This window comes from Cydia pomonella, chromosome 14 (genome assembly GCF_033807575.1).
Source record: "Cydia pomonella isolate Wapato2018A chromosome 14, ilCydPomo1, whole genome shotgun sequence".
NCBI lineage: Eukaryota > Metazoa > Arthropoda > Insecta > Lepidoptera > Tortricidae > Cydia > Cydia pomonella.
Genome location: NC_084716.1, coordinates 5,506,556 through 5,650,734, shown reverse-complemented (window position 1 = coordinate 5,650,734; position 144,179 = coordinate 5,506,556). Strand labels below are relative to the sequence as shown.

Sequence of the window (144,179 nt, the reverse complement as noted above, 5' to 3'; positions counted from 1 at the left end):
TGAAGCCAGAGCTGCCAATCTTCTACGCTTTGACCGCTTACTACAAGCCGAAAAATCTTTTTTTGTCCGTCCTCCGGCTGCAGACGAGGCTCCCTAAGGGCCCGATGAAGATGGTTGCTCCAAATCAACAATTACCGCCATTTTGTTCACTTTTGGCAGATTTACATTTTGCTTCTCACTGAACCAGTCCGCATGTGTCTTGAGAACTGCACACTTTTTTCTCCCAGGAGATTTCCAAAAAAACACGATCCGATTGCAAATATACTTGATGACGTTATTCAAATTACTTGTATCCACATTTTCTGCATTTGGTATCATTTGTATTAAATATTGCAGCACTTGACAACGTCTTTCAATAACTGAACCACTCGTAGGTAGCCATTGTTCGAATATAAATCCTCTTGTAAATGATGCGATGTACATATCATCTGAAAAAAAAGGTGAATTGTCATTCGTAATATTTTCGTAGAGCTACTACGCGTTCGCTTACCCAAGCGTAGCAGTCTTTTAACTATCAAACCCGCAGGCGTCTGCAGATAACCTTTTATGGCCGTTAATCTAGAGATATCAAGCTTCAAAACAATACTACTTTCAATGTTATATTTCATTGTGAACATAACTAGAAGTTTATAGTAAACAAAATATTCTAATCCTGTTTGTATGACTTTTTGTGACCTCGTAGATCTATTATTATAAATATAATTTTAATAAAAGATGTACTTTGTATATAAAATGAAACAACATACCTGATTCTTTAAGCTCCATATTATAATAATCACTAAAATCACTATCACCTCAGGAATTCACTACTAATGACGTTCACTTAATGAGCCTTTGATAAGAGAACGCGTACAAACAGGAGTTGCGTTAACTTTCAAGGATTGTTAGAGAATGAAAGTAATTAGTTATGCGGGATCTATTTATACCTGATAGAAGTACACTTATTAGCTAATAATATTCAGTCATGGGAAACCAAAAAATACCACATGCGTTTTTTTGAGTTATGGCCTAAGGCCAGTCCACCGTGCGGTGGGACAATAGCCTTTCTAATATATGCCTTAATAACATATACAATTTCCAGTGTTCGTTTTCTCTTATATGGTATGTAATAAGAATAGCCTATAAGGAGGCCAAGAAATCGAACAAACGTAAGAGCTTCTGAAGCCGGCATTTTGAACTTTAATACGGACTGCTCAAATGAAAAAGCTGCAGTGGGTTTTGACCGTACGTCTGGTCCAAAATCGAACGCTGTTATTCGATGTTGGATGGTACTGATATGAATAACTTTTGGGTCTTTTATAAAGTACGTAATAATAAAAGACAATACATATTTACAACAACCGCCCAACATGTCATGTAGCAAATCAACCGCAACGTTTTCATATAAATTAAAACCTTCGAGTGCAAACCAAATGCATCTTTATTTCATGCCAGTAGCAAAAGTTATTGTCATCTCTCATCATTATATTTTCTTCCACAGTCATAGTCTGTATTTAGATCCGATTAACGTTACAGATTCTGTAAGGATGATTTGCTGAAAAACGTTCTACAAAGCCTAACATAGAATTTAAACCCACATACAAATGATTTAGTTCCTAAATAATCTTCAAAAATATTTGTTCATTTCCAAATGTTGATCTATCCGAAGAATGAAATACAGCAATCATAAATATATGTTTTCATTTAGATACATGTTTTGGCGGTAGACATGGAACTGAAACATGTACTCCCCCCATAATTTTTATGAATATAAGCTCTTGACTGCCTGAGGGATTACCTGTTTCAAAATCATCATAATACAATATAAGGGATAATAACAATTCACTCTTATTAGTCGCACTTAATATACTGGGCCAAACCGATCCTTGAACAAAGTTGCAAGTGCCTTCAGTAGAACTTAAATGTCGCAGTGTATTCAAATACTCCAAGACATCAGCAAGTACACCAGAAATAGAGAAAAATGCTTACAAAACTTGACGCAAAAAAAAACTTGCATGTGACAATCAACTGGCATATAAGAAAGACACATTCTTGCGCGTTTTTGTTCCATACGTTGACCTATTACTATTTGCATTGGAGCAATACTTGTACCAATTTTGTATAAAATGCATTTTGTATTATCATCCAGATAATAAATGACTCCTCCTGGTATTTGGCACCAGATGCACTTCCTTGGTGCCATCAAAGTAGAAACTTTAAAAAATCTGACCATTTTTTTAAATAAATAATTTGCATTCAAAAGTCAAATCCTATGCTAATCTTAGGTCTATCAAACACCCACTAGCTTCTTAAATTAGATACACAAAACGCAACAGAAATTGCGGATGCAACATGTGATAAGAAGCTATACGTCACTTTGTTTACAAGCAGACTAACTATTCGAAATAATTGACCAGATATCGGAGGATTTTCACAGACACTCAGCGGAGCTCTGGTGTTCTCCAGAAATTGGTGGATGTTGTCATCCAGGTACTTACAGCAAGAAAACTTCGAGCGGTTCTGACGGGCAGTCCATTTCTCTCCAGGGCAGGACATTCAGCATCCACTGGAAGTCGTCGATGTGGAAATTCCAGACGATTACTAGCAGAGGGTCCAAAATCGGGAAGTCCATCATCGTTTCTCCTGTGACCATTTGACGAGGAATGAACGCCAGGTCCACTAGTTCTTGGGGTCTCATGTGCTGTGCGTTGAGGTAAAGTCTGACTCCGTGAAGAAGTAGGCTATCTTCTGTCAGTCAGTTGGCGTCTGTGGCTGAAATAAACGGCTGTATGAAGCTCAGGTCGTCCAGGATGACCGTTGTCATGAGAAATCGGTAGAAGTTTGTGTGACCTCGGGTAGCGGTTGCTTGATGCGACACAGAAGTGGCGACTCTAGATGGCGCCGAAAGTCTGGTGGATTCCGAGTCTTCTTCTGGGACCTGGTTTTCTTCTATAGGCAGTAACTCATGAAGACGTCGCTTAAGTTTTCTTCTTTTCGGCTGCGAGGCTTCTGCTGCTTCGTACTCGGAGCTCACCAGGTTTATCACATTACACTGGTACATTTCAGAGCTTTCTAACCAATTCTCGATGCGATGGCTGTCAGTCATGGGATCAGAATAACAACTGAATCCGTTTAGTAATAATAACCTGATCGTACTTATGCAGTATGCCAAAGGTTTTTTATTTTTTTAGATGACTCGAAGGAATTCGTACGTGTAAATAATATAGCACCGCTAAATATAAAGTCCAGCTGAACAATGTTCGTCGAGCACCGAACGGAGAGACTGATGTGGGTGTTATGATATTTTATATCGCAACTGCAATGAAAAACATGATAATAATGCATGCGTTTGCGTGGTGATTATTCATTATCACGACTGAAGGTTACTGGAGTTTGTTATGAGTTAATACGTTTTTTAACCCTTAAGTGCATAATTTAATTTTTTACAGCGAAAAAAATATATGTGATTAGAAAATATAAGTCTATGATGTAAAAATTAGTAAAAAAAACATAGTCCGTTTTTTAATAATAAAAAAAAAAAAACCGTTGGTATCATTTTTGATACTCCATGTAGTAAGCACAAAAAATACTCAGGTGACGAGTATTTTTTGTGCTTACTACATGGAGTATCAAAAATGATACCAACGGTTTTTTTGTTTTTTTAATGTGGAAGTGGAAATTCCAGACGATTACTAGCAGAGGGTCCAAAAACGGGAAGTCCATCATCGTTTCTCCTGTGACCATTTGACGAGGAATGAACGCCAGGTCCACTAGTTCTTGGGGTCTCATGTGCTGTGCGTTGAGGTAAAGTCTGACTCCGTGAAGAAGTAGGCTATCTTCTGTCAGTCAGTTGGCGTCTGTGGCTGAAATAAACGGCTGTATGAAGCTCAGGTCGTCCAGGATGACCGTTGTCATGAGAAATCGGTAGAAGTTTGTGTGACCTCGGGTAGCGGTTGCTTGATGCGACACAGAAGTGGCGACTCTAGATGGCGCCGAAAGTCTGGTGGATTCCGAGTCTTCTTCTGGGACCTGGTTTTCTTCTATAGGCAGTAACTCATGAAGACGTCGCTTAAGTTTTCTTCTTTTCGGCTGCGAGGCTTCTGCTGCTTCGTACTCGGAGCTCACCAGGTTTATCACATTACACTGGTACATTTCAGAGCTTTCTAACCAATTCTCGATGCGATGGCTGTCAGTCATGGGATCAGAATAACAACTGAATCCGTTTAGTAATAATAACCTGATCGTACTTATGCAGTATGCCAAAGGTTTTTTATTTTTTTAGATGACTCGAAGGAATTCGTACGTGTAAATAATATAGCACCGCTAAATATAAAGTCCAGCTGAACAATGTTCGTCGAGCACCGAACGGAGAGACTGATGTGGGTGTTATGATATTTTATATCGCAACTGCAATGAAAAACATGATAATAATGCATGCGTTTGCGTGGTGATTATTCATTATCACGACTGAAGGTTACTGGAGTTTGTTATGAGTTAATACGTTTTTTAACCCTTAAGTGCATAATTTAATTTTTTACAGCGAAAAAAATATATGTGATTAGAAAATATAAGTCTATGATGTAAAAATTAGTAAAAAAAACATAGTCCGTTTTTTAATAATAAAAAAAAAAAAAACCGTTGGTATCATTTTTGATACTCCATGTAGTAAGCACAAAAAATACTCAGGTGACGAGTATTTTTTGTGCTTACTACATGGAGTATCAAAAATGATACCAACGGTTTTTTTTGTTTTTTTAATGTGGAAGTGGAAATTCCAGACGATTACTAGCAGAGGGTCCAAAAACGGGAAGTCCATCATCGTTTCTCCTGTGACCATTTGACGAGGAATGAACGCCAGGTCCACTAGTTCTTGGGGTCTCATGTGCTGTGCGTTGAGGTAAAGTCTGACTCCGTGAAGAAGTAGGCTATCTTCTGTCAGTCAGTTGGCGTCTGTGGCTGAAATAAACGGCTGTATGAAGCTCAGGTCGTCCAGGATGACCGTTGTCATGAGAAATCGGTAGAAGTTTGTGTGACCTCGGGTAGCGGTTGCTTGATGCGACACAGAAGTGGCGACTCTAGATGGCGCCGAAAGTCTGGTGGATTCCGAGTCTTCTTCTGGGACCTGGTTTTCTTCTATAGGCAGTAACTCATGAAGACGTCGCTTAAGTTTTCTTCTTTTCGGCTGCGAGGCTTCTGCTGCTTCGTACTCGGAGCTCACCAGGTTTATCACATTACACTGGTACATTTCAGAGCTTTCTAACCAATTCTCGATGCGATGGCTGTCAGTCATGGGATCAGAATAACAACTGAATCCGTTTAGTAATAATAACCTGATCGTACTTATGCAGTATGCCAAAGGTTTTTTATTTTTTTAGATGACTCGAAGGAATTCGTACGTGTAAATAATATAGCACCGCTAAATATAAAGTCCAGCTGAACAATGTTCGTCGAGCACCGAACGGAGAGACTGATGTGGGTGTTATGATATTTTATATCGCAACTGCAATGAAAAACATGATAATAATGCATGCGTTTGCGTGGTGATTATTCATTATCACGACTGAAGGTTACTGGAGTTTGTTATGAGTTAATACGTTTTTTAACCCTTAAGTGCATAATTTAATTTTTTACAGCGAAAAAAATATATGTGATTAGAAAATATAAGTCTATGATGTAAAAATTAGTAAAAAAAACATAGTCCGTTTTTTAATAATAAAAAAAAAAAACCGTTGGTATCATTTTTGATACTCCATGTAGTAAGCACAAAAAATACTCGTCACCTTAAAGACAATTTAATAACAAACTCTAAATGAAAACAACCAGAAAAACGTTCATTACCTACAAATGGAAGTCATTAAAACAATCAGAGTTCTTTTTTGAGCATAAAAACACTTTACACTTATTGCATTGCACACTGCTTAGTAGTTTACAACCCGGTTTAATACATTTCATTCTTTTATCCCCCTTTATCTGGATGTGCCCAATTCCGTCAAACCTTATATCAAGCGAAGGCATCTGTCGTACAATGTTCCTTCGTTTGGGTGGCGGTTCTTGCATAGGGCTCTGGCTCGGGCGTCCTCTGGTTGGATGTGAATTTATTCCATATTTGCATAGAGTGTCTGCCAGATCTGCTCTGAAGTCTGCTAATTTCAGAACATCCTTTTTGTCAATCTGATTCCTTTTGCACACTTCTTGATACAACACCCATGAATTAATTACAGTGACATCTAGCAGGTGGTAAAAAAATCGAAGGTACCATTTCCGTGTCTTCATGCGAATTCGGTATCTACCTAAGAATGAGTCCATCAAATCGACACCGCCCATGTGAGCGTTATATTCACTAACAACTTTTGGGCACGTAATCGGTTTTTTCGTCTTCTCATTTTTGTCATAACGCTCAATAGTTCCAACAGGTGTTGCACCCACATAAGTGGACAAAAGAATAACTTGTTTGTTATCTTTCCAGCTCACTGCAGTCATGTCAATTTCATCATGAGTAGTTATGTACTCATCAAAAGAACCTCTTGGCACAGATCTGGCCATAACTTGGGGTTTTGTTGGCAACTTACAATTTTTTCCAAGTCGGTTTCTTTGCACAGTTCCCAAACATAAAATTCCTTCTTTGGCCATATAGTACATTAGGGGTAATGAGGTGTAGTAGTTGTCGAAGTAGACTATGTGATTCACCTTCCGAGGAATACCTCTTGAAAGCTTAATCACTGTATTCCCCACTACACCCACGTCTGCTTCACCAGGCTGTAAAGGCTCTAGGTCTTTGCCTGAATATATAATAAATCGGTAAGCATAACCTGATAACGAGCACAGCACAAAAAGCTTAAAGCCCCATTTGTGAGGCTTATTGGGCAAATATTGCTTCATAAAGTGACCGATTTTGGTCGCACACATCTGCTCATCAATTGACAGGCGTTGCTCCATAGGAACGCTAGAAAACTTCTCATTTAGATGGTCAATTACTGGTCGTAATTTGTGCAATCTGTCATGCTCAGGATGTGTCATTGGTTTATGTTGCTGATTATTATTGAAATGAATGATTTCTCTGATTTTTTCAAATCTATTTACGGGCATTGTTTGCTTAATCGGTTCAAAGCCACTGACACCCTTGAATTTAATTTGGTTTTCACAAAATGGGAAGGTAGCTTTTCGCCAGCGAAGGTTTTGTGCATTTATAGGTATGAACGGATCTTGCATACCTGTTGACGGCATGTCCTCATTTAACAACGGAGGATCAGGAAAAACTGCAGCGAAATCGGGTTCCTGTATTAAATTGTCTTCTTCCGTCGTACTTGCAGGTTCTTCTTCTGCCTCATCTTCCTCAAGAGCTGCTTGCAGTTCTTCTAGTGTTGGATAAAACTCAAGATCATCACCGTCAGACTCGGCGTCGACTTCCGATATTTCTCCACCTTCTAACTGTGCCAGCAAATCTTCTATGTCCTTATCTTTTAATGCTCTATGACGAACCATGCTGTAGAAAAAATAAAAGCTCAATTAATCATCCATGCCACATGCCAAATCACAGCAAAATGCAAACAAACACAAAAAAAGTAAAAAAACCGTGCGAGTAGAAAAATAGAGCAGACTGCATGGAGTATCGTTTTTGATACCACAAAAAAAGACGTTATCACATGGAGTATCGTTTTTGATACCAAAGCAAAATCAAAAAAAATATAACAAATAATACAAATCTAACAAAAACGCATACAATGTATGATAAATATAGATACCAACCTTACTTGTACAATTTTTTCCTGTTCAAAATATCACCAGATTCACCGGATAAACAATAATTAAAACTTTCAAATTTCACTGTCGCAAAAAGTTACCGCACATTTGACACTTTTGACGTTTAGTTTAAAAATGGCTGCCCTATGGCTGCAAGTTTTTTTTGTTTTAATAGTGTGGGAGCAAAGGTATCAATCTTCGTGCAATAGACCATGAGGACAAAAAAATATGAATGTTTGTGCGGGAAAAAGACACGGTATCATTTTTGATACCATATGCACTTAAGGGATAACTCCCACGAAGATACAAAGAAACAAATATTATATTGTTTGTACAAAACTATAATTGGAGAAAGTGTTTTACATTAACATTTAATAGAGACTTCTTCTACCTGAAACAAAGACAAAATGTTAAGCAGCGTCGCAAATGTTTGCCTAAGTGAACCCTAAAAAGCTTCTACGTCGGATCATAAGTTAGGAATGCGCTGAAGAAGTTAATAACCTAAAGTTGTATTTTTTTTTTAAATTCTTTCTTTCTAAATATGGAGCCGGTTCAAGGAAAACGAGCTCAAGTTATCGAACTACAAGAAATGGATATAGTTCGTTCGGTGGATGGAAATGGATATACCATAGACATATGGTCAACTTACCGGCAGGTCCCTTAGGCTTGATCAAAAATGTTGTATACTTGGAGGTTCAGGAACAACCTGCGGAAGAAATATCGTAAGAAATTGATTTGGCGCATCGAAACATCGCTTATGGTTCCTAGAAAATGATATCACTGATTTCCGGGTGGTATTATCAATGCTAAACTATTCAAATTTGAATGTTTGGGGTCAGTAACTGGAGTCAAGTATAATTTAAACATTAGATAAGCTAAAAGGAAGCGAATGGTTACTTACTTTATGAGACGCGGCCGTAGTACACAGGCTCTTCAATTTTGGTCTAGCAAGTCTCCAAGGACCCAGGATCGCTTCCGCTGATAATTTCGATCTCATTGTTGTTTTCGTCAATGTGGGAAACTATTTCGTAGACGTCATCTTCAATCACTTGTCTGGAATCGAGATCAAAGGATTTGTATACAAAGAATTGAGCTAAATTCTTAGTTTTTAGAATTTCGAAATGGTACTTACTCTTTAGGAACAAGTTCAAACACGAATGGAGAGCCGGAAGGATGATTCTTTATGAATCGGTCGAAAATCTTCTTTATTTCAACGACAGGACTCTCCTGCTGGCTGGTTTCTATAATTTTTCTTATAGCGTTCAAAACAAAACTCTCGTTGCTATAAATGGGCCAAGATAGTGGTACCAAAACGTCGGGTGCGAGCTGGACGTACTCAATAGAGGCAAAATGTTCTTCCATGGTTAGAGTATAAACAATCGAACTGCTTCTAATCGAGCAGTATCTACTTAGGTCATGAATAGATGTAAGAGGTGCGACGATTAAATTAATGTATGTGATATGTTAAGAGGCAGTAATATATTCAGATTACGACAGAGGGAACAATATGAAAGTTCTTTGTGTAGATAATAAATAAAAATGTCGTAATTTTTGGTTTTTATGTCTACAACTTCAGGCAAACTATCAATCCGAGAACGGTGGAATAGAAAAAAAAACAAATGTTCAACAAGAAATTATAAATCAAAAAATAGATTTCCTTAAATTTGAGGTACACATTATTGTAAAAAATATAACGCCAAAATGTGATGTTAACTCTTAATAATCCTTTTTTTAGGGTTACAATTTTTGGCTTCGCATGCGTATCCATACATTTTAAATCCAAAATATCTTCTAGATCTCATAAATAAAAGATGTCTTAGATTGACACTTCTTGCGGTGTGCGGCGTAGAAACAAGAATTTTAATTTTTTAGGCCTCTTAACCCATTACCAAAAACTACGCCTTGTATCAGCCTGTACCTTGCTCCGATCCATGCGTTAACCTCAGCTCAAAACAAAGACCCAAGACCTCGGGCCATCAGCCAAGAAATTGCTTTCTTAAGTCACTAACCCTCAGATAAACCGGCAATTAAGCCTATCAGTTAGTTAGGCATCAAAACACATGGACATTCAGCAAAGTCATCAGGTTATTGCCTGTGGCACTCTATCAACGCGCGCCTCAATAAACCTAAAGACGCACACTCTAAATACAAAGCAGGTTACGTCAGTTTTTGTTGGCCGAGATCAGTTCAAGGTTCTCCCACCGATGAGTCGTTGGGTAAATAGAATAACATTGTTCCACACAAGACCAGTCTGTCTTAAACATATTTATACTTATCATATGAAAACAAATTATGAATGGAGCACCCGGTGTAACCTTGGTAGTAAACGATTGTATGGTAACGTACTACGGTCGGTACGGACGGTAGGTTAGGAGGTAACGTTTAAATCGACGAAAAACTCAGTAACAGAGTCCCAGGCCTTCCATCTTCCCTCCCTTCCCTCGTCCCTTGGCACGATGCAGGGAAGGTACGCCATTGTTGCTATGTTTCTCCTGGAAGCGCAATCACACTCTCTTCGGAGTAAGAATAAATCACGAAGGCATCTCGGCGATTTCCCAGGACTATCAGGCAACTGCCATATGGTTTAAGATTATGGACGACAGTGAAGAGCATCCCACCCATGAAAACTACATGATCATTGAAGTTGCTGAGATCCAGTAATCCCACGTGTTCTCAGGTATCCAGTGCAAGTATCCAGTGCTAGTGTTAGAGTTGCGGTTAATTTTAAGGGGTTTCTTTAATTGTAAACGTGCTAGTCTTAAGTAGGTTAAGGTAAAGGTTAATTCTAAGGGGTTATGGTCTTCTTTATATTGCTTATAAGACTTTTCCTGTTATTTTCTTCTAATATTTTGATGCTCACTCACAGAAAATCTCGTCGAATTTTGCTAAGTACTAACTTTTGCGTTCGAATAACTTCCTTGTCATGAATTATTTTGTAACATACATCTACATCAACAGTAATTATTAATCTTTTTAACTTGTAGTAAATATTTCCGGCAATGACATAGCAATGTGTAATTTCCGATATTGACTTACCTACAAACACAACAAAGGGTTGCATTGTTTTTATATATCTCTGCAGCTTAGTTTTTCTGCTTGCAATCATTGTTTCCAAGTTGGCATCAGATGCAATCTGAGTGATTATTCCATCTCTTACTTCTGTTTTAGATGGTTTCCACGTTGTCTGCTTTTTGTACTTGAAAGAAACACTGGATGATAAAAAAGGCAGCAGTAGCAAACAGGCATTATTCAATGTGTTGCAATTCTGTAAAAAAAATACAATTTATAACAAGTACATAGTATTAGCTTGTCAATTACAGCGCAACTAACATTCTGAAAGTACAAACGGTACGAACCTTATAGACTGATTGCTCCCACGGTTGTCCTAAGAAACGGACAACACTGTCATACTGTTTCAGAAAATACAAATGAATAAAGTATTAAAGGGCAATATAATTTTAAATTCTTTAAAATATTTGGAAAAAACATTTAATTTGAATATCAAAAAGAAAAAACTTACGAAAAACGTAATAATCAGGGCCCGTACTTTTCATGCTGATGTCATCAAAATGACGTCACGCTGCATATAAGATGATACCAAATAGTTTTATTGTAATTATTAATCATTAGTCGTTAATAATTTTAATCATGTACTCAAAAGTAATCTATTCACACGTGGAGTAATTAATACCTACTTGATACGTGAAACGTAAATGAAACTATTTGTTTTGTTTTTATACATACATTTTATTAAATGGTATTGTTACCACATTTCAATAATTACGTAGAAAACAGAATTCCTCTTTAACTTGAAGCACGCCATCCTTTTCGCATTAATTCCCACGCAGAGAAAATCTTAGTCATCGTGGTGTTTATATGGCAACATTCATAAAAAATCTTTTGTTTTGTATTCGTATTTTTGTTTGTTGTGTCACACATTTGGTTAATTTTTCCAACACAGAAGTGAAGATTTTTTACACAGAAGTGTTAAAAAGAAAATTTGGAATTGATGGACTGTTTTTTTCTGATTTTAACAACGTATACAATTAATCAATATATAAAAAGCATATATACAAACGAGATTTTAGTACAGTATCACATACAAGTTAGTTTTGTATATAATTATTTACAAAGTAATATTAAACATATTTATATTTCTTCTTTTTTCGTCAATCATATTTAGATTCGAAATTGATAATTACATTTTGCTCAAGGTTTTTAGAGGTCATGCTGCATCGCGAGTTTGTAAAAATCCATTTTAATATTGAATAGCCAGTCAGTCAAATTTACCTGTGTACCTCTTCAATCATAAAGTCTTTGTTAGCGTTCCGTACGATTGGTTCAACATTATTTATATTTGAGGTTTCGTTTGAATTTAATAATGGACGAAGGGGGATTTGAGCAGAACGATGTGAGATACCACCCAGGATGTGCGTTTTGCTTATTTCTCTTGGATTGGTATTCCGGAACCGATTTTGTTGCATTCTGCATTGATTAAAATTTGAGATTCGACTTGGGTTTGAAAATGTTGTTGAGGAGAGGATGAGGTTTGGAGGAGGAGGTGTTAAATTGAAATGGTTATAAGATGATACCAAATAGTTTTATTGTAATTATTAATCATTAGTCGTCAATAATTTTAATCATGTAAGGTGGGGTCTTGTAATTGCAACTAAAAATATTGAAGTCATAACTTCATCATCTGATAATTCTATATATATATAGGGAAATATGTTTTTCTGTAAAATTATGCATAAGTCAAATTTTATGTAGATTTTATTCTACTGTCATAACAAAGAAAAACTCTGAAGAATAAAGAGCTATTGCCAATAGTTCTGACAAAGGCAGCAATAGTTGCAATTACCCCTCCTGACCAGTAATTGCAACTAATCGTTTTATCTCCACATTTTTCTATGTGTATTGTCTATGTGTGTATTTTAAACACAAAGACTAAGAGAATCTTCATAGGATTGTGACACATATCTCCTTGTAACTACGACCAATTTCGCATAAACATACTTTTTTGCCGTGGGTCTGGTAATTGCAACTAATTTCTCAAAAATAGTGATGGGAACCTTACCGCAATTTTATCGACAGTCATGTAGTGTCTGCCATCGACACGCCAAGAAGACCATGGTAGCAGAAATAAAACTCAGGGATAAACTGTTATTTTTAAAATCATATATTTTTTATGCAATGTTTTTTAGTTGTTAAACAGACTAAAAAATAATAGCTATATTTTTATTAATCATCATAAAATAGTTTACTTATGCTTAATCAAACAGCCTTTTTACTTTTATCAGACTACTAAATAATTAGTAATGTTACGTAGTTACGTTTCCTAGCTTCAACTAATGACAAGAAATAAGTATTTTATGCATACTTAAACTATTTTATCTAGCTTTATCTTTATTAATCTAAATAAGTAACTTAATCAAACAGCCTTTTTTAACTTTTATCAAACTATTTACTAATTAGTAAGGTTGCAAAGTTACGTTTCCTAGCTTTAATTAATGCCAAGAAAAAAGTTTTTTATGCATACTTAAACTATTTTGTCTAGCTTATTTTTATTAATCATAATAATAAAATAATTTATGTTTATTTATACAGTCTTTTTTAGTTATATTTTGAAACTATTTACTAGTAACTAACAAGAAATAAGTCTTTTGGTATATACTTAAATTAAATAAAGTTTTTGTACTGAATACCATACTAATTAATATGAAAAATCGTAACGTAACGTAATTTATTACGTTTATAAGCTTCTATTAGTAACATGAAATTAGTTTTAACACTTAAATTAAATAACGTTTTTGTACTTAATACTATATGAATAATTGTTTACATTTCCCAAATGTCCATTCTCTCAGAAAGGGTAACTTGTTTACTTACATTCAAATATCTCTACCTTATAAGGAAATATCACAGTGTCTCTTTGTTCATTTAACACAGGTTTTGGTAAACGTGAGATCACATCTTTTTTTTCTATAATTGAAATATCATCTTCAACTAACCTAAATTCTCTGTTATTTTTATAAGATTTGAGTCCTTTTACTACAATTTTTTCTTGGTTGATTTGATCAATAAGACAAACGTATTTGTAGGTTCTTTTGCCTTTGATCGACTGAAATGCAGCAAGAATAAAGTCTCCCTCGTTGAGATCGTTATTTACTTCGGAGTTATTTACTTAATAAAAAGGCGGATAAATATGTATACATACCGGCACAATTAGCGGAATCTTTGTACCCCAAAATAATGTACACCCGGTCCGTCGTGGGTAAGAAGAACAAAATTTAACAATATTACCAATTTTGGATCTTTTTTTTGTGAAACTGTTCATATCAGCTAATTGCATATTTTTAAATTTCCATGCTTTTAATAAAAATAAGCAAAATCATACAACAAATTTAATATTAAACCATGGACATATTAATTTGGTACGTTGTATCTGATAACATTTTCATGAAAAATAAACGTAATTATCTTGTAACCACCCTTTTCTTAAGTTACGCTAAATGTGCCGGTGTGTTATGTTATTAGTGATTGTACCGATATATTCGTGTTCACTGCCACATCACTAGCTTTTTCAAATTTCATACAAAAATTGGCAGCTAATTGTAACTAACCTAAAAATTGCAAAATAGTTGCATTTACCAGACTGCATTTTTTGTCTGGTAAATGTAACTACAGAGAAAACTCGGAAAATATTCATCGTAGAATAAAACAAATACAAACAAAATGACTTACCGTGATTAGTTACAACTTTTCTTGTGAAAAAACTTGCGAGGAACCACTAAAAACTATTTTTTAGAATAAAAATGCGCACCGTGTCCATCCGACGCCAGCAGACTCAAAATGGCGGATGACAAAAAGCTTTATAACTCCCACAATTCTTGAGCTTGCAGCGCCATCTACATTTTTGAGGTAGAACTTTTAGTATTAAATTGAACGAGTCTGTCGTTTTACAATAAAGTAACCCTAGAGGGAGTTATTGAAGTTAGTTGCATTTACCGAATAGTTGCAATTACAAGACCCCACCTTACAAATAACTTCAAAAGTAATTTATTCACTCATCTACTTGATACGTGAAACGTAAATGAAACTATTTGTTTTGTTTTTATACATACATTTTATTAAATGGTGTTGTTACCACATTTCAATAATTACGTAGAAAACAGAATTCCTCTTTAACTTGAAGCACGCCATCCTATTCGCATTAATTCCCACGCAGAGAAAATTTAAGTCATCTCCGTGTTCATACGTGCAACATTCATAAAAAATCTTTTGTTTTGTATTCGTATTTTTGTTTGTTGTGTCACACATTTGGTTAATTTTTCCAACACAGAAGTGTTAAAAAGAAAATTTGGAATTGATGGACTGTTTTTTGCTGATTTTAACAACGTATACAATTAATCAATATATAAAAAGCATATATACAAACGAGATTTTAGTACAGTATCACATACAAGTTAGTTTTGTACATAATTATATATAGGTCTCTAGTTAACACATTTTCATCTCTTATCAGAAAAGTGTTGCACTAAAATTGAGATAAGTTGACAGATAGGTTTGCGGTTGACTAGGTCCTCCTCATAATGAACATATGCCTTATAAGTATGTACTTTGAGGTCCGGCGCATATTTGGTCCAGCATATTTCGTTGGCCGTCCAAAGAGGTAACGCCATCAGCGTGCTAGGCATATTTACCCGGGTACCTGTCGACCCTAGTATATAATATTGTAAATTTTTTAGATTTAGTTTTTAAGTTTTTTTTAAATTTATATGTATCTTTGCCTCCTTAATAAAGTAGACGTTTTAGGATCGTGGTAAAGATCAACATTTTAAAATTTTGTTTACTTATATTAATTTCTGATTAAAATGTAGTAGGTAGCAATTGTATATAGACAGAGTTATTTTGTCTTAGACAACACCACACGGCTACTCCAGATACATCTAAATTGCTTAGCATATACAGTGTCTGTGGGCAGATTATAGTTGTAAAAATGAGAACTATGAAATTAATGAATAATATTATGCGACAATCTTACTAATACATAAATCAAACTAGTTCTACACTCTGGGCTCGTGTAGTGTTTAAATTAGTAAATGACAATATATAATAATAGATACAATGAAGGACAGTAAAAACTCACTTTCTCCATACAACGTGACCCGTTTGTACAAACAGATGCATTCTTCTCAATTATAAGTGTAAATCAAAGACTCTTACTACATTTTATAGACGGAATATATATGAAACACTTAAATAAGAATTTTTTTTATACTAAGTATTACGTCGGTGGCAAACAAGCAAGTATCCGTAGCCTATGTACGCCTGCAACTCCAGAGGAGTTACATGCGCGTTGCCGACCCTAACCCCCTCCCACCCCTCGTTGAGCCCTGGCAATCTTACTCACCGGCAGGAACAACACTATTAGTAGGGTCTAGTGTTATTTGGCTGCGATTTTCTGTAAGGTAGAGGTACTTCCCCAGTTGGGCTCTGCTCTAGATCTGGAGTGACATCCGCTGTGCTGTTCCCTACCACACAGAGCGAGATGACATTCACAATGCCCATACCTCTCTTGTGGACGTAGTTTAAGGACGTACCCGGGTCAAAATTTGTGACTACTTTACCTGTTAGGGACAATATTCCTACTCTTACGCTGGATAGTGGTTATAAATGCCCAAGCGAAGCACAGGCGAAACACTAAAACAGATTATTGTTATTAACACTAACGATGTATATTGTTTGTAATATTAAACTCTAAAATGAAGAATAAACACAGACCACCATTCTAAGCAAATGCTTTCCCTTTAATAAGAAATTGTGGTGTGATTGTGAGTGGTTCAAAAGTGGATGGGTTCATCCATGGAATGGATGGAAATCTAGAGCGTTGCGAGGGAGCAAATACTTTGCTCCCGTGCATAATAAATAACTATTATTAGTGTAATGGAGTTTATTATCTTACCGTAAGGTGTGACTCTCTTGCTATTTGTGCTATTTCCTTACAACTCAATTATTGATTCATTTAACCTCATTCTTAAATTGTTTAGTACAAGTAGCCAGTACGACCATGGCCAAATTAAATAAATACGGATGAGATTTTTTTTTCAAAGACCACTATTCTAGAATATTAAAATTCGTCGGCAGTGCTGGTACCTGCAAATAAAACCTACCAATTAATTTATTTATTTATTTTCTAAAGAAAATTGAATATTTATCCGCTCATTTCCGGCGAATTGGTGGCGCAGGTAGTCTTCAAAACTATCTCTGGCTCGTCTCAGCCTCTGAAGTCTCAGAAATTCCAGGCGCTGGTTGGGATGGTGCTTGGAGTTGCTTTAATTTTATAATTCTGATGTAAACAATAAGAATTTTCGTACCTCCGTCGCTTGGTTAGTGTTCAGTGCGACTCGGCAGGCAAATGGATTTCCACCAGGCTGAGCTGGTGATGGCACCGCATTCACGCCGAATAAAAGTCGCTGCAAGTCAATTGCTCCGTTTGCAAGCGTTTAATATCTTTTGCATGAACGATTAGAATTTCTTCTTCATTTTCTTTCATAAAGCATCAAATTAACTGTACATTTATCCAAAAAGTGTCAAAGAAATCTGGGTACTTTAAATTTGAATTGTTTCCTACGTCAGTCAGCCAGTTTCTTACGTCATATCCTAAACAATTATAAATTAAAATGTTTGTCTGATATTACTTTTACTATTAGCACGATAAGTTAAGTTTGTTTTGTTCAAAATAAAATAAAGATCGCTTTTTAGCGATAAGTCCGCCTGTTGTTACTTACCAATTTATACATTTTCGCAACTTCTGTTTTTATAAATGTAGTGTGCAATAAAGAATTTTAGTATTATTATTTTGTTTCTTTTATTTTCTCAGCATTTCATAGAATACTGGTGTAATGGGATGCACGAGCCGAAGCCAAGTGCATCTCATATTAATCTTCAAGTAGGTAAGTGTGGATCGTTTTGGGTTTGGTTTGATCTGGGTCGAGTTGGTGTAACTGATGGACGTTGATCATGTGTTGATCACGTTTTAAGGGAGGTATGTAGCTGTTGTGGGATAACACCTGTAGTGGACAAAACGATAGGTACTATGGTAACGGTTCTTAGTTTCCACATCTTGGCTATTTCATACTTTAGGTCTTTATAATTAGTTAACTTTTCTGCTATTGTACTTTGAAGATTATGTGTGTTTGGGATAGCAATGTCAATTAAAAGGGCGGTTTTATTGATTTTGTCCACTACAGTGATATCCGGTCTATTGAAGGGTGTTGTGTGGTCGGTTAAAATGTCTCTGTCAAAATATATTTTATGCGTCTGGTTTTCTAAAACACTTTCTGGCGTATATTTGTAGTAGGGAGTGGCTGGTTGGGTAAGAATGGGTATACTAGGATTTAGCCATTTATAACAATTCCATTCTGATCGCAACTTTTAATCTTCCTTAATATGTTGTGTTCTACATTGTATCGATATATGTATATTGGTAGTCGATAAATAAGAAGTCCATAGGACATAAGGACAATTCAAAAATGCCACGAGAATTCCGGCCTCTGCCTCCAACCGTTCAACCGCCAATCCCCGACGCCTCAACCCCAGACCCCCGGATTGAAATTTAAATCGGTTTGCAATGCCTAAACCGAATACAGAACCTCTTCCTTCTCGCAAAAGAAGTCGGTTAAAAAGAGAAGTTTGTTTATCACGTGCTTATCGTCCGCCACCTGAGCATAACGTTCTGTTGTTGAGCTGAAGTCTTAAGGGCGTGGTGGACCACCGGTCATAATCTAGCACCCACATACGTTCGTCCAACGATTCGAAACCATCCTGGGTCTTAAACGCGGGGCCTCGGTACTCCGACGGTGTTAGTCTGTGAAAACTCATGGTATACGTAAATGACCATCAAATTAATTATATTCTCGACTGCAGCAACTGTACGATTCGCCACGTTCTGAATTGTAATTGTAGGTGTTATTACTTATAGCCTCAATTTGAAATGACAGGAAAAGTGACCCAACAAATTACACCGTTTACCATACTCATTATGGTTTCATTTAGATTGCTTTATAACAATTCCATTTTGATCTCTACGTTTAATCTTTTTTAATATGTTGTGTTCTACATTGAATCAATATATGTATATTGCTCGATAAATGAGAAGTCCCTAGGACAATTCAAAAATGCCATGAGAATTCCGGCCTCAGTCTCCAATCTTTCAACCGCCAATCCCCGACGCCTTAACCCCTTATCTCCTAACCCCAGATTGAAAATCAATCCGGTTTGGAATCCCTAAACCGAATACAGAACTTCTTCCTTCTCGCAAAAGAAGTCGGTTAAAAAGTAAGTTTGTTTATCACATGCTTACCGTCCGCCACCTGAGCATGACGTTCTGTTCTTGAGCTAAAGTCTTAAGGGCGTGGTGGACCACCGGTCATAATCTAGAATCCACATACGTTCGTCTAAAGATTCGAAACCGTCCTGGGTCTTAAACGCGGGGCCTCGATACTCCGACGGTGTTAGTCTGTGAAAACTAATGATATACGTAAATGATCATCAAATTAATTATATTTTCGACTACAGCAACTGTACGATTCGCCACGTTCTGAATTTTAACTGTAGGTGTCATTACTTATAGCCTCAATTTGAAATGACAGGAAAAGTGACCCAACAAATTACACTGTTTACCATACTCATTATGTTTCAATTTAGATTGCTTTATAACAATTCCATTTTGATCTCTACGTTTAATCTTCTTTAATATGTTGTGTTCTACATTGAATCGATATATGTATATTGCTTGATAAATGAAAAGTCGCTAGGATAATTCAAAAATGCCATGAGAATTCCGGCCTCTGTCTCCAACCCTTCAACCGCCAATCCCCAACACCTTAACCCCTTATCTTCTAACCCCAAATTGAAAATCAATTCGGTTTGCAATCTCTAAACCAAATACAGAACTTCTTCCATCTCGGAAAAGATTTCGGTAATAAATTGAAGTTTGTTTATCACGTGCTTATCGTCCGCCACCTGAACATAACGTTCTGTTGTTGAGCTGAAGTCTTAAGGGCGTGGTGGACCACCGGTCATAATCTAGCACCCACATACGTTCGTCCAACGATTCGAAACCATCCTGGGTCTTAAACGCGGGGCCTCGGTACTCCGACGGTGTTAGTCTGTGAAAACTCATGGTATACGTAAATGACCATCAAATTAATAATATTCTCGACTGCAGCAACTGTACGATTCGCCACGTTCTGAATTGTAATTGTAGGTGTTATTACTTATAGCCTCAATTTGAAATGACAGGAAAAGTGACCCAACAAATTACACCGTTTACCATACTCATTATGGTTTCATTTAGATTGCTTTATAACAATTCCATTTTGATCTCTACGCTTAATCTTTTTTAATATGTTGTGTTCTACATTGAATCAATATATGTATATTGCTCGATAAATGAGAAGTCCCTAGGACAATTCAAAAATGCCATGAGAATTCCGGCCTCAGTCTCCAATCTTTCAACCGCCAATCCCCGACGCCTTAACCCCTTATCTCCTAACCCCAGATTGAAAATCAATCCGGTTTGGAATCCCTAAACCGAATACAGAACTTCTTCCTTCTCGCAAAAGAAGTCGGTTAAAAAGTAAGTTTGTTTATCACATGCTTACCGTCCGCCACCTGAGCATGACGTTCTGTTCTTGAGCTAAAGTCTTAAGGGCGTGGTGGACCACCGGTCATAATCTAGAATCCACATACGTTCGTCTAAAGATTCGAAACCGTCCTGGGTCTTAAACGCGGGGCCTCGATACTCCGACGGTGTTAGTCTGTGAAAACTAATGATATACGTAAATGATCATCAAATTAATTATATTTTCGACTACAGCAACTGTACGATTCGCCACGTTCTGAATTTTAACTGTAGGTGTCATTACTTATAGCCTCAATTTGAAATGACAGGAAAAGTGACCCAACAAATTACACTGTTTACCATACTCATTATGTTTCAATTTAGATTGCTTTATAACAATTCCATTTTGATCTCTACGTTTAATCTTCTTTAATATGTTGTGTTGTACATTGAATCAATATATGTATATTGCTCGATAAATGAGAAGTCCCTAGGACAATTAAAAAATGGCATGAGAATTCCGGCCTCAGTCTCCAATCTTTCAACCGCCAATCCCCGACGCCTTAACCCCTTATCTCCTAACCCCAGATTGAAAATCAATCCGGTTTGCAATCCCTAAACCGAATACGGAACTTCTTCCTTCTCGCAAAAGAAGTCGGTAAAAAATTTAAATTTGTTTATCACGTGCTTACCGTCTGGCACCTGAGCATAACGTTCTGTTGTTGAGCTGAAGCCTTAAGGGCGTGGTGGACCACCGGTCATAATCTAGAACCCTCATACGTTCGTCCAACGATTCGAAACCATCCTGGGTCTTAAACGCGGTTCCTCGATACTCCGACGGTGTAAGTCTGTGAAAATTCATGGTATACGTAAATGACCATCAAATTAATTATATTCTCAACTGCAGCAACTGTACGATTCGCCACGTTCTGAATTGTAATTGTAGGTGTTATTACTTATAGCCTCAATTTGAAATGACAGGAAAAGTGACCCAACAAATTACACCGTTTACCATACTCATTATGGTTTCATTTAGATTGCTTTATAACAATTCCATTTTAATCTCACGTTTAATCTTTTTGAATATGTTGTGTTGTACATTGAATCAATATATGTATATTGCTCGATAAATGAGAAGTCCCTAGGACAATTCAAAAATGCTATGAGAATTCCGGCCTCAGTCTCCAATCTTTCAACCGCCAATCCCCGACGCCTTAACCTCTTATCTCCTAACCCCAGATTGAAAATCAATCCGGTTTGCAATCCCTAAACCGAATACAGAACTTCTTCCTTCTCGCAAAAGAAGTCGGTTAAAAAGTGAAGTTTGTTTATCACATGCTTACCGTCCGCCACCTGAGCATGACGTTCTGTTCTTGAGCTAAAGTCTTAAGGGCGTGGTGCACCACCGGTCATAATCTAGAATCCACATACGTTCGTCCAACGATTCGAAACCATCCTGGGTCTTAAACGCGGGGCCTCGATACTCCGACGGTGTTTGTGAAAACTAATGATATACGTAAATGATCATCAAATTAATTATATTTTCGACTACAGCAACTGTACGATTCACCACGTTCTGAATTTTAACTGTAGGTGTCATTACTTATAGCCTCAATTTGAAATGACAGGAAAAGTGACCCAACAAATTACACTGTTTACCATACTCATTATCTTTCAATTTAGATTGCTTTATAACAGTTCCATTTTGATCTCGACGTTTAATCTTCTTTAATATGTTGTGTTGTACATTGAATATGTATATTGCTCGATAAATGAGAAGTCCCTAGGACAATTCAAAAATGCCATGAGTATTCCGGCCTCTGTCTCCAACCCTTCAACCGCCAATCCTCGACACCTTAACCCCTTATCTTCTAACCCCAGATTGAAAATCAATCCGGTTTGCAATCCCTAAACCGAATACAGAACTTCTTCCTTCTCGCAAAATAAGTCGGTTAAAAAGTGAAGTTTGTTTATCACATGCTTACCGTCCGCCACCTGAGCATGACGTTCTGTTCTTGAGCTAAAGTCTTAAGGGCGTGGTGGACCACCGGTCATAATCTAGAATCCACATACGTTCGTCTAAAGATTCGAAATCGTCCTGGGTCTTAAACGCGGGGCCTCGATACTCCGACGGTGTTAGTCTGTGAAAACTAATGATATACGTAAATGATCATCAAATTAATTATATTTTCGACTACAGCAACTGTACGATTCGCCACGTTCTGAATTTTAACTGTAGGTGTCATTACTTATAGCCTCAATTTGAAATGACAGGAAAAGTGACCCAACAAATTACACTGTTTACCATACTCATTATGTTTCAATTTAGATTGCTTTATAACAATTCCATTTTGATATCTTCGTTTAATCTTCTTTAATATGTTGTGTTGTACATTGAATCAATATATGTATATTGCTCGATAAATGAGAAGTCCCTAGGACAGTTCAAAAATGCCATGAGAATTCCGGCCTCTGTCTCCAACCCTTCAACCGCCAATCCTCGACACCTTAACCCCTTATCTTCTAACCCCAGATTGAAAACCAAACCGGTTTGCAATCCCTAAACCGAATACAGAACTTCTTCCTTCTCGGAAAAGATTTCGGTAAAAAATTGAAGTTTGTTTATCACGTGCTTACCGTCCGCCACCTGAGCATAACGTTCTGTTGTTGAGCTGAAGTCTTAAGGGCGTGGTGGACCACCGGTCATAATCTAGAATCCACATACGTTCGTCTAAAGATTCGAAACCGTCCTGGGTCTTAAACGCGGGGCCTCGATACTCCGACGGTGTTAGTCTGTGAAAACTAATGATATACGTAAATGATCATCAAATTAATTATATTTTCGACTACAGCAACTGTACGATTCGCCACGTTCTGAATTTTAACTGTAGGTGTCATTACTTATAGCCTCAATTTGAAATGACAGGAAAAGTGACCCAACAAATTACACCGTTTACCATACTCATTATGGTTTAATTTAGATTGCGAAGGCCTTAAACAGATCTAGGAAGCATGCGAATACCGGTGTTTTCCTGGAGGTATACGAGTAGTACTGGACAGTCCGCTTGAGGCAGAGAACAGCACTTTCCGTGGATAGGCCCGGCCTAAAGCCAAATTGCGCATCGTGTAGCCGAACATGCCTGTCCAGCTGCCTGTCAAGCAGCGTGTCCAGCACCTTGGCAATGACGGTTGCCAATGAGATGGGCCTGTAGTTGTTCGTATCTGATGCATCTCCAGTCTTATTCTTAATTATCGGGACCACTATAGTATACATCAGCTCATTCGGTAAATAACTATGACTAAGACAGAGGCTATAGAACATTGCCAATACTCTCGACAGATGGTTGCCCGCATATTTCAGGTGCTCTATGCTAAGATTGTTATAACAAATAAACAATGTATGGATCCACAGCTTTTTATCAGGCATACTCCACGGCTTGTGGTTTTTTTTTTACATATAATCTGTCTTGCTTTAAAGGCAGCAAACCATAAAGAACCTGGGAGTCTATTTTTGAACGATGTTTCTATTTGGTTTATTCATACATAGTTTGCTACCATTTCTAAAACCTCACTTTTAGACAGTCCAAATCCATTCCTCTCCATGGTTTATAATGTCCGTTTTCAATCACGAACCTTTTCACTTGATTAGTTAGCTTTTTAAAATTACCCTTAGCATTAACGTATGGCGAAGATACAAATACGAAAATACAAAAGAATATTTTTGCCAGTACCTTGTTGTGGTTGTTCTGGATCTGGATAGACGCTGGTGTTGGGTGCTGCATCTGGTAGTCCTGGTATACTACTTTTAGTAAGGTCCAATTCTTCACTTTTGGAGCACTGTTCACTCGAGTTTTCATTATTAAAGTCATCATTCTTCAAGTACTGACAAATTTTAGGTAGCTTTTTATTTTTTCTTTAGTCTCCCTCTTTCTCTTTCGTTTTTCGCTTCCACTTAAATCTTTTCTGGAACTAGGCATTTGAATATAATATCTGACTTTCACAATCAACTTTACTTTGCCAGCATTTGCAGGTTCAATAATACAACAAATACGAAAAATCAAAGATACAATAGACCAATTGTCAAAACAATCACACAAAGAATGCGCAGTCAGTAGAGCCCTCATAAAAAAATAGCAAATCCGGGATTCCTCTAACATAGGTTTGCTAGCACGCCCCAGCGGCAGCGCCACGAAAAAAGTACTTTCTTTGTTAACAAGATGAGGGAATTCCCCGATCGTCAATGCTCACCCGCGCTGCCAACTTACCGCTACAAAAAATGTAGAAACCAGTGGATGCGTTCTAAAATTGATCAATATCTTTTTGTTTAGGATGTGTTGAAATGCTTAGCGATTAACTTGAAATTGTATTAAATGTATGTGTCTTTATATTATTTGTCTCACTTTAATGGATTTTAAGTAGAACTTAAAAATAAAAAAAAATCTAGAAAATTTATATATGTGGAAGCTTGTAATTTGTATTTAGTAGATAAGTCTATTGACCTATGTATTTTAGGCAGTAAGCATCCCGAATAAAATAAAATAAAAAACAAAATATTCAGGTACAATGTAAAAAAAAAAGCTTTCATAGCTTGCGGCCTCTTGGTCTGGAGCCCGCTTGGAAGTGAGATAGGAAGGAGGAAAAGAGATAGTGCTGATCTGTGGCTGTTAATAGAGCCGTAGGACACTCCTCACACTCCCTTGTTAAACTGATCAGTTAAGACACATAATTACAGCTTGAGACAGGCGTCTGTGAACTTTTTTATGCAATAATGGAGCAACAAAAAAAGTTGTTATTACTGTTCAGTAGACGGTTTAAGCTACCAGTGGTTTCAGAGACGTAAGAAGGTATCGGCTTGTATTTCGATGGTTCGTTTTAACTTTACACACAAAATGGGTCTATAACCGCGAAAATCGAAGTTCGTCGATTGCGGGCATTTTTCTCTGTCACTCTTAATTATGTCTTAGTGAGAGTAAAATAGAAAGATCCCCGCAATTTCGGTTTTCGCGGTAGGCCCCCAGTCAGGTAGGTAGGTAAGCGCCCCGCCCCGGCCCCCGAAGAATATATCTAAGATCGTTTTATACAGTGTGTGGCCCAAAACCGGGGATAATATTAAAAACAGAGGCTCTATATTACATTATAATGGTCTCACTTAATTAAAATCAAAACTTAACTTTCGGTTTTTTTTTCTAACAAACTTAATCGTAAATTCAATGTAATGCAAACAACGCTCAACTTGACCGATTGAGTTCGTTCTGCATCGTACTTATTCGGAGCTGCTCGGAACGTCTCAATAACATTTCATGGTTGTGTCGGCTAATTGAAAGCTATTATCTGTCTATAGGGAGCGTGCATGAACTATAGGAGGCAGCACAGGAGCAGTCAGATTTTTGGCGCGAGGCGTAAATGTGATGTTTTTTGTTCCGATGTAGCCCACAAGATGGCAGAACCTACTGTAGCTATGGGGCTATTAAATAATATGCTGTAGTTTAACATTTATAAAGTTTATTATAGGTTAAACACAGTCCACAGGAGATAGTCAGTACAGTACGGAAGAAAGAAAATAGCACAGAACACCGTAGAAGAAGAAATACAGAAAAGTACACATAAAACGTAATTAAAATGCAAGCGAGAGCGATCGGCCTGCGCGCAGCCTCCCGGCGTCAAGTATCGGATATGACTGAGTTGGCTAGGAAAACCGAGCGCGCACGAATGCGCCCGAAGATTGGACCGTTACTTTTGGGTACAACGCGCGGCGCGGAAGCGCGGCGCGCAGGCAACTAACATTGACAACAAAAACGATTTAAACATACATAATATGTGTTGCTACATCAGCCCCTTCGGAGACCTTTAGGTCGATTACAAGTAGCTAGGAAAACGTACAACACGTCCTGAACGAGTTCTGCGTTCAGTCTTTGCTGGTTGTGGCGCTACGAGCTGCTGATCAGAAGCTGGACTAGGATCGGGTTCGCTTAGCATGTACGCGGGCTTGAGCCGGTCGATGGAGACATTATTTGGCTTACCTTTAATAAGAATCTTGAAAAACTTGTCTCCCCGTTCAACTACCTGATAAGGCCCAGTATACGTAGGTTGCAGGGGCTTTCGCACGGCATCGTTACGTAGAAACACATGCGTGGACGTAGTCAGGTCTTTATGAACAAAAACTTTACGCGAACCATGGCGAACCACTGGTGAAGGCTGTAATTTGCGCATTATAAGCTGCAAGCGAGAGAGGAAGTCTGTGTAGTCAACTGGCGCATCTTGACCCGAGGATTCAAAGAAATCCCCTGGCAAGCGCAGTTGCTGGCCGTACACATATTCCGCGGTGGAAGCGGCTAAATCGTCCTTCCATGCCGTCCTGATTCCTAAAAGAACCAGAGGCAGGACTTCAACCCAATCCTCGCTCGCATGGCATTTAATGGCAGCCTTCATCTGTCTATGGAATCGCTCCAGCATGCCATTCGCTGCAGGGTGGTAGGCAGTCGTCTGTATGTGCTCAGCTCCGATGGACTTCGCCAAGCGCCGGAAAGTCTCGGAAATAAACTGCCTCCCCCTATCCGTTGTTATACGCTTGGGGCATCCGAATCGCGACACCCACCCGGAGAAAAATGCTTGAGTGACGGTTTCTGCTTTAATGTCAGAAATTGGCATCACCTCAGGCCACCTTGTAAAGCGGTCCAATGCCGTCAGGCAGTACTGGAAACCCTGTGAAAACGGCAACGGACCGACCAGGTCAATGTGCACGTGTGCAAAACGCTCTGTCTCGGTCGCAAACGACATTATAGGCGAGTGCACATGCCTTGACACTTTGCATCGCTGGCAGTGTTGACAAGCTCTAGACCAATTGTGGCAGTCTTTATTTACCCCAGGCCAGACATATCGCTGAGCTACAAGCTTCGTCGTAGCCTTAGCGCTAGGATGACTAAGTCCATGTATCGAGTCGAAAGCTTGTCGACGGAACTGGGGAGTCAGATAGGGACGAGCCATTGGTCCAGATGTGTCACAATAAACTGCAGCGTCACCAGCCGTACCAGGAACAACCAACCTTTTAAGCTGCAATGACGATCCGGTCTTTAGCAACTGCTGGAACTCAGCATCGCGTTCCTGAGCAGAAGCTAACGCATAGTAGTCAATGGCCTTGCCGCTGATTGCATCGACAGGACGAGAGAGTGCGTCGGCGACCACGTTCTCCTCACCTGCTATGTGGCGGATGTCGGTGGAAAACTGCGCAAGGAAATCCAAGTACCGAAACTGGCGAGGTGAGCACTTGTCCAAGGGTTTGCTAAAGGCATACACGATTGGTTTGTGATCGGTGTAGATTCTGAACGGCTTCAGCTCCAGCATATGCCGAAAGTACTTGACAGACTCGTAAATTGCGAGTAACTCGCGGTCGTACGGGCTGTACTTGCGCTGGGCTGGGTTCAGCTTACGCGAGAAAAAACCCAGTGGTTCCCACGTGTTATCTACCAATTGTTGTATCACACCACCGATCGCTATGTCAGAGGCGTCACTGACCAGAGCCAGATCAGCATTCGGACGTGGATGGACAAGAAGTGTAGCCTCACCTAGACTCGCCTTGCAAGCCTCGAAAGCTGCGTTGAGGTCAGCATTCCACTCAATCTTAGCAGAGCTCTTGCAGTGATGACCGACCAACAACCCATTTAGCGGTGCCTGTTTCTGGGCTGCGTGTGGTAGAAAACGCCGATAAAAATTCAGCATGCCCAAGAAACGACGGAGTGCCTTGATGTTGGTGGGGCGAGGGAAGTCCATGACGGCCTGCACCTTCTCAGGCAAGGGTGACGTACCTGAGCTGGAGATGCGATGACCAAGGAATGTAACCTCAGCTTCACCAAATACGCACTTCGCGGTGTTTATTAGAACACCATGCTCACGCAGTCGCTCGAATACTTGCCTAAGGTGCCTCTCATGCTCGGTCGCGCAAGAAGATGCCACGAGAATGTCGTCTAAATACGGGAAGCAGAATTCCAGGTCACCGAGGATCTCGTCAATGAACCGCTGGAAAGTCTGCGCGGCATTGCGTAACCCGAACCCCATAAAGCTGAACTCGAACAACCCAAACGGCGTCGTGATGGCTATTTTAGCAATGTCATCCTTAAACACCGGAATCTGGTTGTAGGCACGAACCAGGTCCAATGTGCTAAAAATCTGACAGCCGTGTAAGTTGTGCGAGAAATCGGCAAGATGCCTAACAGGATACCTATCTGGTATGGTGCGGGCGTTCAATGCGCGATAGTCGCCGCAAGGCCGCCAGCCGTTGTTCTTTTTGGGGACCATGTGAAGAGGCGACGACCAGGGGCTATCGGAGCGACGTGCTATACCTGTACGCACCATATCGTCGAACTCCTGCTTGGCTATTTTGAGCCGCTCTGCGTCCAACCGTCTAGGACGACAGTACACCGGCGGACCAGGGGTGGTACGGATATAGTGAACCGTATTGTGCTTCACGGTTCGCTCCGTCGGGTCACCCACAGGTCTCGTAATTTCAGGAAACTGCTGCAGTATTTCGTGATACGCCGTTGTACCTGCAATCGACTTAATGCTGCTCACAGAGCAAGAAGAGGCTGAATAAGCACGAGCAGTAAGCAGAGTACAATAATCTATAAGCCGTTTATGCCTTACATCTATTACCAGATTATAGAAAGCTAAAAAATCTACGCCGATAATAGGCTTTGTCACTTCGGCCAAAATAAAACGCCAATGAAAAGCACGGCGTAAGCCAAAATCAAGCGTAAGACTAATTGAGCCATAAGTAGGTATAGGGGTACCATTAGCAGCAAACAATTGGTATTTATCTTTAGTGCGGTACTGAGGATTTACAGAAGTAAAAGGAAAAACACAAAGATCAGAACCACTATCTACTAAAAATGTCAGTTTAGTGTTCTTATCGGTGACGAAGAGACGACCTGGGGAAACCTGGCAATCACTCGTCGTCATTAGTGACCGCCGCTGGCATTTCCCTCGGTCCAGCTGCACGGCGCGCGACACTTAGTTGCACGGGGACCGAATCTGTCATGGTACCAGCATCTGCCGTTGTCCCCCGCGCGACTCCTTGAGCGAGAGCTGAGACGTCCCCTGGAGCGCGAGCGCGATGTAGCTCGCCCACGGGAATTTCCAGTCGTTAAGGCAGCTACTTGTCGCACAAGGTCATCTATACGGCGGTTGAGACGTTCCTCCATAGGGCTCGGTGCAGATGACGGCACGGGAACAGGAACAGCTGACCCAGAAGCTTCCGCAACGTGAGGTGTGTGTACCACAATGTCATTCACTCGGTCGGCTAGCGCGGCAACCTTGTCCAAACTGGCATCTGACATCGTAGCAATAACGGTTTGCACATGCGGCGGTAAACGTTTAGCCCATATGCTGCGCAAAAAGTCGTCCGATAAGTCGGTACCGGCCAGGTCACGTAGGTGTCGTAAAAACTGCGAGGGCTTACGATTACCCAGTTCAGCTTGAGACACCAACTCCTCCACTCGCTTGTCCTTGGACACGGACAATCGGTAAACTAGCTCAGATTTTAGTTTGTCGTATTTTTCCGTCGCCGGCGGCTTGGTAATTATGTCCTTGACCTCCGCTGCATATTTATGCTCGAGGTTGCTGACGACATGATAAAACTTAGTCGAGTCGGACACAATATTCGCCAAACTAAACTGTCCCTCCAACTGGGCAAACCACAAAGCCGGTTCCTCGGCCCAAAATGGCGGAACTTTAACGCCAACTGCACTAACGGTCGAATCCAATGTCCTCGGCAAACTAACAACCGGTGGAGTAGACGTAGTATTAGTATCACTTGCCGTCGTTGGCATGATAACTTATTCCGCACTTTATTATAGCGATCAAAGTTCACACAGATACTATAACACTGCACTGCACTCAGTTCTAACGTCGGAAAGTCACCAAATTTGTAGCTATGGGGCTATTAAATAATATGCTGTAGTTTAACATTTATAAAGTTTATTATAGGTTAAACACAGTCCACAGGAGATAGTCAGTACAGTACGGAAGAAAGAAAATAGCACAGAACACCGTAGAAGAAGAAATACAGAAAAGTACACATAAAACGTAATTAAAATGCAAGCGAGAGCGATCGGCCTGCGCGCAGCCTCCCGGCGTCAAGTATCGGATATGACTGAGTTGGCTAGGAAAACCGAGCGCGCACGAATGCGCCCGAAGATTGGACCGTTACTTTTGGGTACAACGCGCGGCGCGGAAGCGCGGCGCGCAGGCAACTAACATTGACAACAAAAACGATTTAAACATACATAATATGTGTTGCTACACTACTATGCACAAGAAAACACTTGACGTGTAAATGTGCCTGTTTATGGTTCCGATTCAGACCACAAGATGGCAGACCCTCCAACGCGCACGGTCCCTATCAGCACTTAAATAGTTATTATCAGTTTCTGAAGTTTTTATTTTGCACTCAAGATAAAATAAGCCACTTTGCTAGTCAATAATAGTTTATTTAATGTACAAATAACAAAATAAATACAGATACGAAGAAGAAAACATGTCGCATCTCTAAATACGTAAATTTTAATATGTCTACCGCCCCGCTGTTCGCAAGTAGCGTAACGCCTTATGATTTTATTGTGAACGGTTCCGACATCCACGTTGTGTTGCAACATGTGAAAAGCCTTGATTATTCTGTTTCTGAGGATGTCTACTGTATCGTTCTCTACTGCATAAACATAATTCTTAACAGCTCCCCATAAGAAGAAATCAAGAGGTGTGAGGTCAGGTGACCTAGAGGGCCATCGGCGTGGGCCAAAGTTGCCCATCCATTTATTTCCGAAAATGTAATTCAGTTTTTCACGTACCCGTATGGCAGAATGTGCTGGTGCGCCGTCAAGCTGAAACCAAGTATCATCACGGACATCTACTGGTAAATTCAAACAATATTCCGTTAATGGCCCATAAATAAGTTCTATAAATTTATTGCCGTTAAGTGCACCGTCAATAAAAATTGGTCCAATTATTGTATTATTATGGATTCCTGCCCATACATTCAGGGAGAAACGATATTGGTGAGCCAATTCTCTCATGACATGTGGATTATTTCCGATTGTAGAATAATAGTGCATATTTCTCCTATTCCACATTCCATTTCGAGTAAATGTGGCCTCATCAGACCAGATGATATGATGCAAAAAATTGTTATCTTCCTGATGCATGTTTAGAAACCATCTACAAAACTCAGTGCGAATAGGTAAATCTCTTGGTAAAAGACCATGGACCTTTAAAAACTTAAAAGGATGTCGCTCCCTTCTTCTCATTACTTTATTTATGGTGCGGTTATTGACTCCAAAGGTTCTATCAGCTTTTCTTGTACTGGAAGTAGAATGCTGTCTAATAGTACATTTTACAACTAGTGTGAAAAGACATTCTATTTCACACTAGTTGTAAACGACGTTTTTTAATATAGTTGCGAAAAAATAATAAATTAATATATCATTGCGATAAAATATGCTTGCTTCGAAGTTATTTTTGAACGAACCCATACTTTACAAATGACACTGACAGTGACAACGTACTATTGGAATCAGCGCCATCGGCCTCGAGTTGAGAAACTAAATTGAATGCAGATAATTAATTATAATACTGAAACGACATTAATTAGAACCTTTAACATTATCAAAACAGAAGTACAAGACATTACAGTATCAACAAACAGAAACAGATCATGCAACAAGAGTTTTAGTGCCAAATTTGTGATCTGCGACATGTGACCAAGGACACGTTTACAACTAAAATATCATGAATTGTTTGAATATTTGAAGACTTTCAAGGATAATTAGAGGTAAAAGAAACATTAAATCACATTATTAGTTATGTTTAAGGTTATTTTTTGAACAAGAAGCTGGTGAAATCTATAAATGTTACTAAATTATTAACATTATGTTTCACAGCTTCATTCTTTGCGATTTATTAGTGTTTACATATTGTAGTAGCATTACCAAGCACTAACCTTGCACGGTTTGTTTAAAGTTTTTTTTTTTTTTTTAACTGGCAACAGTCGTTGTCCCCACCACCAACCCAACATGGCACTGGTGCAGTCCGCCATTCCTCATTTCTGTATTTCCGTGCTCAAGCCTTCGCACGCGTCCCAAGTCCGCCGCAACGAAATCTTTCAACATGGGCAAGAGGAAAGAAGAGCTCCGAGACGACGAGATACGAAGAAAAATACAAAAATTGGAAAATAAATTGGCGAGAAAACCCGCTAGGCGTCGAATTATATACTCATCATCAGATTCATCTGCAGAATCAGACGGTAAGCTATGACTTCTGCGGATGCGTATTGCTAAAAAACAACTATCATCATGCTACATAATTAAAATGGATTAGTGATGCGAGCAACCAAACCGGGTTGTCTTCGTCACATTTATGTGATACGTCACTGCTAGCAGGGCAGGTACTGTCACTAAAAATATTAAAACCTTTTCATTATTCCAGACGACGCAAATCAAGTTGCGGCACGCAAAGTAACTGCAGTGGCCATGGTCCACTCGCCAAACTCGCTTCGTGTCACGCCGCCACGTGCCGTCTCACCGCCGTCGCCGCGCTCGCCGCAGGACATGCCGTCACCCCCGGAGCAGTCGACGCCAGCTCAAACTGACACCGAGACCGAAGTACCTAATCCAGAAGAACAACAACTCGACGACGAGATTTTGTCACTACTGGGTGACGCCCCAAAAAGTGACCATCCATTTGGGCCACCTATGCACAAAGACATTGCCAACTGATGGCAAGAGATACTTTTGAAGGGTTTAGATAAAGAAACGAAAGAAAAACTGTTAAAACAGTATGTGATCCCTAAAAACTGTGACATGCTTTTAGCCCCCAAACTAAACCCCGAAGCAAAGGCTGCTTTGTCAGACGGCTCGGTAAAACGTGACTTCTGTATTATGCAAAAGCAAAATCAAGTGGGCGTGGCCCTTGCTGCCCTGGCCTCTCTTACAGAATTAATAATTTCAGGAGAGAATAATAAGCAAAAACTTCTTAAGCCCCTGAGTGACGCATGTCGAATTTTGTGCGATAGTCATCACAGCGAAACAGCGACGAGACGCCACTTTGTCTTAACCGCAACAGATGCCGCTCTTAAAGAAACGTTGGTTGAAGCAGAGAGAGATCAATTTTTGTTTGGCGAAAACGTGAGCGAGAAATTAAAAGTAGCCAAAAGCATCCAAAAAACCGGGGAGTCATTAAAACAACAACAAAAGTCAGTTTTTAACAAAAATAATTTTATTGCAAACAAAGGTCATTTAAACTTCAAGCCGTATCGCAGGACGGACCACAAGCCAGGCGCCAGCACGGCGCGTACAGCTCGCGCACCTCGCGCACCTCAGCGCTACCAGCCCAGCGCGAGCAGCTACTCGTACAATCGCCGGGCGCCGGCGCCGAATCGAGCCCGCTCGCCGCCACCGCGACGCACCACCCACTATCGGAGATAGACTACGAGGTACGGTACGCTGGTAGACTTCGGTATTATTATAATGAATGGACTAAAATAACTGATGATCCAGTCATTTTGTCTTGGCTCAAAGGTTATTTAATACCCTTTACTTCCACGCCTCATCGCCCCGATACCCCCCGTGTCTACCCTAAAACTGACCAAGAGCATCAGGACTTTCTTAAGTCAATAAAATCATTACTAGAGATCAACGCGATTTAAAAGTGTGATCACGTTGATGACGAATTCATATCCACAGTCTTTCTGGTGCCTAAACCGAATGGCGACAAACGCTTCATACTAAATTTAAAATGTTTAAATAAATTCGTAGATACTAAACATTTTAAAATGGAGGATTACCGTACTGCCTCTAAATTCATTACCAATTACTGTTACATGGCATGTGTAGATTTAAAGGATGCATACTTTTTACTACCCGTTCATGAATCCCATCGAAAGTATTTGCGGTTTGTGTATGACAATATTTTATATGAATTTAATTCCTTAGCGTTCGGTTTAAGCTCTAGTCCGTATGTGTTTACTAAATTAATGAAACCCGTAATGGAATATTTAAGATCACAAGGTTTGCTATCAGTCATATATTTGGATGACATTTTCCTAATTGGTTCTTCATACTCTGAATGTAAAACTAATGTTAACATAACCAAAAACACTTTAGAAAGGCTTGGTTTCTTACTAAACTTCGATAAAAGTTGTTTGGTCCCAAAAATGGAATGCAAATTCCTAGGTTTTGTCTTTGACTCCCAAAACATGATTATGAAACTTCCTGACACTAAAAGAATAAAGATTAAAGAAAAGTTACAAGCTTTGTTAAATATCCATAGGTGTACACTACGTGAATTTGCAAGTTTTCTAGGTCTTTTAGTGTCGGCATGTCCAGCAATTCAATATTCGTGGCTTTACACCAAGGAATTTGAATATTTCAAGTATTCATGTTTATTAAATAATCCTAGTTACGAGCAAAGTGTACGAATACCCACAGCATTAAAAAATGACATGTTTTGGTGGCTCAATAACATAGACCAGGGTTATACTCCTCTGTGCGTAGAAGAATATAAATTAGAAATATTTTCAGATGCGTCTACGACTGGCTGGGGTGCCTATTGTGATCATAATAAAACCTACGGCCATTGGAAAGATGATGAAATTAATTTACACATTAATGAGCTAGAAATCAAGGCTGCTTTCTTTGCACTTAAAAGTTTTGCAAAGAACCTAAATGACTGTAGAATTCTTTTACGCATTGATAACGTTACTGCGATTTCCTGCATTAATAGAATGGGCAGCATTCAGTTTAGACATTTAAATAAGATTGCCAGAGAAATTTGGGAATGGTGCGAATGTCGTAAAATATTTATTTTTGCATCTTACATTAAGTCAAACGAGAATTATGAAGCAGATTCACTGTCACGTAAAAAGTTTAAAGATATTGAATGGGAATTAAATGATTATGCATTCAACGAAATAACATCAAATTACGGGTACCCGGAGGTTGATTTGTTTGCTAGTCGTCACAACGCTAAATGCCCTATTTATGTAACGTGGAAAAATGATCCCAATGCCTGGGCTATAGATGCATTTACGATCTCTTGGAAAAATAAATATTTTTACGCATTTCCACCATTCGCGTTACTAGCTAAAACAATGCAAAAAATAATAACTGATAAAGCTGAGGGCATAGTAGTTGTACCATATTGGCCGATGCAACCATGGTTTCCGTTATTTAAAAAACTAACTGTTTCTGAATGTATCACTTTCGAGCCTAATGCTAAATTATTAATATCTCCTTTCAGGACGAGCCACAACCTATACAAGACCCTCAAATTGGTTGCCGCGAAGCTTTCAGGCAAGCATTACTGAAAAAGTCCCTATCGATTGGATGCATAAAAATAATGTTAGCCTCCCTATCAGATTCTACATATAAACAATATGACGGATGTATTAAAAAGTGGATATCCTATTGTAATAATAAAACGGTTGATTATACAAATCCATCTGTTCCTCAAATTGTTGATTTCTTAACAGAGGTGTTTGATGCCGGGGCACAATATGGTACGATTAACAGCTACAAATCTGCTTTGTCGTTAATATTAGGTGAAATTGTTAATCATGAAATAATAAAACGTTTTATGAAAGGTGTTTTTAAGCTTAGACCTTCTAAACCCAGATACGATGTAACATGGGACCCTAATATTGTCTTAAATTACTTGTCACACAAATGGCCTAATGAAACTCTAAGTTTAGAAGTCCTGGGTAAAAAATCTCTAACTTTATTAGCCTTAGTAACAGCACATCGTGTGCAAACCCTCTCTTTAATAAAACTAAGTAATATCAAGGTCAACGCTCCTGTCGATATAACAATACACATCCCGGATTCTATAAAAACAACAAAGCCAAACGCCTACCAGCCTATTTTACGTTTACCGTATTTTGACACACGTCCAGAGATTTGTCCAGCAAGGTGTCTTGAAGCGTATATCAATAAAACAACAACACTTCGTAAAGAACACGATTATTTATTCATTAGTCATAGGCGGCGACATAATAAGTTATCACCACAAACACTCAGTCACTGGATAAAAAACACTCTTAGCTTCTCTGGAATAGACACCTCCATATTTAGTGCCCATAGCACAAGGCACGCTGCTACTACTTCGGCTAATAGACTTGGAGTCTCCTTAGATTTAATTAGGAAAACTGCAGGCTGGACTGATTCCTCCTCGGTATTCGCAAAATATTACAACAAAGAGATTATTGTTGATCCCAATCAATTTGCGATGTCTGTTCTGTCGTCAAATAACCTGTAATAATAATTAAGTATAAGAATAAATATGTCATTGATTATAATAAATAAATAAAGTACTTGTTACGATGTTAATGGTTTCAATAAATTGAATAATAAATACATACCTTACTGATTATTATTTTTTAACTCTTTTGTTTCATATTTATTAATTTGTCTCTGAACATCCTACAATATGTAAACACTAATAAATCGCAAAGAATGAAGCTGTGAAACATAATTAAAAATCAAACGAACTTACCAAGTGAAGTTCGATGATAATTATGTGAACAGCTTCATTCGACGCGATTTATGCATACCCTCCCAAATACATTTAAAAAAAAACCCTACCCTATAAATATGAAACAAATTGCTATAAACAAAATGAGGAATGGCGGACTGCACCAGTGCCATGTTGGGTTGGTGGTGGGGACAACGACTGTTGCCAGTTAAAAAAAAAAAAAAAAAAAACTTTAAACAAACCGTGCAAGGTTAGTGCTTGGTAATGCTACTACAATATGTAAACACTAATAAATCGCGTCGAATGAAGCTGTTCACATAATTATCATCGAACTTCACTTGGTAAGTTCGTTTGATTTTTAATTTTGCAGGTCCCTGACAAATTGGCGGAAGGATAATATTCACTCAAAGCGGCTCCTAGGAAGTCAACCAGTCAATTACTATGTATATACAACTGCTGCTCAAGTGCCACGTTGATGACCATGTTTAGAAGAAATGATGATTATGTTTAACATTATGAAAAGAGAACTATATCAAATGAGGTCTAAGAAGAATTACTTGCTTTTGTGATTAAATGAGAATTAAAAAAATATATATTTGTATTAACAAGGTTGATATCAGAAATATTTTATTTTCAGTAATAATTATAGTTAATGGTACAATTAGTGCAGTTCATAGTTATGTTGTGAGTTCTTCCATGTAAATTAAGTGTCTGACTAGTCAGGCATGGTGTATTTTCAGGTTCCTGCTGTTGTGATAATTCCTGTGGGTCAAAGTTAGAGGGGCTATGTGTAATCCAAGTGTTGTTGGCACGTGACGGTCCTGGTTGGTTAACAGGGCTGGGTGTAACCAAAGAGTTGTTAGCATGTGACGGTCCTGGTTGAGGTTCAGTATTAACAGGTACATTAAGACCAGATTGGAATGTGGATGAAGAAAATTCTGTGGGCTCTTGCGGCTTTACATTAATTGATTTTGCAATTTGTTTTCCAATTTTTAATTTGTTATCAACGGAGTTTTCTATGTATCCTTCTGCTACATTACTTGACCGCCAACCTCCATGCCTCTTCAAAGTTGTTATGTCAGCTCCTGAGTCGGCAAGTAATGTAGCAGAGGTTCTCCTAAATGCATGTCCAGTGTAAAGATTTGCATCAGGCAAATTTAAGTACTGAGCGATATCTCGGCATATTCCCAAACTTGTTTAAGCCTATTACCTGGGCAGTGCACCTTCCTCTTTGAAAATTCTGAAAGAAACGGTCACTTTTGCCCTTAGAAGACCGCAGACTCTGATATTTCTTGACTATTTCTGCAAATGGGCCGTCAATAGTGAAGGACCTAGGAATTTATTTTTTGTATTTGGTATTTTGACAAGAAGTATGTCCCCATGTGTTTCTATATCTTTTACTGATACATTTGTGAGCTCTTCGCGTCTGCATGCGCCACAGACTCCAAATATAAGAGCAACCTATGAACAAAGTTACATATTTATTATATATTGTAAGACAATTGTTTATTTCATTCTATTTTTTTTAACTTCCTACTTTATTTTTAGAGTTAATTTACTTAAATTGTGTACATATTTTATTAGATTTATATTTAAGTTTATACCTTTGTAGCTAGATGTTGCTGATCTGGAGCTTCATTAATAAACGTCTCAATTTGTTCAGCTGTTAGTACCTTCGATTTTTTACTCTGAAATCCTGCACTTTGCCTTTTTAAGAAAGCAGTCAATCTGGTGTAAGTTTTTATATCTATGTCATGTTTTAACTTTATAACAGCTTTCAACATAGAATATTTTGACCATAATGTTGATGGCCGATAGGTTTCAGACAGCTCTTGAAAATAGGCCATCAAAACAGTCTCTGAAAAAGACTTTGCGTTATGTAAGGTTTTCCACTCGATAAATTTTACATAGACGGCATTATATTGGTTTTTAGATTTTTCTGGAATAACACAGTCATTGGCAATTGCTGCTCTAGCACGAATGTCTGGTGGTGTCATATCAATGTCTGAATCACTCATTTTCAATATTTTTTTATAACTTCTCGTACCAAATTATATATTTATATGCGTTAATGTGTTTAAATAATTAGAAGTTATTTCAAAAGGGCGGGCTGATTTGCTTTTAAACTTTTTTTTCTAGGCATACCTATGCTTGTATCATTCAGCCAAATCAAAGAACGATTTTTAGGAAAGTAAATATTTCATACATAGATACCTAAGACAGAGTAGGCTATAAAATGCAAATTCTTAATATTTTTTCGTCATTTATATATTAATGAATACTTTAAATAAATACTCCTAGTATTCGTAAGCGTTTTTTAATTTCATAATTTCCAAGTAAAAAATCTAATATAAAATTACTGCGTTTCGAAAGTATAGTTTGGAACTAAAAAGTAAAAAGCACTAGTTCGAGAAATTGAGCTTCTCGCACGCTACGCAGCCACAATAAGTACCACTTTTTGTGCAACTGTATTAAAAAATATCTAATAATTTTTCTTTCTAATTGCGGACTGACATTTTGAGGTTGGTCGACCTCGTAATGCTGTCCAGGGACAAGAGGACGTAAGCGTTGTATTGCATTTGTAATCACGCGACCATTACTCGGATGCCTTCTGTTTGGAAATCGTTCACGGTATAACTCTAGGGCACGTAATGCATTACCGCGAGTTTCACCATACAATAATATCATATCCACAAACTCCCGTAAATCGAATGGTTCAGCCATAATTAAAATGAAATCAAACGAAAATAAATCCCGTGACAACTAACTTTGGCTTAATTAATCAAAAAATTTTTTTCATTTAAAACCGTTTTGAAAAGGAGACTATCATAATATAAAAAGAGTTTCTAAAGAAAAACTTGAAAAACAAACATGTGAACTTCTTTAATGTACATGTCACAAAAAGTTTAAATCTAAAATCCGCGCGTTGTCAATGGCACCCCGTACCAAGATATACCTCGTACCAAGTGACCAGCCAACGATATCGCGACGGCAAAATACATTACCTACGATTTTTAATTTTGTAGGCTGTTTTCTCCTAAATTATGGACTTTGGAATATTAGATTCTGGTGATAGTTACTAGAAATGATCTAAAGAATCTCCATAAAAAATTTACGCCCCGGTTTCGGGCCACACACTATAATAGTATCCTATTTGTAATCAGTATAAACGGTATCACGTCAAAATATCCCATCGCTAATATCCCATACAAAAATATTCCTTTGCTTTGCAATGATGGAATCGTGATAATCGATCAATGTTACTTTAAGACCCGATGAATAGCCTAGATGAGACCTGGAGTTGGCTACACCGAAAAAAGGAACGGCGAAACCAACTAAATCTGCGGTCATGGGTGGCGAAACGAATTTTTAGTTAAAACAAAAAAAAATTTGGTTACTTCAAACACATCTTGTTCCATTGATGCCAATGGCTGTTGAATCAATTAGAAATTTGTTGAACGAACTAAATATTCGTTTCGCCACCCGTGATCACAGATTTAGTTGATTTCGCCGTTCCTTTTTTTCGGTGTAGTAAATTGCCTTTTGGATGTGGTTTCAAAGTTTGAAAGAATTTTCTGAGTAATCAAGGTTCAGAGATGGAGATGGTTGTTTGGTTCAAAAGATCTGCTGCATCGATATCTTCAAAATGAGCGATCATACGTCTGAGATAACCTGCTTAATGCAGAGTTCCGGGCCTCAGTGCCTGTTCCACGAAATGTGCCAGAGTCAAGGTTTCGAAAATATTTTTTTTTTAACGAAGAAATTAGAATTATCAATTTTACTTTTCTAATCTGAATTGCTAATGACCCGAGCTACGCACGGGTATTTTTTGTTTCGAAATCGAATCACTTTAAGTGGGTCAAAAATGTGATGTTCCGCATGTTCCAAGGTGTTCCGGGGTTTTGGGACTTCAAACTTCTAGCCAGCTAGCCACTATACTACTACTCTTTACTCAATAATAATAATAATAATAATATATATATATATATATATACACATATATATATATATAAGAGTAGTAAGTAGTGGTACTCAGGATATCACGTAGAAGTCTCAGTAGACGACGCTGAGGTCGCAGAACCCCGGAACACCTTGGAACATATGGAACATGGCCCTTTTGGCCCACTTAGAGTGGTCCAATTTTGAAGAAAAAAATAACCACATGGAGAGCGATTCATGGGCAGGTCAGATCAAGAATAAAATTTCGTTAATTCCAATCTCTTCATTAAAAAAAATATATATTATTCAAAACTTACCGTGGAACATCTCGTGGAACACTGCTCCAACAGATAATCGGGCCGTTTCTCTTGAACCAAACACACAAATAAACAATCACCATTGTTGAGATCTTGAGAAAATATATTATTTGTTACTAATATTAAGTAGAATTTTATAATGTATCTAACGAACTCCGCACAGATGCCCAATTACTGTCCCCGAGTCCTCTTCTCACTGTCATGAATTAAGTGGGTTCTGCACATTGGACAGTCTGCTATTCTGTGCAGTTCCTGCTGCTGGTTGCGGTTTCTCTCTTCCACCTTCAATCTATTTTCTTCGGCCACTCGTTTGGCTATTTTTTGTAGCCTCCTCGCATCTTCAGGGCTCATAGCTTCTCGTCGCATCATAGTGCACTTATGGTCTCAACGGTACGACGGTAAGTGAAATAATGTTATCCGCAAATATGTGAACTCGAAATGACCCACATTACCTTATCGAGACTATTAAAATATATTATCCTGTAATGGTACCAGGCAAAACTCAACGGGAACAATGCATCTCTGTGCAATTGAATTTAGTGCTTTTGTCGCTTGTACTGATGTTCCTGACCTTGTTGATCTTCATGATATCGTTTGTTCTTTGAGATCATCTGCTGATGTCTACGCCATGTCGCTTCTTCATTATCTCGTCTTACTGCGTCTACTAGTCGACTTGCCGCTTCTTTCAATAGTTTCACATCGTTAGCGTCGATCATATTCTTCCCAAACATTGTGAAGTACCGAAGAAACGGTGGAAATGTGTAACTTATGAATGCAAAAAATCGACTGATGAGCCAATGTAATTAACCACATATATGGTCGCATTACGTCTATTATTAAATCAACCTATTCGGTGCAGGAAAGTCCAATGACGTAACTAACTGAAAGTTAAATACCAAAACCTACTTAGATATGGGGCAACAATCGTACAGGGAAAACCGCATCGATTGACGTCGATCGCAGGATGAGCGGTTAAATTATTACCTAACTTGCCATGGATTAATATGTATATTTAATAAACTATAATCTCATACTTGGAATATGTTTGCGGGTATATTGTTGTCATGGGATATTATGACTAGGGAATGCAATCTTGGGCCAAGATTGACCATTCAAGATCTTGGAGTCTCTTTTCGGAATCAAGATTGGTCAGTTCAAGATCTTGTCAAGATTCGGGTCAAGATCTTGGTCTCGAATCAAGATTATCGGGATTATTCCAGATTGAGCAGAATAATTAAAAAAGGCGTTATTTTTGAGTCAAATTCTGTAAATTGAGAGTAACCAGTATTTTTGGATTATTTTATATAATTGAGTATACTTTTCAAAGTAAACAACTTTCCATGAACACAATAATCAACGTTTATTTCAAAAATTAACAAGAAACAATCAAGATTTTAGTGACTATAATAATAAATGCAATACATTATTGCATTTATTTTATTTTAATCATTAAAATGTTGATTGTTTCTTGCCAACAATGCAATGAGATCATAATTAGTATAACCTATAAATGAAATTAAGAGCAAAAAACATTAAACATTTTGAAAATAGCTTCTCAAGAAGCATAATACACTTAAAGTGTCATCACCCAATCGGCACCGTATATCAGTGGCTAAATAGCCCGCGGCTGAAAAGGCCCTTTCTGCCTCCACGCTAGTTGGGACGAAAGTTAAAAGGCTGTTAAAAGCGAACTTTAGATATTGCCCCCGTTCTCCTCCGTATTCGTAAAGATTCATTTCTTTTTTCAAAATTGCGTCAATTTTGTCAGAAATCAGCGCTTTGGGTTGCAATTCATTACATGCTTTCATTGCTTTCAAGGCCTGTTCCAATTCCTGCTGAAGAGAAGTTTCAGTGCAAGCTTGTTGTTGGATTCTTGAAAGTGGCTGGTCTTCCTCATCATCTTCACCAACATTTTCCGATGAAATTGGACTTTGTAAATCAGAAATTCGGTGTAATCGTTTGAGCAAGTCTTTAATGTTTTTTCTGATCGAGCTTTTTGTCGGTAATTGAAATGTTGTATCAGTGGCGTATTTTTCTGAATCCTCTTGATACTGAGCTGGATTTTTAAGATATAATAATGTTGCAGTTGATTCAATTCGGCGTTCAGAAATACGCTTTCTCATGGCAATAGCCAGGTTCTCTGACAATGGAGTCTTTAATTCTTCCAACTTACGAACCATGAATCGTAAAGTGTATTCCGCACTCACTAAATCGGTATCACGGCGGCACAAAACTTCCACTGCGAGTTTAACGGGCTCAAAAGCATTTTGCATACTGAGGAGAACAGCATGTTCTTCATCATTAAAAAAGAATTCAGAAGCAGAACCATACCTCAAATCAATTAGTGTTTTACTAACACATTGCTTGACTCTGTTGTATGTTGAGATCATGTTGGCAAGACTTGACCAGCGCGTTTTGCAGTCTAGTACCAGTTGAAGTGTTTTTCCGAATTCTTCTTTGATATAAGTTTGAAGTACGTCATTTTTCGTTGGGGAGTTTTTAAAGAGTTTCACTAGTTTTCTAAGCTTTGATATTATTAATCGGTATTGTGGAGTCAAATCAACTTGCCTAGACGGCAATGAAAAACGAAATCCAATATCGTCATCTTCGTCGTTATCAGTGCCTCCATCAGAATCTGAATCTGCATTATACTCTTCCTCTCTATATGTATCTTCATCTTGGTTACTTTTCTTATAGACGACATCTGTTATTCCCAACTGGATGCCATGAGCATAACAAAGTTGTTGAAGTGGTTTTATTAGTTTTCCAACTTTAACCATAACACTAGCTCCATCCGTGGTTATACCAACAACATCGTCTTCCATAGAAATTCCATATTCCGATAGCTTTTCACTTAAGAGCTCAACACATGACTCTGAAGGCATGCTCCCAAAAATTCTTACTAAGCCTAAATTCCAGAAAACGGGGTGGTTGTTGGTGTGCGAGTGAATATTTATGTTTAAAAAGCGGCGGTTCCTTCCCGATGTCCATTCATCAAAAGTGAGAGTGAATCTTTGACCTTGCTCTTTAAGCTTCATGAGATCTTGTTTGACTTTCATTTTAAGTGTAATGCCATAATCCATTACCATCATTTTAATAGAGTTAGGCGAAGTTGGCAGTTTGTGTCCTTTTGCTGCAAAAAGACTGCGTAGGTCATCAGAAGTGCAGAACACTCTAAAGGGTAGCCCATCCTTAGCTACCATTCGTGACACCATTTTTTCTTTAGAATTTTCAGCCAATGTTGGGAAATAATCGCCGATTTTCTTTTTTTTCGATGTTGGTGGATTCAAATCAAGCTCCACAGACGCGGAATCATTTTGATTTTGAATTTGCAAGTTAGGCACAGACGAGGTCGGGGTTAAAGTTGATATGGCACTAGTACTACTGCCGCTGCCACTGCCAATTGTTCCTTCCTCGGCACTCGTCAACAAACATTTCGTGTCAATTTTGTGAATAGACTTCATGTGAACATGCAGGCCCTTTGGTGAACCATTTGAGAGTTTGCGAATAGCGTTGCACAATTTGCACTTAGCATTCAAACCATCCACGGATTTTTTGAAGTATTTCCATACCGGCAAATTACTTTTAGTAACGTCCAAAAACACTTGATTTGAACTGTCTTTAGACATTTTCACTTCTTTGAACAGTGACCTAAGGATTTTTTTACGTAATTATTGTATAATTATCGAAATAAGTAATGGGTTTCATTTCATCGGAGATAGTAATTAAAACAATAGACGCGACGCGACGCAAAGTTTTCAAATTGCGACTAAATAATAAACAAATTCGGCGCACCGCGCGATTGTAGAACGTGATTGGTCGATTCATTCCTCGTCCCGCGACCCCACGCCTCACACACACACCCCGCTCCGTTGCTAGTCGCCAGTCAGACGGTCGGCCGAGCGCGGCGCGGCGCGTGAGACGGCTCAGGCGAGCCGCGAGACAGTTCGCGCGTTGCCGCGCAGGTATGAACACGTATGACGTTTCACGCGCGATCTGTCTGAAAATCTTGAAATCTTGTTACAATCTTGGTCTATTTTGCCAAGATCGCGAAAGGGATTTCAAAATTCAAGATTGATGGCCTTCAAGATTGAATCTTGGAAAATCACTCAAGATCTTGGTGGAATCTTGATCTTGCAAGATCAAGATTGCATTCCCTAATTATGACGTGGAGTCGTATAAACGATGTAACAAAAATTTTGTAAGGTAAATTCATGCTACCTTACGTAAGTTTGAAAACGTGTTTTACAGTACATATGGGGCTACTTTATAGCACGAGTGCGAGAAGTAGCATATTACGTTACTGTGTCGAACATTTAAAGGGCCATATGTACTGTAAAACGTTGTACGATACATGTGCGAATAGGTAATTCGCAACTCGTGACGATTTAAAACACTCCCTTCGGTCGTGTTTTAATTTATCGCCACTCGTTTCGAATTTCCCATTTTTCGCACTTGTATCGTAATGTACTATTTTTGTTTGTGTAGATATTGTGTTGTTTTTAGTGCCATTTACCTATCAAATGGATGGTAAAAAATCAGGTCTAAAACGCATAGGGCAATGGAAATTGTTTAACTAGGGTAATCCGTTTTGAAGTTATTAGGGATTTTCGATAGTCAAAGTACCTGATACGTATCCCCACAAGTCATTTTTTCTTCAAAATTGCTCTCATGTGTATTACCACGTATCGTAGTTATCTGCAGTTAACGGATCAATCTTGATAGAAACAGCCATAGCGTTTTTTTATCACTATTTCTTGATTTTAACACAATATACAAAAATACGGCGATATGAAGGGCGAGCTTTTTCTACATAACAGGCGGCGGCGGCATACCGCCGCGGGCGAGTCTATCACTTGTTTACGTTGTCCATTACAATTATTTCACTTTAATTACTGTTCAAAAGTCACGAAATCAGTTGTATTTAAATGATGATGATTGGTTGATTTTTTATTTGATTTCGTAATGTGATGAGCTATTCGTACACAAATACGCAGTACATTTTCCACACTTGTATTTAACAAATGAAGTATCTCGACGTTACGGAATTTCATCTAGTACTTTAAGAAGACGATTCGCAAATAAAGATCATAAGAAAAATTACCTGTGGTAAGGGTATACCTACTACGACTACATTTTTAATTTTGCGAATTTTTTTTAGGAAAACACCCCATCTTGGAGCTCTACAATGACAAACGGCTTGTGGCACACGTTAAGAAACTAGAGGCAGCAGGGTTTCCGGTATCACGAGATATGATACAGATGCCGTCAAACTTCTTGAACACTAGGCGCGGTGGTGGGGGAGAGTTTGCGCATCGTACACATACGTGCAAAAAAAGTACCTAATTTTTATTTCAAATCTCGGTATAATTATTGAGCCCACAACACAAGTCTTAGTGAGCTTATTGTGGGACTAGGTCGATCCGTGTATAATCACGCCTTTTTCCCGCAGGGGTAGGCATAGATTACGGATTTCCATATACTACGATCCTGACATACTTCCTTCGCTTCACATACTCTCATAACCCTCTTCATACATCCTGATCAGTTATTTTATAGTTTTATATTTATTTAATTATATTGATAGTTGTATGGAACACAAGTTGAGAAATAAAACATAAGATATAATTATATGTTTCAAATGGCTGTTATTGAAAAGTCTAAAAATGTCATGTTTGCGGTATTCAGTCTTCTTCTAAAAAGGAAATTCCTTCCATTAAATTAGTTCCAGCGCTGGTACTAGGTCTTGGTTCAAGGGAGTTGGAGCTAATTTGTGTATCTTGACTATCATTATCTTCATCATCGGAATCACTATCGGACCCTTCGTCGGAGTCACTTTCGTCATCGGCATAAATTACAAATTCGTCAGTGACCAAATCTATCACGTGGTCATTTTTTATGTACTCTTGTTCGATGTCTTTAACCTTGTGGCACAATTTTTCCCATTCGATGGGACCCATTGACGCAATTTTTTCTTTCACGAGGTCGATTACCTTGGTTATGTTCCAGTTAACATTTTTGCTGCCAACATAACCCTTAATTGCTGCCCAAGCCATCTCGATCGGGTTTAGGTCAGGGTGGTAAGGTGGTAAGCGGACCACTGAGTGGTTGTGTTCGGCTAAAATTCTGTCAATGCAGTAATTCTTGTTTTGTTGTTTGTGCGCTAGTACGAGTTTGTATAGCTGTGGCTTGTACATTTTTTCATCATACTGTACTCCTTTATCTTTCAACCATTGACGCATTACAGCTTTGTTTGAGTTTGAGGTTGGGGCAGTTTCGAATTGCTTGTTATGGTACGACGCATTATCGACCACGATTACTGAATTTGGAGGCAGGTTTGGTATCAACTGATTGCGCAGCCATTTTTCATAATTAATGAAATTCATGTTGTCATGATAATCTCCACTTTTTGTGCCCGCTTTAAACACGAGTAGTGCATTTGGCACAAATCCGTTTTCGGAGCCAGCGTGAACTATTACCACGCGCTGTCCTTTCGAAATAGGTTTTTTTAAGCCTTGCGTAGACTCGTCGGTCCACGCCTTGCTGCTTGCATGTGACGAGTCGACACATGACTCGTCAGTGTATATTATAGGTCTTCATTCTTGCCTATATTTACAAATTTTCTGTAGATACTCAATTCGTAACAATCGTATGTTACTTTTTTCTATTAAAAGTTTTCTGTTGTTTTCAGTTTTTTTCCACCTGAAGCGTAACTGTTTTAAAATTCGACGCAAACTTGCTTGCGAGCCATCAAAACTTATATCGTCTTTTAATTTTTTTCTGAGTTTTTCTACGGTGGGGAATTCGTTATTTGTTTTATGGTAAATGTGAATGCACCTCCGAATAACCGCTTGATCAAAACTATCAATGCCCGTTACATTCTTTTTGCCAGATCTTTTTTTTCCTGGGGTTCGAAAGACAGTGAGCAAGTCAGAGCCCTTCGCTTCATTAATAATTCGGCGGACTGTGCTCACAGACGTTTTTGTGGCGTTGGCAGTGTTTTTCAGTTTCAATAAAACCCTTTCCGTCCTTCTTAAAAAAACAGTACACATCGTACACCATCTTCCGCGCTTGTCTTTTTAAAACTGTATTATTTTGACGTGGCATTATAACGTCAAAGTCAAGCAATAACTATAACAATAAATAAACTCAACAAAAAAATTAACAAGAAACTCAACAATAATGTTCAATACCTATAACAATACTTTAACAAAAACTCAACAATTTTTTTTAAAAGAAACTCAACAATAACAATTGGCTTTATCACTGCACGCAAGTGTACGCGGGAGGCAAAGGAACGTGAACGTGGCGCGGAACGCAAACGTCAACTGATTGACCAATCGTGCGGACGCGACGAGACACCCCTGCCGCCCGCCACGCCGCCACCGCCCGCCCCCTCCCAACGACACCTAAAAATCGCATCTGCGCATGCAAGGTCAAATGTTCAAGAAGTTTGACGGCATCTGTAACAAGACTAGCATTTGAATTTGCTATGAGAAGCTAGGTATCGAACACAACTTTGACAGAGAAACTCACAAAGCTGGTGGAACGCCAAACAGAACTTAGCGTTCGACAAGCTGAGGGAATATCCCTTACTCGAGCCCAAGGACTTAATCGTGAAGAAGTCAATAATATGTTTGAGCTCTTGCTGAAAATCATGACTGAACATGATTTACTGGATAAACCAGACCGTATCTTTAACATGGATGAAACGAAAGTCCAGTTAAATAATAAACCTGGCAAAGTAATTGCTACCAAGGGTGTAATGTGTCGGACAGTAAGCCCTATTAAAGTTAGATTATACTTAAATAAAATTAAAAAGAAAAAACACACGGCTAGGTTTGGAAGTACCTCAGGGTCGCAAGGTGTCAGGCCACTATTCCCCTGGAGCAGGAATCAGTACGTGATATTTAAAGTTAGGACGCCTCACATACAGAGTCCCGTCAATCGTCTGGACATGTACACACAAAACAACTAATATTTTGTAACACTATTTATTCTTACTGTTGGGTATACAAGCGGTACAGTTAATCTCTTAATTATTAGTGATCATAAACTAATTTAAATTACACACCCATCAAAAGGGTTTTTCCAAGAGGAAGGATAATGCACAGAAATTAAAATTATTTAGGTAATATACAGGGTGGCACTTAACTATGGTATTTGCTGAAAGTATAGTGTTATCTAATTAATTTTAAATCAATTTATTATCATTTTAAAGCCAGGTTAAGCAAAACAAAAAGACATTAAAAATTAAACGTTTTATTATAGGTGACAACCCTGCCGCTATAAAGTTACTATTTACATTTGCACATGACACATGTCATTCACTTCACTTACCTAAAACAAATTTTCACTATTTACATGCGATGTTCAAAAGTACCGCCATGTCTGATTATGCAAGCTGCTGCCCGTGCTCGCGTATGTCGGTGTACTTGCGACAAAATTTGGGTGCGGATATTTCTCCTGCGGAGAGTTTCAAAGGCGACCGTAAGCCTATGCCTCATCTCTTCTGCGGTGTTACACTCTTCTTTGTACACCATGTCTTTTAAAGTACCCCACAGAAAGAAATCGAGCGGCGTTAGGTCCGGAGACCTAGGTGGCCAACGGCGTGGACCAAATCGTCCAATCCACTGACGCCCGAAAAGTTCAGTTAGTTTACGTCGCACTTCATCTGTGGAATGAGCTGGTGCTCCATCTTGTTGGTACCAGATAAGTTGTCTTTCGGCCAATGGCAAATCTTCGAGATAATCATACAGCTCCGTATCTATGAGGTTCATATATCCCACTCTATTGAGAGTTGGTGGTAAAAACACAGGCCCTATAATGGTGTTTCCGTGAATTGCCGCCCAAACGTTCACTGACCAACGATATTGGTGTCCTGTATATCGATATTCGAATGGGTTTTCTTCAGCATAGACATGCTCGTTACGCCGATTCCACATTCCATTTCGTGTGAACAAACTTTCGTCGGTCCAAATTACGCGTTTGAGAAACAGTACAGTACCCTCTCTTCAAATCGCACAGCATGCTGCACAACGCGTCCACCGCGTTGGTCGTCCTGCCCTGTTCGTGGTACGATGTTCCTATTGTTGGTAACACGATCAATAGCACGCAAAATTGTCATATGCCCTGTTGGATGGGGTGGTGGGTACCTGTTTCGGTACTGGCGTAAGGCTTCGGCGGCATTGTAATTGCACTCCGCGTACAAAAAAAGCAAATTTAAATAATCTCTAGCATTCAATTGAGGCATTTTGAGATATTTTTAATACCATATCAGATATGTTGCCAATGACAACGTCAACTATATTCAATCAATCGTCAAGCAAAAACTGGCCAGTATTATTAAGTCTTAAAAAGGTTCGTCGCTACATGATAGCTTTGTTACTCTTTTAATATTCTTGACGAAGATATTTTACAATTTAAACATTAGATTAACTTGCTTACTATCAATAAATTATAAAATTGTAACAAAAATTAAGTAGCAAGTATAAGTGTAGTCCGGCAAACCAAATGTCAGTAATTAAGAACGAAAAAAATACCATCATTCTAAACAACATATCTTTTTTTAGAATGATGGTACAGTCGCCATCAGATATATGGTAGCGGCCAAGGTACTCAAATATTTCGGAGCAGCATTAAATTTCAATATATTAGTTACGATAGATAAGGTCTATAATATCGGACCATATAATTCGCCGTAAATTTGGGAGCAGCGACTTTTCAATTAATTCGTGACATACAATGAGACAAAGATATCGTAACAAACAGATCGTCAATGGTATCTAAGCAGTCAAGGTGATCATAAATATCGGAACATTTATGAAAAAATATACTGTAAATCCGTATGACATAGTACAGTCGCCATCAGATATATCGGAGCGGCCAAGGTGGTCACAAATATCTGAACAAAACCTCTATTGTCAAGGCGATAAAGTACATGTTCAGATATTTGTCCGCTCCGATATATTTGATGGCGACTACCTACACATTTGAATTCGTTACTACCTATATTGACTAAGTTGTCAATGTCAAGGATGATTTTGACGACTATTATGGATGAGCAAGTAAGTTTCTTAGACACATGAGATAATTTCAAGCAGCATTCTCGAAAACTGTATATTGATAGGTAAGCTAACGACACCAGTGCTCGATATTCACGCAATGATCGACACTTTCAACCTTATTTCATAAGTAATAGACGTGAACTACTGGTGTCGTTTATTGGGTATTAAGTTGTCGATCATTGGTATCACTACCTTATTCATATGAATATAAAAACTTAATATAAATAAAAAAACTGATTTAGTAGAAAATATTTTTATTTTAAGAATCAAACACGAACAATATTTACTTATACCATTAAAATAACCTTTTAATACGTGCTTCGCTAGCCGTAAACAAAATAAAACTCTGCTTTTCTTCAGCCTGTGAAAACGTTAGTACTTCGTGTAACTTCCCGGTGGCTCGGCGTTTAATACAGCTTGCAATCGTCTTCGCATTGAGCCGACCAGATTTTCACACACGTTTCGCCCTCTAAAAGACTCCCAAACGTTAAGAGCGTGGCGTCTTAAAGCATCTTTGGTGCGACACTGGTTTCCGTCCCACTCTTGCACCATTTTACCCCATAGATTTTCTATGGGGCTGAGATCGGGGCTCTTTGCAGGCATTTTTATGCGAGTCAGCACATCTCTGTGGTCATGAATCCATCCCTGAACCAAGCGAGCATTATGCACCGAGCTGTTGTCTTGCATGAATGTTATATGCTCATTGGGGTAAAATATTTGGGCAGTAGGCAAAAACGACTCCTCAAGTATTTCTTTGTAATCCACCGCATTCATACGACCTGTAATTTCTACCAGCTCCCCTGGGCCATCTTTACACATCCAGCCCCAAAATCCAATTGTAATACGCCCACTCTGGCGGTTAGGCACTACATTTTGCTCCAGATAACGCGTATTGTCTGGTCTCCATAAACTCATTCTGCCATTATCTGCTGAACAGAACACCTTTTCGTCCATAAAAATGACTTTATTAAAATTATGATTCAAATACCTAGCTGCAAATTGCAACCTGTCCTCTTTGTGTCTATCAGTTAGTGCCGGTTTCCTTGCTGGCACTCTATTTTGTAAACCACCCTCTTTTAGACGCCGTCGTATGGTACTGCTCGATACTTGGTATTGGTTTGCAAACTGGGTGGTATTTATGAATCTTTCTTCACGAGCTTGATTTATAATATCCATGTCTAGACGCCGTGTCGTAGAACGTGGACGTCCAAAAGATACATGATTCGACAAAGCTCCTTCTTGCTGCCATCTCTCCAGCCATCGATACACGGTGTTTCTCTGAAATAAAATTTTAATTTATTAAATCATTATCGTAATAACCTTTGCATTTAAATTCTGTAAGTATGTATAGTAAACAATACTTACTGCAACTCCAACTTCATTAGCTACGTCTGTTATAGGCAGACCATCATTCCGCAATTGTATAATTTTCTTTTTTATTTCAATATCTACGCGATAGGGTATCATGGTCGTGGGCAAAATTGTTAAAGATTAAAATAACAATTTTCGCAGTCTACTTTCGATAAAATATTACGAGGATAACAATTGCAGGAAGTTGTCAACGTCAAGAATATAGAAAACCAAGAAAACATGAAGAAATCAAATATCGAACGCAGTTTGAAGTAGGACTACGCGAGTTAAAAGAGTTCGCACGTGAAAGATAATTACCAAGTAGGTTCTAGTACTTGATCAACAATTCAATCGCCTCGACAATAGAGGCGTAGGGATGTGACGACCCCATCGCCCACTGGTTTTCACCAGCGCAATCAGTCAACGCAGGGCAGCTTGTGGCGAGCTGTTGGAGAGGCTGCGCGTCAATTGATCCCCGAAATATATGGTCCCCCGATAGATTTTCCAACTTAGCTCTCATACGTGTGACTCTGCGAGTTTTCTACACACATAGTTCCGGGATATCATGATATGTTCCGCACTATGTGCCATGATACGAGGTTCTGAAGAATTTTTTTTCTTAATGAAAATGGCACAATTATCGAAATTTTCTTTAAAAACTAGCCCGCTATGGTCCAAGCTACCTGTGGGTATTTTTTATTTCATAATTTGATCACTTTTAGTGGGCCAAAAAGGTCATGTTCCAAATGTTCCAGAGTCTTGGGACTTCACTAATCCTAGCCAGCTATCCACTATACTACTACTCTTTACTGATAATAATAATAATAATAATAATAATAATAATAATAAGTAAGAGTAGTATACTGTGGTACTGAGAACATCGAGTAGTCATCTCGTCAGAGAGTCTGGTGGCTCCAAGACCCTGGATCACCCGGCACATGTGGAACACGACACTGTTTGACCCACTTAAGTTTGTCTAATTTCGAAAAGAAAAATAGTCACAGGTACCTTGGCTCATTGGCAGGTTGAATCGAGAATAAAATTTCCAAAATTCCAATTCTTTCATTTCCAAAAAAAATATTTTCCAAATCGTTACCTTGGAACACTTTGTGGAACACAATCGGAAGAGGCTTTGAGACCTCGGAACACATGTTTGAAGTGGTCAGGTCAAGATCGATAGAAGCTTGCTTCGAAGATTTTAGCATAACAGGTTTTTTAAGCTACATTCCCCCCCCCCCCCCTCCTGCTCACAAGTAGAGAATGATATCAAATCAATATTTTTTGGAAATGGAACACTGGCTTGGCAGATTCGAGTGTAAATGACTTGGAAAGTGTAAGTGCGATCCCAATTCATTGACAGTATTATTATTAACCATACTACCTGCCTATCTCGTTAGTTGAGGATAAATGAAAAGTGAACAAAAGTTTGACGCACAACATTTATTATAAATTTAACACTTTCATTGTTCAACAATCTAATACAATCTAGCCTACTCTAATCTAGTTTTTAACAGTTTTAAATAACTAATAATTAACAACTAACAATTTACGGAAAAACATACAAACTATTACACGATTAATTACTGTCATCACTGCACGGACCAAAAATCGGCTCGGTTTCCGCCCCATGATCCTCTAGAATTTTCATCATGGTCTTATCACCTTTGTTCCAAGCCAAATCATAGGGCGTTTGCCGTGCGTAGTTTAATGCGTTTATTGTGATGTTCTGCTGCTTACAAAGCCAGCCAGCAAGATGGTAATCACTGTTGTGGACAGCTATGTGAAGGACCGTATCGCCACCCAGACGATCCTTCCCGTCGACATTGGCTCCCATCTCGATCAGCTCCTCGATGATGTCCACCGCAACTGGACCAGCATGCTTATTCACAGCCACGTGAATAGGCTGTGACCCTCCGTAATCGTGGACTTCCAGCAGATGACGAAAGTCAATGGGAAAAAATGCTCCCACACGCACAAGAAGAGATGGGCTCCCAACTTCGCAAGCGTAATGGAAGTATTTTTTTCCTCGGGCGTCTCTGGCAGCGATCATGTTGTAGAGGACTTGGTTCGACATGTTGTGAGACTTGGATGTTCAAAAAACACTTGCAAAATAATACACGTTCCCTGATGAAAGGCAACCGAATACTGAACAGTTATCCCTCCTGGACGTCAATTTACACACTGTAAATAACAAAGAGACTCCAAGGTCATGAGTATATCGATCTGGGTTTTCCCATTTTGCGGTCGCTCCAAATCGATAGTGGGTGCTGACCCACCGGGAGGTTATCGGGAATTAAGCGGACTTCGCCCACTCGGCCATTTCGAGGTTCGCTCGGATGTCTCTCTCGCACCCACGCTTTATGTCTCTCTCGCACCCATTATCATAGTCTGGTTTTTCCATGCCCGTTTATACAATCGAACAATGTTAAATCGGTTTGCACTGAATCGGGAATGCATAATGAGGCCATTAAAGCCAGAACATAGTCACCTGCATTATTTAAGGATGGTTAACGCTAATGGTCGAATAATAAGGTATTTCCATGTTCTTCGGGCTTCAATTATTGAGAGACCATTATTCTGGGGATCAAATAACGTGAACCCGTTGGAGAGTAGCGACTCCACGTACCTGAGTGCCCCTGGGGTGCCCTGTCGGATGGTGGGACAGGTCCCCTGCCTCTGGCTTGCCTTAGCCGGCTGTCCAGAGTGGGGTCGTTAGAGCTTTGTTCTCGAGGGTAGATGTGGAAACCTACGTGGCGAGTTGGCTATATGTTTAAAGTCCAGTGACACCTCTCTACCCCCAGCTCCCGCACCGGTGTTGCCCTTGAGCCATCTTTGATGTCGCTTTTTATGGGGGCCCATCTTGCGGAGGGCGAGTCACCGTCTGCCGGAAATAAAATTGGATACCGTTTTATTAGGTAGGCGTCCGGTTCTTCATCCAATAGCCCAGTAATCAGTCCATACTATTCACCCAATAGCCTAGTACATTTTAGACTCCATTAACTCTCAATAGTCCTTACACCATGGCGGGTGCTGTCGCTTGGTGTACCCCTCTCTTTTCATTAAATTGTCAAAAGGGCCTCTGCGCGTTGGCTTCGGCTCCGCATACGCCTCCCAAAGGTCCGGAACACCATTGTTCCGTGGTCGGGAAAGACATACACGATAATAATAATGTAAAACGTAGCCTAAGAACGAAAATGAATAAAGGAAATAATAATGTTATTTTTATCCAAAAAAAAGCAAAACTACTTATAAGGTAGAATTCATAAATCCGCGGACTGATTTGACAGCTCTTTTCATACATTTGACAATCGCTTTGTATGCCAGGAGCTGTCAAATCAGTCCGTGGAATTATGGATTTTAACTTAGACGGGGAGCTGGCCACGTCAGATATGACACAATAATGAGAGCAACGAAACCCCTCTAGTTAGTTTGCAATACTATGCTTATTTCTAGATCCGGACATCTGGCAGCTGTAAAGTGGTGGAGGTAAAAGAAAGCAAATAACTTGAAGAAAATAAATTCTAGAGTTCTGGTTTTGATCCAATATTATGAAAAATTATGTAATTAATTAGATTATACATATAATATCTAAAGGTTTCGATTGGCGGAAGTAGTGCCAAATGATGTATAATGTAATTTTTGGTTACTCGCCTACTGTTCTTGTTTGCGCAATAATACACAATGTTTTTTGTTCTAATGTTAAAATATAGGCCCTGTTCTCTATAAATGACACAACTTTAGCAGTTTTTACCTATTGCGTCATTACTTTTTTTCAACTTAAAAACTTTGTTGGTCTGTCACTCTGATCTCCACCCATTAAAAGCTGCCAGATGCCCGGATCTAGCAATAAGGATGGTTATGCAATCTAACTGGACTGATTACAAACCTCTCATTATTGTGTCACATCTGACGTGGCCAGCTCTTAGACCATTACTTACATCAGATCTGAACCCATGACTTTGTGCTTTAACTTTTTCGACGCCATGTCAAACGCAAAACCTACCACTCAGATGCCACGACATCTAAATGTCAAAAATGAAGTTAAACTTTATGCGTGTGCATGTAGGACTATTTTGCTCTGTGGTGGGTGACCGATATATCGGTCTTTGGCGTTGGACCTGTGGTGCCGATATATACGTCTTTGGCGTGGAAAAGGTTAATAGTCAAGGGACTATCAATTACGCCATTAAGCATCTGACATCTGACATAATTTGACGAAATTAAGCTACTCATTCTACGCCCGCCAATTTTGACATTGCGTCGAAACAACGATTTTGTAGGCATTTAGTTTTGTAAAAAAAATTGTCTAATTCGAAAAAGACGGAAACATAGGTATTTTGTCACGATGACAAGTCCACACTCTTTTCGGTGAATGTCACAACAAACAATTTCGTTCTAAATTTAAAGTATTGATAACATAGTATTAATGCCTGTCTGAAACCTTATTTTCATGGGTCCAATCTTAACTACTTTAAGTTGTATTACACAAACTTAAGGTACATTTTCTATAAATGTTCCGATCTTTATGATCACCTTGACTGCTTAGATACCATTGACGATCTGTTTGTTACGATATCTTTATCTTATTGTATGTCACGAATTAATTGAAAAGTCGCTGCTCTCAAATTTATGGCGAATTATATGGTCCGATATTATAGACCTTATCTATCGTAACTAATATATTGAAATTTAATGCTGCTCCGAAATATTTGAGTACCTTGGCCGCTACCATATATCTGATGGCGACTGTACTAGAAAATAAAGAGACCGTATGATTTTCTTTGTCTTCAGTTGAAATGAGTAACATCCTTGCCAAACTCTAATTGCAAAATTTGGTTGGTTTAACCTTTTTGTTTATTATTCATGATCGGAGCGCGATGCCATTAAAAAAAAAAAAATCTTGTCCTGTCAATTCCTACACATGTATAGGCAATATGTCATTTATTTTGCAGTGACATGTATTTGTCATTTTTTTATGCTACAAAAGGTCATTGAACTTATTTTCATGACGTCATTTCCCGCTCAACTTGCTAGGGTTGAAACAGGTGGATTTTTGCACTAAAGTTTAACAAGATTTATCTCGTAAACGGTAAAGAATATTAACATAGTTTATTGGTAAAAAATAAAGCTCTTAGGGTGAACCATACCCCGTTTTTGTAAAAGCTCTTCATTCTGTTCCACGCGGTATGTATTCTTCAGTTTACTGGGTATTTGTGTTAAAGGAAAAAGAAATTATTATACCCCTTATAAATCGTTACAAACAGGATCAGTTCCTAGAGAAAGAAAATGTCTTCGCAGTCCGTAACAAAAAAAAACAATAATTATATCACCATGAGTTGACTAAAATTCAGCATGAACCGGCGCACAGCTCCGCAGACCGGCTCGGAAACGTGTTTCCAAAACTCGCAAATGAAGCTGGCAGTGATACTTGTAGTATAGAAAGAAGTAACAACAAAAAAAAACCCTACGGACAAAGAAAATGTTCGTATTAGAATCTCGTTTATACATAAAACCCAATTTTATTTAAATACCACTTCCCTACAATAGAAAGATTGAATCAAAGGAAACTTACCAAGGGATTAATCTTGAGTTTCTTTGTTCACGGCAGACCCGCCAGGCCGCCACGTTCCCGCTGACATTAAATGGTTTAATATTTACGTAGATCGGTGCTGAAAATAAAATCGAACTAGTTAATAATAGAAACGGACATACAAAAAATCTTATTTTCTCTCACAACCGAAGCAAAAGATACATTTAAAAACTTACCATGTGGAATTTTAATAGAAATAGGTGGACGCCATATTGCGCCTTTTGGCTTCTAAATTAAGCGGCTATACTTGTCCATTTCTTCTAGTTTCTCCTTTATTTTGGTTATATTGGATGCAGAGGTTTTTTTGTACCCTTTGCAAGCCAAATTTCAGGAATTAAGTATGTCAAATAAGACATCAAAATTTCTTATGAATTGTATTGTCGCGGAACAATTTTCGAACTCCGGGATTTCCATTGCACGACAATACTCTAGAGCATCCGCTACGGAGTTTGCTTAAATGTTGGGTGGCGTGTTTAACCTTCATCTTTTGTTTTTCATATCCACTGTGTTTTGCAGATAATTTATTCGCAGCATGGAGGCCTTCGTGTATTTGTAAATCATTTAATTTTTCTAAGTACTGCCATGATGACTTGGTTATTAGGATCAAGTAGTTTTTTTTTTCTCCTAATGCGTTCCTGACTAATTTGATGTCGTGGCACGGGTCATACCAAATGGCAACCTCCGTATCATCTACTGTGAATGTAGTTTTTAAATTTGTAGGATTTAGGTTGCACCCTAGCATGGCCTAGTTCGCGTGTAAAACGTTTTGCGTCCGCTCCCCAGCAACCCGCCGTTTCTACAGCGAAAGGGACGAATATGTACCCTGGGCAAATAGGGGCATATTATGGCCTCTTTTAAATTAACAAAATATATTTTGACAGATGCTTTCGCGCCCAAAACGCTCTTTGAAAATTGTGTGACGTCACAGTTTACGGTTTGACATATAACTACATACACACGTAGAAGATACGAACTGTCAACTGACATTTGTCATTTGTTGTTTATCGCCTGTCAACAGTGTCAATCCGAGAGTTGTGACGTCATCAGAATCTTCAATGACGTTTCGAGTTTGATCACGTGACGTGTGCCAAAAGATATTTTAAATTCAATATTTACAAAAATATGGCCATTACAGGTCCCCTAAAAGTAGTTTAACATGTTCTTATAATCCAAAAGAATTTATTGGGATACAATTCTGCCCTAAGATTTGTAGATGGAAACAACCCTTTTAAGTAATGATGATGCACATACGCAAAATAAATGCACAAAATTATATAGGCTTTTCCAATGTGACAATGTGCAGTTTCCACCTACCCTTCCCTTCCCCGAATCATGACTCGCGGTGATCGTTGCGGAACGCCGGGTAGAATGCGATCTGCCTCCGAGCTTGACACACATCGCGCGTGTGCTCTCAGACTCTTAAAAAGGAACTCGAAAAGGGTGAAGTTGTACACCCTCCGTATCGCGTGTGCCTTCAGAAACGGAAGCCCCCTGAAACGCGAGTGACCAAATGTATCTATAGGAAACGATATGTAGTTTATCCTAACCACATTGATATGTTGATATGTTCAGTTTTTTCAAGTTTCCGTATTATTTAAAAACAATATCAAACCATACAAGGTAAATAATACACTTGTAAAACTAAACTGGCACTAACAGTTCGATGATTAATGTTCTAGAGGTCTTATATGTAGTCAAATTACAAGTTCAATGCCATCAATTGAAACAGCCAGACATGTCATAATAGTATTTGCTGTTCAATGAGCTGCCAATTTATTTGCATCTCTCTGAACTGATAGGTATTTTTCATGTAAAATTTGGTTTATTGATATTCAGTTAGTCAAGACATAGTTTTCAATAATTTATTAATGAAATATATGTACACTAAAAATATATAATCTTTGGCACTGTCTTGTACTGACTTCACATATGAATTGGCCGGTTTCTGAAACAAAATAAACTCATTTACTATGGTTTGAAAGTTTGAATGCGCTTCCTGTTCACTGAAGCTGAGAGGAAAAAGAACTTACAGGTGAACACATTAGATGCAAGGTATGAACAATGCATAATATTGACACATCGAGAAATGCTGAGTATGGTATTCTAGGCACGCGGCACGCATTTATATGTTTTATGTGAATAGTAGAACCTTTAATTACTTTATACTTGTAGTAATGAAAAATCGTCTCTCGGAAGAGCACCATCTGTAAGCTGCTCCATAAAAGGGCCAATTATTGACGTGGTGCCTAGAAGATATATTGATGATGTGCCATGTTAAACACACAGATGCCTAGTAATGTGTTGTCAAAATAAGCGTCGTCTTCATAAATCAAAAGCTCTTGAGTCGATTGATCCTAAACTAGCGATAGTGGTACTTGAGACGTCTCAATCAAAGAGTGTAAATTGATTGGACTTTGGTAAGACCTTGTCAGTCGATTCTTTGCTAGTACTCTAATACATTCAATAATGAAATACCGAACGACTTTGAGATTACACATCAATCATAGAAATTGTTATCTAAGGTAGCGAGTAAATGCTGCCTAGTGTGCGTATGGACATGCCCAAGCTACTGTTAAAATAGATTATACTTACGGGTTCTGACAGCTGTTGCAGGACATGTACACTCCAAAATATTCTTTGGGATTAGGTAAGGTCCTTTTGTCCTGTTCCTTTCGTAGCCATGGCTGATCGTGGTGGTAGTGTAATTGGGCAGTTACACCATTCACGTTGATCCTTACCCCTTCAACTTTCTTAGTTACCGAATCGCAAGACATATTTTTTTTGAAAATTACTTCCAGAATATCTGGCGTGTAGAAGTTGTTAGACCATTCGTTTGGTACCAGACAAATGTGCTTCGACATCCTGATGCACTCGATCTAATTGCAAGTTAGTAACTGATAGCGAGCATGTCAATTCAACTCCTTATAAACCTTCAATAGTCATCGAGATAATTGATCCTCAATTAACTTCGATTGAACTATTTGCTTGAAGCAAAACTACAGTTTTAAGATTTCTATGTAAGATTTTCAATGATAGAGATTTTTGGTATTAACTACTACTAATTGTGTTATAGTTCTAAAGTATACGACAACACGGATTTTGGCTCCAAAAAAAAAATCTGTTACATTATCGTTCTACCTGTGATTATAAATAAAGAACAGACTGAAAAGATATCACTCGCGATTCAGTGGTTTTTATACACGGCATGAAGACTTCTAAATATTTCCGGATCGACGGTTTCCGTTGAGTGTCTCTTTTATTTTTGAACCATATTTGCTTCTCGTGTATGCGAAGTACGGCACAAGTCCTATCAATCTGTATCTCAGTTCCCTCTATAGTATTATTTTTCTGATAATGAGCCTTAACTTCACTATGGAGAATCAACCCGATAAATTCCGAAGGATACTTACTCCAAGAATTGGGCACTAAACACAGATGTTTATTCAACATAGCTTATTAACTCTTTAAAGACGAAGTTGAACTCAGTATGACTTGCGGCGCCGGAGTGGGGAGCGTGTAAAGTAAATATAGAAGGAGGCGTTCCACCAAAAGTGGGGGAAAAGCCCACAAGCGTTAAAGGGTTAATATCTGACAGTACTTTTGCTTTGAAATCTCGCGCTAGTGTCTGCAGCAGCTTTACAGTCTTTGGATGCAATTCAATCAAAACCTTCTTATATCTCTAGGATACTTGATATAATAATAATGCTCAATTGACAATCATAAACTTCTCTGATTGATTGCAGTCAAAGAGCAAATTTATTACGGGGTCTTGTCGTTTTAGATCGCTATTTAAACGAGGCATCGGCTCTCAAGCTGAGTAGTTTATCTCAGTTGTGATTGTATGTCGGAATCGTTCCAAGTAATTCGTCGATTTCCTTCGTTCTGATCAAGAAAGGTGGCGATTTCTGCTAAAAGTAAAATCTTCTCCAGTGAATGCTCAGCGTGGCTAAATTACTTCAGTGATATAGATCTCAAATAGAAGTTTTGCTTGCAAACACGCTTGGGTGAACTTACAACCGCAATGTCTGACCGCAAGCCAATAACTTATAAGAAGACGTCTGATAAGGAAGTATCTGGCTTGATGAAAGCCTTCAAAAATTGGAGCCCCACTAAGCGTCAGTACAGCGAGCTCTCCAAATCAAGCTCGACATCGTCAATGTCATCTGGAAGTAGTTTTGCATCAAACCCTTACGAGACGATGACTTCGGTATCCGGTTCAGCGCCTAGTTCTTCGAAATCCGGACATTCTTCGAGTAAAAAGGATGAATCGCGCCGGGAGAAGGAAAAAGAGGCAAAAGAGAAAGAGCTTCTTCAGCGACTGCAGAAGTCTGTTAATGATACAGCTAAACCTCTTGATAAATACGTGGCTATACGTAACAGTAAGAAGTAATTGATGAGGATCTTCAACACAATTTTTAACACTTTAGATATTAACTTGTAGTTATTAAATACTGAATTGACCACAAAGTTTGTTTTTCTTTTACTTAAACGTCCAATAATTTTGTTAAAGCCAATTATAACCACACGTGTTCACAACTCTACAACTGATATAGGAATGAAGTTATCGGTGACTCATTTTATATGTTAATTTTTTTTTAATACCTATTAGCATAAATTGTTTACGAGCAATTAAAATAAACACAGTTGACTTGTAGATCGATATGCAATAGCAGTAACAGACCAGCTTTCTGAATTATTATCTACACTTGTTGTAATTGACGTTGATTGATGATTTATCACGCCACAACGAGCTATTAATCAGACAATTTTGTGTAGGAACTACCAAGTTCTGACTATAACACATATATAGGAGTTTCAAATGACACAACATAATCAACATTTACGATTTATTGTTATTGTTAAGTGCAAATTACAGCAAAGCTTAAGCCTATGTTAAAAATATAACGAGATAATTTCTGTAATTAAGAGACCAAAATAATGCTTTTCTGACCTGGGATCTGAAACAAACGAAAATAATATCATTAGCAAATTCTAATGAGACAACGCACCTTGTTCATAATTCTGATATATTGCATTTATTCTTTAAAATAAAAAACAGTAGATGACAGTTTTGAAATTAGTCATTAGTCGAAACTCACAAAAAACAAACTACGATTCCTTACTGGTTTCTCCTTTACTATTGACCAAGCTTAAGAACGTGAATTTATTATTATATAGATTGTGACAATTTATACGTAAATTAAGAGGCCGCGCAAACGCACGCTGTTTAAAATTTCTAGTATTACATGAAATCTGAGGGTTGCTTAGCAGGAAAATAAAAAATTCAACTTACATTTTTAGTCGCGCAGGTTAAGTAGCGTTTTATAGTATGATTTAGAAGTTGGTGTTGAATACTTATCCTCAGCTTTCTTGAACCAAAGTTTTGCGTCGTAGTATTCGAGTTTAGTGGATACAGATGAAATCTCAGTGACAGCTCCATGAATGCATGTTGATTTTTTTCGGTGGTTTATGCAACTCTCAGCCACTTTTTTTCTTAGTTGCTTTTGTTTTTCGTCTTCCCATTCCTTCAGTAATATGGCGATATAGTGATATTTTCCATTAATAAACATTTCGATTTTTCTTAGCAATACGCGATTCTTCAAGACACAGATGACTGCGATTCAATAGCAAACTGCATCACGGTGTTTTATAATACTAGTTGAAGTTGTTTCCAATTGAGACGTCAATTAGTTTTAATTGTTTTATAAATAAGGGCTGTTACTGCTAAGTGCAACTGTATTATGTCTTGTCCGAAAGTAACAAAACTGACAGTAATATTATGAGTACTACTTACCCAGACCTTTTGTTTAATCAGCTTCTGTTGGCAGGATATTCTAATAACTGCAAAATCTCTTCGCAGTGACGACATGTCTACGTATGAATGAAATAGAGCCAACCCTAGTTGGTGTTAAGATTCAATCAATAAGGGCGAAACAATCAATTGAAGGAGACGTCGAGTACAGGTCATAATTGAGCTTATTGCTGTCACTTAGTGTGGAAATAATATGACAGGTTGCTATGATAAATGTGGCCATGATTCGAGTGTGTCCAATAAATGCAATTGCAGCACAACTAGCTAGGCTTAAGTATACAAAAAAAAAATAGGATGCGCTTCACGTTAAATTAACTGCTTTTGAACCAGATCCTCATCCGACTTCACTGAAACTTTTTCACCTCTTTTTATCTAACTCAGAACAAATTCTGAGAAACTCCATTAGGGTCCCATAACTCTAGGCGGGTAATTCGTACTACGCCTCGAAAAAATTGCTATGTATTGTGAATTTTCATATGGTTTTAATGGGTAATTTATTGGGTACTGTTATTTTGGAGGGAAAAGGGTGCCGAGAAATGAGACACGGCCGTTTATCGTATATCTATATTCCGACTGACAGGACTGTTGCCGGCTGCAACCGGCTGACGTGAAAATCTTATCTACCCGATATCTTAAACCTAACATCCCTCCACCAATAGTTTTAAACAACCAAAAGAAGTTAAATTAGAAAAATTGTCTATAATCCACCAGGTTCCGAGCGCGTTTAGTCTTTCTCGGGGCCGCGTTTGGTCCCGCCGGTTCATCAGGTACCGACTCCGATGCCGGTAGTGTCGGCGTGTGGACATTGACAGAATCACTTATACCAGGTTCCTGTGCTTCTGGACAATCGGTCCATTCCTCTAACTCTGTCGTGGTCGATGACGTTGGTGTCGTAGCCGGAGCGGGCAGGTTACAGAGCGCCATTGGGGCTGCCACAGCTGATGGTACCGCTGACACTTGTGGAGTATTTGATGGAGCAGCCTCTATAACTATAGCTGGCATGTTATCGGGGGCCAAGGGTTTTTGCCCCGGTCGGGCAACATCTTGGTTTTCCGGTTCAGTTTGCCCCTTGGCATCTTCCTCCCCCCTATACATGTATATTTGATTTTTATGTCGTTTTATTAAGCGGTCTGATTGTTCACATTGAACCAAATACGTCGATCTCCCTAATTGTTTCTTCACCAATGCTTTAGACCAAAACGCTCTTTGTCCCTTGTACACTTTCACTATAACTACGTCATTCGGCTTAAAAATAATGTTCCTACTGCCACGGTACTGTTGCATCTGCGAACACTGATTTTTACGAACGGTTTCACACAATGCTGCATCGGATGAAACCCGTGGGAGTAGATTCATTAAGTCCAATCTACATCGTAGGTTCCTACCGAATAAAACCTCCGCTGGTGATCGGTTCGTGGATGAATGTTTAGAATTTCGGTACTGAAATAAAAATTCGTGTATTTTAATTTTTAGGTCCTTTTTTTGAACACCGCTCAGCAGAATGGCTTTCAAAGCTTTTTTAAAGATCTTCACATAACTTTCTGCCTGACCGTTGCTTGCCGGGTTGTATGGAGGAATCGTGACATGAGAAATACCATTCGTATTACAAAACGCTGCGAATTCTGTTGACGTGAACGATGTGCCGTTATCTGTGCAAATTGTGTTTATTAACCCGAACCTAGACATCAATTCACCTAAGCAATTTATGACAACTCTCGAACCGAAACCGTTGCTAACGTCAAAAACCTCAACCCATTTTGAATAAGCATCGACAGCTATCAAAAACATGTTATTATTAATCGGACCTGCAAAGTCAAGATGTACTCTATAAAAAAAATCAGGTGGGTACTCCCAGGGCGTAAGGGGGGCGCGGCGGGGCGTGGGGAGTAGCTGCGTGCATACTGCGCACGCGGCGGCTGCGTGTTCTATGCACGCGCTCTGTCCGGGCCACCAGAACCGATCACGCGCTGCTGCCTTCATTTTAGCGACCCCTAAATGACCTCTATGCAAATCCATTATAACTTGGCTTCTTAGGGTGTTACCAGACCAATCGATCGATCATTGATCGACGGCATCGGCCAACGTCGATCGAACTTGATCGACTGGTCTGGTAGCTTTAATTGATCGACAGATCAGACCAATCGATCGATCATTGATCGACGGCATCGGCCAACGTCGATCGAACTTGATCGACTGGTCTGGTAGCTTTAATTGATCGACAGATCAGACCAATCGATCGATCATTGATCGACGGCATCGGCCAACGTCGATCGAACTTGATCGACTGGTCTGGTAGCTTTAATTGATCGACAGATCAGACCAATCGATCGATCATTGATCGACGGCATCGGCCAACGTCGATCGAACTTGATCGACTGGTCTGGTAGCTTTAATTGATCGACAGATCAGACCAATCGATCGATCATTGATCGACGGCATCGGCCAACGTCGATTGAACTTGATCGACTGGTCTGGTAGCTTTAAATTGATATTCCATCAGTTTCTTTCAAAATGTATTCAGAAGAGGACGCGTTGTTGTTGGCCAGTACGGTGTTGCTCGTACTATTATTACGGAGACGTAAACGCAGAAGATTCTGGATGCGACCATTTTTTAAAGCCAAAGATCGCTTATCTTATCCAAATGACATTTTAAATAGCGGTTTTTTGGATGCTTATCGAATGAGTAACAGTGATATTGAAAAACTATTAAATATGGTGGCACCAACAATTGCGAAAATGGATACCAATTACAGACAATCAATTTCACCTAAAAGTCGGTTGCTTATAACACTCAGATTTCTAGCCAGTGGTGATTCATATCAAAGTCTAGTGCTAACGTTTAAAGTTTCACAACAAAGTATTTCTTGCATAATTCCAGAAGTGTGCAGTGCGCTTATATCCTCTCTCAGGGATTACATACAAGTAAGTAAATAACTCATCAATCTACTCATTGCCATTGCATTTTCATTTTTCAACTTTTATTACAATGAATAGAGATCCGAATAAGGGTGCTACCACACCAATCGATCGATGGCATCGATCGACACTGATCGATGGGTGTGTTTTTAGCTTGCATATATCATTGACATAAGCTACAGGAAATAAAAAATATAGGTACATTATACATAGTATTACAAGTTTATTAAATCTTTCAGAGAAACAGTAACCATATAAACATATTATTAATTTTCTTGCAAGTCGGATGAGAGCCCTTCAAAGTTATCCAACGACTGTAATGTTGTATTATTTCCACTTGAATCTCTTTCGTATTGAGATGTGGTTGAAAGGTTGGTATTATCCAGTGGAAAGCTATTTCTAATTGAATCTCTTGCGTATTGAGAAGAGAGAGAGAGAGATTGCGTATTGTTATTTGTATAATGAATCTCTTAACGATATAGATATTTTTGTTCATAGTTTGTCCGTATTCAAGAACAAAGTTCGGCAAATTTTGTTTTCTAGAAATTGATCAATTTGGTTCCAGTCATATTTTTCATACTTTTGTATGTTTTCTTAACTTACTTGCATGTAGTACACAACTAAACCGGTAATTTATAATTGCGTAATTTACATTTCTATGTAATAGTTTTCTTAGTAATGTAGGAAACTTTAGGCCTATTTTTAGTTCATTTACTCTAGACATATTTGTACAAGGCTGTTTGTTTTCTAAATAAATTAAAAAAAAAAAAAAAAAAAAGAGGATGGCGAAGGTTGTGTATTTGTAGAATACGCCGCCGAGGTGTAGTAGCCTGAATTTTGAGTTTCTGGATAGTCATATTTACCAAGTTGAGCTTCGTAAATTAGGTTATTTATATGATGCTGTACGGTAATCCGCGCGTAGTCCGTTTTCAATGACCTCAATTTAAATGCTATTTGTTCTCCAAACAAGTTATACTCATCAACATCTTTTCTATTGCGAATGAAAGAATCAACCATCTCTATTGTTTTTTCTATTGAGGCGTCTTTTACGACTACCGTCACTATCAACGGAACTGTCCATCCACCCATCAGATGTTTGTGAATTTATCTGAAAAAAAAATATTTACACATATTTTTAAAGTGGCGCGGTATGAAGATAGTCTAGGGCCAGGAGAGTGATATAGGCTACTTTTCATTATCATCATGAACCATTAGACCACGCGGGCGAAGCCGCGGGAAATAACTAGTAATACATAATAAAAAAAATGTATTAAATGACTTAAGTTACACTAGCAAAGCTGCGAGTAGTAGCTCATGTTCAATATTATATATTTGTTTATTTTACAGGTGCCAAGCACGGAAGAAGGATGGCTCAACATTGCAAAAGATTTTGAACTGCTGTGGAATTTTCCCCACTGTCTGGGAGCATTAGATGGCAAACATATAAATATGCGCGCTCCAAATAACAGTGGGAGCACATACTTTAACTACAAGGGAGTCCACAGTATTGTCCTAATGGCTGTAGTGGATGCGAATTACAATTTTATATACTGCGATATTGGGTGCCAAGGTCGTATTTCTGACGGTGGTGTATTTGGAAATACTATTTTAAATTCCATGAATCTACGAGGAATCCCAAAAGAAAGTGCATTGCCTGGAAGAAGTTGTCTTACACCATATGTTTTTATAGCTGACAATGCCTTTCCTATTTCTGAAAATTTAATGAAGCCATTTCTTGAATTAGGGCGAAAAGGATCAAAGGTGCGAATTTTCAACTATCTGACAACATTTATCACAAAGTGACGGGCAGTCAATCTCACGGTCTATCTATACAACAGACTGAGAAAGCGATATCTACATCTCGTTCTGCTGTATAGCTGCGTCCCTACAACTTACGTAAGAACTTACAAGTGTAATTCGGCCTAGTGTAATATGAAATGAGTGTATCATCCCGTAGTAGAGTACCGTTACCTTAAATGTGTATGTAGGTACTTACATCAGTTGACATGCTCGAATGAGGCCGATCCTCTGTAGACACTGTAGATCGTGGACGATTCTTTTCTTGTAAGAATATCATAGCTTGAAATGCATACCATTTCGAAACGTATATTTCGTCTCGTCCGGCACCGCTTCTTATACTATCTTTCACTTTTTTATTTTCTTTCGAAAACGTTGTTTGTAAATTTTTTATCTTTTTTTCTACTTCCTCTTTAGTAATTTCAAACGAGTTTGCTATTTCGAGAAGTGCATCATGACGTTTTATTTTATTACGGTAATCATTGTGAACAATGTCCCATAATATTGGTTTGTTTTTGTATTGCTCGATAAATTCCAAAGTTCTTTCATTCGGCCACGCGGTCGCCGCCATTTTTCGCGTCACGAGACAACCAGTATATTCACAACTGCGAGCTTCACACTACTGACTGAACAAATAAACACAAGCAAGCCAGACAGGTAGCGCGCGGGGCGCGGGCGTGCAGCGCGTGACAAATGGGGAGCGGTCGGCGCGGGGCGCGGCTGATCAAGTAGCTCGATCGACATCGGCTATTCCATTCTACCATCGATCGATGCCATCGATCGACGAACGATCGATTGATCTGGTAGCAACTATCGATCGACGTTGACAGTTCCATTCTACCATCGATCGATGCCGTTGATCGACGAACGATCGATTGATCTGGTAGCAACTATCGATCGACGTTGACAGTTCCATTCTACCATCGATCGATGCCATCGATCGACGAACGATCGATTGATCTGGTAGCAACTATCGATCGACGTTGACAGTTCCATTCTACCATCGATCGATGCCGTTGATCGACGATCGATCGATTGGTCTGGTAACACCCTTAGAGTTTTTGGAACTATCAATTTAGCGCCCCTCATTAAACAACCGTTTTCCACGGAGAGCTCGATCCTACAGTCAAAATACGGTTTAATCGCTTTATCTGTTATTTTATTGGGCCATCCGTTTAAAACATAACCCACTACACGTGATAAAACAGTGTCTGTTTCTGTAGCGCGGCGTACATCACAAACGGAAGCGGGCGGCGAACCGGCTTCTGCTACGAAATGAATATACGAGGCGCGATCCGTATCGGCCCCCGCCGCCGCGGCCGCCTCGCCGCTCCGCTCAGATTGCAATGATGACGTCACTGCCATGGAGCGACTAAGAAAATCTGCCGTGTTGTGTGCACTACTAACGTACTCGATAGTGTAATTATACGCGGTTAAAAATAGGGCATACCGTTGAAGTCTATTTGCGGTTACTTCCGGTACCCCTTTTGCGGGATTAAAAATTGATAAAAGGGGCTTATGATCCGTTCGTAAAATAAATGGTGTTGCTCTGCCATACAAGTATTGATGGTATTTCGTAATACCGAAAACGATTGCAGTTGCCTCTTTTTCAATTTGACTATAACGTTTTTCCGCGGCATTTAAACTCCTAGACATGAAGGATATGGGTTGCTCAACTCCATCATCCCCCAATTGCGATAAAATCGACCCAAGGCTAAAGGGTGACGCATCCACTGTCAAAATGATTCGTGCATCAGGGTTAAAATGCGCGAGCGTGTTATCCGCTGCCAGTGAATTTTTTTAGAAACAAACGCGTCCTCCTGCTCCTGAAGCCACTGCCATTTAAAATTTATTTTTAACAGTTCATGTAACGGATGTAAGATAGTAGATGCGTTTTTTATGAATCCCCTATAGTAGTTCACCAACCCTAAAAACGATTTTAATTCAGTAACATTACTTGGTTGTTTCGCATTTAAGATTGCTTTAACTTTTTCAGGTGACTTATGTAAACCGTGCCTGTCGATTATATAACCTAGGTAAGATACGGAATCTTGAAAAAAACTACATTTTTCCTTTTTTAGGACTAATCCCGCGTTCTCAAGTCGCTTAAATACTTCCCGTAGTCTAGCAATGTGCTCATCCTTAGTTTTTCCCGTAATCAAAATGTCGTCAAGAAATTGGAGTACACCATCTATTCCCGATAGAATTTTCTCTAAGGTGCGCTGAAAAATAGACGGAGCACTGGCTAGTCCAAAAATTAATCGCTTATACATATATAACCCTTTGTGTGTATTGATGCAGGTCAGAGGTTGTGAGTCGGGGTGCAATTTAATCTGGTTATAAGCTCCCGATAAATCTAACTTCGTGAATTGCAGACCGCCGTGAAGTTTAGAAAATAACTCGCCAATACGTGGCAAGGGATACTTTTCTATAATCAGCTGTTTGTTTAGAGTAGCAGAGTAATCCGCACACAACCGAATGCTACCGTCCTGTTTCAATACGGGAACAATGGGGCTCGCGAAATCCGAAGAGGTAGCGGGTTCAATTATACCCAACTCTAATAAGCGGTTCAATTATTGCTCGAGTTTGGGTCGAATTGCAAACGGCACCGATCTAGCCTTTGTAAAAACCGGAATCGCATCCGGTTTTAAATGTAATTTTACTTCCACGTCTTTACAGCAACCTAATTTTTCCGAAAATAAATGCGAATATTTTGACAAAATTTCATCACATTCATCCCAGTTACACGCCTTTACCCTCGAAGTTACCTCTAAGTGGAACTTTGTAATGAAGTCCCTCCCTAGCAACGGAGGTCCCCCATCTGTTACAACATGGACTTCTATAAACTCGGTTTGATTATTGTAAACAAAAGGCAGTGTTATGACTCCAGCCAACCCGATAATACCGTTGTTATAACTACGGAGTATTTTATAACTTTTACGTAAAGGATGATTCGAAAAATGTTTAAAATACACGAATTCATTAACTGCTGTTATTGCAGAACCAGTGTCTAATTCAAATGTTAACTGAACATTATCCACCGTTAACGACACCAACATTGGTTCTCCTCGATTAGTACGAATATAATATATATTAATTGCTCACCCTCATCGGCTTCATCCGTGCAACATTGTAGGAAATGGTGATTAGATGGCACATTCTTCGCGGTACAAACGCGCATTAAATGCCCCTTGACACCACATAATTTGCACGACGCATTTCTAAATCTACACTTCTTTCCCTCGTGGTTAAAATATCCGCACACTGAACACTGTACAGAACCCTTTTGATCCCGCGAGGTGCTCGCCTGCGGAACCCCGTTCTGCCTAGTCGCGGTCGTGGTGGCGTGCTGCGGCGGGCCGGCCGCCCGCGCCGACACCTTGTGCACATCCGCTGCGTCGCGCACCGTCGTCTGCTGCGCACCTTCTCTTGCGCAGCGGATGCTCTCCGCTAACTGCAGTGCCTTCGCTAGTGTGAGCTCCTCCAGAGGTTCTCTGAATCACCGGTCCCGCTCTGGGCCTCCAGCCATGCCCAGCACGAACCGATCTCGCAGCGACTCCTCTAAACTTGCCGCCACGAAGTTGCAATGCAATGATAAACCACGAACTCGCGCCGCCCAATCCGCTAACGACTCGCTCGAAGATTGCACGGCCGCGTAAAATTTAAAACGTTCCGCGAACCCGCACTTTCCAGTTTTAAAATGGCCGTCGAGAAGGCCCGTTAACTTTGCTAACTCGAGCGATCCCACCTCGGCAGGGAGGCTCTGCTAAACTACTTAATAAAATAGCCCGACGTTTTGCGCCCGATTTGTCCGTGTCCTCGCTTATGTCATATGTCATGTTGCTATAAACCATTGTTCAAGGCGGCCCTTATATAATAACCACTCCTGTTCTTCGTGATTAAACACACTCAAAAATCCAACTGACATTTTAGCCATGATTAACACCGAATAAAACCAACACACGCGTAAAATCCGTTAAATCGTCGCCACTGTTATTTTGGAGGGAAAAGGGTGCCGAGAAATGAGACACGGCCGTTTATCGTATATCTATATTCCGACTGACAGGACTGTTGCCGGCTGCAACCGGCTGACGTGAAAATCTTATCTACCCGATATCTTAAACCTAACAGGTACTATGACAGGATCTATGGTCTACAAATTTAAAAGTCAATAGCTTTTTTAATAATGAATTAAACTAGTGATCAAAATCCCAAGCTACGGAGCTAAAATCTGCCAACTTTTGACTTCAGTATTTTACCTGTAAACAGCCTTTTTGGGGATGACTAGCTTCTACGCTAAATTTATTCCTCGATATTCGGAACTTGCCGAACCGTTAAATTTGTTAAAAAAGAAAGACGCCAAGTACGTCTGGGGGTCTAAATAGGTTGAAGCATTCGCACGCTTAAAACAGCAATTGGTTTCACCTAATGTTTTAAGGTTCCCTGACTTTTCTAAAAAGTTTATTCTACAAAGTGATGCATCTGGAACAGCTCTTGGAGCTGTCCTCCAACAAGAGGTGGACGGAGCCCTGGCCCCGGTGTGTTACGCGAGCCGTACGTTGTCGAGCGCTGAACGCCGCCAAACGGTTTACGAACTCGAGTGTGCTGCTGCAGTATTCGGGGTTACTAAATTTAAACAATATTTAGAGGTCGCGCCGTTTGAACTTCAAACCGACAATGCTGCGTTATCCTGGCTTTTTGAACATCCTAAACAAATTGGGAAATTGGGGAGATGGATACTCCTTCTATCCAGATTTAAATTTGATATTAAACATATTAAGGGCAGTTGTAATAACGTGGCCGATTGTTTGAGCCGTATGTACGAGGGAACGGAAGAAGTCAATTGTTCCGCGCTTCTGGAATATCCCGTTACTAATGATTCTCTTATAAGACACCAGGTTAATGACAAATTTTGCAATGATTTAATTATTAAAATCAATGGCGGGACTAGAGTTCCAAAATATAAAATTAAAAACGAGCTATTGTGCCGACAAATAGGGAAATTGTTTTCCCTATTTGCGGCGCAAATGGCGAATAGTATTACCTGTTCACTTAAAAATAATAATTTTGAACTATTATCATGATCAAGATATAGCTGGTCATCTAGGGATTACAAAAACCTTACATAGAATAGCCAGTATTTTTGCCAGCCAGTAGGCAAATGCAGTGGAACTCGTGAACCGAAATTTAAGTATAATGTTAAATATTTATTGTAGAAAAACGAAATCTATATGGGGCGAATCGCTACCTAATTTCCAGCTTGCTCTCAACACCTCAGTCCATGAGAGTTCAAATCGTACACCATCATCTATTTTTCTCGGCCGGGACATTAGAAGTCCTTTTGAAAATAAGTGGGAATTAGATAAAATAATTTCTTAAGGTAGCAAGTCGACTCATAACCAGGGATCGGAACCGGTTTTTTGCAAAAACATCGAAATAACCATATATTTCGGTTTATTTTATACTCTAAATGTAGGACTCAGTTGTGTTTTGAGATAACGACTTCGTATTATTAGATTGCCTAATTAGAAATGAAGTAATTAACAAAGAACGAAAAAATACCGTTTTCGTTCCCATACAAAAATACCGGTTTCCGATCCCTGCTCATAACTACGAACAAAGTACAGTGGCTCGAAAGTTAAACACTGCACATGAGAGACAGGAGTATTATTATAAAATTAGTCGGAGAGCAAATATTTTTAAAGTAGGGCAACAAGTACTCGCGAAATGTTTTCCGCTTACAAACACCGATCGAGGAGTATGCGCTGCCTTTTGTCCGCGGTGGTCAGGACCATATACAATTGAAAATATTATCAATGGTCAAGCCACGATAACAAAGCCGAATTCAAATAATGTAAAAAGAGTAAATATATCGCAATTGAAGCCATACTGTTCGAGATTAAGTGGGGGGGGGGGGGGGTGTGACAATGTGCAGCAGGTTTCCACCTACCCTTCCCTGAATCATGACTCGCGGTGATCGTTGCGGAACGCCGGGTAGAATGCGATCTGCCTCCGAGCTTGACACACATCGCGCGTGTGCTCTCAGACTCTTAAAAAGGAACTCGAAAAGGGTGAAGTTGTACACCCTCCGTATCGCGTGTGCCTTCAGAAACGGAAGCCCCCTGAAACGCGAGTGACCAGTGCACTGTAACTTGGACAACGACGTGAACTTGGAGGACGAGAAGTGAGTCCTATCCCATACCTTTCTCTCACCCCTCTACACATTGTCACACCAATGATCAATATTCAATAAGATCTGCATATATTTCATACTTAACAAACATTAAATTAACAATATTTATGTCATAAAGCTTACCGGTGGAATGATACAGTTGAATTATTTTCACTTGGTACACCCATTCCGACTCCCGCATACCGAACACGTCTCAGTTAAAGATCCTAAAACTTGTAGGGCTGTGAACGCCGGTACTTGATGCTGGGATTATTTGACTGGTGGAGAAATGAGTGCTACTATTTTCGAAATAAAAAAATGGTTTAATAACCAGTAAAAATAAAGTGTAAAAAAAATTGTGTAATAATGTCCTCTAATATTTATTTATTTAATTATGTAAGTAGGTTAAGTAGCACGTATTCGGTTTGGTGGCTTGAGGACAAGTGAAGGACGCGGCGCTGTCGGTAAAGCAGTCGGCTCGCGTCGATAGGGCAGGTTCCTTAACGGTAATGTAAGCTTTTCTGGTGACAAGGTTTGGTTTTTCTTTCATGTTCCTAATTCACTGCTATTTTAATGTGTAATAAGTTTCAATTATAATAAATGTTTATTTATTTGTTACCATCACAATGAATAAAAAGGAAACGATCTACCCTAAGTTACTAAAACAAAGTTATTCCGAAAAATACCAATTAAATTGACATGATTGAGAAGGTAAGTATAAGTAAAATTTTGTTAACCCTTAATAGGGCGTGGCATGGGAGCTTAAATTAGAGTATTTTAAACGAATGTATATTTTTTTATTCAAGTAGAAGATTAAAACACCATAATTAGATAACTTAGATTTAAAAAAATATATATTTTTATATAAAAAAAACCTGTGGGAGATATGTTCCTTCAGACCGCTATTATAAAGCACATCGGAACCGGACAGTTGGGTACCTTTCTTTGTTAGATTGAATTGATTTTTTATACACATGCATACAATTCGGGAATTATTTAAAGCCATCCCAAACGGACACAACAATTTACAGCATCAATTGTGATTCTCCGCTCTACAAGTTACTACCTGGATTTTACTTTGGTTTCCATTACACTACGTTTCAAGCAACCTTCTGAGTGATGAAAGTATTTTTCCCATGTAATTCTTTATAAAATCAAGCATCTAAGTAATACTTTGTCGAATCAAACGCACTTTCTGAATTTATAATTTTTTTTTTGTCTCAATGAAAGTACTCATATTTTGTAAACTGTTACCTATTCAAATAGGTGATTAATCCCTTCGTTATAGAAATGAACTATCTATGTTATAAACAATATGATTTTAATAAAACTTAATTTTACTTTACAGTTGTCATTCACCGTTCTACGACTTTCTTGAAACCGGCTTTGAACGAGCTACGAAATCATGTAAGTATTTCCGTATGCAAATTTATTCCATCCATTATACCAATAACATAATACTAAATACTACTAAGTTTTGAATCCAGTCATATTTGAAAATAATTGTGACGTTATCTATGAAAAGGGACCTTATTGTGGATGGCGCTTTCGTCGTTGTAAACGATGCTCCGATACAAATACAACGCTGCGCAACGCAGTGCGGCGTAAGCGCCATCGACAATAAGATCCCTTTTCATAGATAATGCCACAATTTTCTAAATTACTTACACTAAGGAATACAACTTAATTTCAAATCAAGGTTTTTACCTTAAAATGACTCAAACCTTCTTCTTAAAAATGTCATACTTATAAATCTAAATTATTTTAATTTTACTTTACCCGAGAGTCCTAAACATACATTTATTTGACACAATAATGTAGTTAAATTTAAAAAGTGCTACGTTCTAAAAAATAACGTTTTTTTTTCATTAAACAGGTCTTCAAACGCTGATATTCTATTCCCATCGGACGATGAGGTGACATCAAAAGTTGAGAGAAAATCAACGAAGAAAAGATCACGTGAGGCAGCCGGCACTAGCAGTGGTTCCAGTTCCAATAGTAAGAAGCAGCGGCATGAGCAGAAAGCCACCATGAAAGATCTATTCGGAAGCGACAGTGAAGACGAAGTTGAAACAGCGGATTCTAGTTTAGGTAAAAAACCTCCTCAGTTAGTCAGTTACATGACTAGAAGGGTAGCAAACGGACATGCTCGTCAGTCTGACGAAACTAAACAAGGGACGGAAAAATCTATAACTGTGAGGAGATCGAGCGAGTTCCACCGATGAATCGATGGCGGCAGGCTGTCGTTACAATTAAAAATAGATGTGATACAAACACAGTGGCCTGGCATAATATTGCCGACTATATAGCTGCTGTGAAGAAAGAATTTAAGTCTTGCCCCCCTACTTTTATTAACTCTTATTTTTAACGCTCCAAATTTACATTTTATTGAAAATTGTATTAAATTCGGATACTCGTGTATTAACTTACTTGTTAAACCATTTATAGCTTTTAGTTACATACTCATTAAATGTTAAGCTCTCATTTTATTAATAAATTAAAGTATAATAATCAGGTAAATGTGTTTTAATTTCAGCTCCATCGTTTGGCAGTACAAACTTTAATAGTGAAACGAATGCTCATTTAACTAGATGTGAAAAATGTCAAATAGATGTACATATGAAAAAAATTAAATATCACTTGAGAACTAATACACACAAATCTAAATGCTTAATGCGAACAGAATTTGAAAATATTGAGATTATTGCCACAGCATTTAAAAATAGATTAGTGACTTATCATTTGAGTGCGCAGGATAATGAGAAGTATCTTACACCCGAATCGTTCCTAGACAGGAACAAAACAGATGTAATAAAATTAAAAGAGATGGCTTTAAGGAAGCACAACTGGGTTAAAGTTAATTTTGAATTATTTGCATTCTTTGTTAAGCCACATTCTGGGAAAGGACAGTTAAAATCTTTTAACATGAAATATAAGTCAATATTTGCAAATACTGAGCTATCCGATTTTTACATGAATATTTTTAAGAATGAAATATCTGAATTTGAACACTGAATCCGGCTGGTCGTTTGGATCGATCGGTAACTTAGAAATAAATATAAATAAGTACTCCCCTTTGAGAGGCGGTTCTTATACTGAGCTTCCAGTTGCTATAAAAAATACAAAAGCCTGCCTGAATATAAAAAATGTAGATAATCATTGTTTCTTGTGGAGCATCGTTGCTGCATTGTTTCCTTCAAATTGTAATCCATATAGAACGAGATCATACCCACATTATTCAAAAGTATTGAATATAGAAGGAATATCATTTCCACCTTCTTTTAAAGATATTAAAATATTTGAGAGGAACAATTCTAATATTAGTATTAACATATACGGGATAAATGAGAAAAACTACGTGACTGGCCCTTTATTTGTCACAGAAAGCAGAAAAGTTAACCATGTAAATTTGTTGTTCATCGAAAAGAACGGTAACGAACATTATTGCTTAAACCCTTAATTTGATTTTGTCCGGTGCGGCGGACAGCTGATTTGAAAAAAAATATCACTTATCGTGGAGATTTTTTTTAATTTTAAATATATCAAACGATATTCTAATAATTTAGTATTTGCTAGAAAAATACAACTTGAGTACTGGCAACACTCGTTTGACAGTAGCTCCACAAGATGGCACCGCATCGGACGTCAACTGTTTTTAACAAGGTATTTGCGTTTTTCTTTTGTTTTTTTTTTTTCATATAAAGTGTATTTCTAGTGCATAAATAATACACTATATTATGTAATTGTTGCATGTGGGTATAGTTTGGTTCCATTTTGTTACTTTTTCAGAAATCATAGCATTTATTCGTGATAAATTATGACATACAAAAGTATAACAACATAACAAAAGAAAGAAACATAGAATAAATAAATAGTTTACCACGAAATGGTCCCGCCTCAGCATTAATGCTAACTCAAAAGTCAGCGCTGATCTTCCGGCGAGACCATTTGTGGGTCACGAACGCAGCTGTACGATACGGCATAAAACTGAACGCGGCTTTGCGGCGGCGAAAGGGCGGCGATCAACGCCATCTAGTCTGCCGGCGAGACGTCATGATGAGAAAAGAGGCCATGTCGTACGCGTGCTGATAGATACAGATAACAACGATAACAAGACCATTTATTAGTTTATTATATTACTCACTAGCATCAGTGCAAAACATGAACGAAAATAAACGTGTTTACATGGCAAGAAATTAAAAATAAATTCAATTCAATCTTACAATATTAAAACTAAGGATACCACCTAGGTGATTAAGGTTTTATAACTACCATAACTATGTGTTAACTTCGCCAAAGTGAGAGTGTCTACCCATGAATGATAATAAAAATAATAAAATAAAGTAAAGCTTGGCTTTTCGGTTACAAGTTGCGTACATTAAGAAGATAAAATAACATAAATATCACGCACAACGGTGACGGTTTTTCTACTCTTAATCCTCATCTAAATATCTTGTCCGCCACACAGCACCGTGCCAACTACGCTATGTATTAACTAAAATACTATTTGTCCGTCAGGGCGGACTACACCAATGGTGCAAGGGAAAGCTTTTTTAACTATTATTCTTTTGTTTTGGTGTCTATGTTGTGCGTCTACTTGTATGCTTACAAACTTTTATTTGCTCTCTAACAGCACGTTGCACGTTTGTGTTGGGACGTGCAGCTAAAATTTTGGCAATTATACCTAAAGAGCATGCTGAATCTGAGACAAGTGAACTATCAGCCGACGACAATGAATTGCATGAAAGTCCTGCCGCAAGTTCAAATGCTTCCTTACCAGCACCTTCTTTGGCATCTTCTTTAGAACGCCTTAATATATCTTATAGTGAATATATTCGGAGACAATCGCTCCGAAAGAAAAAAAAATGTGTCCCCCCCCCCTCTAACTTTTGAACCATAGGTCCAAAAAATATGAAAAAAATCGTGGAAGTAGAACTTAAGAAAGACATTAAAATGAAAACTATAGCGGACATGATCAGTTTAGCTGTTTTTGAGTTATCGCAAAAAGTTTTCCCTTCATAGTAAAAAGACTTTAATTAGGTACTGATTATGCAAATTTGCCTATTTGTTTAACTCGGGTGAAAGGTACCGTTTCATCCCTTGGTTAAGAATTTACTATACTTTAAGCTCCAGTTTAGCTTATTGTGACGGAAGAGTAACTACGGAACCCTACACTGAGCGTGGCCCGACATGCTCTTGGCCGGTTTTTAATAGTAAATGTATTGAATACCAAATATAAAACAGACAGAACTTTTGCAATCACTGGAAAATATTACCAACTGATCATGAAATACATTGATCTGAGGCCAGTTGGTTGTAGAAATGATCATTTTTTCATAAAATATTATAATGGCAAATGCACTATCCAAAACATCGGAACGAATGCATTCGGAAACATGGGGAAAACAGTGGCTAGTTACATGAAGTTACCAAATCCAGAGCTGTACACTGGTCACTGTTTCCGGAGGACCTCTGCTACTTTGTTAATTGACGCAGGTTGGTAAATACTAAATAGTAATAGTATTAAATTTGGATTTCAAATGTAATTTTTATTTGATTGTTTTGTCACATAGTTTTGTTTTATGAAATTAAATTATAATTTTTTTTGTTGCAGGAGGTGACATCACCGCCTAAAAAAGGCATGGGGGGGGGGGTGGAGATCAACAACAGTTGCCGAGGGGTACATAGACAATTCCATCCAAAACAAAATGACAGTTTCCAAAACCATATTGAATTACATAGAGCAAAGTAACCGTCCGTGTACATTGAAATCATCAAATACCACCTACATCCCGAGCAGGAGCTCAGCCTCGCCTGCAAAAGAGGAAATTCAAGCCCAACCGAGCGATGCACAGCCTCCACCAAGTCCAACCTTTACTCCAGTATACAATGAAAATATGAATGTTTTATCTCAAGTGTTTCAACCACCCACCTCTATAGCATCTAGTGAAATTAATCTATCCAAATTCTCAAAAGAAAATTCTCCTCTAATTATAACCAAAAACCATATCCAAACCCTTTACTTCCATTACCATAAATAGTACCATGTTCAGTTCAATCTCATGTAAGGTCAGCATGTGTGTTTGGCATACAGCCCATACAGGTAAGTGAGACTTACATTGGGGCCTGTTTATACATTGATGTGTTCATTGCGAGTTCATACATTAGCTACTTGCGTTAAATGGCAAATGTATGAACATGCAAATAAGACCAACCAATGTGTAAATAGGTCCCAATGTGAAGGCCAGCCACACTTAGCCCCATGCCACACTTACGTGTTGACGTTAACGTGTTAACATTTAAGTATCAAATAAGCTATGTAAGCATTCAAAAATAAATTATTTTTATTATAGTGTGAGTGTTTCATTATTTACAAGTAGAACTAAGTATTGCATTAGGTACATTTGATTAATTTCGGTAACACGATATTTGTTTGTTTTTTTCGAAATTACCCCAACGCACCTTAACAATGTACACAGTAGTTTTTCATATTAACTATTTCACTATTTCAGTTAACTTGAGTAAAATAAGTCAAATAGTAGAAGTAGAAAGTATGGGACATTAAGTATCAACTTTTCATTATATGTTATTGACTTTTAAATTACTTATTTTAGTTAACTCGTAGAAAAAGTTTCTACGAGTTAACTAAAATAAGTAATTTCAATAAAGCTTTTCAATCTCGTACCTTATTTAGGCCACTCAGCAAGCTTCGTGGCCTAAACACGGTACTCGACTGAAAAGCTCTCTATTATATCACGATTGTATAAAATACTAATTTGCGATTGTTATTGTTACATGTGAAAGGTGCACAGTCGTTTGTTGAACTTAGAACGTTAAATAATACAATAAACCAATCATTTAACGAAGCTGCACGGCTAGCACATGATTACACGGGGGATAACTCGCGTCGCGAGAGACAGCAGTCGCGCGTGACAAATTTCTATCTCGATCTGTCAAGTTCTTGACTTGGTAGCATAAGTTCGCAGCTCGAGAAAAGAGTTCCAGGCGAGAGAGCCATCCCGCGCGCGAGTTAGTGTGTGGCCATTTGTCCATGGAACAAACTTTTCTTTCATGGCAACACTGAACCGGTACAAGAATAATTGGAAAAATAATGAATAGTCAGCCTTAGAAACGAAGCGTCTCTAATCACGATAACTTTGTCTCCTCGCAGTATTACGATTAAAGAGATAGCGAACATTTTTAGGGTTCCGTATTTTTAAGTTGGAAATGTCAGTATCAATTTTTAATCAGGCATTTGACGGCGGAGCATTTAAAATCTTTCAAATTGAAATAATAAATTTGTTACGATGGCGAGTTCCTCCAAACGAAAAGTGTAAGTCTAATCTCAAAATTAATATTTTAGTCGTAATAGAGTTTAAGCTACAGTTTATTTTGAAGAGAACTTCATAGTTTTATAATGTTTGACCTTTCAATTAATCTTATGAATGCTGTTTTAGCGTTCGGAGCACTTACCTGCAGCTAAAAAATTTGGTGGAGTACATGTCGGCAAACCCACTATACCTGCCCACTCGGCGGCCAATTTGGCCGCTGAGTGGGCCAAACTCCAGGGGCTGTTATCGGAAATCGGCCCCCAACAGAGTGTGGAGCAATGGAAACACGTAGGAACTTAATATAAAAGTAGTTTTCATTTACTTTTTTGTAACATATTGTCATTTAAAATATCAATCATCAGAGTTACATGGCAAGTTACATATTTTTGTATTCACATTTATAGACATGGTGCGACTTAAAGAAAAAGGCCGGCTCGAGCCCGGGTGGCAAGAGCCAAAACCGGAAATGCGGCGTTGGTTCCTGAACCCTCCGCACTCTCCCAACAAATATTGGGTATTATTGGCCGGGAGTGTGCTGTGGTCGCTGTGGGCCTCTCGGTGGAGGGAGAAACCGGCGTGGGCGAGCAAGACGTAAGTACATTTTTACAAGCTTTTATTTAACTTACATTGTTTATGTCGAAGTAACTTTCTAACAATTAATAATTAAAAAGAATTAGGGTAAAATGTAAATATAGGTACAATACAAACTTAAACTGATTAAAAACTAAAAATCATATCTAAAGAGGGCCCCTGGGGCATAGTGCCAAAGATACTGGTTACATTTCCTCACTGAATCGCAACGCTTATTCGTTGAGCGAGGAAGTAACTTTCTAACAAACACGTATGTATGTCAATATTGCAGACAGGGACAAACGATCATCAACGGCATTTTAAATTTAACAGACGTGTATGAATAACGCAATAAACATAATTATAACTGTTACAATAAAAATAATTATGCCCCCGAATAATCTTAGTTTTTATAAACCTTGGACCCCACCCAGAATTTTTGAATTTAAAGGTTAATTCATATTTCTTCCAAAAAATAAAGAGATATTCCTACTTTGTAGCTATTTATCTTTATAGCCTCTGAAAATCAAGATTTAATTAATATTATTATTCTAAATAAATTAAAAAATATATATATTTAAAGAGAAATTAAGTTATATTGATCTCCTGGAAAATCATGCCCAATGTAGTAATGTTTGTAAACATTCCTTCAATTATACTTAAGATAATACGGTTGGTATTTAAACATAAGACAAGCTCTTTATCTCACTGAAACGTTGGTTCAAACTACTGATTATAGATTTGACTTGACAGGAAAGAACGCTTCCGTATACCTGTATGGGTATTTGCTGAACAATGCGCAGAAATACATAAAAAATATTCAGTATATGAGCTCCAATTACCAGCTAACAATGACCCCCCCCCCCCCCACCTTCTTCTTTTTTCTCACTTCTTTTTTTCTTTCTTGGAGTTTTTGTTCGTATCTTCACGCTTCTTTAGTTTTCCTTTTTTTTTTCATTTAGTTTAGTTATCTCATCTACCTTTTTTGCTCTCGTTTCTTTAAATTTTCTTCTGTTTCTCTTTTTTTATTAGCTTTACCATCTTCTTTCTGTGTCAATCTTAAAATTACATCTTGATTTATTATAACCTCAGCACTAGATGAAACCTTCACATTCTTGTCGGATTGTAGTGCTTTTACGAAATTAACTATGGTGAGTCCCTTTCTTAGTTGTTTTTTTTTTTTAATAATAATTCTCTTTTTTTTACTCATAACTTTCTTCTGTATTTTACTCTTCCTTTTCCAGCTGACTCTACGATTCAAAGACGCGGGAACGCAAACCCAGGCGAAAAATGATGCCGGGACTTAAACAGATCCCGCGTCCTATTTTCCAATGGTGAGTCCATTTTCTTAATTGGTTCTTTTTCTCTAGATCCTTCACACTATTCATATTTTTTTTCTTTTTCTTCTCAGTCTACTCAACATTCCAATGAAGTGGGGACGCAAGCCCAACTCCAAATCTCAACTGACATTGAGATCCAGACTGGTCCTGCGCTCTCCTACCCTATGACTTATTACGTTCTTCTCCTTCTTTTAGTTCTATTTTACCCCCAGATCCCTCAGCCTATAGCCCGAAGAGATAATAAACAATTAACGGTATTGACAGACCACAAACCATTAACGTTCGCACTTACAAAAAAGGTCTCACCCTCAGATTCACCCAGACGCCTTAGACAATTAGACTTTATATCTCAATTTTGTGACAAAATACAATACATCGAAGGCGATAAAAATACCGTAGCCGATGCCTTATCGAGAATCAACGAAATTACGATGCCTACTTTGCTCGATTATAAATCATTAGCCCAAGAACAAAACAACGACCCTGAGTTACAAAATCTCAAAACACAAAATAATCTTCAATTTAAAGTAATCACTAGTAGCGGATGAAACAACGCGCCAAAAGTATCTGACATCTCAGATAACTTTTCCAAATATAGATACATTTCTAAAATTCACGTTCCAAAGTATATCTTTTACATTCTCAGTTGTTCTATATTAAAGACATCAGTTTTTGTTAAGCTGTTATAGAATGGTAGATACTTATGAAGCGTTATTTGATCCGCTACTTTTGATGCTGACTGTACAACAACAACTTCAAAATGTCGCTCGCAGCCGTGGTGCTCGTGAGCGCCGTAATAACGTTAGCCACCCTATACATTGGTTGGCGTTATTGCAAGCGACGCATCAAATCAACTGTGGACGTTCGAATAGAGAAAATCGTCAGAAAAAGGACTGCTGCCATCGCCGCCGTGCATCAGCCCGGCGCCATAGCTGTGCCGCCGCCGCACCAAACAATCAACCACGTTATTGTGTAAATAGTACGAACATATAGTGATATTAAAGTGCGTATTTTATTTTTAGTGATAGTTTTTACTAGTTTTTTCTAAGGGCGGAGGACTGTGGCGTAGCTCCCCGCTATCACTACGTAACATATAGGTATATGTATTGCATCTATAGTTGTAGATAGTATAGTTTATAGCCGGCTGCGCCCGGCGTCTAAGGACAGTCTTACAGTAAACGTGAACTAATGAACACGCATCTTTAATTTACCGTACCTTCTGATACCACATCCCGAAATACACCCATACATACGGTAAACTTTTAACTATTACGCGGTTCAGTTACATTATATAAATCTGTCTGATTGCTATACCTACCTGAGCTGTGCCACCTATAACTCTACACATATTTAATACAATGATTTGAATTGCTACTTGTTTTTACAGTTTCTGGTTTGGACCATGCATGTTTGTCTGTCAAGTAGTCCTCGACTCAGTAATAAGCCATCAAAATCAATGACTTTTTTAAGTAATTCTTAAGAGCTGGCAAGGGTAATAATAAAAATAAAATGTACTTGTATTAAGATTTTCTAATCGCAGTATACAGCACTTCTCGGAACTCCGTAGCTGATTACGAACGCAACGAACGCCTGACAATCCAGCACTGGTCCGTCCTCTAAGCGCGCTCCGCGGAGACTCAACGCGCGGCGTGGCGTCGGGTCGATGCAGCGTGATTTTATACATCTTTAAAAAAATATAATTTTACCGCAATGTAGGCCCCATAGCTAGGTTTTTTTTGATAGGTTGACATAAAATTACATTTTGCTATAATATTATTTTTAAATAGAATTTGCGGAAAAAAAATATAACCCTGTTTTCTCCAAAAAAGTGAAGAAAACTCGGAAGGGATTTTATCAAATTTTTCAAATGAATCTTCCATTTTAAGCGACGTCGAAATTAATGATATTTTAGAGCACACAGTAAGTGGGTAAATAATATATATGTATACCCTTTACAAATATGAAATTCACAAGGTATACGCTCGCTTTGTATACTCGTAATTTTACATAAACATACACGTATAAGAAAATAAAATAGACATACATAAACATACATAATAAATATATAAGACACAATCCAAAATACGAGTATACCAACATATAACAAAAACATATCAACCACAGAGTAAAAAATAACTATGTATTTCAAACACTAAGCGAGAGATAGGTAATGTTCTTGAAGTAGTTTTTTGAATACAGGAAGAGATTGAGCGCGTCAAATGTTTGTAATATAATAAAGGTAAGTACTTGCTGATATTGGTAACACGGTGATTACCACAGTACGTTATAACGGACCCACTAATATTGGCAGTTCGAAAATACTCAAAACGTGGTGTGGCATCGCAACTACTACCAATTATTTCATATTGTATGATAAGAGTTTATATCATGTTTGATATTCCGCATTTATTGAAATTAGTCCAAAACAATTTATATAATGAAGGAGAAATTGTAATAAATGGTAAAAAAGGAAAGTGGTCTCACCTGCTAGATGTGTCGGAAAAAAAGGACCTTACATTTCAATCCCCAACTAACAGCCCTACACGTGTAAATCCTACATTTCGGTCGAAAATGAAAGAAAAGCTAACTGCTCAAATGCCAATAATACCGTCGCTGTTATTATAAAACTCATGACTGGGAATTACGGTGATGATGAGAAAGATCATGATCATGAGATCTTAGAGACCACCCACATCATAGATCTTAATAGGCTTTTCGATTGCACTAATGGTCCCTCGTCCAAAAAGGAAATTATCAAGAACAGAAGAGAGAATGTTTCCAAGAAAACTAACCACGTCGAATTGTGGAGACATTAAAAACAAATTATGAGTACCTCGACGACGGTATACTCTGGGGGGTACCCCGGAGGAGGTCGAACGGGACCTGCTTGCGCTCCTTCCACTTTTTCGGGAGCTGGGGCTCGAAGTGAACTCTAGTAAATGTGAGTTTTTTCCTTGTAGTGCCAACTCTCGACCTTCCTTCTCTTTGTTTTGTACCTGACTCCCTGGTCTTAAGGAGTTAACTACCCAGAGTTTCAATCTTTTGGGTTCTCCGATGTACCCCGCGGCTATACCTGAAGCCTTCGAGGTTAGAGAGCAGCTTCTTAGGTCCGCTGGTGAGAGGCTGAAAAAGCTCCCGGCTCATGTGGCACTTACTTTGTTAAGGTCTTGCTTGGCCGTTCCCAAGGTGACGTACTTTCTGCGTACTGTACCTGCCTAGCTGGACCCTAGCCACATGGACTCGTTTGACCTGGTGGTGAAGGAATGTGCTGAGGGTGTGCTGAATATCTCTTTGAATCCGGACCAGTGGGACTTGGCTTCGTTGCCTATACGGAGTGGCGGACTTGGCATACGGCGCGTGCGGAATGTGTGTCAAGTTTTATAAAATATTTTCTATTGAAATGCTTACAAACATGACGGGCATTTTGCTACAATTGTATGTATTACAATTATGTTGTGAAACAAGAATTACTTTTTCTACTCGACATATTTGTAGAATCATCGGTGAATCTTGACATGTGGTTGAAGCTGTGTCGAGTTGCGTGACAATTGTAGTATGTCGTGGTTGACATACGCGTAGTTCAAAATGGCTCTCCATGTGAGTAGTAGTGACGCTAGTGATAGTAACAGTGATCTTGATGATTTCGCATGTATATGCTTCTGTCAAGAAGGTTTAAAGAAAGAATCAATTTTTCTTTTATCTCACGGATTTTTCATTTAAGGAAAAATTTCGTGTTAGTAAAATCAGTGTAGAATATTTATTTATTAAATAGAATCGGTGCACGTTTTGAACATCCAGCGACAAAAACAAAGCTTTAACGCCTTGCCAACAAATTCTTTGTACACTGCATTGGTCGGGTTCTCAATATCACGTTAGCGGAGATAATCATGGAGTATCAAAGGCTACCATTCATCGGTGTATAAAAACAGTTACGATTGCAATTGTCAATGAAATGTTTGGGAGAGAAGTACGATGGCCGGAGAATTCCAACGCTATCCCGCATTTATTTAGAGAAATTGCAAATATTCCAAGAATAGGTGGAGTCGTTGATGGATCTTTAATACCCATTGAAGTTTTTAAGCGTATGTGAAATACTTAGATTATTATTGATACTAATTACTAGAACTAAATATTTAAGATTAAATAATTTTACTTATTGCTATTGAATTATTTGATACATGTTTCCCTATGTTTAGTCGTTACAATTGTTTTCTACAATTGTCGCACCTGTCACCGTGGCACCTGTGAAACCGATAATACTACATATGTAATATTTAGTGACATTTGTCACACCTGTCGCCGTGGTGAAACTGGGGCCTGGTGTCGGCGGCGGGGGCCGTGGACCTTGTCACTAAGATTTTATCCTTTGATTGTGGCAAGGCGGAAATACCTTTCGCTTCTGATGCATTGTTGGCCGGGGGGGCTCTAAACCCGAGTGCGTCAGTGCCTGAGCAGCCATTTCATCAGCGCTTGTGGGGTAATTTAATTAATATTTTAATTTTATTTTATGTAATTTTTATGAAAATATTTTGATTGTTTTATGTTTTTGTATAGATATATGGATCTTGTCCGAAATAAATGCTTTTTAATTTTATTTATTTATAAACATTCATAATAATTAATAAATATATAAGACACAATCCAAAATATACCAACATACAACAAAAACATATCAACCACAGAGCAAAAAATAACTATGTATTTCAAACACTAAGCAAGAGATAGGTAATGACCTTTAAGTAGTTTTTTTAATACAGCAAAAGATCGAGCGCGTCTAATGTTTGTATTATAATAAAGGTAAGTACTTGCTGATATTGGTAACACGGTGATTACCACAGTACGTGATCACGGACCCACTAATATTGGCAGTTTGAATATACTCAAGACGTGGTGTGGCATCGCAACTACTACCAATTATTTCATATTGTATGATAAGAGTTATTATCACGTTTTATATTCCGCATTTATTGAAATTAATCAAAAACAATTTATATAATGGAGGAGAAATTGTAATAAATGGTAAAAAAGGAAAGTGGTCTCACCTGCTAGATGTGTCGGAAAAAAGGACCTTACATTTCAATCCCCAACTAACAGCCCTACACGTGTAAATCTACATTTCGGTCGAAAATGAAAGAAAAGCTAACTGCTCAAATGCTCAATAATACCGTCGCTGCTATTGCAAAACTCATGACTGAGAATTACGGTGATGATAAGAAAGATCATGATCATGAGATCTTAGAGACTGCCCATATCATAGATCTTGATATTAGGCTTTTCGATTGCACTAATGGTCCATCGTCTAAAGAAGAAATTACCAAGAACAGAAGAGAGAATGTTTCCAAGAAAACTAACCACGTCGAATTGTGGAGACATTATAAACAAATTATGAGTAGGTACTATGTATTTTCTAAAGGCTAGTTTTTTAAAACTGAAGAACGAACGATGCATTCAGGGATACATTACCTTTAAAATTTGATAATAAACATTGCCAGACCTGTAAAAAAAATATTGTTACTTTATTTATATTTTCACTCTTGATTTTTATTATATGATACTCAGGGAACCGGCAGACTACGACAGATAAAGACTACTTTGGGAGCATGTTCGCGCATCTACTACTTCTAGCGACATCTAGCGGCACTGCGGCGACCACTCCTGTACCGCCCCTCTCCGCGCTCATCTTTTCCCGTCTCATTCGACTCGATATACGGCACGATACACACCTTGTTCGGTACATACAAAATATAAGCTTATACGTCTTCATTGTGGACCCTGGAAAACCACCGAATCCTGCACAGAGAGTTTAAAAGAGGTTGAAAAATTGTATTGGAAATGACAAGTTTCCATCGAGCATCGATCATAAAGGTACAATATTACATAGCACGAAAAAAATAAAAACACGTTTTAACATTCCTGACAACATACCATAATAACAGCATACTGAATTTAGTCTGGTTCGTTGTTACCAACCAGGATCCGGTGAGCAATATGTCTACCGATTTGAAGTTTTTTTTTTTACTCAGTAGGCAGCTGTACCCTGAAGTCTGCCCATTTTTATATGGTACGTCGCTGTGCGCTTTAAGGAAAAAGAAGAGCGGAATACGGCCAATTGCTGTGGGAGTAGGTACATTTCGTCGGTTGGTAGCCAAACTAGGGTGTCAGGTGGTCAGAGAGCGGATGGCTGATTATCTGCCGCCTCATCAATTAGGTTTCGGCATACAGACAGGATGTAAGGCTGCAATTCATGCCGCTCGCACTTTCGCTTCGTATCCGGGGAACGCAGGTGGGGTTATAATAAAATTAGACCTGAAAAATGCCTTCAACACACTCGAAAGGGACGTTTTTTTGAGCGATGTCGAGGAAAAAAGTCCATCGTTGTATCCTTTTTTGTACCAGGTCTCATGTCTCTGATTCTTTCGCAGGTGGGTGCGCAGCAGGGGGATCCGCTAGGGCCGCTTACCTACAGCATATCCACAAAATAGTGTCGTCCCTTAAATTACCGCTTAACATCTGGTATTTAGATGACGGGACTTAGGGAGGGAGTCCAGAGGTCGTAAAAGAAGACCTGACTTCTCTTCTTCTTCGCCTTGCGAAATTAGGGCTGCTTATATTAAATGCTTATATTGTATTGTCGGCGTTAATCATTGCGTAATCTCGGTAATTCCTCGCCTGCTTCCCGGTGCCCTTGCTCCTTAATATATCGAACAGATTCAGGGCCTAGACACGTAAGCTGAAGAAAAACTATTCAGAAGACGTTAAGATAATTTCCAGATCACCTGAGTTACGGCAAAGGCGCAACACCAACGACTGCAAGCACGTGCAACAAAACCTCGCATGTTCCAGCTTCGAGAAATTAAAAGGAATGGACAATTCGATTAAAATACGGCCTATAATGAAAAAGGTTCGGCAGAACTGCTTCCAGATCGAGGAAGAAGGCCAGTTTAGCATCATAAAATGACGATTCCGTATAAAGGAATTAGAGCCGGCAGTTGACGGCAGTATATGCCATCAATTATCTAATTTGACAGATTCCTTACCTCTCTGTAGCTGATCCGCTATCAGCGCCAAGAAGTGTGAATATTTAGCCTTGGAACAATACGAAACAAATGTTTTAGAGGGTGTCGGAAAAAGTTTCATAATGAAAAACAGCTCTCTAAAATGCCAAGAGAAGCAAGCAAACAGCTTGTATACAACACGTGTGTGCCTCAGAAATGCATATGCGGTTCCATGGTGGAGGCGAATGGCCATCACGCATTGAGTGCTGTCATTGTTCGGGAAGGTTTCCGCGTCACCACGCTCTCAATGACATCGTGAGGTGGGCTCTAATACCCGCCAACATCCCCTGTGTCTCGGAGCCTGCGAGTCTGTACCGCGCCGATGGTAAAAAGCCGGACTGCTTGACTTTGAAGGGGGGAAAGTGCCTCTTGTGGGACGCCACGTGCGTTAGTACGTTCGCAGCCTCACACCGCAGCCGAACTGTGCGGACAGCTGGAGCCGCTGCAGATTTCGCCGCGGTCAAGAAGCGGGATAAATATGCGGCCCTGGGCGGTAATTATTATTTTGTACACCTTGCGTTCGAAACGACTGGATGCTGGGGGTCGGAGGCTATTGCCTTAATTAGGGAAGTCGGACGTCGAATTAGGGAGAGGGGGTCTGACGCCTGTAACATGGCAAACCTGCATGATGCAGTCACCGCGCGCACTGGCCGGTAATAAAAAAATATGCCCTTTTCGCTCGTCTTTAGTTTCCTTCGGGTGAAATTTTCTCGACAATTTGAAGGAAGGAAGGATTAATGTTATTAAAACTAAAGCGCTGTGTTTGAATCAAAATGCGATTAGGAGAAATAACTTTTATTGAAAGCTAAATTATTTTATTACGCTAGTACATTCAGTTATGGCACAGAACGAACACATTGACAACCCTTGACAGCCCATCATAGACACAACTCTTCTCAAATGTTGCAAGCAACAAATATTAAACATAAAGTTTACAGCTATGTTGAGACTTGTCTCGAACATAATTGGGCCGGGCAAGGTGAGCTAATTTACATTAGGTAGTGATCGAAAACAACAATTTAACAAGATATATACAATATTTCGTCAGGAGATAAGGGACACAGCTTTGTATTAGGTCTGACATACAATTTGTCACATTTCAACAAATTTTTCAATTAAATTTGTACTGTTTAAAATACTACCAGATTGGTTTATCTTGCCACCAACAACATAGCCAAATAAGGTGCTTTGCAAGACAAGTCCTTCAGGCAATTTGATACAATCATTTAATAATGAATTAAAATAAATATCACTTGCTAGTAGCAATGAAATTTCTGATGGTTCATTAAAGTTTTCATCAGAAAGTTTGACATGGCTTGGAAACTTTAGTGCTGAACAATCAACATATTGTGGTGGCAAATGTGCCGTTACATCTTTTACAACATGACAGCTAACTTTAAATTTAACATCTTGATATTGACAAGACTCCACAGTAATAATTACTGACCTATCCATAATGATGGTCTGTTTAGCTACACCAATTATATTTTCACATTCTGCCACAGTGGAGAAACCCAGCCTTTCTACAAGAGAAGTTGTGGCAAAGGATTCACTTGAGCCAGTGTCAAGCAATGCACGGCAGTAAACATCACGGCCAAATTTATCAACAATTTTAACTTTAATTGTGGGTAATACCTTTTTATTAGATGTTTTCTTGACACATGTCAAAACAATAGATGCTGCCACTGGTTGATTGGCACCTCCAGCATCCTCTGTATGCAAAAGGGTATTATGATGACCCTTACATAACTTACATTTGAACTTGTACTTGCAAGGTTTATCTGAGTGAGGGTTTATACAAACTGCACACATCTCATTCTCCTGCACAAAGGCCAAGCGGTCCTCGACGGAGGCTTCCTGAAATTTCACACAATTATAGATTGCATGGCCAGGTTTAGTACAAAATTTACAACCAGGTAATGATGCTACAACATTAGCAACCTTGGGGTAAGATTTAAATTTAGAAGTACCTACGAGGGTTGTTCCGTTAATAGTTAGTCAACGGCGTACTATTAACTGTATTTATTTAATTTTACTGTAGCTTAAAGGCAAATTTCATTACAAACTTTTTGGTATAAATGTCACTGGCCAGTGACAATCAGTAATTTTTTTATGAATTTCAGAAAAAAACATGTCTGTCACTTTTTGTTCGCAAAAATGGAGCTAACGCGGGAAGCATTTCGTGCTATGATATATTATGATTATAAACGAGGGCTAACATACAAGGATTCTCATGAAAATTTAACTAGTGTTTTTGGGACATTATCCCCATCTCTTGCCACTATCAGTTACTGGTTCCGTGAATTTAAGCGTGGGCGGAGCGACATCAAAGATGAGCCTCGACCGGGGCGACCGCCAACGGCAGTTACTCCAGAAAATGTTATCAAGGCGGAGTGGTTAATAAAGGAATCTCGAAACATTAACCACCGAGAGATTCAGGACGAACTGAAGATTGGATCCCGGGCAGTTTCTACCATTTTGCATGACCACCTTCAAGTACGGAAGGTTTCGTCTCGGTGGATACCACATTTTCTCACACAAGAGCAAAAAGATAGTCGTGTCGATTGGTGCAAATATATGTTGAAGAAATTCGATAATGGCGATTCTCAACAAGTGACCTACATTGTGACATCTGACGAATCTTGGATATATAGTTACGACCCATTTACAAAACAGCAATCAACACAATGGGTCTTTGAAGAAGATGATTTACCTACTAAAGTAGTTCGCGGCCGAAGCGTCAACAAAAAAATGGTTGCTGTTTTTTTTCGACGCAGTGGACCTGTAGCCGTAATTCCACTTGAAGATCGCAAAACAGTTACCAGCCAATGGTACAGTGAAGTTTGCTTGCCACAGGCCTTCCAAGAGCTGAACGTCAGTCGTCCAAGTACTGGAACTCGGGGCATCATTTTTCATCAAGATAATGCTCCGGCTCACACGGCTTCCAGAACCATGGACTTTTTGAGCAAATCAGGTGTGCAACTACTACCACACCCTCCGTACAGTCCTGACCTGGCTCCGTGTGATTTTTTTCTGTTCCCCACCTTAAAAAAATTATTACGTGGACGACGATTTTCGACGGCGGATGAAGCAGTGGACGAATTTAGGCGACTTTTTTTTGACCTTCCGCAAGAACAGTTTTTTTCCTGTTTTGAAAGCTGGTTCAGCCGAATGCATAAGTGCATTAATGTAGCAGGGGAATACTTTGAAAAGTTGTAAATAAAGTTTTATTATATTCCTTATAGTTTTTGTTTAACTAAAAATTTTCAGTACAGCCCTCGTACATTATCATTTAGGATACTCTTTTGAGGCAAACTATCCTCTAGCGCCATAGCACGCCTTTCTAAAAATGCAATAAACTCCAACATCGTTGGAAGAGTTTGTGGGTCTCTCTCTAAATGGAAAGCCCGGCTAGTATATTGATCTAGCTTTCTGGATAATATAGAAATGAGCAACATATCCCATTTATCAACAGGTTCCTTTAAGTTTCTAAGTGCATGCAGATGCTGCTGCACTTGTGATACAAATGACCTTATAGAGGCCGCAGTTCCCTTAGGCATGCATGGGATGTCTAAGATAACATATATATGGCTTATGATTAGCCTAACATTATTGTCATATCGCTTTTTTAACAACTCTAATGCCTCCATATATGAGACATTGACTAAAGGCAAATTTACAATGACAGATAGTGCTTCATCAGACAAAAACTTTCTTAGGTAAAACAACTTCTGTACATCTGATAATGTTTTGTTTTTATCAATCACTGCTATGAACATTTCATAAAAGGGTTTGAATAGGGTAACATCCTCACCATTGTACACTGGTATGTCAACATGGGGCAACTTTGATGAAGAGACACCAGCAGCTTGAACTGTATCTGACCCTCTTAGAGACCTGAGCGCCTCATTAATCTTCGCTATTGTGTTAAAGTAGCGGTCCTCAAAGTCACCTGCATCCTCTGTGTCCTTGTCATCAAGGCTCAATATGTCCAGTTGGATTCCCTCGTAATCTTTGAGGGAAGAGGCTAGCTTCTCCTTACGAGCCTCCAAGGAATCAAGAGAGGCGGAATTTAAGGTATTGGGGTCGTTGACAAACTGCTCGATGCGAGTCATAGTTGCCTTGACTTGGCCGCGCATTATTTTTAACTTCTTGAGCTCCGCCATTGTTGTATTTCACGAAACAAAACGCTCAATACTGTTTAAGCACAAACCCGCACTTTGATAACACAAATTTGTTAATGATTGCAGTTGAAATACTTTATTACAAGTTGCAAAGCCCGTGAAGAAAATTCCTATTGAACAGACGTCACTTTTGACAGCCAAAAACGTCACTTTTACCGCCAACTCTTTAAAGGCACGCACACACGCACCGACCGATGATCCGTACTACCAACCTTACAATCTAGTCCCACCTGAGTTGACAACCTTGTCAAAGTATTCTCGTTGTACCGCTCAAATAAATCCGCCGGTACTTGCACAAAAATTCCTTTGTGCCGACGAACGGGAACTTTCCTGATGATTGTTGCAGCACGGAGTTAAACGATTTCAGGATAATATCAACCGAAATCACGATGATAAATTCGCCCAAACAATGGGTTGGGCGAGGTTGCGGCGGGCGGCGACAAGATATAGCAAGTCACCTTCGCCCAGCCAGCAAACGAAATACGTAGTAAAACCACGGAATCACTGATTCTAAACTTTTAAAAAGCTCGAAGGACCAACAATCGCATGTTTGAATCAAAATGCGATTAGGAGAAATAACTTTTATTGAAAGCTAAATTATTTTATTACGCTAGTACATTCAGTTATGGCACAGAACGAAATAGGCCCTTGACAGCCCAACATAGACACAACTCTTCTCAAATGTTGCAAGCAACAAATATTAAACATAAAGTTTACAGCTATGTTGAGACTTGTCTCGAACACGCTGTATTATTATTTAAAAAAGATTTGTTACTTAATGGGTTGCCCCTAACGCAGGTAAAGATTGTATATATGTATAATAGTTTAAGTTCTGCTTGTGTTTTAATCTAATCCAACTCTTATTTGTACGTCACTGGTTCTTGTAACAGAATGAGGCTTGGGATAGGTTCCGACCCGAAATTTAAGAACGCACGATTATTGCAGCCCTTTCTTCTCGTTAAAAATTGAAGACTACTTATTTCTTGACAATCGCTGCTGAAGTTTTCACCTGCTTGCGCCTGGTGGGCCCGCGTAGCTCTCAGTAGCACCTGCTGCCAGGATTCATCGTTTGGCTCGATGAAGATTCAAGAACATTAAGGCCAGTGACGATATTTTATTGTTTTAGAGTAGACTCGCATACTGACAGATATTAGTTTATTTTATTGTACATATTTTTACAATTATATTTTTACTATAAGAAGCTGGTTTCATTTAGTTATTACCGTTTAGTTAGCCAACTACACGCCCGCGCGGGTTTGTACCTGGTGCAAAGGTTATCCATCGCCATTCAACGTGGCAATGCGGCTAGTGTTATGTACCTTTGCGCCGGGGACAACTTGGGGGGTCTTTTTGACTAGGCTTAAGTTAGTCTTAAGTTTTGTTTTGTTTTTATGTAATGTTTTTTTACTGATTTCCATCTTCGTATTTGGCGGAGAGTTCCGTTGTCACATTGCAAATTAGGATGTGGTGACATTAGGCTGATTTAACAAAAAAATTGCCAGATAAACAAATTGAGAAAATCGCACCAGGCACATCCTTCGCTCTGAAATTTTTAATAAAACTAAGTTGATTATAATATTTATAATAAAGGCAAATTTTGTAGAAATAAAACGTGTTTAAAAATGTTAAGTTGATTTTTTCAAATTAAAAAAAGTTGGAAACCTGTTCAGGAAATTGAATTATTTATCTTTTTTCAGAACTGGGTTTCCAAAAAACTTAAAGAAGAGAAGGCAGTGTGATAATGTAAGCGTAGATAGTAAACTTGGACATGGAATGACCATTTGCACCTCTATTTTAGAGCCAGATTACTGGACGTGCCGGACCATCGAACTGCTGGATTATCGAGATTCCATTGCATTCTTGTGGAAGTGGATAGGGCACACCCTTCGAAGACCAGAGGACAACACGGCCAGGATCGTGTTAATGTGGAGGCCGCAAACATAAACAGTAAGTCATGGAACGCTTTGGAGGAAGCTTTCACATGCCGACTTAACAGAGAAGACAAATACACAATCAGTCTTGATGTTTTTTCCTAGCCCATATTGGTATATCACTACTGGGCAAAGGCCTCTGGCCTCTCGTTGCTCCATATATATTTAATATATTGTAAAAATAAAAGCTTATGTTGCATTTAATATTCTTGTTTTTATATTATGCTTTTTTCAGATATTAGCATAAATCAGTATTACTATTATCTTGTATTAAGCTAAAATATTTTTAAAAACTTAAGTTATTTGTTTTTTAAGGAACAAACCCTTAAAACCACTATATTGATATTATTACATGTCCAAACATCTAGAACCTAACATCACATTATGAACCATTTTAGCACAACTTAATTTAACTTAACTAGTCAGAGATCAGTTCAAGATTTCAAATTCAGATTCAAGATTCAAAAGCACTTTTGAAATAACATGTTCAATGGATTCCTGCATCAAACTTAAATGTAGTATAAAACAAGGTCTATGATAAAGACGCAGCCTCTTCAATACGAAAAATAACGGACAGACCGAAAAGAACCGAAAAGTAAGTATATAAACAATATCATTGCATTGATTACTTAGTCGGTCCGATAAGATCACATCATCTTTGATTGTCCGTTCTTTGGCATACAGCGCCTTGTGCTAATGGATGAGCTGCTAACCTTTTCAACGCCAAAGACAACTAAAACGGTCATCGTCTGTCGTGCCCGCGACGCCAATGACCATTAAAAAGGCTATGGCGGACGTTGTCAAAGCGACTTTCCTACTGTCAGTTAAGCTTACTATTCGCTCTTCACCAGTTAACTTTTTGGCGTCCATGGCATTTCTTGACATGTGTGGAAAAGCGTTGAAAAGGTTAATAATTATGGAGCACAACAAAACATTACATAACATTTATAAGTTTCGCGGCGGCACAGCAACAGGTGAGCTTGCTTAGGGGCGAGTCCCAACGCTGCCCCAGCGTACTTAGGATGCTGTTCGTGCTGCTTCGGCTGCGAGTGAGGAGTGACCCGCATCGCTTCCTCATGATGGCGAAAAAACAGTCTGTTCGTGCCTCAGCAAACATCGGTGAGGCACTACAATACCGCGGCAGCCGAACAGCATCCTAAATCCATCATTATATTAGACACGCAGAGCGCTATACGCTTGTATAGCGCTCTTGGCCCACAGACCGCACGTGTAGAAAGTATTCGCTGTTATCTCGGGTAATAAACCGAGATAACAGCGAATACTTAGTATTAACTAGATACGGCGCGGATGCGGGCATAAGTGTAAGGCCCGAGTGGATGATCGAAGCGGAGGGTTCGGCAGGGCGTGCAGCGTGGCGGCGGGCTCACAAGTGATTTGACCAGCGTGCACTAAGGCCACTCCTATACGTTTGCATTAGTTTAACATGCACGTCGCACGCCCCGCCCCACTGCACGCCCAACTCGAGCGTCCACTCAGGCCTTATACTAATAGATAACAGCGGTTGGTGATCGGTGCGTAGAATGAATGGTTCCGCACGTGCATACAAATACATACTGATGATATTTCGTTATTCCGAAAATCAAACTTTTTGATTCTTTTTGTATTCGCGCATATTTTGTTTCTGCGGCATTTAAACTTTGGGAAGCGAATAAAATTGTAAGTTCGGACCCGTTTGGCTCAATTCACGATAGAATAGCACCAAGGCCTGACGGATTGACGCTTGTTACATCTATCTAAGAGGGACGCCACAATACGTGAGACACGATAGCAGATATCTCTCATCGTGTCTCACGTATTGCAGTATCTATCTTAAAATAATAAATATATCTAAATATAAATAAGTTTTTTTTGGTAAATGGGTAAAACGAAATTAAGGAGACATTTAATCAAAGCCGATGATGTCCCGATGTTTGTATGTATGTGTGTGTATGTGTGCATGAGTGTATGCAAGTATGTAACCATCTCATAAATTTTCAACTTTTAATATTTTTCATCACACTTGCTCGAAAAAGATCTTACTTCATGCAAGTTTATTGAAGGACAAAGGCCCATATTGTTCCTGCGGGAGTTATGGATTGTGGAAAAAAAGCTATTACTCCCAAGGGAGTTATAGTTTATTTTATTTTATTGTGTCACTAATTCATACCAACCAAGTAGGTATAAATGAGTTTTACTTTTAAAACACTGAATTATATTCTTTTTTTGTTAAAAAATATTTAATTAAATTAATTGAATAGCCGTTTCATATATTTTTACACAATTTTCAATCGTGGCTGAATAGGTGATAGGTCTGGGCCTTCGATGCCTAACCTGTTAAAGAATGTCAATATGGCGGACGAATATTTAAAATGTCACCGTATTTAAGAATAATTTCGATTAAAATTTAGTTTTTTCTTCGCAAGTGCGGTGAAAAACATTGTGTGTAACTCCGGGGGTAAGAATATTGCAAACTGGGGTCTTTTATGCACTCCAGCCTGCGGCTGTCGTGCATCTAAACAACCCGTTTGCGAAATTTCACTTACCCCCCCTCGTTGCATAAATAAATAAATATTATAGGACATTATTACACAAATTGACTAAGTCCCACAGTAAGCTCAATAAGGCTTGTATTGATGGTACTTAGACAACGATATATATAATATATAAATATTTATAAATACTTAAATACATAGAAAACACCCATGACTCAGGAACAAATATCCATGCTCATCACACGAATAAATGCCCTTACCAGGATTTGAACCCGGGACCATCAGCTTCGTAGGCAGGGTCACTACCCACTAGGCCAAACCGGTCGTCAACATTATATTATATAAAAACTGATGGTCGATTCTGATGGCATTAAAAACAACAAAATCTTATCATACACAAACAAGGAAATACACACAATTATAATGCAATAATATTTTTATTGAATCTTTATTCAAAACTCGACTAATCTATGTCAATATTATTATCATCAACAGTCTTTATAAGTGATATCGGGGGTTTACCGGGTGAGTAACGATCGTTTACTGCGCTTACCTTTGTCTGGGGAGTTTACTCATATCATTTCTGTAGTCATAACTTGTTTTTCCTTATGGAATTATCCTCATGCAGGTTTTATTAGCTTGTTTTCCCTTTGCTGCAACAATGATGTCATCTTTCGGTAGACGGTTATAAGTACGGAATGATACGTGCAATGGTAGTCTGAGCTTTCATCTCATAGTGATCGAAGCGCTAATAAAAAAATAATAACAATCATGTTCGTGCCAACATTCGTAGTGCTTTTCACCCTTGCGATATATCAGGTAAAACCCATATTTTGTTTTAATTGTATACGTGTTTTTTCACGAAATAAATTTTTTTTTATTTTTATTTATTTATTTAATTGTACTGACTAATAATGAGAATATACAAGGTGTAACAAAAATAATGGGGAGCCGTTTAAGAGCATATGGATCGTGTCATTCACGACGACGCGTTCCTTGACTCGTGTTGTCACGTTATTAAGGGTTAGATTTGACAAATCTGCGTGTCAACGTGGGTGACACGAACTATAAACTGTGTAGGTACAGTACAGTTTTACCCTTATCGGGTATACAATTTTTTTTTATCTTAATTTATTAAACAAAAATTATTTGTGTAAGTAATGTAAGTATAGTATCATAGTAGTCTCGACTTGTGTCTATTTCCATATCAACTCTTTACAATCCTGCACCAAACTATTTCTGTTTAGCCCAATGGTTGACTGGTAGAGAATGCCTCAAGGCGTTAAGTCCGCCATTTGTACTCTTTTTGTAAATTTGTGCAATAAAGTTTAAACAAACAAACAAAAAGGTTTACTATAAATTTAAGTTTACACACTTATAAAATTCTTTTAAGTTATAAAACCCAATGAAGAATAGAAGAGTATATGGCATCTATTACGGTTTATAATTTATAAAGTACCTAGCAGGGATCGAACCGGTTTTTTGGAAAAACTTTAAAATAAACATATATTTCCGTTTATTTTATACTCCAAATATAGGACTCGGTTGTGTTTTTAGATAACGACTTCGTATTATTAGATTGCCCAAGTAGAAATGAAATAATTAACAAAGAACGAAAAAATACCGTTTTCGTTCCCATACAAAAAATACCGGTTTCGTTCCCATACAAAAAATACCGGTTTCGTTCCTATACAAAAAATACCGGTTTCCGATCCCTGGTACCTAGTATTGTGACTATTTAAAAAACACATAAAAATATTGATTAAAATAATTTGATTTGTTATTGTTTGTGAAAAATCTGATGTCTTATTTGCTCACTTTATCAGCAATTTATTTAGTATATATACCTATTAAAATAAATAAATTCATAAAAAATAACATAAATGACAGAAAATCTTGATACATATATTATTCGTTATATATTAAATAAGAAATTAGCGTAAACTGAAATAGATGTCATACTTAAATCAAAGAAAAAGTGACGAAACATTCCAGCCTATTTATATGCAATTGTATCTGCTATTGTAACCTGAATTACTATATATGCAATAAAACATTCATTCAGGGATGAAGGCCGGATCCGACCTTTAGCTATCGCGACCAACGCCATGAACCCCTAGTCTACCTCGCCACGACGTAACCTGTTCCCATTTCTTGATTTTGTGCCACCACAGAAAGACTAGGCAGTGTTGGCCGAAAGTTAATTAAAATTGAAAATATTGAGAATTAACCATTAACCGTAACGGAGGGTTACATATTTACGGTTCAATTTATATAATTTATATTTAATTATTTATTGACATTTAATTCTAATTAACGTTCGGCCAAAACTCAGCCTAGGCGTCATTGACCAGCTCCGGGTAAGCAGTACGTACTCGCACATCCTATCCTATCCTATCCTTAGAGCTGGTTACAGACGCCTAGTCTTTCTAAGGAGGGCTTCTGTAATATATGACATCTATTTCGGTTTATAATTTATACAGGGTGTAATCGTTAAGTGTTTAAATGAGTTTATTTCGTAAGTAAATTTGAAAGATTAAAAAAACTGTCATCAAAAGTACGTTACCTTATGAGTAAAATTACATTAATAACTTTAGAAAAATAAAACTTGAAATATCCAAAATATAAAGTTTAAACGCCCCATACGTATATTCGATGGGGCGATAACGTAAATTCCATGTCAGTTACCATGTTACTTTAAATACACAAATCAAAATATTTGATAAAAATAATTCGATGTGTTCCCAAAGTTGCATAACAATTTACGTGATTAATAAATAACACATTAATTCACTACCAACAGGTTGCGTCAGCGCCCGTTGACGGCAGGGTCGAATTCGATGGATCATACAAACGCCTGTACCTGCCTTACATCCAATCAGTAACCAAGGATGGCACCAAAACAATTCTGACATCCCAAGACTTGCTAGACTTGAGCCAAAAGCTAAAATCTGGAGAAGTACCGGTAACAACTACTCATCAACTGATTGGCATCAATGGGTTCAATTACACGCTATCTGACCATCAATTGCGACGCATGGTGGACCATGAAATTGCAGCAATCGTCGATCCGAAGAATCTCAACCAGCCAGGATTTGGACATTTATTCATCACCGTTGACAACAACGGGGTCGTACAGACTTTCATCTACAATTTGACTCTGCAAGAAGCTATGGAGTTAGTTGAAAAAGAAGGTTATCCGAACTCATCCTCCAGTGATTCTTATCACCAAAATAAACCTTCAACTGCCAGAGACGCTTCTTAAATTTAAATTCAATCTTAACAATGTACAGTGTGTAAATTCAATACGGGTGAATATTTAAACGGTGATTAGCATAGGACTTAACAAGTATATTGAGATAAATTAGATAAATTTTGCTAAGAAATACAATGAAAATATTAACCATACAAAATAATTCGGGCCCAATGTAAACCAACACACAAGTTACGAAATACGAGCTAATTAAAGTAACTGTCAACTCTTGTTTGCATTTACTATAAAAAGCTCGTATCTCGCAATGTCATGTCATGTTATGTCTCGTAATGTTTGCAGTACCTACATTGAATTTGCTGCTCGGTAAATTTATACAGATAAACTCGGATAAATAATTCTGTATCTGGTTTAATTTATCGCCCGTATTGGATTTACACACTGTATACCTACTCGTTATTTCAGACTGATAATGATAATAACAATAATTTGTATTTTTATCATTTATATTTTGTATAAAATGTATTAAAGTAATGAAACTTGTTGATTGAACTGGATATTTTTCAATTTATTACAAATACTCCTTAGCTGGGACCTATTTCTCGAACGGAATTAGACTGATATTATTGTTATTAGTCCACGAACTGTCAAGTCGTATGCGTTACCATGGCAACACACTAATAATATTAGACTAATATCGTTCGAGAAATAGGCCCCTGGGCCTTTTTACCCGCAGATACGTCATCATCCGCAAGTACAGCGGAAATTATTTTGAGTGACGACTTTCCCAAAGGTTTTTTACCATAATAGTTATTAGGAACAAAATAAGAATAATAAATATTATGGGACAATCTTACACGAATTGATCTAGCCCCACAGTAAGCTCAATAAAGCTTGTGTTGTGGGTACTACACGATGATATATCTCTCTCGAGATATAAAATTAAAGAAATTGGAACCTTCTATTTTAAGATCAAATTTCTTCAAGTTTATATCTCGAGTAATCAACTTATTCCCGCCGTGTACAGATAAAAGATTTAAATAAAATAGAATAGAATTTGTTTTATTCATAAACACACAAACAGTAATAGACATACATAAAAGAGAACATATCTGTGGCCCTAGTGAAAAAGGGTACAAGTCTCTGGCAGTTTAGGTGTATAAGGGCATAGTGTTACGTGGAACTTACACCCCTTTACACCTGCGCTGCCAGAGACTTGTACCCTTTTTCACTAGGGCCACAGATATATAGTGAGGGTAAAGTGTCACGAAATGGCCTCATCTCAGCATGTTGCTGGCGACTTCCAGCGCTGATCTTCCGATGAGACCATCGAGTGCGAAATAATCACGGAAGGTAACAAACAAAAGGAAAGAAACATATACATAAAATAAACCGAAATAAATTACGCACAGTAGACAAGCTAATGCAAAAAGAGATACAACATGACAAACATACTTAACACTAAGTTTAAATAAAATTTCACGGACGAAACGAACGTACCTGTACCGGTCCGGTCGGATCTTATCGTGGCGCGGCATTAAGCGAATTACATACTTAAATACATATAAAAATCCATAACTCAGGAACAAATATTTGTGAATGCCCTTAACAGATAAATAACTGGCCTTACCAAGATTTGAACCCGGGACTTCCTGCTTCGTAGGCAGGGTCACTACCGACGGGGCCAGGAAGCCGTTCAAAATTCAATGAAGCTATTGTACGATACTGTGTGATGTCGTGGAGGCGGACCTGCGTGGGCTGAATGCCAATTCATGGCAGGAAACCGCGCTGGATCGGGACAGGTGGCGTTCTCTCGTTTCAGAGGCCAAGATTATTTTTGGATCGCTGAGCTCAAGCAGTCAGTCAGTTTATAGTACGATACTGTAGGTACATTTCGATTTATGTAGGTAGAGAGGTCATGTATAAGGTTTCACTTTATGGTACCCTTTAGCTTGTTCGCTGGTGGCCTAGCGTTCTTAGAGTGCGACTTTCAATCCGGAGGTCGCGGGTTCAAACCCCGGCTCGTACCAATGAGTTTTTCGGAACTTATGTACGAAATATAATTTGATATTTACCAGTCGTTCCCGGTGCAGAAAAACAACGTGAGGAAACCGGACTAATCCCACTAAGTAGGGTTGCCATACGTCCCGTATATACGGGGCTGTCACTGTATTTAAGTATCGCGTCCCGTGTTTTTAAGGAAGAAGAAGGTAACCTTTGGCTTGCTCATATCATCAGATCATAGGGAAGTGGAAATACATCAGTTCAAGTCAAATATATTTATTTAAATTTTATACAGGACAGTCTTAAATAAATCTTAAATGAACTAAACAATTACATACTATAAAGATAACAAATACATACTTAAACAATACATTAAAATAAATTATTAAAATCACATAATTATTACAATACTAAAATTTAATTTACAAAAAAAAGTATAAATAAAAGAAAGAATTAAAAACAAATAATTAAAAAAAAACCACAAACTCTAATCCAAAATAAGGCCGTCAGTCAAAAATCCCACCCCGCGTCATCCCAGACACAAAGGTGCCCAAAACGCTCGCCGCATTACCGCGTTGAAATTAAACAAAAAGCGCGTTGAAGTTCAAGTAAAATTTTATAAGATCCCTTTCGATATTGACTGTCTCTTATGTTGGCGTTTCCTTTAAAGAAGACCTGAGGGCCTGTCGCGAACACAGAAATTCGCAAATTGCGGCCATCTTTCTCACTAACTCTAAAGACGCCTTAGTTGGAGTAAAAGACAAAAACTTCGGTGTTCGCGGTAGGCCCTCTGTCTCCAATATCTGTCCTATAGTCCTTCGCAGTATAAAAACACAAAACACCAAGGATACCCCAACCCAAACCCCAGGATAAGGATAGGGGTATCCTTGTCCAGTCCCTATCCCGTCGTAAAGCAAATTACTGCCAAAAATAATGTATACCTAAAATAAGAAAATTAATAACCATCCGGGTAATAACTTAGTTTTTGAAGTCGATGCCAAACCAAAGTAGTAGAGAACTAAAACCAGTTCACTTGAATAAAAAATACATTGTTTACTCATTAATTCATTCATCAAGCAAAGTATGTTTTTATTGGTTTGGCACCGTCTTCAAAACTAAGTAATTAATTACCCGGATGGTTATTAGTTTTCTTATTATTAGGTATTAATAGTTCACAGCCGTAGTTTTAAGACTCCATAAAAATCTACCTTTTAAAACTGTCAATGTAAAACACAGAAGAGCCCGAACAGTCGCACCTATGCCTCTTATCAAGTCTGCAATGGCAGCTAGACAGTTCGAAGTACAAGCTGCACACTTGTATAATCTAATTTATAAAAAGGTCAATATATACGCATTAAAGTACTACGAATGCAAACATACTGTCAATGGTTGGTTAACTGGATTGAGTTATGATGTTGTAGAAGATCTTTTATTTGTGAAATCCTAGCATACGTGTAGTCCTAATTAACTAATTATGTAATACGCGACCTGTTCGAGGTGCTTTTGATCCCTAGTTATTTCTGTTTCTTGTTTAAATGGTCGAATCTTACATAAAATTAAAGCTGGATCTTTTATCTTAGTAAATATAAGATGAAAATTAGATGGCGAAGAAATTAACCCCGTGTTCATGCATAAGGGAAGGAAAGTAGCTATATTTCCAGATACCTCCCATATGTTAAAACTCACAAGAAATACTTTTGGGTATAACGCATAAGGTTAGAGTAGCACACGTATTTCGTATTTTTATAATATTAGACCTTTCAATGAATCTTATGAATGCGGTTTTAGAGTTTGGAGCACTAATAGTGTTCAACCTATAGTTTTATTTTGAAGAGAACTTCGTAATTTTATAATGTTAGACCTTTCAATTAATCTTATGAATGCTGTTTTAGAGTTCGGAACACTAACGTGCAGTTAAAAACTTTGGTGGATTAAGTACATGGTGGCAAACTCACTATTTGCCGTAGGCGAATATACCTGCCCAATACTCGGCGGTCAAAAGATGGACGCTGAGTGGGCCAAACTCCTGGGTCTGTTATCAGAAATCGGCCCCCTTAAAAGTGTGGAGCAATGGAAACACGTAAGTACTAAATACAAAAGTAGTTTTCATTTACTTTTTTCTATCTTATCGAGGACAATACTGACATGACAAATGATGTATTTAAATGATTAAAATATCAATCATCAGAGTTATATAGCAGGTGACAATTTTTTTGTATTCACATTTTATAGATGTGTTGCGACTTAAAGAAAAAGGCCTGCGACTAAGCGGCTCGAGCCCGAGTGGCAAGAGCCAAAACCGGAAATGCAGCGTTAGTTCCTGAACCCTCCGCACTCTCCCAACAAATATTGGGTATTATTGGCCGGGATTGTGCTGTGGCCGCTGTGGGGCTCTAGCTGGAGGGAGAAACCGGCGTGGGCGAGCAAGATGTAAGTACATTATACAAGCTTTTATTTAACTAACATTGTTTGTATCTAAGTAAATAGTTATGTATATATTTCTTCTTCTTCTTCAACCTATCGTTTTCCCGACCTAGCGCCAGGATCCGCTTTCTACTTAATCTTCTCCATTTTACCCGGTCTTCGGCGTCTACAGACATGTGTGCGTATGTATATACTATGCATGAAAAATTAAATCTAGAACTTGTTGTGCATTGGTATAGCATAACTTTTTTAATAAGTATTAAATGCTTAAACTTATATATTGTTACATTACGTTGGTGGCAAACAAGCATACGGCCTGCCTGGTGGTAAGCAGTCTCCGTAGCCCATGGACGCCTGCAACTCCAGAGGAGTTACATGCGCGATGCCAACCCTAACACCCTCGTTGAGCTCTGGCAACCTTACTTACCGGCAGGAACACAACACTATGAGTAGTGTCTAGTTTTGTATACATTATATATTATTATTTAGAGATCGAGAAGCTCATGGCTACTTCTCAGCTCCCTTGCACCGAGTCTTCACCGGGAACCAGCGGTTCACGGACCCAAGCGCAGGCGGCCACCCAGGGCACCCCGCGGAGCGCGACGAACTGACACCGGCTGGCACGGGAGCTGGACGCTGCGACCAAGCCCACAACAGTTCATTTACGGCCAAAAGCAGCAGACGCTGCACCTCAAGGTATGCTTTGTGCACTGTGTGCAAATTTATTCCTAATTGTTATTGTTGAAATTAAAGTTAGCCTTAAGAGGGAAGAATAGCCTAACGATCCTAGTGAAATAACGCTACTTTTTCTATGAAATTCCATTTCGGGAGAAAAAGTTTTCCACTAACTAAGTATTAACAAATCACTTTGATTTTGATGTCGATCACTTCAGCATAATATATTCGAGGTTTATGGGTTTCGCTTTTTTGTTGTAAGTATTGCAAGTTAAAAAAAAAGGAAAACCTGTAAACCTAGTTTTTCATTGTGTCAATGACATACAAAAGATCATGGAGAATGCAAAGTATTTAGAATTGGACAAACGTTTTCTCTTTTTGTATGGACGAAAAGACTTTCCATCAGGTGTGACTAGAGCCAATCGCCGATCAGTTAAAAAAAAAGCGATCACGTGGTAAGGCATGTTAAAATTCCTAGCCAGAATTGCAATAACAGAATCCTTAAAAGGATATGGGAGTTGAAATTTAAATATTTTCGGTGAATATATCCGTCTCGCTAACGGAAGCGGCTCCTAAAACTAGTGCGATAAGGATAGGTAAGGCAAAAAATCCTGCGTAAAAATCTCAAAAAACGATGTTTCGTACTCGACCGTTTCCTTTTTCAAAACTTAACCAAAGGTAACGAAATTTTGAAATCCAAATGGTAATGAAATTATCTGTCGGATTTTTTTTGCTTCTAGGCGAAATGATGTCAGCTTTGAATACCATGCTTCTCTTTGCGGCCTAGGAAATTCGGCCGTTTTTGCGAATATTTCAAGTGCACTGGCGTCTTAAGAAACGAAAATATAAAAAAAGCAAAACAGTCCGACACAGATATTAATACTAATACGAGTAATCTGTGTTGAAAAAAAAAGATTGCTCTGGCTTCAAAAACCACGGAGGAAACAGTCGAGTACGTTTGTATGGAGAAATTACCACTCCTGTTGGCTATTAAGAGTTTCCTCACGTCTGTCTGTGTAAGTTGCTTAAGCGTATTGTTTTTAGAAATCTATTATATTAAAGCCATTTCTTTGGTTAATTATATGGAATTTGTTTCAGGAGCTGGTTGCAGAACAAAAAATAAAAAAAATATCTTAAAAAGACAGCTAAGAAACCGGCCAACAGCTTTCAAAAATTTACATTTTTAGTAGCTTAACTTCAGACTTGAGTCTTCGCGTATGCACAATGCTAGAAGGTATGCCTAAATTGTGGAGGCCTTAGAAGATAAATTGTTTCTTAGACTGCAAAACCACTCGATGTAGAAGGACCACCATCAATTACAATGGCACTACCAGCAGGGTGTGGTGAGTCAGACACTGGTGAAAAGGCGTTTACTAAGAAGAATATTTAGATGATTACGTTACTCTAACCTGTTTACCAATTTGAATCTGTACAAGAATCGCTAGTAAAGGACATGCTTATCATTGAGCTAAAAAATGAATTAGTCAAAGAAGAAATACTTCAAAATGATGAAATTAAAGAGGTTATAGTGAAGCAGTCATCATCGCGAAAACAATAGAATTATCAAGCTAAAGATCAAAACGGATAAATGAACAACAAGCAACAAATCAAGTCCAAGTTCAAGCCATAAAAATATTTTTTTTGATAAGCGTTCTAGACATTCAAGAGGTAGAAGCTCATTAGTCACAAGAACAAGTTCAATACCAAGAACTAACTGGTGTTCGACTCAGCACCGCAGTAATTCATCGAAGGGAATCCTCTCCAACAATGGGACGTGCAGAAGATGTGGCCAGGCCCCAATTTCACATCGGTGGCAGGTGCGACAATTTTCACAAAATATGACATATGTAGAATTATTGGTTTCACCACGCTGACAGGTGCGACAATTGTAGAAAACAATCGTTACGACTAAAAATAGGGAAAAAATGTCTCAATTAATTAAAAGTTGTTAACTCAAATAGCAATAAACAAAAATTATTAATCAAAAAATATTCACAGTAACAATAATAAGCTAAGTATTACACGTACGCTGAATAACTGGCATGACATTAAAGGATGACTCACAGTGCACCGTACCGCGTAAACCGCAGCTTCTGTATCTTAGGTGTTTTGCATAGATCACGTGACCGCCGAGCCGCGGTTTGAAGCGGTACGCTGGCACTGTGAGCCATTCTTAAATGGATAATTTTATATTTATTGGCTGAAAATAAATGATTTATTTAAAATTATTAAATCCTCTCCCGCCATTATGTAATTTTCTTCGTGAAACTAGCATTATTTGTGTGTTATTTTATTTCAAACATGTTATTGCAATATGGGTATGACAAGAAAGATGTCTATCTTAAAATTGATTTCTAACAGCAAATCCGTATTATTTGGTTAATTTGTAAACAAATTAACATTCGAAATGAAAGTAAATAAATGGAAAGGAATAGCTCAACGTTTTAATGAAATACTACTCGCATGGAGAGCCATTTTGAACTACGCGTATGTCAACCACAAAATACTACAATTATCACGCAATTCGACACGCCTTGAACCTTCACCGACAATTCTACAAATATGTCGACTAGAAAAAATAATTCTTGTTTCACAACATAATTGTAATACATACAATTGTAGCAAAATGCCTGTCATGTTTGTAAGCATTTCTATAGAAAATATTTTATAAAATTGTAATATGTCACCTGTCGCTTGACAATTTTCGCTCGACGAATGTCACTGATAATTGTAGCCGTGGTGAAATAGGGGCCAGGTGCACCGCTACAGATGTCCAGCGCAGGGCTAAGACTTGTACCATATGCAAAAAGTAAAACTACTTCAAGCAACACTGCTTCTAAAGAAATAAGAATGGAAGTGTAGTAGAAAGGTTCAGTTCAGAAAAACACCAAAATTACGTAAGTGTAATCATTCTAGTTAGTCAAATGTTATCAATATCATTGAATTAGTTCATAAATATGTCAATTGAATTCGAAAAAATGGAGTATACAATTTAAATGTTAAAATCATTTAAAATTTAGTCTGTCTCAATTCTACATGTGCTGATCCAACAGTCATTTCAATTCATACTTTGGAAGCTTTGGAAAAGGTAACAATATTAAAATTTCAATTCAGACGAGGTTTCCTCTGATGTTATGTATTCCGACTTCACATGTATTCATTTACAGTTCATTCAAGGCAATATTACTTTGTATATTTTAAATTCGATGACTTAACAATTTGTATATTCTAATTAATATCCGCAAGCTATAAAGTCGGAACGAAGATAACAAAGAAAATATTTGCACAATCTTTCGCCGATACTTAACAAGAAACAAACACCGAAGTAATACGAAGTGGATTTAAAAAAAACTGGGATTTATCCCTTTGACCCACAAGTACTCACGGAAGATAAATTCGATCCAGCTGCCTTGGATAATAAGGATGAAATAAGGATGGAAATAAGGATGAAAAGCGCAAAGCCCCTAATAACGATTTACGTAGAGGCTTTGAACATGTTATGCTGTAACACTAACTGTACTTTGGACAAGGAAGAACAAAGTGCTTCCATTTTTCTGGCAGTTTCTAATTCCAAAGACAAAAGTGTTCCACAACTGTGTGTGAAACAACAACTGCTCCACAACAGCCAAACACAAAATAGTGTTCGATCTCTGCCTTGGATGCTACTCAAAAGCGTACTTCAGTATCGAGGTTTAAAAAGGAAGCATAATATAGTACAACAACCGCGCCGATCGCATATATTATGACTAGGATATGTAATGACCGACCTGTCAAAAAAAGGGACCCGTCTGAAAATCAGCGCTGGGTATATATCTACATATCTAGCAATAAAGCTGAGACAGGTACCCATTGCCTATACCAAAAAACCACATGGGTAAAAAGGTAAGAGCTGTAAATAAGGTAAATTTTTTGTGATTTTTTTGGATAATTTATTTTGTGCAATTAAGTGTATTTTGTTTTATCTCACGTTGTATGTTATTTTTATTTTGTATCTTTGGTAGTTGTGGCAATAAACATTTTTTATCTTTATCTTTATCTTATCTTAAAAGACACTGTTTCATGCCAGCCAACTATTTCTTGTCTTGATTCGGACGTAAACCCAACTTCAACCCAAAAAGGGACTGATTCTGACTTTTAACTACAATTTGCAGAAACGATATGGGTGATTACCTCAATGACAAAATTTTGCGGCGGAGCTGATAATGACAGTATGGTTCATTGTTTCAGGAAGGTATTTTTTTTCTGAAACCTTACACAAATTATTATCTTAAATCAAATTGTAAAATGTTAAGTATAAAAGTTATTGATATTTATTAAAAAAAAAATATTTGCCGCATTTATAATTTTGGTGTAGTGTACCGAATCCATTTTTCTTGTATGATTTCTATGGTAGAACCATGAACATCCATTGATTTAACTAAAACTTCACAAACTTTTACTCGTTATTATTCTACGTATTATATAAGAAAAAGTTAATATTAGTACATGAATCGATATTCTAAACTAAGCATTAATAGTTGTCCGGGTAAAATAGTAAATTTTGGTGGTAAATATTGATAATGATTTTATGGTCGAGTTGATTTTAGCCAAAATTACAATTCTAAATAGAAGCCGGAGCCAAAGATACATGTCCCTTGTTCAGATTGCAACCTTTTTACGTTTTGAATTTACCTATTTGATAATGACATAATTTTGAATTTGAATAATTAAAAAGAATTGTGTCAAGCATTACTCACTCACATCTGTCATGGAAATAAATCAAGTCGCCCTTTATATAAATTTCGGATTTTTTATTGTAAATTAGTGCAATCCAATCAAGAAATCACCACAACTTATTCATGGTCCTTCGAACCGGATAAAATGAAGTAGTGCAGTGTTTTTAAGTTTCATACCTATATTTAAGAAGATAAACTGTGAGTACTTTCATGTTATTTTATTAGTGTAGCACATTATTGTAAAAAAATTGTATTAATTTCATATTTGTACTAACCCTAGATTTAACATTGTGGACTTTTAATCGAAATAAATGATTTTGATTGATTGATGATGAAACCCATCAACTGTTAAAAAAATATTATTTGAAGGATGGGCCAGGTAATAAAGATGGAATTAATTTATTAGTGAAACCATCTTGGAACGTGCAGGGTGAAATTCATGTAATTCATGTTATAGAAGACTTATTGTTCAAAGGGTCAAAAATTGTTCCAAAATCCATGCAAAAAGAAATATTAAATAAATTGCACGAAGGTCATCAAGGGATAAATAAGGATCTAAAATTAGCTAGAGAATTATTAAAGGAATTTGGTATAATATGATTGCTGATATAAAAAAAAATAACCACTACCGAATACAGAACCTCCTCCTTCTATGAGATTGAAGTCGGTTAATAAATGAAATAATGTCACACCATTTGCAGCCAACACCGTCGGTTTTAGCAGAAAGATATCGGTTTCGACAAAGACGGCAAAATGTCGGTGAAAATGTGTGTGGCGGAGTTAAAAAATGTAGTGGAAACATGTGACAACATGTGAAAATGTGTGTGTAAAGCTTTTGAGAAAATCGCACCCTGGTAGAAGCTGCAATATTGATATTGGTCACTTAGAAGGTAAAGAAAATTGGTCAACATGGCGCTGCACGGTACTGTTACTGCTAAGAGGTACTCCTGGAGGACTAGATGCTATCAACGGCAATCTAAAGCCACCAACTCAACCAGATTCAACGGCAACCGCCGCTGCCATGGCAACTTATAAATAAAAATAAATAAATAAATAAAAGGCTTTTATTTCAGGCAGTCAGTACCCATAGTGCATACAAAGTTATTATTACTAAATTAAAACTAAACTAAACTAAATTGACACTGTAAAGGGGTGCCACTCATATTAAAATTAAATTAGAATTAAGTATAAAATTAAAATTGCACATGGTATGTGCAGTCATTTTTTGTTCTGATCCATGTGAACTTATCATGAACTCAAGGTCGAACTACAAAAGGACAAGCATTAATAACATCTGTGCCAAGTTCAAGCCAAGTAATCATTAATCAAAAAGAAATTAAAGAACTATGAAATCAGCAAATATCCTTGGCAAAGAGTTGGCACTGATCTAATGCATTTTGATAACTTAGAGGTACGGTTAAGGAATTTAATTTCAGTACCATTTCGTACCTTGTGACAGTGACTATAGTATGGGGTTTCAAACGACTTTCATATTAATTGCCACTGTGATAAGGTACGAAATGGTACGGAAATTAAATTCTTTGACTATTTTAAGTCAATATTTGCCAGATAGGGGATACCTATGACATTAGTGTCAGGCGATGGTCCTCCCTTTCAGTCATTAGAATTTAAATAATTTTTATATGAATGGGATATAGGACATACAGTGACAGGTCCTTATCATTCCAATTCCAATGATCAGGCGGAACGTTCTGTTAAATTAAAAAAAAAAAAAACATGTTATAGAATGTAAAGAAGACGGATCAGATCCTTACTTAGCTCTATTACAGTATATAAATACAGCTAAAAATCTTATGTTATCACCGGCTGTGTTATTGATGTCTAGAAAATTAAGAAGTAATTAGTTTAAGTTTGTATTGTACCTTTATTCACATTTTACTGTAATTCTTATTAATTCTTAATTGTATGACAGTATATGAAATAAATTCAGAAGTAAAATACCAGGAAACCTTAACAAACTCAGATGTCCATATTGTATCCAGGTGACCAGGCTTATTATAAGAAAAATCCACACAGTATTTGGGAAAAGGCTGTAATTGTAAAACGGTTAGGTAATATAACATATATAATAAGGTCATATGTGATAAAAACTAATAATGATGTATCTTATGTAAGAAATAGGATTCATCTTATTCATAATTATAGTATCTAGAATAGTGACTTGACACTATCGTCTTCCATACAGTCTTGCTCACCACAAAGGGAAAGAAGTCGGAGGTGCCAGACGCAAGACAGGAGACGGTTACTCCAGCACCAGTAATGACTGATCACAGAGTGATGAGATCAGGACGTATTGTAAAACCTACAAAGCGTTATATAACAGAAAGTTAAATATAGTCAACTGAGATGTAAAATAAATATAGTATTATTCCTGGTAAGTCAACTGAGTAAATTTAGTTTTCCAGTTATGTCATACAATTTTATTAAATACATATGAATTTCTCAATTGTGTAACTGTAGAGAGCAGTTAAGGAAACATACTGTAAAATAATTTGTAGAATATTTTAATGTTAATAAAGACGAGTCAAATAAAAGACAGGTCATTAATGTAATTATGTTATATAAACTTACGGAAAGGGATGTTAGGTTGGTAACAACACTTCTAGTTGGTTCCTATTTAATGTGATTTTTGTCAACTCCCTTTTACATTCAAAATGGCGTCGTTCATACATACAATGTATTGTGCTTCCACAGATATTTAATTAAATAAAAGTTATTAAGTGCAGTTCGTTTTACTTTCCACCGTCAAAACAGTTTTATCTTATTTTATTGTGTTTTCCCTGGTTGCCCTGAAAACCAGCGCCATGGCTAAGTCAGCACAAACCCACAGGTCACTGAAAACTTTGATGTTAATACTGCCGCCATATTGAAAGTTTTGACAATAAGAGAAAACCGCTCACAAAGCTATGGCAGAGGCGGCAGAACCTGAAAAGCTGCAATCGCAGAAGGGAGAGTGAAAGACAGAGTGCCATTTATCGACGTCATAGCTGGTGGATACTGTAACAACAAAATGTAATTTTTCTTCTTCATTATTAAAAAAGTAAGGCTCGCGTTAGTTCCGAACTCCTACAGCCATCTAGCTAAGGATTAGCGTACTAGCTAACGCGCGATCGAACACTATGGGTCAGAATTGCCAGCTTCAAATCCGGAAGAAACATTGCGTTTCCCCGCTTTCCTGTGTTTTATTCGTAGAACATATTTAATCATAGTGTGTTTTTCTTTAACATTATGTAATTCCTGCGCAGATGGTTAGTTATTTTTTAAGTAAAACAGAAGGAACCATAAACGATCGTTTTGTCTGTGGAGTCATGTAGTGTTTGCACGAGCCTAATTCGGACTTGGCAACCCCGTCGGCCTATCTGTCACTCAAGATGTCGGAAAGGAAGGGAGATCTTCTTTTTGTTCGATTCGAGCCGGGATCGGCTATACCCTTTGAGATCGGGCTCCATCGCCCATTTGAGTAAGTGTTATAGTGGTTGCGTTGTTTATTTTGTAAGAATAAAGTGCCTTTTTAATGTAGGTTGCGTATTTTCAGCCCCGGCATAACATGCTAACCTTAAATTTGTTGCTGCGTTGAAGAGCGATACATCGCGTGCCCCGGGTGTTGACATAAGCTGCATAATTTCCATGCAAGCCTTTTATCCACCAACGGGTAAGTTTTGCATTTTTTTTAACCTTTAGGTAAGGTTTCGTGTAAATCGAAATTCGTGTCGGGCATTGTTGAATCGTGTTAGTGTTCCAAACTTGAAATCAAGGCGATCTCCGCCCTACAGTATTAATTGGGATTCAATCCCAGCCGTAATCAGGTGACTTGCCCTAACGAGTATACAATAATTTCAGGGTTCACGGCGGGGCGCTAACTACCTGGCTAACTCGCGCGGTCTCCGACCACCTGCCTCATGCACCGGTAACCCCAGATAATACCAGCGGTAGTGAGCTGTCGCTGACCGTTTTGTAACCATCCGTCCAGGCCTACACAGAACGTGGCGGCTGGGGTACAATTCCCGACGTTGGAGGTTAGACCCATCCTTTATTAACTATTTGACATTTGGACCAGATCGACTGGCCCTGGCGCCCATATACATCTCCTGTATTTTCTAAATTTAGTTCCTCGGATCGCTGTTTCTACCAAAATCTAAATAAAAGAGTTCGTTAACCCCGATTTGTTCCCTGAAGCTTCAGTTTAAAAAAGAATTAATAAGTACTGTAGAGTCTGTGCAATCTATGCTAGCCGGTTATTATTAAGAAACTTGTCTTACTATTAAGAAACCTTATATATATAAATATAGGATTACCTCAACTGCGACTTCTTGCAGTATTGTTGCCGGGTTCTTCCAACCTCAGTGATTTCAATAAAAGCTTAGTTACATTGTATGTATTGTAGTTTACATTTTATATTATTCCTTTAGTTTTTTTTACCCCAAAATATTACTTGTAACAATACTAGTGCAAGCGATCGTAGATCGTAAATCAGAGCTTTCTGGAGCAGCCGCTATTGTAGGCAGGAAGTTTGGAGAAGTTCTCTTCCTAGGAGTGAAAATAAATACTGCCGTATTCGTGCACAAAATAAGGGGACACGACCAAATGAACATGCGTGCTACAAAAATGATTCCGTCGCTTCCTCTAGGATGGAGGGAGCGATTATAGCAGAAGGTTTTAAGAACTCTTTAGACATGTATTGACATATGGAAGATTTATTGCGGACAGAGACTCAAACACAAATACACAAACCATGTTCTTCGGAACATGTGTAACAAGCTGGCTAACACAGTTATAAAGTACCCAAAAAAAAAATGAAAAATAAAATGTTTACCATCCAGATACTACTCGAGTACTTGCCATCAGAAAACTTATGTTTGGCAGTAAAAAATATTTTAAAGAACATGAACAGTTGGAAACAAGAATAAATAGCCTATACACAGATATTTAGAACTCGTACAATCACGCTTTTGGTCATCATGATAACAGTTTAAGCCACTATTGCAGTAGTGAAAAAAATGTTTTGAACAAGAATACAATATATTGACAGTCGCTGTACACTCGCGGATGTTGGTTTATGATTATGATAGCAATGCCGTTGAGCAGTTTAACAGTATTATACCAGAGTTTGAATACAACGGCAAATCTACCAATCAATATGTGCAGTTGCGGTTATAGCATACGACACGTACAACTAAATAATTTGCAAAAGTCACTTCCAGGTAAAAGCCCTAAATCAAAATTAATAGCACTTGAAAAGAACACACCGAGAAGACACCACAGAACACTTAAGAAACTTAATTTTGATATCAAACCACAAGGTCAGACTGAGGACAAACATTATGCTACGGACACCTGCCAAAAATATGACAAGTTTTTTGAATTTTTTTTACAAAACTGATGTCGAACGGGCTATGATCGAAAAAGCTACCATTTTACATTGCAATAGATACAATAGAGCCTGGAACTACGCCGAAACTTGTTGACAGCATCCAATTTTAGAAAAGTTATTAAGCGCCGTGCTATACACAACAAGTACCATCATATTTAAGTAATTGCTTTACAAAAGCAACTTTACAAATGTCGCGGTTGCGGCACTAAAACATGGCATCGATAATGAGCCAATTACTCTCAAGCACCTTGCGGAGCCAGAAATTGTAAACATTTATTTTTCGTATACGGGTAGTTTTGCTGATTGTCATTTTTCTCCAACTTTCGGGCCGCTACGCTAAACAAAGTTGCCGCTTTCCGGCTCCCTAGAACAGAAAAATAGTATACATATCTTTAACTAAGAAAACCTCATATCAGATGTGGGTAAATTTTAAAGCAAGTGGATATTCAACATTTGTGTGGCTGTTTTGTTATTTTTGGAATATCAGAATTAAAATCATCGTTTTCGGAAATGCTTAATAACAAAAACTATACTATACGAGCCACCACTCTACTTTTTATACTTAGATATCTAGATATGGACGATTAAATATCGACATCTGTCTGTCACTATTCAGCTATTTGTAAGTCGCTTTTGATATGTATATTATAGCATTTTTTCAACATGTTATGACAACATAAAAATATTTACGGCACTATTTTATGTATTTAAAGACGCTGACGACTTCGTAAGGCACCTTTTCGACATTTGAAATTTGTCAAATTGGCCGTACAAACGTTGCCATACAAATTTATTAAACACAACATTCTTACACACATCTTTATTTCAATTGTATTGTAAGTATACCAATAAAATTGAAATAAAGATGTGTGTAAGAGACCTTAGACCCATACAAATGTCGTAGAATTCGCACCAAAATACGTCGTTCGATAAGATTAACTGTTTCTTCGGTCAAAAATATAGTTTCTGTGTCCATTACCGTTACATATAGAAGCCCAAGTAATGTACTATTGTATCGTTAATTAAAATGTTATGGTAGATTAGTAGTACACAAATCAGATTTAGGGAGGTATCCTTGAGTCATAACAAAATCGGTGCCGCGCGGGACAGGTACAAAAAGGCTTTCCGGTTTTAATAAAAAAACGCATTATTTTTTATAAATAAATAGGTCAATCCTCTAAATAATTATCTATATAAGTAAAGGATTTTTTAGTTTTTGATAATACGTTGCCTACATCCAAACTTATAATTTTTTTCCGAGCCAAACCGCACGTGGGACACACGAAATAGCGGTAGATTTGGCCATTTTTAAGATTTAAAAACTATTTTTATTACAAACAATGCGTACTTAAGGAACCTTAGTTTATTTTATTAGTTGATGACATATATAATGAAAATATACCCATAGCAATATTGTATAAGTAGTTCAATTTATTTGGAATTATAGCTTTGAACACCAAGAAATGCTCGTCGGCCGAGGCGAAGCCATATTGTTATTTTACTTTAATACCATAGTTATGTAATATACTATTCCTCCAGGCCTCATCCGTTGAACAAGAACGCTGTAAAAAGATTGAAACGACGGGATGTATTTTAAAATCATTATACGCGATATAATCCGATTACACAGTTTTATTTCATAATATTTATTATAATTTCGGCACTCTATACAATAAATAAAATGAGCTACATGGAAGAAGACGCAGAGGACAAACCGTTTTTATACACGGGGAAGAGACCGTTATTTGTATTTTGTATTTGTATTTATTTCTTTGCTGAATATGGGTTTACAAAGGTGTACAATAATATATTTTAGTTCAACCATACTCTGCTTAGTGTAGCATGCAAATTTGAAGTAGGTATAGTCGCACTATAAAATAACATGAAAATATTAAAAATATTTTGAGCGCTGCTGCCACGTGTGGCGATTGGGCGACTTATGGTGCTCGCATATTGGCTGTTATAATATAAGATGTTATATAACATTGTGTAAATTAGTATTTTATTATGCTGTCTCTGATGTCCCGGTCACACAATTTTATGTAACATTTTATAATAGCCAATATGGGAGCACTATTACGCTACTCCTCCGTATACAGTGTGTTCGCGAGTCTAACGCCATCTGGCGGGCATCACAAGAAGAGGCGGAGTTCCAAGCACGGCCGCGCGGGGGCGCGGCGATAGCCATCACTTTACGACCTCATACGACACGGCACACAAGCCGCTCTCGCGATTTTTTTGCCTTTTTATATAGAATCGCCAACGTTCCAACTTTTGTTAATTTCATTTAATATAATTTAAAAATAAAAACAATTTGTAAAATTAAAATATGAACAAGTCATTGAAGAGACCCGTCTGCTGCTCCTGAAAGTAATTCAGATTCGCTAACCTCCCAAACACAGTGTGTAAATCCAATACGGGCGAATCTCTTAACGGTGGTTAATATAGGACATAAGAAATGTAATTAGATATTTTTTACTCAGAATTACAATTTAAAAAAAAATCTCACGACATTGTGAAGAAAGGTTGGGTTGATACGTCCGGTAAATGTTGCCTTAACGCTCCTTGTTCCAGGGGACAACGCTTTATAATACTTCTTGCTGGATCTAAACACGGAAGGGTATCAGGATCCCTTCTTTTATCTGCTAAGAATATTAAAACCTGTTCAGCAGACTACCATGAAGATATGACTGCGAATCTTTACGAAAAGTGGTTTCAAGAGCAATTACTACCGAACTTGCCACCAAATACTTAGTGTTATTGTGCTAGACAACGCCTCCTATCATTCCAGGCAAGCTGAAAAGATTCCGAATACTTTTTCAAGAAAGGCTGATATAATAACATATTTACAAGAACGAAATCAAATAATACCTCCAAAGAAAAATAGTTATCGATGAATTGGCAAAGGAGAGTGGTCACATGGTTTTAAGTTTACCGCCTTATTATTGCCAGTTTAACCCAATTGAGTTGGTTTGGAGTGAACTCAAACAAAGAATACGACGTAATAATACGCAACCACAGCTTAACTCTAACGTGGTCGAATTAGTTCGCGAGGAGACGATGAAAATTGCTAATAATGTATGGACCGCATGTTTTAGTCATGTTGAGGGTATCGAGAATCGAGAACACATTTATTATTCAAGATCAGCAACGCTTCGTTATTAACGTGACTGAGAGCTCAGATAGTGAATAATTACATTATTTTTAATAATGTAATATATGAGTAAATAATTTATGTTGTATTATTTTTACTCCATTCCAATGTTAGGTAAATTTTTGACAACCCTATGCAAAAATGATGATGCCTTTTGTTAAAGAAACATAAAGTGCATTATAAGCTGTAACAGAAGTGGTTTGGGTCGAATCTCACTATGTCGTATTACGACTTCAGACCTTTTGAAATAAAAATGCCATTGTAACAAGTTTTATGGCTTTTAGCTCTTAAACCGTCGGACAGACTATACCTGCGCAGGTCGTCCGTCAGTTGTTTTCTTTCTCGTGCCCGAGACTGTCATTGTCGTCGCTCGCATTGTATTACCACGTGTTCAACATGCCAAGATGGCGACATCAGAGTCAACTACAAATAAAAGAGTGCTTGAAGAATTCATCGAAATGTATAGAACTCATCCATGTCTTTGGAAAGTAAAAAACAAAGACTATCATGACCGAGACAGAAAAAAAGCGGCTTACAAAGCAACAGTTGTGAAAAAACCAATAATATGAGAAGCAATGTTAGGAAGGAAAAAAAGAAATACGAAGAATCTGTAAATTCTGGGAGAAGTTCTGATGATGTGTACCATATTAAATTGTGGTACTACGATTTATTAAATTTTTTAAATGATCAAAGCACTCCCAGGGAATCTTCATCTAATCTGGACGATAATAGTTCTGATATAAGTAAAATATCTGTACTTAGTAATGTAATTTTTATTAAGTTCACACATTATTATTAATAATTGAAATTACACAAAAGCTTATAACTATTTACAAGTACATCTCTCATTTATTAATGTATTTTTATTAAGTTCACATTTTTTTTTTAATATTTACTATTACACAAAAGCTGACTATTTACATCAGTATCTCAGTTATACCCCGTCACTCACGTAGCTATAAAATAGATTAATATACCGCGCTATAATATACATATATAACGATATATTTTCTACACTAATTTGACAGTCACAGAGTGCACACACGGTAGCTATAATATATATTAATATAAATTATAGCTACATGTGTGCAATCTGTCAGATAGTATAGAAGATATATCGTAAAAGAGCCCTTGAGGCCTACTTGCAGAATATTTTTTTTTGAATTTTGTAATACATATTACAGCTCGGTATATTAATTTATTATAGCTTCGTGTGTGACGGGCTTTAAGCCTTATTTAATTTATATGATCTTCTTGCCATGGTACTCTTCTCTCTTAGCTGATATTGTACACAAGCACGTGAAAAAACAATACCCTCCAGTAGATTGCGCTGTAATACTTTGCTTAGTCAGAACGAGGACATACATAAGACTAAAAGAATTAAAAAAAATCGTTAGTAATCAACTCCAGAAGAAATTAAAACGAGAATAGCTTAAAGTGTCGAACACCGTTTATTGATTAAATGTGAATTCTTTTTTCAAACGTTCTCTTGTATAGATATATAAAGTTTAATTTAATACATTAGATTTTTTTCATTGTACTATGTATAGTATAGTCCTACATGAATAACTTAAAATTAATGGCTTTAAAATACTCCCACATTTTAAAGTTTGAGCTGAGCTTGTGTCAGTCACGTGGTTCGCGAGTCTTGGAAGAGAATACCAGGCTGAGTATATTATTATACCAATGAACGAAACACTTTGCGAACGCGATCTTTCCTAGTCATAATTAATTACTCATAGCTCAGTATAGTTTAATATTTGGTATTAGTTGGTTGGCACTACTTTTGACTACCCTGTACCTGTGTGCCTGTATACAGTAGCTAACTAGTAATACCTAATTTGATATTATAATTTATTTGTGTGTAATGTGTAATATTATTTTATTTTGTATGTACTATGTGTTTAGACACACTAAACCGACCCCATTTAGCTAAGCAAATTAACGAGTTACTTTGTTTATTACAGGAATATAGCTTTTATATAAAACTATGCAAACACGTGAACGTGGTAAAAATGTAATTCAAATTGTACCGGACAAATGGGAGCAGAACAATACTTTACACTGGCCCAAAATAAATGTAGAAAGGCTATTACAAATTGAAGATTCTTGTCCAGATGATTCGTGGGCGACATTCAAATCTATAGTCAAAAGACAAGATTTTTACTCATTAGATAGTGCCGAAATAGAAGTAGCGCGTATGTCCAATAAGAGTGATACAGATCCAATGGACGCTGACGGAGAGCGGTACAAAGTACAGAGCGGAACAAAGAAAACCTATTTGAATACTACTGCAGTTCAACAATGTTTCAACTTCAACGACTTAGCAAGTTCATGTTTAGCGGTAAATGAAATATTGTCGTTTATTTTAGTTCATAGTTAGGTATATCGTTACCGATAACTATATAAGGTTCGTCGCCCGTAGAGGTTCATTAGATGGCATGGCACCACTTTTGCAATTTATATTTTTTATTATTTTGTAAAATAGTCTTTGTGTTTGTGTATCTTAAATATACGTTGCGCAATCTTTAAATAAATATTAGATTACTTATAAAAAAAATTACACAATCCATTACACAAAAAAAACTATTATTTAAAGATTAGAAAACACATACCTTAAGTTTCTAATTTGTATACTTATACATAAGTAGCTGTTTTCTAATTGGTTGGTTGGTAATGTTTTTTAAAAATTTAATTTGGTTGAATATATAAATAAATAAATGTTTGGTCGATCGTAAATCATAAATATGTGTACATATTTTCACTGGCGGCTAGATGAACTACTTTAGGCCCGCATCCTAGATGTAATATGACAAATTGGCGGAGTAAACTGTGTCCCGGGCTAGTGGGACATGGTTCGAAGAAGCTAGGTTGTCCCTCACACTCATATTTCAAATAATGTACGCATTCAGGGAGGGACTATCATACCACCAAACGAGAAAGGAGCTAGCATTTGAAGATAGTCCGGTGATATCAAGCAGGATAGTAGCAGACTGGTTTAATTACTGCAGGGAAGCTATTGCCGTCCACGAACTGCAAAACCAAAGGGTCCAAGGAAAGATAGGGGGCCCTAATAAAGTGGTGCAAATAGACGAATCTAAGTTTGGAAAAAGAAAATATAATCGTGGACGGGAGATCGAAAGCCATTGGGTGATAGGAATGATCGAAGACGGCAATGATGACCTCAGGCTCGAAGTGTGTCCCGATAATGAGCGATCTGCGGAGATATTGATGCCAATTATAAAAAAACATGTCGCGGAAGGCTCCATCATACACACCGATTATTGGAGAGCATATATGAGCCTTCCCGACCATGGATACATACACAACAGGGTCAACCACACTGACACTGTCAATAAATTTGTGGTACCAGATGGGACACACACCCAACGTATCGAGAGCCAGGGGAGGGGATTGAAAAAACATTTCCGGCAAGGCCAAAATAAACAGGACTTCTTTCTTTTTTTTTTTAATACTACGTCTGTGGCAAACAAGCATACGGCCCGCCTGATGGTAAGCAGTCTCCGTAACCTATGTACGCCTGCAACTCCAGGGGAGTTACATGCGCGTTGCCGACCGTAACCCCGCTCCCCTCGTTGAGCTCTGGCAACCTTACTCACCGACAGGAACGCAACACTATGAGTAGGGTCTAGTGTTATTTGGCTGCTGTTTTCTGTAAGGTGGAGGTACTTCCCCAGTTGGGCTCTGCTCTAGATCTGGAATGACATCCACTGGCTGTGCCCTACCACACAAATCGAGATGAAATTCACAATGCCCATACCTCTCTTTTGGACGTAGTTTCAAGACGTACCCGGGTCCAAGACTTCACCCTTTGGCTGTCAGAATATTCTTGGAGGAGGAGAATATACATTGACCATCTGGATCCATATGAAGAATTACTGAAAGTCATTAAGTTTGTGTATGATAGGGAGAAATTATATATTTTAATAATAATTCTTTTTTTTTTAGTACACTAGAGTTTTTAATTAATATCAGCTTAAATTAAGATAAAACTTGTGCATTATAGTACAAATTGTAACGACATATTTTAATAAATTAGTAAGATTGTGCGCTAGAGTATCGATATAGAAATCTGAAAATACCCAAAATCCAATCAGAGCACCCCACTATCCACGTGGTTTTGGTCTATCCTGCCCCTAGTACAAGGTATACCTTGTACTAGGGGCAAGGTATACATTGTATAAGAAGGCATATTTTAATGAAATTAAACATAGAAAGCCAAGAAATTCCCAAAATCGAATCAGAGCACCCCACTATCCACGTGGTCTTGGACTGCCCTACCCCTAGAGTGAATATAGAAAGCCGGAGGCGCGGAGGGAGGGCCGCCCTCGCCCGAGGGCGAAAGGGCTGCACTTCCCGCAGCTCCGGAGCTAAGGCGGAGTCAGATGCGGAGGTCGAAGGTTCGCGGAGGAGGCCCGAGGTCAGCGAGCAACTAGGCCAAAGAGCGAGCGATGGCCTCCTTAAGCGAGCGACCGGGCCGACGAAGCGGACCTTTGGGCGAAGCCCGGCTCGGACTTAAGTTTTTAGAATGCAATGAAAGAGGCATCTATAAATAAACATCGGTAATTTTCGATACCGTATCCGACCTTAATAAATTAACAATTCCCGATTTGCTAATCGCCGAGAATATCCGCTCACCTCAACATCAAAATCCACAGCTACAACTTCTTTTACTTACAATATTGCTCCACTAAGGACTCCAACTTTTAACACTTGGCCCTCCTTAAAACTTATCTAGACTACTTATTACACAAAATAACCACATATATAACACATGAATATTTAAAAAAACTTAATCATAAACATATCACCTAAACACTTTCACGACGAATCGCTCGCCGTACCGCTTGACACTCCCAGCACCCGGCAGCAATGCGTGGCAATGCGTAACCAGACGCGTAGCCGAGGACATCCCGGACCTCCGACAAATCCAAACCCGCCGAAGCCAATGAAGCAATACTGATACTGGCAGCGGTTACCATAACATTGTCATTCGTTTATCATTATGATCTCATTCTCCGTTTCAGATTCCACCCATCTTGGTACGTTGATTACCCAAATTAACAAAACAATAAATCACTGGGTAAGCTCGACGCCGCCGACTCGTCCTGAAAGTCCTCTTCATTGTCGTCGTCCATGATGATTTTATATCCGCAGTATCCTCACACAGAATTCATGTCCACGGTCGCCATGAAATAGGCAGAGTGTCGGAGTGGAAGGGTTGATTTACCAAACACAGTATACAGGTTAACAGATGTATTGTCTTCCAGCTTGTACACTTTAATCCTCCCAATACTTGCTATTCTATGATTATATATAATTATTCTACGTGACAGAAGAGGAAATCCCTTATCGAGTGGAGGCGCAAGATCTACATTTAATGTGCTGATCACTCAAAATGCACATACGTGCTAATATGAATGTCTGCCTATCGCATCCGTACATTAAACCGGTCGCGGCTCTGGCGCAGATTCGGGTGTGACTTCGGGTACTTCGGGTGACTTATGCACACTGCACTCGCGCGACGGAGACGCGTGATGTGTCCGCTCACTCCTGCAACGGTCATTGCTCTCCGGGGTTACCGATCGCTTATCTGAATGCGTTATTATGCCCGCTGTCATATGACGATTGAAATAAAAACGCACCGCGCTTCATTCTGTTGTAGTGACAACTATTATCCAAGGAAGCTGTTTTTATCTTTTCAAGGTCACAGAAGAAAACGGGCTAAATTTAACGTAAATGACAATATTGACAATGTTTGGAAGCGCACCTTTTATCCAAGCGATAAGGATAGTTTTTTCAGCAAAAAGTTAGCTCCAAAATTTATAAAATGCAAAGTCACTGAAAAACAGTCACCACTTATTTACTACTTACAAGACATGAATGGTAATGATCTAGGACTTATGCATATCAAGGATCTTAAATGGACTAACAGTGTTTAAACGGCCTGTGTAACCTAAGGTATTATTAATTTCTAACAATACATCCACAAATCGGATTTTATTTCTTAAGATAACTAAAATCCTGGAGAGGCGGGCGGAATCTGTAACGTTATTAATTAATTAATAACGTTGTTCATATTATATGATCAATTTAAGTAACGGCAATCAATTCTGTTCACGAGACATGACGCGATACCGCAGCGCTTAGCAACCGGTATTTGTCGGACTCGCGCTCCATATTTGGTAACTATTGTAGGCAAACGTTCATGATTGGCGGCCGCTCGAAAGCCCGTGATTCCTCCGGTGACCTTCGCCGACCGCTTGCAGTCATTCTGCGATGTTATGCATAGACCTCTGCCCGCGTCGCTCTTTCGCGGTGTCTTGTGTACGAACACGCATCACAAATTGTAATCTGGATATTTTGCAGTTAAAAATATCTTCAAATTCAGTGCAATAGTGTGTAACTGTCGTGCTTGTGCAATTCCCCACTTTTGGATAAGTGTGAATACAAATTAGTATTTAAGCAGTAGGTATTTTTAGTTAAAACCTATAGTTAGAAATAAGTTTTTAATGCCCTTACATTAATGTATTCATTTATTAGCCGCTAAAAGCTACATAGCCTTTTGTTTGCCGACAGTGAATAGGTAATAGCTTGTGCCTGATTTGCATATAAAAGATTCTCGCTTTGTTCATAGTTATGTTGCAGTAAATAGTTTTAAGTTGTAGTAACAACTACATAAGTTTCCGTACTAACCGCACTCCATATAACCTGTCAAATTTGAAGGTCGTATTTTCGTCAAAATAACATACATCAGTGTCACACTTATGTAGAACGGCTACGTACCTTCTCAATTTTCGACCGATCACTATATTAGGCCACCTGGCTGGCTAATTCTGGAACATCGGCACAAAGAAGCCGCATGTTCTTGGTGAAATCTCACATGAAAATTGCACTAAAACTACTGAACAGAACTTAACGATCTGCATATCAAAATGCTCCTTGTGTATTACTGCAGCTATTTAAACGTAGGACACGTTTCGAATCGTTAAGTATTTTCAAAATTATATATGAGTTTGGTTAAGGAATATAAATAGTAAAACAGTGGGTGGACACAAATATTGACGACCATCTGTCATCGCGAAAAACATGTTTTGTTTCTATGCGAAGAAAGATGACGTTGCAAATGAAACAAAAGTAGAAAGTTGTATTAAATTTGTAATTATTTGTAATTAATATTAGTCTCTTAAAATACCGTAAATATCATCAAACATTTATTTTATTTAAACATTATTCGATTTGGAAAAGCTTGGTTGTTGTTTCGAGTTGATTTGACGTTTGGCGAGCCTACGTGTAACGGAACGATTTTCTAATGTCACCCGCACCATGAGGTAGATGTGACAGACGGGAGAGATTGCTAGCACGGGGCACGTTGCGCTCCTCGAATTTTTGGAGATTTACGCTAGATACCTCCGCCGTTGGACTTGCCTGGTGGGAAGCCCAAGTATGTAAAGTGCGGAGATCGCCACGTGTTTTGTAATTATAAATAGCGATATAGTGCGGCAACAAACGTGATTCGTCGGGACCGGAAGCTTCTGACCTGATGGCCTTCCACGTCATCCGGCGCGCCTGCGCATGTCGCCAGCTCCTCGGCGCGGTGTGCTGACGCCATCTCTTCCGCCGAAGGGCACAGCTCCGGCCCGCGGGCTGCGCGTCGTGTGACGCCTTCCAGCGCCACCGGTGACCCCAAAGCGTTTCACGCAGGCCCACCCACAAACCAGCGCCTGCGAGCTTGTTCTCGGCCCGGCTTAGCTGAGCTGGGGCTTGATGAACGCCCGCCTCCTCTGATTTACCATCCGCCCGCTGCCGCTGGCGCTGGCGTCCCCGGACAACAACATCAGTCATGGTCGTATGAGTGCACTGAACTTTATTTTCCGATTCTGGCTAGAATCCCGCGTACCGTCTCGTGTCGTGACCGCGTGATTAAAATATAAGCTTTAGCGGTCCACATATTTTGTTATTTCCCATGTCTGCCTTCAGCGGCATGCCCTGTAACTAGCGATTTTTGTGCCAATTAAATTGCATGTAACCTATTCTGGCCTTATCAATTATATTATCCCTGCCAGATTCCCAGAACCAGGTTAAGCTAAAGCAAGAGGCCTTTGTACTCCAATGGTCCATTGCTTTGCTGCGAGCCACATCCAGGTACTCGTTGTTCACTACAGTATATAAAATACAAACCCACATTTTAATTCACTACAATAACGTTTTTATACATTACAAAGTATTGGTAAGAGAAGTCAAGAAATGACGGGCGGTCACCTACACAATTCATAACATTTTTGCAATACTGCTTGCTTTGTAAACTCCGCTCTACTTTTTGTTCACCGCCACACTCAACCAATAGTACTTTAGCACTTCTTCTTAATAATTATTTCCGGTGGCGCTGAACAAAGGTCTCTCTCGTGTTATTCTGCTGAACATCTCCATGGAGTCGACAAGGGTCGAAAATTTTGCTTTCTTCGTGTACGTACACCACGGTGTGGTGTTACTGCAGTAAATTCTTAGCTTTTAGTGGTTGGGAAGTAGGCAACACTCAGACATGCACCCCGCTCATATATTCTTTGCTCGCTGCACCGCTGAGATTTATCTCTCCCAAACTCCCATTAGTATATAGTTTCTTGTATATGAGGTATAAACGGATTTTAACTTGATAGTACGTGTTGTAAATGTCTCATGGCATAGTTAATATAGTTAGGGGGTATTTAAAAGTAAAACGTTTTTTTTTTCTAAGTTGCTTCACATCTCTGTGAGGCCAAACAGCACGGGGCTAAGGCTGGTGCGCCACTGCGCACTGGCACTGCTGCCACCTGGGCGCACCCCGGCCGCGCTGCAGAAGCTGCCTGGCGCAATGAATGGGAAACGGCTTCCGTTCAATGCAGCCTTCCACTCATACTTCGTGAATTTCTGGATGGACAAGTATGTATTTGCCAGCAGAAAACTGAATGAGACTCAAACAAACCGGAAAGTTCACCCAAACCAACAATCTATATCGTCTACCATAAACAAATCAACAGAAATACATTTCCATCTTGAAAAAAACTAAATTTTCCTTAATTTCATCAATGTCTAATAAATTAAATAAGGCAAAAGAAAATGCCAAAGCATCAAAATGGGACCATAGACTCGTCCAAAAGGATGACGAGGTTGCTTCCGAATTGGATCAGTTACGCATTGATGATGAGAAATTACAGACTCAAAAGGCAGAGACAGGTACAGATCCATGGATAGGACTGACGCTCCCTCCTGTAGATTTAAATTTAACCCAAAGTGAAGTCCTTCTCCCAGAGAAGGCAGATGAGGAAGATGAGCTTGAAAGAGAGGGAATTGCTGAGATCGGTAAACAGTCAGGATCAGTCAAGAAGTTAGCCACTGAGATGTTATCCCTTGAGGCCACAGACATCACAAAATATGGCAACTATATTGAAGCCGTTATATGATTGCCTAAAGAAAGATAAATTTGAGTGGACACCGGAATGTGACATAGCATTTAAAAATATTAAAACTGCGTTAGCCAATACAAGTTCTTTGTCACATCTAGATAACAATTCACAAGTTATCCTAACGTGTGACTCAAGTGACAGTGGTGTGGCCGCAATACTGTCAGTTAGGGACAGTAATAATGTTATTAAACCAGTGGCATTTGCCAGCAGAAAACTGAATGAGACTCAAACAAAATACCCGATTTTGGAGAAAGAGGGTTATGCCATTGTATTTGGTGTTACAAAATTTTATGAATACCTATTTGGACGTAAATTCGTTTTACAAACTGACAATGAAGCTTTAGCTAAAATACTAGGACCTAAATATGGTATCCCAAAAATGGCAGCAAAACGGCTACAATATTGGTCAATTTTTTTAAGCGGATTTGACTACCAGATTGAGCATATAAAATCCAAAAACAACCCAGCAGATTATTTGTCGCGAGTGACTATGAAAAATGAAAATGACACAGGTAGAAACACTGAAATGCTTGAAAAAACTTTTGAAATTAATACAATAAATTACATAAATAATTCAAAATTAGAAAAACTTAATTGGGAAACTATTCAAAAAGAGACAAAACAAGACAACATATTGTGCAATATTATTCGATTCTGTAGAGATGGATGGCCTGATAGTAATAACTTAGGAGAAGAATATGATTGTTATTTTGCTAGGAAAAATGAAATTACCACAGATCGAGACTTTGTGTTGTGGGGATATCGGGTCATCATACCTTGTTCGCTTACTGATGAAATAATGCTTGAATTACATGCCTCCCATCTGGGTATAACTAGGATGAAGGAGATAGCACGGTCATATTTTTGGTGGCCAGAATTGGATAAGAACATTAGTGAGATAACTAAAAATTGTAAGATTTGCCTACAAAATCATAAACTGCCAGAAAAAAATAAATTAACACCATGGCCTCAGCCACCAACAGTATGGCACAGACTACATGCAGACTTTTTAGGTCCTCTATATGGAAAAATGTATCTGGTTATAATAGACGCTTACTCTAAGTGGCCAGAAGCTTTTGTAATGACAAATATAACTGCTCGAAAAACAATTGAAATGTTTAAAAGTATTTATGTACGTTTTGGGTACCCTCTGCATTTAGTAACCGATAATGGCCCAACATGGACTAGTGAAGAGTTCAAAAACTTTTGTATAATTACTGGGGTCAAACAGAGTTTTAGTCCACCATACTATCCACCGACTAACGGTTTGGCCGAACGCTTTGTTGAGTCTTTTAAGTCACATGTCACAAAAATAGTTGAAAGTGGTCGCACACCTGAGTATGCCTGTAATTTATTTTTGTTTGACTACCGTAACTCTATACACAAAGTGACTGGCCAAAGTCCGGCAAAGATAATGTTTGGCAGGGAGCTCAGATGCCGTTTCTCACTGCTTAGGCCCAACCCAGTATCTGCCGTAATGGATAAAGACCAAATAAAACATTCATTAAAAAATAGTAATGCCAGGGAAGTATTTTTGTCTGGGGAGAAAGTTATGGCTAGGGACTACCGCAAAAATAAGAAAAAGTGGTCGCTTGGGGTCATTACACGTATTATTATACCGGGTGTGACTTATGAGGTGGAAGTGGAGGGGCAACAGTGGAAACGGCATATTAATCAGCTGCTAAAGTGTAGCCAGCTTTTAGAATAAGTTTAAGATATTTTTAAATTAATGTATGTGGGGAAGAGTGTGGCAACACTGAATACTTCCTGTATTTTGACAGATAAAAAATGTCCCCCTTCTTAGTGATGTGCGCTGTGTTGAGATAATAAAGTGTTGGTGTTTTTCATTGAGAGTATTAATTAATTACCCATCTCATTTAACCAAAAAGCATAAATGCAACAATTTATTTCATAATTACCTACGCTTACTTGGCCTTTAACAGCGGTAGGTACCGCTATACATATATTCTATTGGGGGTACTTTATGTTACTACTAGACAATTTCTAAAGGTTACATCAGCGGTGGCGTCTCGCATTCATCGCTGCCGCTGCAGTGTGACAATGCCTTTATATTGTTTTTTTTAGGTGACACCAGACTGTTTCTCCGTGCATTGATCGTCCTCGCAGCACGACCAACATCGCAGAAAGTTATCATAAAATTCTCGCGACCTGCATGGGAGGCCCGGCAACCAACACGTAAGAAAAACTCTAATATATAAGTAGCTATTAGGAAGTTCAGTAGCATTTTACAGAAACTCAAGTTGCAAGTGAATAGTTATCATTATCGTGCAATGTATTTATAAAAAGACATTAATTTGGAACACAAATTTTGACTCCGTAACTTTGTTTGAACTAGTAAGGAGGTGAACACATCAAAAGGCCCCGGCCGTAGCCTTTGAACAGGGAAGGAGAGGGAGGTAAGAAGGTCTCATTTTTGGGTTTTTCACTTCAACGAAATTTCAAGGAAGTAGGTTCAGCGGTTTAAACGTCAAGAAAAGTTTAAAAAAATATATTTTTACGAAATTCCCGATTTATACGAAAATTATACCAAACACGGCCTAGCAGCTTCACTATAGTAGATATCAAGACAAAATTGAATATGGTGGAATGGGTAGAAGAATACAATTCCCCACCGCGTCCAGAAGCGTGACGTAAAAGGCGTCTAACTGTACAAACCAGTCCCCATGTAGGGATGGCAGAAGAATACAATTCCCTAACGCGGTCGGAAGCGTGACGAAATAGGCGTTTAACTGTGCAAACTAGTCCCCATATAGAGATGGGTATAATAATACAATTCCCGACCGGGGCCAGAAGCGTGACGTAAGAGGCGTCTATCTGTACAAACCACTCCCCATGGTGGAATGGGTAGAAAAATACAATTCCCCACCGCGGTCAGAAGCGTGACTAAAGAGGCGTCTAAATGTGCAAACTAGTCCCCATGTGCGAACGGGAATAATAATACAATTCCCTACTGCGGCCAGAGATCCTAGCTAAAAGATCGGTTGGGTTAACATTATAAATTTCGGGCACTAATCCAGAAGGCCAAAGGGCTTCACATCTCTGTGAGGCCAAACAGCACGAGGCTAAGGCTGGTGCGCCACTGCGCACTGGCACTGCTGCCACCTGGGCGCACCCCGGCCGCGCTGCAGAAGCTGCCTAGTGCAGTGAATGGGAAACGGCTTCCGTTCAATGCAGCCTTCCACTCATACTTCGTGAATTTCTGGATGGCCACGTATTAATTTATTTCATAATTACCTACGCTTACTTGGCCTTTAACAGCGGTAGGTACCGCTATACATATATTCCATTGGGGGTACTTTATGTTACTACTAGTCAATTTCTAAAGGTTACATCAGCGGTGGCGTCTCGCATTCATCGCTGCCGCTGCAGTGTGACAATGCCTTTATATTGTTTTTTTTGTTTAGGTGACACCAGACTGTTTCTCCGTGCATTGGTCGTCCTCGCAGCACGACCAACATCGCAGAAAGTTATCATAAAATTCTCGCGACCTGCATGGGAGGCCCGGCAACCAACACGTAAGAAAAACCCTAATATATAAGTAGCTATTAGGAAATCCAGTAGCATTTTACAGTAACTCAAGTTGCAAGTGACACCAGACTGTTTCTCCGTGCATTGGTCGTCCTCGCAGCACGACCAACATCGCAGAAAGTTATCATAAAAATCATTATCGTGCATTGTATTTATAAAAAGACATTAATTTGGAACACAAATTTTGACTCCGTAACTTTGTTTGAACTCGTAAGGAGGTGAACACATGAAAAGGCCCCGGCCGTAGCCTTTGGAGCAGGGAGAGAGAGGGAGGTATGAAGGTCTCATTTTTGGGTTTTTCACTTCAACGAAATTTCAAGGAAATAGGTTCAGCGGTTTAAGCGTCAAGACGAGTTTAAAAAATTATATTATTACGAAATTCCCATTTATACGAAAATTATGCCAAACACGGCCTAGCAGTTTCACTATAGTAGATATAAAGACAAAATTGATTACGGTGGAATGGGTAGAAGAATACAATTCCCCACCGCGTCCAGAAGCGTGACGTAAAAAGCGTCTAACTGTGCAAACCAGTCTCCATGTAGGGATGGCAGAAGAATACAATTCCCTACCGCGGCCGGAAGCGTGACGAAAGAGGCGTTTAACTGTGCAAAGTAGTCCCCATGTAGGGATGGGTATAATAATACAATTCCCGACCGGGGCCAAAAGCGTGACGTAAGAGGCGTCTATCTGTACAAACCACTCCCCATGGTGGGATGGGTAGAAAAATACAATTCCCCACCGCGGTCAGAAGCGTGACTAAAGAGGCGTCTAAATGTGCAAACTAGTCCCCATGTGCGAACGGGAATAATAATACAATTCCCTACTGCGGCCAGAGATCCTAGCTAAAAGATCGGTTGGGTTAACATTATAAATTTCGGGCACTAATCCAGAAGGCCAAAGGGCTTCACATCTCTGTGAGGCCAAACAGCACGAGGCTAAGGCTGGTGCGCCACTGCGCACTGGCACTGCTGCCACCTGGGCGCACCCCGGCCGCGCTGCAGAAGCTGCCTAGTGCAGTGAATGGGAAACGGCTTCCGTTCAATGCAGCCTTCCACTCATACTTCGTGAATTTCTGGATGGCCACGTATTAATTTATTTCATAATTACCTACGCTTACTTGGCCTTTAACAGCGGTAGGTACCGCTATACATATATTCCATTGGGGGTACTTTATGTTACTACTAGTCAATTTCTAAAGGTTACATCAGCGGTGGCGTCTCGCATTCATCGCTGCCGCTGCAGTGTGACAATGCCTTTATATTGTTTTTTTGTTTAGGTGACACCAGACTGTTTCTCCGTGCATTGGTCGTCCTCGCAGCACGACCAACATCGCAGAAAGTTATCATAAAATTCTCGCGACCTGCATGGGAGGCCCGGCAACCAACACGTAAGAAAAACCCTAATATATAAGTAGCTATTAGGAAATCCAGTAGCATTTTACAGTAACTCAAGTTGCAAGTGACACCAGACTGTTTCTCCGTGCATTGGTCGTCCTCGCAGCACGACCAACATCGCAGAAAGTTATCATAAAAATCATTATCGTGCATTGTATTTATAAAAAGACATTAATTTGGAACACAAATTTTGACTCCGTAACTTTGTTTGAACTCGTAAGGAGGTGAACACATGAAAAGGCCCCGGCCGTAGCCTTTGGAGCAGGGAGAGAGAGGGAGGTATGAAGGTCTCATTTTTGGGTTTTTCACTTCAACGAAATTTCAAGGAAATAGGTTCAGCGGTTTTAAGCGTCAAGACGAGTTTAAAAAATTATATTATTACGAAATTCCCATTTATACGAAAATTATGCCAAACACGGCCTAGCAGTTTCACTATAGTAGATATAAAGACAAAATTGATTACGGTGGAATGGGTAGAAGAATACAATTCCCCACCGCGTCCAGAAGCGTGACGTAAAAAGCGTCTAACTGTGCAAACCAGTCTCCATGTAGGGATGGCAGAAGAATACAATTCCCTACCGCGGCCGGAAGCGTGACGAAAGAGGCGTTTAACTGTGCAAAGTAGTCCCCATGTAGGGATGGGTATAATAATACAATTCCCGACCGGGGCCAAAAGCGTGACGTAAGAGGCGTCTATCTGTACAAACACAAACCACTCCCCATGGTGGGATGGGTAGAAAAATACAATTCCCCACCGCAGTCAGAAGCGTGACTTAAGAGGCGTCTAAATGTGCAAACTAGTCCCCATGTGGGAACGGGAATAATAATACAATTCTCTACTGCGGTCAGAGACCCTAGCTAAAAGATCGATTGGGTTAACATTATAAATTTCGTCCACTAATCCGGAAGGCCAAAGGGCTTCACATCTCTGTGAGGCCAAACAGCACGGGGCTAAGGCTGGTGCGCCACTGCGCACTGGCACTGCTGCCACCTGGGTGCACCCCGGCCGCGCTGCAGAAGCTGCCTAGCGCAGTGAATGGGAAACGGCTTCCGTTCAATGTAGCCTTCCACTCATACTTCGTGAATTTTTGGATGGCCGAGTATTAATTAATTTCATAATTACCTACGCTTACTTGGCCTTTAATAGCGGTAGGTACCGCTATACACATATTCTATTGGGGGTACTTTATGTTACTACTAGACAATTTCTAAAGGTTACATCAGCGGTGGCGTCTCGCATTCATCGCTACCGCTGCAGTGTGACAATGCCTTTATATTGTTTTTTTTAGGTGACACCAGACTGTTTCTCCGTGCTTTGGTCGTCGTCGCAGCACGACCAACATCGCAGAAAGTTATCATAAAATTCTTGCGACCTGCATGGGAGGCCCGGCAACCAACACGTAAGAAAAACCCTAATATATAAGTAGCTATTAGGAAATCCAGTAGCATTTTACAGTAACTCAAGTTGCAAGTGACACCAGACTGTTTCTCCGTGCATTGGTCGTCCTCGCAGCACGACCAACATCGCAGAAAGTTATCATAAAAATCATTATCGTGCATTGTATTTATAAAAAGACATTAATTTGGAACACAAATTTTGTCTCCGTAACTTTGTTTGAACTCGTAAGGAGGTGAACACATCAAAAGGCCCCGGCCGTAGCCTTTGGAGCAGGGAGGGAGAGGGAGGTATGAAGGTCTCATTTTTGGGTTTTTCACTTCAACGAAATTTCAAGGAAATAGGTTCAGCGGTTTAAGCGTCAAGAAGAGTTTAAAAAATTATATTTTTACGAAATTCCCATTTAAACGAAAATTATACCAAACACGGCCTAGCAGTTTCACTATAGTAGATATAAAGACAAAATTGATTACGGTGGAATGGGTAGAAGAATACAATTCCCCACCGCGTCCAGAAGCGTGACGTAAAAAGCGTCTAACTGTGCAAACCAGTCTCCATGTAGGGATGGCAGAAGAATACAATTCCCTACCGCGGCCGGAAGCGTGACGAAAGAGGCGTTTAACTGTGCAAAGTAGTCCCCATGTAGGGATGGGTATAATAATACAATTCCCGACCGGGGCCAGAAGCGTGACGTAAGAGGCGTCTATCTGTACAAACCACTCCTCATGGTGGGATGGGTATAAAAATACAATTCCCCACCGCGGTCAGAAGCGTGACTTAAGAGGCGTCTAAATGTGCAAACTAGTCCCCATGTGGGAACGGGAATAATAATACAATTCCCTACTGCGGTCAGAGACCCTAGCTAAAAGATCGATTGGGTTAACATTATAAATTTTGTGCACTAATCCGGAAGGCCAAAGGGCTTCACATCTCTGAGAGGCCAAACAGCACGGGGCTAAGGCTGGTGCGCCACTGCGCACTGGCACTGCTGCCACCTGGGCGCACCCCGGCCGCGCTGCAGAAGCTGCCTGGCGCAATGAATGGGAAACGGCTTCCGTTCAATGCAGCCTTCCACACATACTTCGTGAATTTCTGGATGGACAAGTATTAATTTATTTCATAATTACCTACGCTTACTTGGCCTTTAACAGCGGTAGGTACCGCTATACATATATTCTATTGGGGGTACTTTATGTTACTACTAGACAATTTCTAAAGGTTACATCAGCGGTGGCGTCTTGCATTCATCGCTGCCGCTGCAGTGTGACAATGCCTTTATATTGTTTTTTTTTAGGTGACACCAGACTGTTTCTCCGTGCATTGGTCATCCTCGCAGCACGACCAACATCGCAGAAAGTTATCATAAAATTCTCGCGACCTGCATGGGAGGCCCAGCAACCAACACGTAAGAAAAACCCTAATATATAAGTAGCTATTAGGAAATCCAGTAGCATTTTACAGTAACTCAAGTTGCAAGTGAATAGTTATCATTATCGTGCATTGTATTTATAAAAAGACATTAATTTGGAACACCAATTTTGACTCCGTAACTTTGTTTGAACTAGTAAGGAGGTGAACACATCAAAAGGCCCCGGCCATACCCTTTGAGCAGGGAGGGAGAGGGAGGTAAGAAGGTCTCATTTCTGGGTTTTTCACTTCAACGAAATTTCAAGGAAATAGGTTCAGCGGTTTAAGCGTCAAGAAGAGTTTAAAAAATTATATTTTTACGAAATTCCCGATTTATACGAAAATTATACCAAACACGGCCTAGCAGCTTCACTATAGTAGATATCAAGCCAAAATTGATTATGATGGAATGGGTAGAAGAATACAATTCCCCACCGCGTCCAGAAGCGTGACGTAAAAGGCGTCTAACTGTGCAAACCAGTCCCCATGTAGGGATGGCAGAGGAATACTCTTCTTCTTTGTCCAGCCCATTTCCCAGTTCAGCTGGGGTCGGGCCTCCTCGTACGTCGGCGCCAGGACAATCTATCCTGGGTTGTCCGCGTGGTCAAGTTTTGTGTCCTCATCTCTCTTTCGACATAGGACCACCAGGTTGCTGATCTTCTGCCTCTTCCTTTGGGGTTGCTTGGGATGTTCATAGCCTTCCTCACTGTGTAGTTTTCGTCCCTTCGCAAATGGCAGAAGATGATGAAGATGGCAGAAGAATACAATTCCCTACCGCGGCCGGAAGCGTGACGAAAAAGGCGTTTAACTGTGCAAACTAGTCCCCATGTAGGGATGGGTATAATAATACAATTCCCGACCGGGGCCAGAAGCGTGACGTAAGAGGCGTCTATCTGTACAACCACTCCCCATGGTGGGATGGGTAGAAAAATACAATTCCCCACCGCGGTCAGAAGCGTGACTTAAGAGACGTATAAATGTGCAAACTAGTCCCAATGTGGGAACAGGAATAATAATACAATTCCCTACTGCGATCAGAGACCCTAGCTAAAAGATCGATTGGGTTAACATTATAAATTTCGGTCACTAATCCGGAAGGCCAAAGGGCTTCACATCTCTGTGAGGCCAAACAGCACGGGGCTAAGGCTGGTGCGCCACTGCGCACTGGCACTGCTGCCACCTGGGCGCACCCCGGCCGCGCTGCAGAAGCTGCCTAGCGCAGTGAATGGGAAACGGCTTCCGTTCAATGCAGCCTTCCACTCATACTTCGTGAATTTCTGGATGGACAAGTATTAATTTATTTCATAATTACCTACGCTTACTTGGCCTTTAACAGCGGTAGGTACCGCTATACATATATTCTATTGGGGGTACTTTATGTTACTACTAGACAATTTCTAAAGGTTACATCAGCGGTGGCGTCTTGCATTCATCGCTGCCGCTGCAGTGTGACAATGCCTTTATATTGTTTTTTTTAGGTGACACCAGACTGTTTCTCCGTGCATTGGTCATCCTCGCAGCACGACCAACATCGCAGAAAGTTATCATAAAATTCTCGCGACCTGCATGGGAGGCCCGGCAACCAACACGTAAGAAAAACCCTAATATATAAGTAGCTATTAGGAAGTCCAGTAGCATTTTACAGGAACTCAAGTTGCAAGTGAATAGTTATCATTATCGTGCATAGTATTTATAAAAAGACATTAATTTGGAACACAAATTTTGACTCCGTAACTTGGTTTGAACTAGTAAGGAGGTGAACACATCAAAAGGCCCCGGCCAAAGGCTTTGAGCAGGGAGGGAGAGGGAGGTAAGAAGGTCTCATTTTTGGGTTTTTCACTTCAACGAAATTTCAAGGAAATAGGTTCAGCGGTTTAAGCGTCAAGAAGAGTTTAAAAAATTATATTTTTACGAAATTCCCGATTTATACGAAAATTATACCAAACACGGTCTAGCAGCTTCACTATAGTAGATATCAAGACAAAATTGATTATGGTGGAATGGGTAGAAGAATACAATTCCCCACCGCGTCCAGAAGCGTGACGTAAAAGGCATCTAACTGTGCAAACCAGTCCGCATGTAGGGATGGCAGAAGAATACAATTCCCTACCGCGACCGGAAGCGTGACGAAAGAGGCGTTTAACTGTGCAAACTAGTCCCCATGTAGGGATGGGTATAATAATACAATTCCCGACCGGGGCCAGAAGCGTGACGTAAGAGGCGTCTATCTGTACAAACCACTCCCCATGGTGGGATGGGTAGAAAAATACAATTCCCCACCGCGGTCAGAAGCGTGATTTAAGAGGCGTCTAAATGTGCAAACTAGTCCCCATGTGGGAACGGGAATAATAATACAATTCCCTACTGCGGTCAGAGACCCTAGCTAAAAGATCGATTGGGTTAACATTATAAATTTCGGGCACTAATCCGGAAGGCCAAAGCGCTTCCACACCTCTGTGAGGCCAAACAGCACGGGGCTAAGGCTGGTGCACCACTGCGCACTGGCACTGCTGCCACCTGGGCGCACCCCGGCCGCGCTGCAGAAGCTGCCTAGCGCAGTGAATGGGAAACGGCATCCGTTCAATGCAGCCTTCCACTCATACTTCGTGAATTTCTGGATGGATCAGTATTAATTTATTTCATAATTACCTACGCTTACTTACAAAAACTACAAGCCTAAAAATCATGGCGAAGGCCGGGAGCAAGTGGTGCAGTTGAAAGCATTTCGTCTGGGAAAAGACACATTGTTGTGCACGCTGGGCATGAAAATGGTTTTGTCCCAAATGCTCTTCTAGTTTACAGTACAAAATCCAAACTGGCTGATTACCACCATGATATGAACGCCAGCAACTTCAATAAATGGCTAGAAGAAAAACTCATCCCAAATTTAGACAAACCTAGTGTGGTAGTTATGGACAATGCCAGTTACCACAGTGTTGTAAAGAATAAAGCCCCAACAACCCAAACAAATAAACCCGAAATCAAAGAGTGGCTTACAGCTAATAATATTCACTTTGAAGAATATCACAAAAAAGATGAATTGTTAGTACTTGTTGATAAATACAAGCCAGAGCCAGTGTATGAAGCCGATCACATACTTCAGCAACATGGCCATGAAGTTTTACGCCTGCCTCCATACCACTGCGATTTGAATCCTATCGAGTTAATATGGAGCCAAGCAAAAAGAAAAATTGCCAAGAAGAACATAGGGTTATCTGCACAAGATACAGAAAAACTGATCCATGATTCTTTTGCAAGCATAACAGCAGATGATTGAAAAGAATGATCAATCACGTCATTAACGTTGAAAACCAATATAAAGACAGGGACAACATCAAAGAAGACATGATAGATAAATTTATTATTAGTGTTGGAAGTAGCAGCCCAACCAGTTCGGAGGATTCGATGGAAGTTGAAATTTTGGAGAGTGACTTTGATTATTCTTCTTAAATATGCAATACAACGAAGTTAAAGGGTTTTATTTCATATAACCTGTACTTTTTCCGCTTTAACCTCACAACAATGTGTAAATGTCATTACATAAAGCGAAATCCTTGAGCAAAGATCCATGAAGTTAGCATCACTTTATAAATTAATTACGGATGAGATGTAATTTATCTATTATCTGTCTAAAGGTGTTTTTTGACTGTCAGATGGTTGCCACAACTTGTATGGCATCAAGTTTTTAGGTCATACATTATACTGGGATATTGTCTTACCAACAATTTGGGCACTTTTGAAACTTATAGCGACAAAGTTTTTAGGTCATACATTATACTGGGATATTGTCTTACCAACAATTTGGGCACTTTTGAAACTTATAGCGACAAATTTGTATAAATTTATTATTAGTGTTGGAAGTAGCAGCCCAACCAGTTCGGAGGATTCGATGGAAGTTGAAATTTTGGAGAGTGACTTTGATTATTCTTCTTAAATATACAATACAACGAAGTTAAAGGGTTTTATTTCATATAACCTGTACTTTTTCCGCTTTAACCTCACAACAATGTGTAAATGGCATTACATAAAGCGAAATCCTTGAGCAAAGATCCATGAAGTTAGCATCACTTTATAAATTAATTACGGATGAGATGTAATTTATCTATTATCTGTCTAAAGGTGTTTTTTTGACTGTCAGATGGTTGCCACAACTTGTATGGCATCAAGTTTTTAGGTCATACATTATACTGGGATATTGTCTTACCAACAATTTGGGCACTTTTGAAACTTATAGCGACAAATTTGTATGTATATGTTATGTAGGCTATACTAGTAAGAAAATTATATTTTCACCACACCGGCTCGGAAAGGCTTACTTTGCACTTCATAAACTGATAGCAAAGTTGCATTTTATTCACATGTGAGGTAAAGTAATCAAATGCAAATTTTGAGTCGTTTTCTTATATTTGCAGGTAAAATTGACTTTTAAATGATGATTTTGGATGATAAATATGAGTACAGTAACAGAAGTAGTAGTAACAGATGATAGCTGCTGCGAGACGAATTGTTACCCATTTTAATCATTCTGGCTTAACAGAGCAGAAACTTAAATCTATTCAACAAGAACTTAACTTGCCAAACCACCAACTAGTACAAGATGTGAGCACACGCTGGAATTCTACCTATTATTTAATGGAGCGATTATTAGAACAAAAGCGAGCTGTCTCCTTGTACATAACAGATCATGAAACTTTAATAAATCTGACACATGCTCAATGGGAACTATTGGAACAGTGTATCAAACTCCTCAAACCATTCGAAGAAAAAACAAAAATAACTAGCTCAGGTATCTCTTGCATCTCTGAAGTGATTCCACATGCAGTAACTTTATTAAAATATCTGGGAAAAGCAGAGACAGCTGAGAAAGTACCTAATTTAGTCACGATGAGATCTTCACTGCAGGCCGAGCTAGAAAGGCGATTCAGCTTCGATGATAAAAACAAATATCTGGTTGCTACTTTTCTGGATCCTCGATTTAAAACGAGTTTTCTAGGATTGGTTCAAGCAGAAAGAGCAAGTCAAAATATTCTTCTAGAAGCTCTAAAAAAAAGTTGTGATGAACTAAGTAGTACCGATGACGATTCTTCTCCAGCGCGTAAGAAAAGAAACTTGAATGAAAATGATAGGACTGTTGATGAAATACACGACAGTTTCTGGAACTGCTTTGAAGAAGTCGCTACAGATAATATGGGAAATGCTAATGATGAGGAGGACGTGGAGAAGAATGCTGTGGCAAACGAGTTGCGATTTTTATTTGAAAACAGTTCGCCTAGATCGGAAGGCCGATCCTTACAAGTGGTGGTCAGCAAACGAAAAACAATACCCGAACCTTTCGAAATTTGCAAAAGTTTATCTTTCTCCGCCTAGAAGTAGCGTTTATAGTGAGAGGTTATTTTCTGAGGCTGGTAACGTTTACGATGAAAAGCGCAATCGTTTGCTACCAAAAAATGCTGAAAAGCTCGTTTTTATCCATCACAACGTACCGCTGATTAATTTTAAGTACTAAAATGTGGTAATTTGGAAATAAATACATAATTTTGAGTAAAATAACGTGTCTTTTTTTACATGATTTGCTATTCGGTATTCGGCCGAATAGTAAGCACTATTCGGCCGAATACCGAATAGCAAAAAAGTGGCCGAATAGGCCGAATACCGAATAGTTGCCGAAT

The 144,179-nt window shown here is 38.6% G+C and overlaps 4 protein-coding genes, 1 long non-coding RNA gene and 4 pseudogenes across 6 annotated transcripts; 6 read left to right on the top strand and 3 right to left on the bottom strand.

Annotated features, from left to right (window-relative positions):
* Window positions 1-32,500: 32,500 nt before the first annotated feature.
* Window positions 32,501-35,836, top strand: LOC133525345 (uncharacterized; annotated as a pseudogene).
* Window positions 35,837-46,409: 10,573 nt separating this feature from the next.
* On the bottom strand, window positions 46,410-47,652 carry LOC133524785 (uncharacterized). The gene has a single exon (XM_061860921.1). The coding sequence runs from the start codon at window positions 47,499-47,501 to the stop codon at window positions 46,800-46,802; it is 702 nt and encodes a 233-aa protein (XP_061716905.1). The 5' UTR covers window positions 47,502-47,652; the 3' UTR covers window positions 46,410-46,799.
* A 6,456-nt stretch (window positions 47,653-54,108) lies between these two features.
* On the bottom strand, window positions 54,109-54,606 carry LOC133525343 (nuclear factor NF-kappa-B p100 subunit-like). Its single transcript, XM_061861628.1, has one exon. It carries the CDS (start codon window positions 54,604-54,606, stop codon window positions 54,109-54,111), a length of 498 nt encoding a protein of 165 aa, XP_061717612.1.
* A 4,808-nt stretch (window positions 54,607-59,414) lies between these two features.
* Window positions 59,415-60,988, bottom strand: LOC133525342 (uncharacterized). Its single transcript, XM_061861627.1, is given in 3 exon segments — window positions 59,415-60,476; window positions 60,598-60,604; window positions 60,715-60,988. Coding segments are annotated over 3 exon segments (630 nt in total). The 5' UTR covers window positions 60,984-60,988; the 3' UTR covers window positions 59,415-60,122.
* A 13,402-nt stretch (window positions 60,989-74,390) lies between these two features.
* On the top strand, window positions 74,391-77,333 carry LOC133525270 (uncharacterized; annotated as a pseudogene).
* On the top strand, window positions 77,331-81,171 carry LOC133525341 (uncharacterized; annotated as a pseudogene).
* A 5,943-nt stretch (window positions 81,172-87,114) lies between these two features.
* LOC133525340 (uncharacterized) lies at window positions 87,115-94,357 on the top strand (annotated as a pseudogene).
* A 6,026-nt stretch (window positions 94,358-100,383) lies between these two features.
* On the top strand, window positions 100,384-103,485 carry LOC133525268 (uncharacterized). The gene is made up of 2 exons (XM_061861562.1): window positions 100,384-100,541; window positions 102,526-103,485. The coding sequence occupies exons 1-2, from the start codon at window positions 100,494-100,496 to the stop codon at window positions 102,985-102,987; spliced, it is 510 nt and encodes a 169-aa protein (XP_061717546.1). The 5' UTR covers window positions 100,384-100,493; the 3' UTR covers window positions 102,988-103,485.
* Window positions 103,486-115,823: 12,338 nt separating this feature from the next.
* On the top strand, window positions 115,824-116,677 carry LOC133524784 (uncharacterized). Of its 2 annotated transcripts, XR_009800443.1 has the most exons (3): window positions 115,931-116,232; window positions 116,308-116,424; window positions 116,613-116,677. It is a non-coding gene; the product is annotated as an uncharacterized LOC133524784 (long non-coding RNA). The 2 variants fall into 2 exon arrangements; XR_009800442.1 differs by having other exon boundaries at window positions 115,824-116,232; window positions 116,308-116,677.
* Window positions 116,678-144,179: the final 27,502 nt, after the last annotated feature.

What these genes read in the sequence shown, in the direction of transcription:
- LOC133524785 (XM_061860921.1), bottom strand. Translation starts at nt 47,501, where the DNA reads ATGAATTTCATTAATTATGAAAAATGGCTGCGCAATCAGTTGATACCA.
- LOC133525268 (XM_061861562.1), top strand. Translation starts at nt 100,494, where the DNA reads ATGTTCGTGCCAACATTCGTAGTGCTTTTCACCCTTGCGATATATCAG. An exon ending in TCACCCTTGCGATATATCAG is followed by an intron (nt 100,542 to 102,525) that starts GTAAAACCCATA and finishes CACTACCAACAG; the next exon opens with GTTGCGTCAGCGCCCGTTGA.
- LOC133525343 (XM_061861628.1), bottom strand. Translation starts at nt 54,606, where the DNA reads ATGTCGAACCAAGTCCTCTACAACATGATCGCTGCCAGAGACGCCCGA.